General features: G+C 55.2%; 4 protein-coding genes across 8 annotated transcripts in view; all 4 read right to left on the bottom strand.

The window, feature by feature from the left end:
- LINGO4 (leucine rich repeat and Ig domain containing 4) overlaps window positions 1-17,070 on the bottom strand; it is an 18,419-nt gene extending 1,349 nt beyond the window's left edge. Inside the window, exons 1-3 of the mRNA XM_074938278.1 lie at window positions 16,927-17,070; window positions 3,521-3,653; window positions 1-1,336 (exon numbers count right to left, since the gene is read on the bottom strand). The exon at window positions 1-1,336 is cut by the window's left edge and continues 1,349 nt beyond it. Coding sequence (XP_074794379.1) covers window positions 1-1,324 — 1,324 coding nt within the window. The 5' untranslated portion in view covers window positions 1,325-1,336; window positions 3,521-3,653; window positions 16,927-17,070. The remainder of the gene's footprint in view (window positions 1,337-3,520; window positions 3,654-16,926) is intronic.
- A 5,622-nt stretch (window positions 17,071-22,692) lies between these two features.
- On the bottom strand, window positions 22,693-90,296 carry RORC (RAR related orphan receptor C). Of its 2 annotated transcripts, XM_074938721.1 has the most exons (11): window positions 90,184-90,296; window positions 69,565-69,594; window positions 39,360-39,445; window positions 38,740-38,881; window positions 35,529-36,053; window positions 34,851-34,972; window positions 31,908-32,040; window positions 30,970-31,077; window positions 29,552-29,662; window positions 27,849-27,958; window positions 22,693-27,041 (listed from the first exon to the last, which is right to left on the bottom strand). In XM_074938721.1, exons 1-11 carry the CDS (start codon window positions 90,227-90,229, stop codon window positions 26,880-26,882), a joined length of 1,575 nt encoding a protein of 524 aa, XP_074794822.1. In that variant the 5' UTR covers window positions 90,230-90,296; the 3' UTR covers window positions 22,693-26,879. The 2 variants fall into 2 exon arrangements, with proteins under 2 accessions (XP_074794822.1, XP_074794821.1); XM_074938720.1 differs by lacking the exon at window positions 90,184-90,296 and having other exon boundaries at window positions 69,565-69,652.
- Window positions 90,297-102,762: 12,466 nt separating this feature from the next.
- On the bottom strand, window positions 102,763-119,476 carry C2CD4D (C2 calcium dependent domain containing 4D). Of its 2 annotated transcripts, none has more exons than XM_074938510.1 (2): window positions 119,384-119,476; window positions 102,763-104,038 (listed from the first exon to the last, which is right to left on the bottom strand). In XM_074938510.1, exon 2 carries the CDS (start codon window positions 103,918-103,920, stop codon window positions 102,763-102,765), a length of 1,158 nt encoding a protein of 385 aa, XP_074794611.1. In that variant the 5' UTR covers window positions 103,921-104,038; window positions 119,384-119,476. The 2 variants fall into 2 exon arrangements, with proteins under 2 accessions (XP_074794611.1, XP_074794610.1); XM_074938509.1 differs by lacking the exon at window positions 119,384-119,476 and adding an exon at window positions 105,655-105,809.
- On the bottom strand, window positions 116,792-127,113 carry LOC141977169 (acyl-coenzyme A thioesterase THEM4-like). 3 transcript variants are annotated; one of them, XM_074938512.1, is made up of 7 exons: window positions 126,876-127,113; window positions 126,126-126,286; window positions 123,501-123,660; window positions 121,936-122,101; window positions 121,689-121,799; window positions 120,683-120,807; window positions 116,792-119,786 (listed from the first exon to the last, which is right to left on the bottom strand). In XM_074938512.1, the coding sequence occupies exons 2-7, from the start codon at window positions 126,279-126,281 to the stop codon at window positions 119,728-119,730; spliced, it is 777 nt and encodes a 258-aa protein (XP_074794613.1). In that variant the 5' UTR covers window positions 126,282-126,286; window positions 126,876-127,113; the 3' UTR covers window positions 116,792-119,727. The 3 variants fall into 3 exon arrangements, with proteins under 3 accessions (XP_074794613.1, XP_074794612.1, XP_074794614.1); XM_074938511.1 differs by having other exon boundaries at window positions 126,941-127,113; XM_074938513.1 differs by having other exon boundaries at window positions 126,126-126,283; window positions 126,941-127,113.
- Between the last annotated feature and the right edge of the window lie 13,201 nt (window positions 127,114-140,314).

Here is a 140,314-nt window from a genome sequence, read left to right as displayed (position 1 = left end):
CGCCCTTGCAGCTCAAGGTTGCTTTGCCCCCCTCTTCCACACTCACCTGCTGAGGGGTCTTGTCTGGGATCTTAGACTTCCTGCAGGTGAAGTGACTGGGCAGGAGGATGTCGGAGAAGTCCTTGAAGACTTTCCCTTTGACCGTTGTGGGGCTCGCGCAGGCGGGCTGCTGCCCTCCGAAGTTAAGCCTGCGTCGCCTTCGGATAATCCATAGGAGCCGGCAGTCACAGGCCAGGGGGTTCCTGTCTAACCGCAGGATTTCCAGGTTTCCCACCGAGTGGAAGACCCCTTCTTCCAAGGTCCTCAGGGCGTTACCAGAGACGTTGAGCAGCCGGAAGTAGTTGAGTCCTTGGAAGGCACTGGTGGCGATGGTGGCCAGCTTGCCTCCGGAGAGGTGGAATTCCTGAAGGCGCGAAAGGTCGCTCAGCCTCTTCCCATGGATCACCGAGATGGGGTTGTGGGAGAGATCCAGGTACCGGAGATAAACCAAATGCCTGAACGCCTCGTAAGGAACGGCGCTGAGGTTGCACTTGGTGATGGACAAGGAGGTCAAGTTCAGTCCCGAGAGGCTGCGGGGCTCCAGCGTCGCCAGGAAAGGCCAGCGGTTGATCTCCAGCACGTTCAAACGGTGCAGCCTCCGGAAGGAGTAGTTGTGGAGGACACTGATGTTGAGCACCTTGAACCGGAGCTCCACCAGGTGGGGAAGCTGGGAGAGGGCGAGCTGGGGCACGCCCGTCAAGTTGCACTTCTCCAGGGTGAGCTGCTGCAGACGGAGGAGCCCGCTGAAGGCTTCCGGTGAGATGAAGACCAGGTGGTTGTCCCCGGCCTCCAGCTTCCTAAGGTTGAACAGGTCTTTGAAGGAGTGGTCCAGGAAGATGACGATCTTGTTCTCGCTGATGTCAAGGATGGTGAGGTTAGGGAGGCCGGTGAAGATTCCAGGTGGGACGATTTTCAGCTGGTTACTCTTCAGCCGCAGGGTCATCAGCTTCTGCAGGCTGTTAAAGGCTCCAGGCTCGATGTTGGAGATGATGTTCTCGCTCAGGTCCAGCTCCTTCAAGGGCTGCAGGCGGGAGAACATGCCCTGGTGCAAGGTCCTGATCCGGTTCTTGCTCAGGTCCAGGAGCTCAGACTCCGGGGGGATCCCGCCCGGCACGGTGGTCAGGCGCCGGCGGTTGCAGAAGACAGACCTGTCCTGGGAGGAGCAGTGGCACCTGGAAGGGCAGCTCCAGCTGGATCCCGTCAGGAGGGCCTCCAGGGCAAGGAAGAACAGGGGATGCCAACAAGCCCAAGAGAAGGGAGAGTCTAGGAAAGGCCCAGCCACCATCTTACCTGCTTCCTGCAAAACAAGAACATCCCATAGTTAGAGAACCAAAGCAGATCTACACCTAGACAGCAGCTGGCCACGGGTGCCTTGGGAGAGCCATGCAGCAGGCCCATCTATCTAAGAGCCAGATAGCACAGTGTCTTGAACCTAACACTGGTGCAGGGCTGGCTCTTTGTTTTTTCGCCATCACCATGGCGTCTGGCCAGGGCAAGTCACTGTGCTATCTCCCGAGGACCAAATCTGGGCCCCAATTTGCCTCCTGACCTGGTAGCAGGAGAGGGTCGGCGTTTGACTCTCTCTCCCTGCAAGGATGCTCCTAAACTCACAATTCCTCCACAGCACCTGATACTCTTGCAATCCGTTGACCTCAGAAACACTTAAAGGAGGAGAGTCCCCCGTGGGCCCAGGAGGAGAAAGGGACTTGTCGAAGGTCACGCAGCACATCAGTGGCAGAGCCAGGACTAGAACCCAGGTTCCTGAGTCTCTGTCCGGCCTTCCACCCGCTGGATCGCACCACGGCTGATAAAACCTTTGTCTTCTGGAGAATGTCAGCTAACCCACAGCAGAGCTGGCACTATCAATGTGATTTAAATGCCTCTCCGTGCTGACATGCACACCCAAGGCTGTATTTTATCCCCCCCCCCGCCATGTTGGCAGTCCCAGTTAGCATTGCAGGTGAAGGACAATGGATCTCGCTCAGCACTGAAATTCAGTGGCCCTGGGATATGATGTATTATTTTTAAAGCAGAGGACGGTGCCGGGAACTTTTCCAGCCTCGAATGATTTATTAAAATGCAAGTTCCCCTCTAACGAATGCCCAAGGGGTAGAAAACCATGTTCTCCACAGCTGCCGTTCGACAAGTTTGGAAGGCTTCAGAGCATAAATTCCTGCAGCACTGATGGGGGAGGCTATAATTTAGTCCCAGAGGTCGCAGAAGTCAAAGAATCTGTGACTTCCAGAGACCTCCGTGACTTCATCCCGTGGCAGTCAGGAGCTGCAGGGTCCCCGCTGCCAGTGGTTTTTTTAAATGCAGCCAGGTACCCCCGCAGCTCCCAGCTTCTGCGGGCGGGGGGACCCTGCAGCTCCGAGCCAGGGCCCCCGCAGCTGCCCAGCCACCCTGGGGACCCCGCAGCTCCTCATGTTGTCATGCATATTTTTAGAAAAAGTCACAGACAGGTCACGGGCGTCCGTGAAATTTTCTTTATTGACCGTGACCTGTCCGTGACTTTTACTAAAAATATCCGTGACAAAATCTTAGCCTTACTGATGGGTTTTATCCACTGTTGGTGTCGCACCAAGCATCGTGAAAGGACCCGGCGTTGGCAAAGAGGCCGCCATCACCCATCCTCGTCACTTGCCGCAAGATGCCTTTCGATGATGCGGAGCCGTATCAGTCTGATCCCAGGGAGGGAGCTGTCCCCAGGGACCGGTGATCCAGCTTCTTTCATTTTTGGCCAAGGCTACATGGGATCTTGTCGGGCAAGTGAGTGACCTGAGACTGAATCCCAGCTGGGAGGGCCGGGGAACTGGGCTGGAACGTCTGCCCAAGCTGGAAGTTACCCCTGCTGCTGCCGTGGAGACGCCCCCAGGGACTAGAGCTGTTGCTAGCCTGTGCCTGGATCTGGTGGGAATGAAAAACCGGGCACTCGCTTTTCCCAGACGGGCGGGGAAAACCCTGCCCCTCGCTCGGACGTGGCCCTCGACCAGGGGCACTGCTGCTCCTGGGGGAATGCAGAAATAGCCTCCCTCGGACCAGTGCCCCATCTAGTGTCTGCCACAGGGCGGTGCAACAAACCCTGTAGTGCCGGGATAACCTGCCCCCGCCCCTTCCCCAACAAAGGGTTGGCATTAAGCCCCGAACAAGGGGTTTCTATCGGCAGCATTGAGAGGGAGGCTCTGTCCCAGCGCACACACCCCATTCCCATGGCAGGGGGTTTGGCTGCTGGGCGCGGCAAAGGGTCTCCTCCAGCGGGTAGCTGGCTTTCTCCCAGCCCTTCACAGCAAGGTTAGGTGCCACCAGGCAGCTGTGCAAGAGCGCAGACTTGAACCCAGGTCTGTCCCATGCCAGCCCAGCGCGTCAGACACACGCCCCTGCCACGTTGCATGCGATTTCCCAGAGATGGGCAGCTTTTGTCATTTAATTCCAACCCGCCTTTCCAGCCACCATCCGGTGTGCTCCGGGAAGACACACTTACCTTTAATCATGACCCTGGCGGGGTGTCTGTGCGCACGGCCAGCTCAGATCGCAGCAAAGAGATTCCGGTTTGACTCCCCCGTTTCCCCAGGGCTCCCGCTGGCCACGCTGTCCTTCTCGCAGGTCATGGCCCACTGGGGAGAGAGAATCAAAACGGTCGGTGACTCGTCACCCCACCGATGGAGACGCCCGTCAGTAAGAACTATCTGCAAGGGAACTGGCTGGTTCTGTAGGACGGGGGCAAAGATACGCTCAGGCCCCTGTGAGTGTTTGTCACTTGCGCCCCGGGAGGCTAAGCTCCTGGAAACAAAGCGGGCAGGGATCTGATGCTGCAGCCTTAAAAACCCCAGGCTTTAAGGGCTGCTACCATAGCCACAAGCAGGAGGGTGCATTGCAGAAACACAGCTACTACAGAGGCAGCATGGCCCAGTGGTTAGAGCCCAAGCCTAGGCCTGTGGAGATGTGGGTTCATCTACTTGCTCTGCCACCGACTGCCTGTGTGACCTTGCACAAGTCACTTAGCCTCCGTGCCCCCCTCTGTACATGGGGATAACAGTACGACCTAGCTCTTCCCCCCTAGATCGCCAAGTGTGTTACAAAGGAGGTCAGTATCATTATCCCCATTGTACCGATGGGGAAACCGAGGCACAGAGAGGTTAAGGGACTTGCCCGCGGTCCCCCAGTGGCAGAGCTGAGACTCAAACACAGGTCTCCTGAGTCCCAGTCCAGTGCTCTATCCCCTGAAACACCCTGTCTTCCCCTGTGATCAGAGAATCCAACTGAGATCTAGACCCCATTGTGCCAGGCACTGCACTGCCACAGGGAGGGACAGTCCCTGCCCCTGGCACTTGCTGTCCGAACAGACAAGACAGGCCAAGAGTGAAGGAAATGGGGGGACTGTAAGAAAACAAGAAGTTGAGGCCCAGAGAGACTAAATGACTTGTCCAAGGTCACACCTGGGATCAGTAGCGGAGCTGGGAAGGGAACTCAAATCTCTTGGCTGGTCGCTCGGCAGGTTAGACACAAGACCCTGATTTCGCTTAATGCCAGGTCATGGTGCCTAGTGCCCATTCTCTGCCCCATGGTATATTCGCCAGCTGTATCTACCACTGGCCCCCAGGGGATGATTGCCTCCCTAACCCATATCTTCATCTTCCTGGCTATTCAGCTTAAATTTAGCTCTCCCTAACTTCATCCCGTTACTCTTCCTCCCCCTGGGCCATCCCAAGCAACTGCCTCCCCTTCTGCCGATACTTCCCAGCCACTTTGCCCTCTGCTAGCACCTTCCACAAAGCACGTTAGAAGTGTACCTAGACCTGCTGACAAGCAGCCTCTTCTGGGGTGAGGTACGGCAGCCTATAACAGCACGCAGCAACAGCCTGACAGGCAGGAGAAGGAGACCGTCTATAGCAGTGGTCCCCAAACTTTTCAAGGTCACGCCCCGCCCCTTACCTCTATCCAGCCTCCCCTCACCTCCCGAAGCCAGGGCTGGGAGCAGGGCCCCAGCTCCGGGGGGAGGGGAAGGCAGACAGGGGCAAGGGGGCCGAGGCTGGGGCCTCAACTGGGGGTGAGACTGGGAGCGGGAGCAGGGCCGGGGCTGAGAACAGAGCCGCAGCTGGGCCACAGTCGGGGGTGGGTATGGGCATGGGCTGGGAGCCGCGGCTTGTGAGCAGGGCCGGAGCAGAGCTGGGAGCAGAGCAGGGCTGGGTGGTGCTCCCTCCCCACCTCCCATGGGGCTGGGGTTGGCCTGGATCCTGCCATGCCCCTCCCCCCCCCGCGAACATTCCTCCGCTCCGTGCCCCCCTATGGGACCGCGCCCCACATTTGGAAACCTCTGCTCTCTAGGCAGGGCACTATTATTCAGGCTGGAAGCTAGATTTTAGCGCTCCTTGTCTAACAGTGGCCAGGGCAATGCGGAGACGGTTGTTATGTGCCCACGCTTGTACGAGAGCTGAGAGATGGTCGCATCTCCAACCCAGAGGCCTGGCTGGCTTCCTCCTAGCCTGCCGGCTGGCAATTCTCTGTTTGCAAAGGCCGGGACGCTGTGGCTCTCAAGTCAGGCCAAGGAAAGCAATCTCCTTTGAGTGCCCCTGTGGCATCTTGCCAGCACATGCATTAAAACGCAGCCATCAAAGCAAGGGATGATTGAAAAGGGGGACAACATTCATCATAGAGGTGGGGGGAGGTTTGGGAGGGGTGGGAGGACAAGAATTCATTGGAATGGGAGCTGTTGCCTTTCCCTACTCGACTAGGATGTCATTGGTGAAATGAGGTCTGGCACGCATGGCGCTTCCTAATGTTGTCTTTCTTTACCGGCTAGGGACAGAGACAGATCCTGACCTCCGTGACGCTGGTGTAAACTCAGAGTCACTCCAGCAGGGCTACTCCGGGTAGATCCTGGCACACCAAAGGTGCAGGACTGGGTTGTAGGCATAATTGAAAGGTGTTAGTTTTGTCCCCTGTTTTCAGAGAGGAACAAGGACTGCAAATCCCCTGTACAGCTCAGCTGGAGTTTAGCATCTCTCCATAAGATGTTCTCAGAGAGCAGAGGCGGCCTCCCTTTAAAAAACACTATGTTCAGTTCTCTTAGATTCCCAGGGCTCAATAATCTTCTACCAATCCAATTTCCACGTACAGAATCCCCTTTGCAACGGGATCCGAGTTCCACTCAATGCTGGTGAAGTCTTCCAGCCATGGAGCAACGACAATGCCCTCGAACTGCAGCTGCTGGAAGAGAAAGGGCATCTCTCCTGATGTCGTGGCCAAATGCTCGCCCATTCTGTCTGCTGAGAACGCTGGCGGGGGCTTTATTCCGATCTAGTCTCAGTCTCTTTCCGATCCTCACTTGTTGTGGTGTCAAGTTGAGTTTAGATTGTACAGACGGTAGGAACGGGACAGTGTCTCTCCTTGCTTTTAGGATAAAGAAATATATATATACACATATATATACACACATATATATATATATATATATATGACAAATAAAATATGTTGCATTGTTGCGTGCTGCCGTGTTCCACCCCAGAACAGACTGCATTTTGGTGCCAGGCAAAGTGCATTTTTATTCTTGGACAAAACTTCCGGAGACTTGAATGGTAGAATTGCCTAAGTAAGGACTGCAGGATTTGGTCATCGTTTGCAAAGCTCTTTTGGATCCTTCAGGGCGAAAGAAACCCTGGGGAATTATTATCCCTTACGGCAGCTAACTGTAGTGGCGCAGAGGAAACGGGCGATGGAGCAACAGGAGGGGGTGAAGGCTAAGTGAGAGAGATCCTGCATCTTTTCTTAGCAATTAACTCCCAAGGTACGACAAACCCACCCGACCCTGGGGGAATGACGCTTAAGCTACACCTGTCCTACGCAGCGCATGCCCACAAAGCCTCCCAGTGTATAAATGCAGCGTGCACCGACAGAGGGAGTTTTTCTGCCGACGTAGGAACACTACCTCCCTGAACGACATTAACTAGGCCGACCGAAGCCGTTTTCTGTGGGTATAGTTGTGTCTACACCGGCACAGGGTGTCACCATAGCAGGTGACTATTTCACATCCCTGCCCGACACACCTATGCTGCTGGAAGTCTAAGTGTAGACCAAGTGTACAGAACGGACGGGATTTTCCAGTCGAAACCCCCCCAAGAGAAGCCGTCAATTTCTCGCCTCCTCGTTTTGCCACACGGAAGGCCAGTGCTGACGGGCTGAGAACAACCGCTGCAAACACGAACTGGCCCCGGGATCATTTTGTGCTGGCAACACAGGTTTAATTAGTGTTTTTTTAAAAGGCCTTTTTCAGTAAAAACACAGCCCGAGTGTCCAAGCTCAGAGCTGCCAACTCCTAAGTAGCCCCAGGAGGCAGATGGATGGTGATTAGATTCAGAGATCTGAGCAGAGGGAGCTTTAATCAGGCTAATGCAGGTGTGTTGGCCAAAGAGAAAAGGGGGTGAGGGGCGGACGGGGGCAGAGACTGCAGTGCAAAGGAAGAAATGAGAACTTGGTACTGGCTTAGACCCAGCGGGCCGACTCCGCCCGGGGATTCCGCGACGGGCCCGATTCTGCGCGGGGATTCCATGACGGGCCTGATTCTGCCCTCCATTAGGCTTTGCACCCATGTCGCTGAGCTGCCTCTTGGGTTGGGAACAGAGAGAATTTGCCCAGCAGTGGGTTTAAGCCACACCGCCAGTATCGACGCCGGGCTGACGTTCACCTGCCAGGCGGAGCCCATTTGCTGCTGGTGTTTAAAACCATAAATGAAGGATAGAGAGCTGCTCGCTCTCCATTGACTCAGCGGGGTGAGAGCCTGGCTGGTGAGGGGTGTGTGAGGCGTTCATGATACGTCTTCGCTGGAGGCTAAGTCGGGCGTTGCCCTTCCCCCCTCTCCTGTCCACACACAAAACCATCTCCCCCAAGTTTGGTGCTTCCAACCCCAGGCTAGCTGGCCTGGCCGGGGCTATAAATTAGAGCTCGGGTCCCCCTTTCACTTGGGCTGGGACCCTGCTCCCTTGGCAGTGAGGATGCAGGTTAAACCCCTCGAGGGCTAACAGCCCTCCTGTGCCTCCCCACAATTGCCCTCCGTGTGCCTAGAAGCACAGACAAGTTCTCCCCCAACTGACCAGGGAAGAATCACAGGGCAGCTCCACTCAGAGCAGCACAAAGCACCATGGGACGCGCCCCCAGAAGTCCACAGGGGAACGCAGCACCGGTGAGGACACAGTAACTTGGGCAGGGCTTTGCCGTGCGGCTGCTCACGCTTGGGCTGGGCTAATCCAGGTGCTCAGACCCAGGGTAACACTGCAGGGATCTATGGTGAACCTCTGTTTGCCTTACCCAGGCAAGGAGCCTTCTTCAAGGGGAGGGTGGAATTCATCTCTGTGACGAAGGCCCTGCAATGCTGTGGTCCTATTTGTGGGCGTCGGCATGTCCGGAGTGGTGCTCCACCTTGGATTTCATCTTGAGTAACGAGAGCTCTGCAAAGACCTCCTGCGCTCTGAATCAATCCAGGTAACCTTTAGCTTTCACGGACCTTATCCAGCACTCAGGAACGGCTGGCACGCACCCATTCACCCTCCCACCACCGCTCTGAGCCCACAGCCTTGTTCTCCAGAGTCTCCGCTTTCATTTTTTAAGAGGTCAGGCACGACTGGGAAGAAACGCTTTGTTCGCTTTTTTGGAGGTTCACCGATGGTCTGCAGAGAACTTGGGACAATCCCTCGGCGAGGTATGAATTGCCCTGGTCACCTCGGGGAGGAGCAAACTGTGATGCCCAGTGATGAGAATTTAAACATCAGCCCAGTCAGCCCTTCCATTCCTGGCGTGAGAGCAGGGCGAGGGACATAGATCGGGACCATCTAGTGTGCGCGGCGTCTCGTTTTGTGCCCCAAGTGGGTAAGGTGTAGGAGGGGCCACCACTTATTTCCCCCCCCAACATGGGAGGAGCTGAGCCCAAGGAGACACTGTCAAGCCCCACCAAGCATGAGCCAAGCCCAGCCTGGTCAGTGGCAACACAAGCATATTTTGAATATCTGCATAGACTCTGTTATGAGTGGGGTCTCATTTTGGTGACTTGTGTGGGTGGAGCTTATTTAGTGGGTGGAGCCTGGAAAGAGTACCGCCCCCACCCACCTGATTTTACATAGCAGCTCCAGTCATCTAATACAACTCCTGATTGTCGCCTAGTAGAAAGATACCCCTTCCCTATCAAATAACTACTCCCTGTCTGATCTAGGCTGAGCAGATGTCCCGATGTTATCAAAACTGTCCCGATTATTAGGGGCTTTGCCTTATATAGGACCCTATTACCCCCCTCCCACCTTATTGCCTCCCCCCGGTCCTGATCTTTCCGACTTGCTATCTGGTGACCCTAGTCTGATCCCATGTACACTGAGCTTTGCCTGGGGGCAGTCATTCCTTAGAAGTTCTGGGGATTTATGAATATGGCCCCAACCCATAATTCTCTGAATAACCCCGTTAACCCCTTGATGAGCACTATACTACAATACCAGAGAAGCTGATAGATGGACATGTTGGGGCATCACGGAGTCCCCGGGCGATGCTCTGGAACTGCTCCCTACGAAGCCAGTCAGGACTATGGGGAAGTCTCCTTTCTGTGAGCAGACTGTCCTCAGGACACACAGCTCACACAACTTCCACCTTCCTGGGTCTGACCTCGGAGCATTCAGCATCCTCTGCCCCTCCGTGCGCTTCCCACAGCGAGTCCGCCCAGGCGGGCTCCTGGGGAAGCCAGAGGGTCCTGCCCCCCAGCTCCGCAGTCAGACGTGACTCTCAGCCAGCCAGTAAAACAGAAGGTTTATTAGACGACAGGAACATGGTCTAAAACAGAGCTTGTAGGTGCAGAGAACAGGACCCCTCAGCCGGGTCCATTCTGGGGGGCAGTGAGCCAGACAACCACGTCTGCCCTTCACTCCATGTCCCAGCCAGCCCCAAACTGAAACTCCCTCCAGCCCCTCCTCCTCTGGGCTTTGTCCCTTTCCCGGGCCAGGAGGTCACCAGATTCCTTTGTTCTCCAACCCTTTAGCTCTCACCTGGCAAGGGGAAGGGCCCAGGCCATCAGTTGCCATGAAACAGGGTGTTGGGCATTCTCTGTGTCCAGACCCCTGCACACACCTGCCCTCTAGGGCTCTGCAAGGATCATAGACCCTTATCCCACCACCTAAATACTTAAGAACTGCATAGGGGAAACTGAGGCACCCCCACAATATTCAGAGGAAACATTAAGAACAGTCCCGCTTCGTCACATGGGGTCCCACTGAAAACCCCACTATTGCCACCCGCAGTGTTCAGAAAGCATGAATCAGGCCCTTAAACAAAATCAAAAGAAAAGGAGGACTTGTGGCACCTTAGAGACTAACCAATTTATTTGAGCATAAGCTTTCGTGAGCTACAGCTCACTTCATCGGATGCATACTGTGGAAAGAGTGGCTTAAAAAGCACGAGTTGTTTTTGTTTTTTTTTAATAAATGTCGAATGCTTTTGATTCGCGGTCTGCTTCGTGGGCCTTTTGGGGGCAGGTGTTCAAGCTTTTCTCCCTAGTCAGGGGGCTGGAAACTTGCTTTTTAAAAAAGCTTAAATAAAAGCTCCCAAAAATCACAGCTCCAGGAACTGGGGCTATCAAACCTCAGAACATTGTGCAACTCATGGCATGTGCCACGTACACCCCCACCCCTTGTGGCCAGATGAGGTACTGCACATTATTCCTGCCATCTGGGTCATCGATAAGTAAAGGCTCCAGGCAAGGGGAAGCCAAAACAAACTAACAAAATAAGAACAGGAGTACTTGTGGCACCTTAGAGACTAACCAATTTATTTGAGCACAAGCTTTCGTGAGCTACAGCTCACTTCATCGGATGCATTTTCCACTGAATGCATCCGATGAAGTGAGCTGTAGCTCACGAAAGCTTATGCTCAAATAAATTGGTTAGTCTCTAAGGTGCCACAAGTCCTCATAGAATCATAGAATATCAGGGTTGGAAGGGACCTCAGGAGGTCATCTAGTCCAACCCCCTGCTCAAAGCAGGACCAATCCCCAATCAAATCATCCCAGCCAGGGCTTTGTCAAGCCTGACCTTAAAAACTTCTAAGGAAGGAGATTCTACCACCTCCCTAGGTAACGCATTCCAGTGTTTCACCACCCTCCTAGTGAAAAAGTTTTTCCTAATATCCAACCTTTTAATAATATCCTCCTTTTCTTTTTGCGAATACAGACTAACACGGCTGCTACTCTGAAACCTAACAAAGTAAGTACGTCCTCTTTAGGATCTCGGGGCAGGGCCTTAGCTCGGGATTCTGGTGCAGAGCTCCCAAGCTTAAAGTCCACAAAGTCTCTGTGTCTGGTCTGAGCCAGAGCCCAGCCACTGAAGTCAGCGCGGGTTCCAGTCCTCTCTCTTGTTCAGCAGCTTGTTCATATAGCCCAGTCCAGCCTGTTTTGGCTCCAAGCCACAGCCTGTATCTTAAAAGGGCAGATCATAGAATATCAGGGTTGGAAGGGACCTCAGGAGGTCATCTAGTCCAACCCCCTGCTCAAAGCAGGACCAATCCCCAATTTTTGCCCCAGATCCCTAAATGGCCCCCTCAAGGATTGAACTCACAACCCTGGGTTTAGCAGGCCAATGCTCAAACCACTGAGCTATCCCTCCCCTTCACATGGGGGTGTTTTCCAGAGGAGCCAGAAGGTACGGCCTACCCCAGTTAACTAGTTTTTTGTCACTAGGGGTATTTGAATGGGAAAATAAGCAAGAAGCTGGGGAAGGGTCAGTCCTGCTCAGGTATCAATTCTGGGTGATTCCCATCAAGTCAGTGGCGTTCCTACAGCTTTACTCCCTCTCCACCGACAGTCCCACGCAACACATTCACTCAGAAACAGGAGTGACTGTTTAATGATGGAATTAGTCAATTAATTAGACACGCTCAAATTAATTAGAATTAATAACGGAACGAGGCTAGAGTCAGGATCTGAACTCTGTATCCCAGACTCTCCCACTCCTCACCCAATCACCTCGTTAACATCCAAGGGTCTGATCTTACAGCTGGGGATCCTCAGACCCTCACAGATCCCCCTGCACAGGGGGTCTCATTCGCCCCGTTTACAGACAGGGCACATTTCAACCCATTAAGAACGACTCACCATTGTTTGAAGAGTAAAGCTGGGGAAAAGAACCCAGGAATCCTGACCCTACAACCTTGCCTCCCTCATTAAAATACCATAAGATACATTACGTCATTGGAAGACCGCTCAACAGCTCGCCTGTGTCGATATCACTTATAATTAGCACCTCTCAGCCAGTCACTGAGTTGCCAATAGTGACTTCACAAGTTCTGGAAGGTTATTAATGTTCTTTCATTTCCCAGAACTTCGACCATCCCTCAAATACCCGCCTCCGTCTCACACAAGAGGATCTGACGCACTGCGTCCATGCCAGCAGCTCCCCGGGGCTGTACGATCCTCCTGCCATAACACAACTGTTGTCTGAATGGTCGGTCCAGCCGCGGGGTTGGAAAGCCGCCCCCTGCCGGCTGGCCTTTCGAATCTGGCCAATCGGCCATCCAAGGGTGGCTGGTGCGATGTGAATGAGGCTTTGTTATTTAGTATCGGCATCGCAGCCGTACCACCCCCTGAGCCAGCCCTCAGCAGCCACCGCCTCGTCCCAACCGATGGGAATTCTCAAACTGCGCCCGGCCTGGTGCCGCTAGAGCAAACTGCCTCCTCCGACTGACCCGGTCACTACAGTTCCAAGATGTTCGCTCATTAAGCGGGAGCAGTAAGTGTTTGATCCAATAATTCCCGCGGAGGCTAGTCGAAGGCCCGTATCTGGCCCCCCTCACTGTAGTATCCGAGTGCCTCGCTGTCTTTGCTGTATTTATCCTCATGCACCCCTGTGAGGTCGGGCGGTGCTGTTATCCCCATTGTACAGATGGGGAAACTGAGGCACACAGCACAGACGGGCTAGATACACAACGGGATTTAGGCATCACCGACACGCTCCTCACTGTGGCTTAACTCCATACGTGCCGGCAGACGATCTGACTGGTGCGCCCCCTCGTGGCTGGGCTTAGCATAGCAGCGCTGTCCTCTCGAGCACCCCCTGGCAATGGCTGCTCCAGCGCTGCAGAGGTCCCATCTGGTGACTCGGCCCGCCGGCCAGATCACGGTTTGGTGCCACCCCTTTTGGGGGACCAGGAAGCCCAAGAGAAAGATGCAACAACCTGAGGTCTGCTCCTCAGTCCCACGGGCCTCACAGCCCTTCCCTCTGGGTTTTCCGCCGTCCTTATCCCCTGCTCACAGGCCTCATGCCACCTTCCCCAGTGGCTGGTGGGGGAAGCCCAGCCCAGGCTCTATACTGGGTTCCAGACCAGGGACCCTATAACCGGCAGCTGATGTCGGCCCCGTCAGACCCCCTGCAGCTGCCTCCCTGCCGTAGCCTGTCAGCTGGCCTCTCCCACAGCCTCTCTAGGTTCACCCTTCTCTCCGGGCCAGAACCCACAGCGCTCCCCTCGGGAACCCCCGAAGTACAAACTTAAGCCAGCTACTGCCCTCCTGGGGCTTGACCTTCGACCTGACCCTCAATCAAGCCCACTGGAAGCCCAGATCCTGGAGGGCCCGGCCAGCTCCCCGGCCAGCCTCTGCGCCCTCCAAGGCCGAGAAAGGGATTGTGGAATTCCTTCCCTGCAGCACCTCCTGGTCCCTGCTGCTTCTCCCCCGCTCAGCCCCTTCCCCAGCCTCCTGGTGCGGCCAGGGAGCAGAACCGGCCTCTCAGGCCCCCATTAACCCGTTCATTGCTAGAGCGAGGGTCCCCTCTCCTCAAGATTTCTTCAGTCAGGCCTGGGCCAAGCCGAGTCCTGACCTCGCCCCTCAACTAACGAGCTGCTCAGCCCCCGGGGTGATTTTCAAATGAGGCGATTCCCCACCTGTCTGCCCTGCGGGGCGCGATCCAGTCGGCGAGCGCTGGGCACCCCTCGCCCGAACACAAACCACTGAGGGGGGCGATCAGACAATGACACATGTCTCTCCCCCCGAGCTGGTGGAGGAATTCAGCTTCAGATCTCTGCTCCATCTGATTTGGAGCAGGGGCTTGGACCCAGCGTCTCCTACATGCTAAAGGTGTACCCCTAACCACGGGGCTGCTGCATATTCTCACAGCTCCTCCGCCCCCCATACCTCTGCTTTGCACTGCTTCCTAGCTTATGCAGTTCCCCAGTGCCTGGGGATGCCTTTCCTCGGCGCCTAACTCTCCCCATGCAATGCATGGAGACGGAAGTCCCCTGTGTGAATCTGGCCCGAAGTGACTTGCTCAAGGTCACCCCGGAAGCCTGTAGCAGAGCTAGGAATTGTACCTGGTTCTCCGAAGACCTTAGCTAGCGCCCTAACCACTAATGCATCCTTTTCATCTCCGGGGGGGGGGGGGATCCCAGATCCCAGCAGAAGGAGCCAGCTGGGAAATGACCCCCTGGAACTGGCGACCTGCAGTTTATGACAGCGCACGAGAGGGACGCATTTCTCCCAGAAATCCAGGGACAGCACAGAGCCACCAAGGATTATTGACCGAGACAGGATTGCACATTAGCGACTGCTTTAAATAGCCAACCTTGGCACGACGCTGCATTTACATCATGAAGTTTGATCGGTGCTAATTATAGCCCAAGCGAAGCGAGTTTGCTGCTTTTTATGATGCCGCTCTCCATATGACAGTTCCTGGCTTTGCCTTGAAACCAGCTAACACCTTGTTATTTGCACTCGGCCCTCAACAAGCTGCGGCAGCGCCCAGAGAAACTGGCTGAACTCTTTTAAAGGGCCCCGTGGCCAAAGACTTGTAGCGCTCCCACAGATCTCCGCCCCGTTGAAGATTTCCGGACACTAGTTACCCTCCAGCTGCCCAGATTTTGGTCTCTCTGTGTCCCAATGCTGGGACAAGGGGATGCCTAACGAAATGAAAAGAAGGAAAGATCTTTTCACCCAATGTGTGACAAGCCTGTGGAACTCACCGCCACAGGAAGTGGCTGAAGCCAAGAACTTAGCAAGATACACAGAGGGACTGGACATTTATATGGATAACTAGAAGATCCAGGGTTAGTGTAGTTATTGCTAACAATCCCTTTGGCAGAGATATTACCCCTTGTGCTTCAGAGCTTAAGCCAATCTCTAAGGCACGGCTGATAGCAGCTGGTGCTGGCCAGCGTTAGAGACAGGGCACTGGACTCGATGGCCCTACCCATCCTTACTCACACCTTACTCCATGCATAGTCTGGTTCAAATCAATTGGATGAGGCTGTAGGAGATAATTGGGTTTATTTAACACATCAGAACCAAATATCTTAACTCAATGCACCCGCCTTTCCTTCTGCACAGCTGAATTTGTGGCTGATCAACATGTAAATGCCGGTTATTTTTAAAACCCGCCGAGCCAGCCCCTCAGCTGAGGTACACTGGCAGGTCAGACTACTAGGTGAGTGGAGCCGTGCTGGTTTGCAAAGATTGAGGGTCTATCCCAATGTGGTAGGTTTATCATCCTCTGGATTAACACTAAAGACTTATATATTCTTCCAGCCGGCAATGACATTTAGCTCAGAAATGTGCATTAGAAATTAGGATATTCACACACGGTCTTAGCCGTGTGCCCTTACAAAAAAGAAAAAGATTGATTAACAAGAGGCTAAAGAAAAAATCACCCGGCTTCTCATCCGGAACGGCATTTGATTAAAAGCAGTAGCACATGGAAGTGTTCGTGAAGTCTCTGTGCTATACTGTAGCAGGCAAACAACCCATTCTTTGCAGAGTTGCTGCTGAGCATTTTAACTCAGGTCGAACTTGATAACATCCTTGCCCTGGATATTAAAAACGTATTGAAAAAGTGATCAGTCTGCAAAGCGCCAGACGAAAACATCGACCAAGCCTCCCGGGAGAATTTAGCCAGCATGCAGTTTGGCGACAGGCAACTGGAACCAGCGTCTGCTCTCTGTTTTAAGGTAAGCCCTTTTGTGTTGGAAAAGCTGGAGCGGAAAGGGCAGAATTGAAAAATCGGGCTGCACGAGTGAAATGAACCAGCTGCATTGAAGGAACAAGATTGCATCGCTTTTCCTCATGGCAAGCTGCCCCATTTCAGGATCTCAATTTCTACAAAATATTGACCCGGCCGGCATCTCTCTCCTAAGCCAATGGAGTTCCACTCGCTGATCTTTTTCAGAAGGGACGGCTGTGATCCCTGAGTCCGACATGCCGGTGACAGGTGGGTCCCAGGTCATGGAACAAGCTGGGTTCTGTGTTTTCTAACCCTCTCCATAATTTTCAGTGATGCTCTGACTGATACCAGTCTTTTTGGCTCTGCAAGGGATCTCGCAATGCAAGTATCCCCCCTTCCCCCGACCCCTCCGTGCCTCCACCTAGGAGCCGGAGAGACATGCCGGTTGCTTCTGGGAGCCGTGTGGTGCCGGGTAGGGAGCCTGCCATCTCCGCCCCAACCGGACTTTTAACAGTCCGGTCAGCGCTACTGACCGGAGCTGCCAGCGTCCCTTTTCGACTGGGCATTCCGGTCGAAAAACGGACACCTAGCAACCCTACTTAGTAGTCCCTTTAGCAAGTCTTCCCTGAGATCTGCGGTACTCAGCATCTCGCAGGATCGGGCCATCCGCTCCAAGGACCAATCTCCCCAAAGTCTGGGCTTTTCCAGAGAGAAGGACACCCCCGAACCCACCCCCACGCCCTGCCACCGCAGGCTCCGCAGCGACATGCTGCTGCCCCCATTCCCAAGGCAAAACCCGACCAGGAGGCGAAAGAACCGTTTTGCAAATCAGTTGCCTTCCTCCCATTGCTAGCAGGGTCAGCTCAGGGCGGCTCAGAACGCAGCGCCTTCAAGCCTCTGTCCATCACGAACCGGTAGCAGAGGGCATCCGGCAGCCTCTTACCTGGAGCATCTGGTGCCTGCAGGAGCGAGGATGCTTCTGGGTTGCATGATGACAGTCGTCAGCGTGTGTCTTATCCCTGCTTTGCTCTGCTGCTGCCTTTCAACCACGTGGCTCTCACTTTTCCCAGGCAATGTGCCACGCCAGGCGAGCTCGCTTGTCTCATGGCTGCTGCCTGCAGGGAAGATTTCTTCATACAGAAGCTCACTCAGACAGAGATCAGCCCCCGCCCCTTCCCCTATATCAATGGAAAGGGTTCCAAAAAACGGAAGGAGGGACAGGGAGGGAGGCTGCAACGGGCCTGCTGCTCTGGGGCTTGCCTGCAGCATGCACAGGGCAGAGAACCCGCCACTCTCATTGACTTCTGTAGGGAAGGTCATCAAGGGTTCACTGGGTTACGCAGAGTATTATGGGTGGGAGGCATGCTCCACACACACCCGCTTAGTTCCTGTTTGGTTAGTTGCATAAGGATTCCCCCTATTTCCCCCCCCCCCCCCCCCGCAACTCTCTGTTGTGGTGCAGTTAAATAAAGCAGCAAGTTCCCAGCCTGCAGTCCTGGGAGTAGACTTTCCCCCCGCCCCCTTTTTTTTGTCCTTATTGGTTGGGTTGCCAACTTTCTAATCGCACAAAACCGAACACCCTTGCCCAGCCCCCTGTCCTGCCTCTTCCCTGAGCCCCCACCCCTGCTCACTCCATTCCCCCCTCCCTTGGTTGTTCACTCTCCCCCACCCTCATTTACTCACTCATTTTCAGGGGGCTGGGGCAGAGTGCAGGGGGGGAGGTGAGGGCTCTGGCTGCGGGTGCTGGCTATGGAGTGGGGCTGGGGAGGAGGGGTTTGGGCTGCAGGAGGGGGCTCCGGGCTGGGGCCAAGGGGTTCGGAGTGTGGGAGGGGATTCTGAGCTGGGGCAGGGGTGCAGGAAGGAGTGTAGGGTCCGGGAGGGGACTTAGGGCTGGGGCAGGAGGTTGGGTACAGGGTGCGGGCTCTGGGAGGGAGTTTGGGTATGGGAGGGAGCTCATGGCTGGGGCAGGGGGTTGGGATGTGGGAGGGGGTGCAGGATCCAGGTGGCGCAGATCTCAGGCAGCTCCCAGAAGCAGCGATGTGTCCCTTCGACTCACGGAAGCATGACCAGGCAGCTCTGCGCACACTGCCCCCGTCCACAGGCACCACCCCTACAGCTCCCATTGGCCAATCGGAGATGCAGAGCCGGCGCTCAGGGTGGGGGCAGCGTGCGTGGAGCTCCCTGGCCGTGCCTCCACCTAGGAGCCGGAGAGACATGCCGGTTGCTTCTGGGAGCCGTGTGGTGCCAGATAGGGAGCCTACCATCTCCGCGCCAACCGGACTTTTAACATCCGGTCAGCAGTACTGACTGGAGCTGCCAGCGTCCCTTTTCGACTGGGCATTCCGGTCGAAAAATGGACACCTAGCAGCCCTACTTAGTAGTCCCTTTACTAAGTCTTCCCTGAGATCTGTGGTACTCAGCATCTCACAGGATCGGGCCTCAGTGAGCCAGCAATTCTTTTTTAAACCCTAAGGCGGCCGCTTGTCAGCCAGGGGGATTCCCTTGTAGCAAAAGAGAACGTGACTGTCACCTTTTCCTTGTTCCCACTGCAGCTCTGTTGTTGCTGGCCTGGCATGAAATATCAACAGTGCCAGGGCTGAGCCCCGGCACCCCTGGGCTTGGCAGTTCATAGCCCCAGCACCTCTGGGTTTGCTGCATCTGTTCTGAATGTAAAAAAAATTGCGTGGGGCCTGGCACCTCTTTCATAGCAAATTAAGCACTAAAATCGCAGGGCAGCTAAAGCCTATGAACACTGCATTGACTCATGTTGCAGTTGCCAGGGTACGAAGAGAGGGATTGGAAGGGTCAACATCTACCAGATTGGGAGTCGGTGCCCCATAGCAAGGGTGACGTTAAAAATACGTGACTAATACGATCATGATTTTGTAGGGCCTTTCAGCCTAGAGTGCTTTCTGCCCAAGAATCACTTCCACGGGAATGCAGCCACCTCGGGGGTGGAACGCAGCTGCTAACAGCACACAGCAACGCTGTGCCAAAGTTCAGGACAGAGCAAGACAAGTGCCTTGGTGTGTATAGCAGCTTCATGCTAGGGACTGAAGCTCTGAATGAGAAGGGATCCCAACTGTAAACCTTTAAAACATTATAATCAAAAATACCCTCTAGGCTGTTCTCGCTCCAAAGTGGGGTTGTGTGGCAAATATTGATTTCTATTTGATTTCCTGGGTGCAGAGAGGGAAAAGATGGTTAAACCAGGGGAGTAGGGCGCAGAAGACCTGGCTTCAGCCCTTTGCTCTGCCATCGACTCACCGGATGGTGCTGGGGAAGTCGCTGCATCTCGGCGTGCCGCAATTCCCCATCTGTAAAATGGGGATAATGTATGTTTCTTCCACCGCTGATCGCAAGCTTTGGAAACAGTCTCCTATGGTATGTGTATGTACCGCACCTAGCGCAACGGCACCCTGATCTCGGTGGAGGCTAAGTGATGCCATAAGCTACCCCGATACCTTGTGCTAGGCACAGTATAAGAACCCGAGGAGAATAGTAATAAAAATATAGGACTAAAATGGTGCTTTTCTCCCCATAAGACCCTTCGGAACTGTTGTTTTCCTCCTTAATCTTTGATATCTCAGGGATGTATTTTCCTTGTAGAATATATCCCAGCCCTTTAGTCCTTAACGAGCACAAGGGCCTTGGACAGAGCTGAAGATGCTCAGTGCAGAGCTCACAAAACTGGTTTGAACCCCCTGGGCTACAATGTTTCCTACCACGAAGTCGGCAGTGTACTAAAGTGCAGAGCTGAGCGTGTAGCTGGAGGGCTGGACATGGGGTCTAAGGCTGCCACAATGACGCTGCTGTGGCAGGCGCCACCAGGTGGCGCTGGGATGCATGGTCTTCCAAGTTCATTGTTCTTGGCGCGCAAGCAAGGTTTTAGTCTTGGGATTTGAATTTTCCAAATGGCAGGTGTTTAAATTCTCAACCAGGATGGTGCATTAAGTTAGCTTTTGTTACTACTCCATTGCATTCACCTATGTTGCATACATACACACGGGGGGAGTTGGTAGTGCACCCTATATTTACATTGTCTAACGTTTTCCATTATAATGACTTCTTGCTATGTTTTCTTTGAGAGGCTCGTACACCTCCATTGTTTGCAATACACTTTTGCTACTCAGCAGGGTGAATGCCCTCAGGCAGCCTGGCAAAATAACTGAACATTCTCATGCTGTACTGAGAACTCCTCGGAGGTGCAGCATGCCCTTCTCTGGGGGCACCACATGGGGCAGGAAGCAGGCCAGACTCCCCAGTAAATATTTTCCCCACATCTAGCATGTGACCCTCAGCTTTCCCAAGCATGAGGCGAATGCTCTAACCACTGGACTATCCTTCCTCATCAGAAAAGCAAGGCCTCTGGCCACCCCAGCACACCGTGGCTTGATTTAAGGCAGATTTGGGAGGAAAGATGCCCCCTTCCTCAGTAGGATGCCAACAATTTGAACTGGCCAAACCTTGCTTGGCTGGTGGGATCTGGCAATATCACGCCCCTAGGCAGCGCTGTGAGGAACCCACACACTGCAGGGGCAGAGCCCCAAGCCTGGCAGGACAAAGACAGACCCACCATTAGTCGAGAGGCCTTGCTGCTCGCTGACGCTGCATTAGCTCTTAGCTCCTCCACTGGACTCCAGTGAGGGACTCTCCCGCCTATGCCATCTGCCTTCCCACCTGGGGGCTGCCCACAGATCACTGGCTGCCTCTCACCCTGGTGGGGTTCCCTGCCCTGGGCCTGTTTGACCCCCCCTATGGTGGCAAACCAGGAGGATCTGTAGCGAGGAATTAATGGGATTGCAGGTCGGGTCAGGGGGAAGCCTGTGGCCATCCCCATGATGGAACAGCCTGACACATGGGGGGGCCTACTGTAGCAGAGACTCTGGTTTTTGCAACGTGACTAGACAGTTCCCTAGAGTGCAGCCAGGACACTGGGACCAGCCTGACAGATGGGTCTGATGGGCCAGTGCTCCCCAGCCCCAGCCCTTCTGAGGCGTGAGCAGATTGTAACTCGCCTCTCTATTTTTTGTTAGCTCCTCAGTGTTTGGGCGTCATCTGTGCGTGCAGTGCCTGGCGCAGCGGGGCCCCAATCCGGGCCCCCGCGTGCTACAGCACCACAAACATCACACAAAAGCCCGTGCCCTTTTGCCCCGGTCACTGAGTCTCCTCGCCGCGGGACACCCCCTGCAGATGGCTGCTGAGGCTCTGTGCTGGTTTCCCACTCCGGGGCACAGTCCTCAGGCCATTTCTTTGGGAGTCACCAACTAAAAAGTCCCCAGAAATGTCTGAACACAAATGAGACCCCTCTGTCCTCTCTGGGGCTGTTGTCTTCGAGGGTCAGCCTGCAGCCCCCTTTGCTGGGGCTGGTAGGGAAACCCAGCTCCCCCCTCACAGCAGGGCTCTGTGGCCCTGCCCTGAACAGCTAGCTCCACTCCGCCCCTTTACCAGGGCTGCGGTTTTACCTGGGCTATTTCCCACCTTGTGGTTTCTTGTTGCCCCTCTGGGTCTCCCAGTCTCTCCCGTTTAGTCAGGGTCTCTCCTGTCCCAGGCCCCCTTGTCCCTGCTCTCAGCTTCCTTTCCTACCCTAGCTCACCATCCAGCTCTGTCCCCAGCTGCCCTGCGTCAGGGCTTTAGCCTGGCTCTTTATGGGCAATTCCCTGATTTCACTCAGATGCGGCTTGTTCTGTGATGAGGGTGGCTTAGCTCCAGCCATCCCAGCCTAAGGGACAAACCACCGCGTTACCCTCCACCCCACCGCTCTATTTCTGTCCAGCTGTCCCCCCTTGTCATTAACCCTGACTGGGAACTCTCTGGTGCAGGGACTGTCCCCTTTTTATTACTGTATACGGCACCTAGTGCAAACAGGCCCCGAGCCCGCCTGGGGAGCCCCCACTATTGCCAGCCCCAAACGTTTGGAAAATCACGGGTGTGGCTTAATAATCTTGAGAATTTTAAAAGTAATCATTGGAGGGAGGCTGTTCCTGAGCCTTCCAAACCTTCCTCTGCACACACAAGGGCGAGCAGCTTTGTTAAAAAATGAAATCTCCGGTCATCCCATGACTCTAGAAGCTGGGGCTTTAATAAAACACTTTGATGATCAGCTCTTTGGGGCAGGGGGCTGGCCGTGTCTGTACTGCGCCTAGCACAGTGGGGCTCTGATCTGCGGCCGTGACTCTTAGGTCCTACCATAGTACAAGCAGATTTCATAAGAGTTTAAGGCCAGCCAGGACCATTAGCTTGGCTTCTTGTGTACCACAGGCCGATAAATGTTCCTTCAAACAGGCCTATATAAGCCCCAAAATTCTAGTTAGACTAAAGCATTTTGGTCCTTGGGAGACTGAAGCATTGTGCAGCACAGACAGAGACCAGGAAGGGACCGAAGTGTCATCCATGCCCAACGCACTTGCAGTGGCAGGGAACTGGCTTGGTGAGATATGCCCAGCAGGCAAACCGAGCTCCGTGCCCCAGAGGACGGTGAAATTTAGTAAATAACAAAAACAGCCCTAGACTCGGGATAAAACCACAAGAGTTTGCAAACCTATGAATAACCGCAGAGCCACAAATAAGCAGCCGGGCTCCATTTCTTGGCAACCTAGTTTATTGAAAATAGCAGAGAAAACTGGACACTTTTCAATAAATTTTTCATTACAATGTGCATTCTGAATAATATATTTTTTAAACCCTTGCAAGTAAACATATAACCCTGGGCGACAAACGAACGAACAAACAAACAAAAATGCACCATAAGTTTAATTAATTTAAACGAAAACTAAAACCCTTTTTTTTTTTGTTTAAAGAATGATTGCTCTATTAAAAAAAATTACAACTTTCACATATTTACAAACCTGTCATGACAAAATATTTAAATATTTTAAACAATTTTACAAAATGACACTATTGCAGGTTAGATGTATTGAATTATTATTATTATTTTACACTAAAAGAATGCAACCAAAAAGCAACAGTAAACTAGACATGAATGGAAAGAGGTTAACGGATCGGTGAAGCAGATCCCCTGGGTTGCAGGGTTAAGAGTCGGCTCTGGATCAAGCTAGCAGATGTTCAGAAAGGACCTAAGGCCAGAGAGGGTCTGATTGTCTTTTATTGTGCTGAAAACAGGACTGTCCGAGTGACGCTCTTAAAGAGGCAGATAGTTTTGAGGGTCAATGAATTTAATTCCTCTGGAATCCAGATAGTGCAAGCTTCAAACGTGCTTAGGAAGTTGGGTGTTTGTTACAAATCTGGGGTGAACTGCCCTTAAAGACCCAGGTTCTGATCTTGCTTACACCCGTTTTGCATAGGGGTTTCTCCATGGCCTTCAACAGAATTGACTCCTGATTCACACCAGTGGGACAGAAGGATGTTTACCCAGTTCCCCAATGGTATTTAGGTGCCGAGCTCTCTTTGAGGTGCTGGGCCTAAGTGCCCAAGTCCCTTTTGAAAATGGGACTTAGGCTCCTACGTCCCTGAGGCCCTGGTTTTTAAAGGTATTTAGGCACCTAACTCCTGTTGGTTTCAAAGGGAGTTAGGTGCCTACACACCTTTAAAAATCAAGCCCTTGGGCACTTGTGAAAGACAAAATATTCCCTGAGTGTCCCCATGTGTGTATACCGGTGTCCCAACAGATTTTCAAGGATGGTGGAGCCCTTTCTGCTCCCACTGACTTCCCGTGACTTCCGGAAATCAGGGCTTCTACAGCATGGCTACGCCTCGGGTCCAATCCAGCACCAAAGAACCTGCCCGCCCCAACAGGGAACCAGCCAACCCACCCCTGCTTTGCTGCCGAGAGGCCGCCCAGCCATAGCAGACGGGCAGGCTCCACCCCAGCAGGTGTGCAATGACTGTGAGTGTGGTAGAGGCAGGATTCGAACCCAGGGCTCCTCAGTTCTGTGTTCTAGCCACTGCAGAAGACTTCCCCTGGCAGCGGACGGGGCTGTGTCTTCTAGGTTGTATTCGCTGCGTCAGCAGAGTGCGGCGAATGCTGAAATTATCAAATGAATCCAGGAGTCGACTCAAAACCAAACCCTCTTGGCAAAAAGGCCGTGTTAGACGGTAGCACTGCAGCTGGCTGAGTCTGCACCCGGAGCTGGCTTCGCTTAGAACCAGGCCAATGGTTTTAATTAAAAAAATGGCTTTTGACCAAGATTTTGGTCAAAAAATTCTAGTGTTTTTGTCTAAAAAATCAAAATTTCCCCTTTCCCTGTTGTTGATCATTTTGAACCAGAACATCTGTGTGGGTTTGTTTTTAAGTTGGGGCGGGGGCTGGTTTTTCTACAAAAAACTGGAAACATTTTGATCAGAAACTTCAGGAGAGGGGGGTGGGAAATGATTCCCCGCCACAGCCACAGATTTCCTACGATAAATAACTTGCACTTCGCAGGCGGCTCTAATTTGGCTATTACCGCATCGCTAGCTGGGCCGTCTCCTCCATGAATTCTGTACTTCTGACCCGTCCAAGCCCAGCACCCACCCGGCAAGACAAAAAGCCTGGAGTCCATGCACGTTTCCCATCATTAATTAGGCCTCTGTTAAACTCGCACCCTGTCTGGTGACAACCTACGTGCAACCTTCCTTTCTGTAAAGCTCTTGCTGAATAATCTTAAAAGTGTAAGTTGAGAGGAGACGGCTCATCAAGCCGATTGTTTTGGGACTGGCGACCAGCAAAGAATTCTGCTCCCCTGCCAGCTATCGCTGTGTCCTCATCCCTGGATTTTCATACAAGCAAAGTGCTTCCAGCAGGACGAAGGATTCACATGGGCAGGACAGATGCTGAGGAGGCAAACAGGACACTAAGGTAGGCAAGTTAGAGGCAGGTATGCAGGGACTAACTGAGGGTAGTACCTTGGGTCTGTGCTGATGCCTCTCCCCACGGCTGCCCTTTACCCCCCTAGCCACAGCTGGGCATCTGGAACTCAGACACTTTGGGTGTGTCTGCCCTGCAATCCCAGGGTGTGGAGGCGGGAGAGATAGCTCAGTGGTTTGAGCACTGGCCTGCTAAACCCAGGCTTGTGAGTTCAATCCTTGAGGGGGCCATTTAGGGGATCTGGGGCAAAAATTGGGGATCGGTCCTGCTTTGAGCAGGGCGTTGGACTAGATGACCTCCTGAGGTCCCTTCCAACCCTGAGATTGTATGATTGTAGGTATGATATGTGATGGCAGCGTGTGCAGACACACCTTTGATCGAGCTCACTGGGGTACCGGAGCAGCAGAGACAAAACGAGCCCGCCCAGAACTGTGGGTCACTGCTTTGCCTTGGCTGCTATGGGTGCCCGAGCTAGCTCAGGTATGTCCACACAAGCTGCAATCACCCCCCATCCTTGCAGCGTAGACCGGCCCTGACGTCACCGTAGCCCTCTCAGTGAAATACCTCGGCTGCTGGGCTCTCCCTTGCAGCCCCCGGAGGTTGTGTCCCATCGTCAGACGCGTGTGCGAGCGTGGTGAGCATTAGCGGGCAGGACTTGGATGGGAGGGGCCAAACACCAAGGTCCTTCCTTGCGCTTTGCTCCACGGCGCTCGTGCGCAAGGGAAGAGCCTAGACAAGGAACGTGGGGTTTGATTCTGCAAACCCTCCGCAGTGCTTCATTTTACCAAGCAGTCCCCTCACAGCGATGTCACGCAGCGTCTATGGGGCAGTGGCCCGTGAAATCAGCAGGACCGACTGTGGCCTTGAAGTTAAGATTGTGCCTTCATGATCTACTGGCTTGATCCAAAGCCGGCTGAGGTCCACGGACGGACTCCTGTAGCGGTGGCTGTCCTTCCGAATCCCAGCTGTACAAACCCCCAGCTATTTTCAATCCGAATCGTTTTACACACACTGGGTTACAAAAGCTCTTTTAGAAAAAGGCAATTTCGAAAATCATTCCCCTTGTAAACAACCATCAGCTCCCGCTCCGTGACAGCCCCATACTTAAGAAAATTAGAATTTGTTGCTTTTCAAAAATAGCCTTAATATTAAAAAACAGCCTTTTATTATATTAACTTTATACAGTATCTCTATATATTTTACGGTGAGTAAAAGCAAATTATTGGGTTTGAAACCCTGAGAATTTCATGGGGACAGGGATTCTGCCCAGCAGGGGGCAGCAGAGTGGCAGACACAGGCACCAAACTTTCTACCCGCTGCAATGTCTGGTCAATTGCGAGACATTAATAAGAAATACAAGAGCTTGGGCGGGTGGGGGCTGGTCCCCTGGTGCTGCAGAGTGGATGTAAAGGCAAACGGTTAAAAATAGATCTCTGTGTTATGTACAATTATTATTTTCAAACAGCTTGGTTAAAAATTCTCCTGCCACAAAACTGTAAGGAGACGAAAAAAAAAAAAAAATTGTTTTCAATGAGGTATTTGAACTATCCGGGCCGGTCTCTAGATGCTAGTCACTGGAGTAATGGGGTGGGCAGTGCGTTTTCCTTGGCCCTGAATATGTTACAGCAAAAGCTGGTGATCTCCTTGATCTCTGTCCCACTGGGGTCTCGGCTCGGGGCGTCTCCCCAATAATACTTTGCGCCTTGGTAGCACCTGCCAGCTGAGACCTCAAAGAGCGTCACACAGTTATTTAAGCATCACCCCCCGCCCCCATGGAGTGTGTGGGAGGGTGTCTCCCTCCCCGCTGCATTGTAGAGAGAGGAACGAGGCCCACAGAAAGGGGCAGTGACTTGCTCAGGTTGGTGGCAGAGGCAGGCATGGAACCCAGGAGTCCTGGCTCCCAGGTGTCTGCTCTGATCACTTGGCCGCACCCCCTCCTGCACCGCACCCCTGTTTGGGAGGGGATGGGAGGGAGCGGGTTCTAATGTGGTCCAACCCTCCCCCCACCAACCTCCCATCCCGGGGCAGCGGGGGGCCACAGACCGGTGCGAGATGGGAGTCGGTCTCTGGGCACCGGCCTCCCACGGGGATCATTCTGCTGCTGCTCCCTGGAGCTCGCACTCGGAGCTGAAGAGCTCTTTGTAGAGCGGGGGGAAGACAGCGTGGACGATGATGGGGTACATCTGCCGGAAGGACCGCAGCTTCTCCATGTGCTGGTAACACAGACTGCGCAGCTTCCCTTTGGGCGGCAGCTAAAGGGGAGAGAGGCACGTGGTATAAAGGCGGATCTCCAGGCATGGACCGGCTCCCACCGCCCAAGCCCCTCTGCTGAGCCCTCGCAGACCAACCCGGCCATCCATCGCCACTCCACAGCCAGCCAGGGGCCTCGGTGGGTGAAACTAGGTCAGAAGGTCTCAGCTTGATCAGGGCAGTAACTGGTCTGGCAGCGCCTGGGGCTTCTGTGAGCTCTTGCGATGCTGCTGAACACGTCTGGGGTGAGGGGGGGGTGTGCGCGAGGGTGTGCATGTGAAAGTGTGTGTACACGGGCATGCGTGCATGGTGCACATGTGCGTGTGAGAGTGTGTCCGTGTGTGTGCACGTGCTCTGCTGCTGGTCTGTGAGCGTGATCCCATTTTAAGAACCCTCCACCTCTACTGAACATTTGCATAATTACCCAGAATCCTCTACTGAGAGTCCCTAATGTCCAATCTGAGTGTATTGTCTGCTCAGTGCAGATATCTCCCCTCAGTGACCCAGCCCCCGATCCACATTGGCCCCGTGTATCCAGCTACAGGTCCAGCAGCCCAAGCCTCCCTCCCCCAACATTAACGAGAGCTGTGTGGTGAAAGCACAGTGCTCTGGCTCTGAGCCTCTCCTTCCAGCATGGGAGCGCTGGGGGCCCAATAGCCCCAGAGACGGGGCACAGTAAAGGGACCCAAAAGCAGGCCCTCAAGTCCTGGGCTTCACAACACCAGCAGCATTCGAGAGGTGCCCTATGCCGGTCGGACATGTGGCTTGTGACAGAGGAGGCAGGTAAGGCTGTGGGACCATGCACCTACCTTGGCCAGGATGCCTTCCCGGTGGGTTTTCCGTAACATGTGTTTAAAGGCCAGTTCCAGGTTATTCTGGAGCCTCTCCACCTTGCCCTTCTCCTGCAGCCACGGCCGATCTGCACCGAGACAGGAGAAGACACTGATGAGCATTTCCCAAGCTTGACTGGGGGGGTGGGGGTGGGGGTGTCTCGGCCCCCGCCCACCTCTCTTAATGGGCCAACGCTACCTGAACGAAGGAGGGAGAGCACTGGCTCCCTAGAGCCCGTGGTTCTGCTGCGTGACAGTTTAAGGTTCAGGATAAATGGATCTCAGCTGGCTGAGTGCTTGGGGTTGTCCACGCGAACTTACACTGAGGCTGAGGATTGCAGCAGTGTCTGGCCAGCCACGAACACCCCACAGTGGCAACACAGAGATTCCTGCAGAACTTTTCTGCAGTTTCAGCCCTGGGGTCCTGGCCGAATGCTAGTCTGTGGCCTCCCAATGGGATTGGAGTGACATCTCGCCCTCCATAATAATCCTGGCTAGCTCCCTTTCAGGATCTGAGCCCTGGTCCCTGAGGACGGTGGCTTGGGGTGGCATGGCCTGCAGGATGCAGCAGGCTGAGAAGGGGTGACTCTAAAGCCCCGTCAGTCTCTCTCTGGTTCCATTCGCAATGACCAGAGGGGGAAGGACAGGGGTGGCACTCTCAGCGCTGACTTGGAAACGGGCACCTCAGGGTGAAACCCAGCCACTTGCCCCCCTGTGCTGGCAGGAGAGCAGAGGACACTGCATTCAGGAAGGAAAGGGTTTGGGGGCAGGGGCTGGTTGAAAATATTCCATCGGTTTTTGATGGAAAACGGGGGGTTTGATTGCAGGAATTTTGTCACTAAAATAGTGATATTTCATCAATCAAACTGACTGCTCGAAAACCAAACATTTTTTGGCCAAAAACGGAAATAATTCAATTTACAAGGGTGCCACAATTCCTCATTGGAGCAGTGGTGTCGGTGCCTCCGCTGCCTCATTTCCTCTAGGGACTGTGTTCTCCAGCTGGACTACATTTCCCACAATGCCTCCCTTCACCAAGTGATGAGAGTGTGGTGCATCATGGGAGTTGTAGTCCAGCCAGAGACCGTTGCCTATAGAGGAGAATGGGAGCATGAGGCACTTGAACTACAAATTCCAGGAGGCACCTCAGTGCTAGGGATGTAAAAGGTTAATGGGTAAGCATTAGGCTTACCGGTTAACCAACCTTAAGCATTAACTCCAGCAGCCCCGCGCCAGCATGAGAGACCCCAGCCCCGGCCGTGCTAGACCGGCGGGACACCAGCCCTGGCCACGCTGGTGGAACCCCAGCCCTGGCCACACCACGCCGTCTGGGCCGGTAGGACTCCAGGGCTGTGAGCCCCAGCACCGGCCCCCATAGTGCCAGGCCCACCAAGGCTACCTCAGTTAACGGTTAACTGGTTAAACAATATAATTTTAATCGTTTAACCGGTTAACTTTTTAAACTGATCTTTACATCCCTATTCGGTGCCATTATGAAGTGAAATATTTCCGGGGAGGGGGGTCATCCTAAAAAGTCAACATTTCCCAGGGAACCCGCCCCTATTTTCTGGCCAGCTCTACTTATGTGGCTGTTTGGCAATTAACATCTGGTATCCCCCCGCCCCCCACGATGGGGGCTGCAGCCCTAGGATGGAGGGGCAGCAGCAGCGGCAGACGCTCACTTGAGTTGATGAGCACCAGGGCGGTGAAGAGGGCAATCTCGTTCTCCGAGAAACGCAGCAAGCACAGGCTGTGAGCGAAGTCGAAGATGGAGTTGATCAGCTCGTTGCACCCTGGGAAACGGAGCAGAGCCGTCAGTCACCTGCGGCTTCCTCCTGGGCGGCCCCGCCCCCTCTCCAGCGCCACCAAGAGGCGGGATTAGCCTTCCTTTCTAACCAGCCTCCAGCAGGGTCTACAGGCATCGCTGACTACGCATTGTCCCCCCTGGGATCCAAACCTTTTGGGGAACCTCACAGGACAAACCTCCTCCACCCGCTGGGGCTAGGAGGGAAGTCCAATCTCCAGGGCTCATACAACCCTCTGCGTCTCTTCTGAGATTGGCAACAACGGGGGTTTGCTGCGATGTGAACGCCTGGCCACCAGGAACTGGTCAGAGGCCACCGAAGATATTATTTAATATTCCCAGAGGCTTCAGCCCAGTCAGACCCCATGGCGCTAGGCGCTGCCCAGACACACAGTAACTGATGCCCGCTGGCCCAAGGAGCCTAAGCGGCCACTGGCTGGGCCTTAGCGCCGTGAGCTAGACTTGAACCAGGGGCCTAGAAAGGCAACGGCACCACAACTTGTTGCCAATCAGCCCCTCGGATATCGGCCAGGCAAAAATCAAAGCCACCGCTCCGGACTGAACAGAGCAGAGCATCACGCTGGACGCGAGCCAATGCAGGCGTCTTCTTCAGGGCCTCAGCAGGCAGCACTGGCTGCTCTGGCTGGGAAGGACCCATCACCCTCCCCTCCTGAGATGATCTCTGCAGAGACGTTAGTATTGGCTGCTGTGTTTGCCAAGCAGGCACATGGACTTGTGGGGCGCTGGGCACGGCCTGCCACATTCGAATTGCAGTTACTCCTTAGGGCAGCCTCTTTTCCTTGACAGAAATTTCTCACCCAGGGTTCAAAGAGAAGCAGAACAGTGAAAATCCCTTTACAATGGGGAGGAGGTTTCTCAACAGCTGGGGTAATAAAGCCGGGGGGGGGAGGCCGGCCGGCCCATGAGCAAGAGATCGAGGGCGGCCTTGTGGCTCAGGCACTGGATGGGGACCCAGGGAATGCGGGTTCGAGTCCTGGCTCAGCTGCTGACACCCTGGGCAAGGTGTTTACAAATATGCTCAGCAACCCGGCTTGGGAATAAAGGGAGGAGCCGGGCACTGCTGAAATCCTGGCTGCTTCATTCCACTACCTAAATGGGAGCTAAGTGCTGAAAATCTTGGTCTGTCTCTCTGGGCCTCAGTGACCCCATCTGTAAAAGGAGGACGACCATGTGTCTCGTTAGCCTGGGAGCTCTCTGGGTCAGAGACCGTCTCTTGCCCTGTGCCTGCGCAAAGTGGGGCCTCTGGGCTTTACCGTAATACCGCCGATATCATACCGAGCGATTTGAAGAGCTCTGGGCCTGCATATTTGCCCTCGAAGAAGACTGTCCTGTTCTCCGAATTAAAGGCACGGCACATTCGCACCAGAACCACTTCCATGGCGCCTGCAAAAACGGAGTGGGGGGAGTGAAGAAGTTGCAAATATAAGCAGTAAACAGACTCACTGGAGGTCCCAACATCGCTGCCTTCATGCACGAGAGCAGGGAGGTCCAGGGAAGTAAACTAGTCCCCGGCACGGTATCTCCTGCCCATTTGGGGGGTAGGGGACAAGTGTCACAGCCTTTGAGGTTACGTCTACACTGCCATCAAATGGGTGCCCGCTGCCTGGGTGGGCATGGCTGAGCTAGCTTTACCCATGCTAGCATGGTTAAAAATAGCAGTGACCCGATATGGTGGCATGGGTGTGGGCTGGCAATGCAAACACATACCCAGGGACCCCCCCACGCTGCCGCGGCTTCGCTGCTATTTAGCCCTGCTAGCTAGATTAAAGCTGGAGCAGGGATGCAGTCACCCCACCGTGCCCCTCCGACTGCAGTGCAGACGTGGCCTGAGTCACGCTGTCCTGTCCAGAGCGGCTGGGAAATTCACAAGGTACGGTCCACCCCGGAGGTGCAATCAGAGACGGCGGGCGTGCTGGACGTGGGCCGAGCCCACGGCTCCCACCCAAGGATGCTCGTGGTTTGGAGACAGGCATGGCAGCCCCAGTTGCACGACGGGGTCTTGCAGCAGGAGACGGGCTGAATGTCAAAGCATAGATCCAGGTGCAAACAGCCCCTGCAGGCTGGGGGCTGTGCCTCTGAATACAGAGCCTATGGGGTCTGCTTCCCAGGGAGGCTGTTCTCACTGAGAGCTCAAGGGATGGCCTCATTATTGACCCAGCTGTGGGAGGGGGCATCCCTGCTGGGGCCTGGCTGCAGCAGTTCCAGCCGCGTACCTGCTTTCAGAAGCACGATCTGGTCGTTTTGGCACAGCTCCATGAAGCCGCCCATCCGCTTGGCAAACTCCACCACGTACTGGATGGCTTCCGTGATGCGGCAGGCGCAGCGTTCCCACATCTCCTCCATGGACTGCAAGAGAGAAGCCCGCGGTTGCACCACACTGTACGGCTGGCTGCCCCTCGGCCCATGGGCCGTGTCCCATGACGCTTGGTTCCTCCACGCCCCATAGAGCACAGCTGCTCCTTACCCCACCCACCATGCCTGGTGTGGCTGCCCCAAAACCCCATGTGCCCCATGCCACATGGCGTGGCTGCCCCATAACTGTGTGCCATGCCTGGTGCAGCCACCCCCTGTGCCCTACCTCATGTGGAGCAACCGCCCCATAAGCCCACTAGTTGGCGAATAATCAAAAAAGTGAAATATTTCCATTTGGAAATACTACCGCTGTGCCTCATAGGCGTAGTAGTTTGGGTGCTGTGAGAGGGTCAGGCCAGATGGCTACAGGAGAGTGACAGAAGGCAGATATATTAGCCCCAGGTTAAGTAGGTCCCTGAAGGTAAGGTAACAGGGAAGGTTCTAGAACAATCAGGAACTTTCTGGAAACAATTAAGGCAGACAGGCTGATTAGAACACCTGCAGCCAATCAAGAAGCTGCCAGAATCAATTAAGACAGGCAGGCTAATCAGGGCTCCTGGGTTTAAAAAAGAAGCTCACTTCAGTTTGTGGTGTGTGTGCGAGGAGCTGAGAGCAAGAGGCGCAAGAAGCTGAGAGTGAGAAGGCGTACTGCTGGAAGACTGAGAAGTACACGCATTATCAGACACCAGGAGGAAGGTCCTGTGGTGAGAATAAAGAAGGTGTTGGGAGGAGGCCATGGGGAAGTAGCCCAGGGAGTTGTAGCTGTCACGCAGCTGTTACAGGAGCCACTGTAGACAGCTGCAATCCACAGGGCCCTGGGCTGGAGCCCGGACTAGAGGGCGGGCCCGGATTCCCCCATCCCTCCATCCCCCCAACTTCTTACTTGATACCGGAGGAGTTGACCTGGACTGTGGGTTCCACCAGAGGGGAAGGTCTCTCGCCTGTTCCCCGATCCACTAGGTGGATCAGCAGAGACTGCGGGGATTGTTCTTCTTCCTTTTCCCCATGCTGGCCAGTGATGAGGCTAACTGAGTGAACGGCAGATTTGAGCACTGAGGGCTGCCCTGAACCTCTGAGGTGAGCAAATCGGCCAATAAGCACAGGACCCACCAAGGCAGAGGAGGAACTTTGCCACAGTGCCTCACACTCCCGTTCTGCTGAAGAGGCCGGGCTCCCTGGTTAGACTACATCTCCCATGATGCACCATGGTCTCCCCTCTTGGCGAGGGGATGCAGTGCATCATGGGTGTCCCTGGCCCTGGTGGAATGTGGGGGATGAAGTCCAGCCAGAGATCCCAGACCAGAGAGGAGAACAGAGGCATGAGTCACCACAGGGGCATTTCTCAACCGAAATTTTCCATTTTGGGGGCATTCGATTTTTTGATGAAAAACTGAAATTTCCCGTTAGAAGGGGGCATTTTCTGGGCAAAATTTCACTGAGCTGAAACCCCAAGTTTCTGCTCCAAACCATTTAAAACAGAATATTTCGAGCAGCCCTCCCCAGTTCTTTCTGAGTTTTCATTGCCCCTTTTACTGCACTGTGCACCTGTACCCCAGGAGTCCTGCCGCGGCAGTTAACCCTTAGTCTCCTCCCCAGAGGACAGAAGCTCAGCGGTTGCTCATACATTAGCCATTTTCCTTTGCTCTCTCCACCGGGCCCAAAGCTGGAGTCTGTATTGATCCGAATGTTCCTATGCCAGGGCCATTATGAATTGCTCCGAAACAACTTGGCCTCATCTGGAAAGCTGATGAAGCATTTAGCAAACCAGACAGAGGTTCCCATTTAGTTAATGGATCTTAATTAGCTGCTGAATCAAACAAACTCATTTTCTTCCCTCTGTCCCATCCCTTGATTTTATTGCGAAGTCCTCATCTGAACCCAACTGAGCGAGCAGTGACTCACACAAAACCCTGTGCGCTGAATGAAGTCATGATAAACAATAAAGGGGCAGCATCTGTTCTATGCAGCCAATGTTAAACCCCAAAGTGCCACAAAAGGTCAGAGACACCGCGTGCTGGGTCACTCAGTCGAGTCCCCTCTTGCAGCCAGTGCTGAGCGGACCCTGACCACAAGCTTGCTAGGGCTTCGTGCCAGCTAAGAACTCTTTGCTATATTCTCTTCCACCGTGGTGTAAGAGGAAACACCAGAATTGGAACTGGTGTCATTTAGGAAGACAATTTACAGGCAGCCACTATGGAAAAGTCCTCCAAAATTTAATAAGGTCCCATAGACCTGAACAGAGATCATCCTCTGGAGAGAATTTTTAAGCCAACCTTATAGAATTTATATCCTTGCTAGAAAATCCTGGAGGCTGGTCTAGAATGTCTGCAGAAAAACCATCCCTCTCTTCTCCGTTTAAATCCCCGCGGGCTATTTCCAGGTGGACAGTCTGATTCTGCTCCTGGGAAAACTGATTCAGTCTGGAACAAGTTGGGCCCTAAGGGACTTGCCCAAAGGCCAGAGAGTAAATCAGAACCAGGAGCAGAACATTGGTCGTTTCTCTCAGCGAAACCACTAGAGATGCGACCTCCTGCCCAGTTGCCGGTCCAGTCTTAACTGGGCCAGGTAACAGAACTTGGGCTTTGGAAGCCTTCCCGCTGCTCTGCCCACATTCCCCACTGATCCCTTAGCTAGCCGGAAGGGAGGTGTTTATCCTAGCCTCATACCCCAGTGGGCTGGCTTCCCACGTTATCTGGCTACCAGATTATCCCATGCCGGGCATCAGTCGAGTATAGAAGTCACTGCACCACCCTTGGCAGAAGGCTCCACCAGCTCCCAGCCATGTCCCCCGTCCCGCTTCTTACCTTCTTCTGGTAGCTCCTGACTTCCTCCCACGAGAACGTCTCCAGCCTCAGGAGCTGCAGGTCTTCCAGGCGCAGCTGGCAGGTCTCCCGGTAGGACTTGAGGACATTCTGGGTCAGGAGCTCTGTGGACGGCAGGCGGCGAGGCTCAGAGGGGGAGCGTGGGGAACGGTTGGGCCTGTCCCTGGGCTGCAGCCCTGATTCTCCCTTCATTTTTTTCTGTGGTTTCCTGAGTCTATCGCTCTGCACTGCCAGCTTTGGCACGCAGGCCCCTGTGTGTGTAACGATCTGCCTGCTCCCCCCCAGCCTGTCGCTTAGCAGGGTTTGACCCTGCAGTGTTAAAAGCATAGGCCTCTCTTGAATCAGTGGGGGAGTAACTCCACTAGCTGGTAGCTGCAGTAGGCTGTTATCCTCTGATATGGAGCAGGATGTTCCCATGGAATGATGGGAGCTGAGTGTAAGAACCATCATCTGAGCTGTCACCGGGGATCGAATCCAAGACCAACAGAACAAAGAGCAGCTCAAGCTAAGAGACTAAGCTCGCAGCTGACAGCTGGATGAGACCTGTAATCCCTCTGTGGATGGTGAACCCTGCCTGCAGCCCCCAGTAATACAGCCTGAGTCGGGGGTCCTAGAAGGGCGAGGCTGCCCAGCCGGGCATTCCTGCCCCAAGAGACTCACCGATCTCAGTCACCGAGGAATTGGGCGACTCCAGGATGCTGGTGAAGTTGGGACTCGTGTAGAAGTCGACAGTCTCCCCGATGTCGCTCCCAGCCTGGCCCCGCTTGCCCCCGCCGATGTCCAGCCGGGAGAGGTCTGGTGACGCCTGCATCTCCAGGGCGTAGAAGACGCTGGCCCTGCTCTCCATCTTGATCCGCTCGGGGCTGTAGTCCCTGGCGAAGGGGCCGCGCAGGTTGTCGCTCAGCCGGCTGTGGCCCTTGGCCAGTCCGTTGGGGTAGGCCAGAGCCACCGTCTCGTCCGGAGACTGGCTCAGCCGCGCCTGTCCGTTCAGGGGGGCCGTGGAGCAGGCCGAGGACTCCAGCAGGTCTGCGGGGGAGGCCAGCTTGAGTTGCCCGTTAGCCAGGCCCAGGGAGTAGGCCGGGGCCACCACCTCGCCGCCTTGCTGCTGCTGCTGCTGCAGCTGCTTCTGCACCTCGGCGTGGAGGCTGTCGCGCTGCTTCTTGGACATGCGGCCAAACTTGACGGCTGGAGAACAAAGGGGCAGAGACGCGTCGAGCTGGGGCTGAGGCTGGCCCTGGGTTCGCGGCCGGAGCCGTTGTGAGGGGCCCTGGGCTCCCTCTGCTGGCCCCAGCCACTTCCCTGGAGATCCGGAGCAGCGGCCTCCATCCCCTGGGAAATCCAGGTGACATAATGGGGCAGCAGGTCCCATAAGGAGCCTGCCGCGAGCTGCCAGGGATGGAAAGGGCAGAAGGAGCTGCCGAGTGACTGATGGAGCTGCCCTCCTCGACAGCGGTGGATCTGGCTCCTTGTGCCTATCAAGACCCATCGGGTTTGTCTTGGTGGTTAAGCGTGGGGCCTGGGCAGCACTTGGATGGGACGGGGAGACACCAACCGTGGTGCAGCAGGGAGGTGACTACCTAACAGAGGTGCTTTCCCCCCAACAAGTCAATAACAAACCCCCATCACTCCCCTCCAGCAGCAAAGCATGCCAAGCGGACGGGACGCAACCTGGATCACTAGCGAGCCCTGGGCATTTTCCCTGGAGCAGGGCTGCTGGCCGTATCCCAATTCGGGTCATTTACACTCTGCCCCGCAGTTCCAATCCCTTTCACTTCTCGCCCTAGGACAACACTGCTCTGCGGCTGCTTGAACAGCTCCCACAGCCCACCCCAGAGGTGGCTGCATTTCAGAGGTAGCCGATCACGGGGGGGTATAAAATGCTTTGGGATCCTTGGGGATGAAAGGCCCCAGAGCGGCGATTCGCAGACTTTCTCCCCCCAGAAGCTCCCATCTTGCCAGCTGCTCCCTCCCCTCCAGCAATCTGGGAAAGGCAGGGGGCGTGACCCCCAGCCTGAGATCCCTTGCGCTAGGGAAGCGCCCAGGATCTGAATGTGGCCCTAGGGGTGGGGACGGCTATCTCAGGATCTCGGCGCACTCACTTGGGAGCGGGGACAACGGTGCGTGCTCTGCGTGTGGTCGTGTGGGTCTGTATGTGGTCGCGTGTCTGAGCAGGAGCCTCATCTACCCAGCTGCAGAGAGGAACCGCGGTCGCAACGGGAGGCTGATCGCATGTGCCACGTGGTCGGGCTCTTTGGCTCTCTCGAGCGACCTACATACTCACCACTGAGAGACACCCAGCTAAAGGCTTGAGCTACTTTTTCCATCCTCTTTGGATTGGGTTGGCAGGGTGTGTGTGTGTGTGTTTGTTTGTGTAGTATTTTGTGACTTTCACTCTCCTCCTGGTTGGTTTAACCCCCCTGCCCCCCCCCCGGCCTGGCTCAGGGCTCTGCGCTGACGGTGCTATCTAACCAGCCCTAAACCTCACTATTTGCACTTCCCTTTCACTTCCTCTGGCCTCCACTTGTAGCTTTTTTAGCGCCTTTAATAATCCCCAGCCCGAGGACTCCTCCTTAGCCGAGGAGTCTGGTGTCGTCTCGAGAACCGAACCTTTTTATGCCCAGGGGGGCGGAAGAGAATGAAGGTTCAACCCCTCTCTGGGCTGGAAAGGAGGGTGGTTCCCCTGCTCACGCCCCAGCTCCTGTACGCCGCTCTGCTGGCGTTCAGAGGCCTTTGCAGCCCGCAGCAAGGGGCTGAGGGGGAATTCTGCAGGCTCCGGCGCTGCGCTGGGCTGCCATTGGCTGCCTTCCGCAGACCCCGCCCCCACTTCAAGCCTTGGCGTAGGGGGCGTGCTGGGGGCGGGGCCAGAGCACATGCCGCTCTGGCTAAGTTGCCCTGTGCCACAAGCCACAGGTAGCTCTGCAGAGGCTGCTCTAACTTAGAGATAGTTTGGCCCACTGGTTCAATTCCCTGCTTTGCTACAGACTGTGAGCAAGCTGTGCCTCAGTTTCCCCATCTGCACAATAGGGATACTAGTCCAGACAGAGCACGCTAGACTGCTCCAAGTTACACTGGAGGTGCTTTCAACCCTTAGAGCAGCATAGAAGGAAGAGGGTGCGCACCTGGGCTGCTGGTTCTCATCGGCACCTGCAGGGGGTGCAGCTTAGACTCTCTCCCACTGAGCCTCTTAAACTGGAGGACTTGGGAACCAGTGGGATGGCGACAGGGGCCGGCTGCTGTTTGTCCATCATCACTGATTTTTGGTGATAAATGGCTTGTGGTCAAATAGAAACGTTTCTATAGAAAAAAAATCTTTCCCGATGACATTTTTCAGGTTTTTTTAAACCAAAACCTGAACTTTTTTTGGTCAAAAGCTGAACATTTTCGGTTAAAATGTTTTACTTTTAACAAAAACAATTTTTTTTAACTGAAAAGCACATTTAAACCCCCCCTCCCACAAAAATTGTTTTTAGTTTTTTTGTTGAATACCCCAAAAAGCAGCTGGTACCAGCCACTGTCAGAGATGAGAGACCGGGTTAGATGGAGTAAAGGGCAGAAGCAAAAGAAATGTCCATATTTTTACAGCCAGAGCCAGGTATTTTTAACTTCAGGGCATAAGAAATGGGTCAAATGCAGGGACCTCTGGAGTGGGAGGCAGCAGCTGTTTTAACAGAGATCATTCACCCAGCACTGAAATTCAGCCACTTCTGGGGTGGGGCCTAGCAGCTGTTTAAACAGGGATCCTTCACCCAGTACTATTATACAGTTACCTTTGGGATGGGGTATGGCAGCTGTTTAAACGGGGATCTCTCACCCAGCACTGAAATGCAGCCACCTCTGGGTTGGAGCGTGGCAGCTGTTTCAAACATCTTACCATCTCTGGACATCCCCAGGCTGAGGCATTTCTGCAGCCTGCAGTGCTGGCAGCGGTTGCGGCTGGTCCGGTCAATCTGGCAGTTCTGCTGGCGGGTGCAGGAGTATGTCACGTTGCCCTGCTGGCTTCTGCGGAAAAACCCCTGAAACAACGGGTTGGGGAGAGAGAGGCACACAAACTGACCACGGCAGCTCAGCGGCTTGTGTGTGAAGCGAACTGGGGGTGCCAACGCCTGGGGGAGGAGCATCTGCGGCATAAAATCAACACAGTGGCTGGTGCTGATTGGTACCAGAGCTGAACAAGCCATGACGGGCTGATCTCCACTTTGGTGTGGTGGTAAGGGGCCAAGGGGCTAGGGCATGCTGATTAGCTGCTGGGCGGGTGCTAAGCAGGGCCGGAATGCCAATGGTCCCACAGCCCCGCTGGCAGACCCTGGGCAGCATCTGCTCCAGCACTGGCCCACGGCCCCCTCTGAGGGGCGCAGTCCCAGGGTTCTGTGTATTTGGGAGCGGCAAGGGAATTGGAAAGGAATCCCACATCCGGGGCGCTCCCGGTGGCAGAGATCAGGCAAGCAGGGGCAGGGGAGTGGAGTGGGAGTGGGGATTTGGGGTGTTGCTCACCTTGCAGCCTTCACAGGTGATGACCCCGTAGTGAATCCCTGACGATTTGTCCCCACAGATCTTACACGGGATCACTTCTATTTGTGCTAGGATTGAGAGCGAGAGAGAGAGAGATCATGAACACGGGCCGGAGTGCGCTGGGCATGCCCTGCATGTGTTCGCTTGGCTCTTTGGCGCTGTCGTCTAATGCTTCTTAGAGCAAGCAGGTGCTGAGAGTCAGGACTCCTGGGTTCCATTCCCAGCTTTGGGAGGGGAGTGGGGCCTAGTGGGTTAGAACGCGGGAGGGAGGCTGGGAGCCAGGACTCCTGGGTTCTATTACACAGACCATCTCAATGAACCCTGTGGGGTGACCCCATTTAAGAGAGAACAGAGTTGGGGTCCTTAAGTGGCTAAATCAGCCACCAGGATTGCGGGTGGAGCCTTTATGTGAGTAAACTAGCTTGGCGCCAACAGCGAGGAAGGATTTATTTTGCCAACTCCCCAGGAAAGTGCTGAGTGTTACGCAGAGTTTGCCCACACAGGGGCACCCTCGTCTCACATTTCCTCCCATGCCCAGATGCCAGAGGCTGGCCAGGGCACAGGGCGCTCGCCCCGCTGGATAGCAGTGTGCAGGGATCGCAGGCTACGGTAACCCGGCCAGCAACTGGCTGCTGGGGCTGTCGCTCAGACAGCGCACCTCTGCTAGTCCCGCCTCTGCCTTCCAGTCAGCTGCCAGGCTCAGCAGGGAGAGCGGGGCAGGACCCAGCCACGCTCCCAGTGGCCTCGGGAGGCAGAAGGAATGGGGTCGATGTCACAGATGGGGTCACCCTGTGGCCATGCTCCCCTGTGCCAGGCTGCCCCCTGGGCCTAAGCCACACCCCTGTGCCCCACTGCACAGCTCAGCAGCTCTTCTTTCCGGGGGTTATTTATCCAGCCAGAGTAAAGCTCTTCCGCACTGATAAGCACCCTACCCACCCCCCAGAGATTATTGTCACATGATGGCCGGTTACATAACCTGGAGATCATCTCATCATCGGCCGGCCAGGCCTGCAGGGGCCCCCTTAACCCCTTCGCAGGCAGCTCCTGCCTGGGCACTCTGCTCGCCAGGGGGGTTTCGTTAGGGAACTGGATTGGCAGCCCTGGGCTTGCATCTGCATGGGCACTCCCCTCTGAGTCCTGGGAACAGAACCCAGGAGTCCTGGCGCCCAACCGCCCTGCTCTAACCACTCGGCCACACTCCCCTCCCAGTGCTGGGAACAGAACCCAGGAATCCTGGCTCCCAGCCTCCCCGGCACACCCTGCTGTAACCACTGCTGAGAAATACCTGGGACAGAGACAAGTCGTCTCAGAAGGCATTGAGACACCTAGGATCGTGCAGTAATAAGCAGGGGTGTCCTGTGGGGATCAAGTCTGGATTAAGGCACAGGTACTATAGTCTGTCCTAATGCCCCAGCTGCTGGAGCTAGGGGATAAGCGCAGAAATTCAGCTTTCATTTAAAAAAGAAAAGTTACTCCTCAAGGATGCACAGAAAAGCTTGAAAACAGGCCCCGAGCGTAACCAATGCCTGCCTGAATCTGCAGACAGCCTACACCAACAGCTCTGAGAGGTGTGAACAGCCTCGTTCCTGGGGACTCCAACTTACTGCTGGCCCAAGGAGGGGCGGGGCTGCGGTTTGGGACGGGGGTATTGCCGTGCATGTGTCAGGACCCAGACTGCAGTTCATGGAATCTGGTGCAGAGCAAACTTTTCCAAGAAGGGCAACAAAATCTACCACTGAAATAACTCCTGCAAAAACCCCAAGCCTATCACTGCTAGGGGCTGGCATACAATTTTAAAGGAGGGTCGGGATTGTGAATAAACAGCAAACCAGGGAATTGTGCCCTGCTCATGCGTAAACACCTGGAATCCAACCAGTGTCACTGGGGCTTAGAGTTTGGCACCAAGTCCACATGTCTCCGAAGGTCGAGGCCCATGGGCCAAGCAGGGGGTTGGGGGCTCTGCTGACAGCAAGGAGTTTATGGGGACTGACACACTGAGTTCTCTGCTGCTTTGTAGTGGGAATGTGATGCCAAAATTAAGCTGGAAAGTGGGAGAGAGAGGGTATATGAGGCAGAAGACTGGGAATCTGGTTCCTGGATTCCATCCTCAGCTCTGGGCAGGGAGTGGGATCTAGTGGTTAGAGCAGGAGGGCTGGGAACCAGGACTCCTGGATCTCCAACTCTGGGAGGGGAAGTGGGGCCTAGTGGTTAGAACGGGGCGACGGGGCATCAGGACTCCTGGGATCCATGCTGAGCTCTGGGAGGGGCAGATCCAACAGGGATGAGAAGCAGGACAGCAGCTTCTGCGTCTTCCTGAACCCCCTGGGCCTCTGGCCACGGGGAGCCATGAGCATCAAAGAGCTCCGAGTCCCTCAGTTGAAAGCCCCTCACGAAGGGCCGCGCGTAACCACATCCTGCACCTTCCAGGCCCAACAGCTGCTTTCCCAAGCATCTCCTCCCCACAGGCAGCCCCCTGGCATCGGCCCAGCTCCTGCGCTGGTTTGCTCTGTGATACACCAGGCGCCCGTTTGGTTTGCTCTTCCTCTCTAGAGCTTCCCTTATCGATGTCCCCTTCCTCCTCCCCCACCCCGCTGCGTAATGAACCCAGGCGATCAGCGCCCTAAATAAGGACCGAGAACTCGTCCCCCCATCGTCTTCGAAACCTCAGCAGGCAGCAGATCGCCTGACGCTAACCCACAACTGGGACGCACCTCCCACCGCGCAGGAAGGCAGAAACTTCTCCAGGGCAGAGAAATCTCACAGCCTCCCCTCCACTGCTCACCACACACCAACAGGTGAAAACCCCTACCTGCTGCTTGCAGGCAGGTACCAGTAAACAACTCCCCATCACCCGGAGTGGCAGGAGTGAGCTAATGGGGCCACGGGGCGGGGGAAGCACCAAAACTTTCCATTGGCATAAACACGCTGATACAGGGCTTTAAAGGCCCTGTGAGGCTAGCAAATCGCAGGCTCCAGGGCTATTGCACGGGCAGGGGTCAGGAAGGGAGGAGGCCCAACCTGTGGAATTCAAGAGTTGCTTCTCTCCTAGCCTCCTGCCAAAAGCAGGATATGGGACTAGATGGAATCGGCGGGGCTGCAAGCGGATCCCGGCTTAGATGGGTCACAATGTTTGATCTGCCCTGTCTAGTCCGCTCCCCTTGGCCTTTCGAGGTGTGATTCAGTCAGGGGGAGGGGGTCAGGGCAAGGTGGGCCCATGGTCTGATCTGGTGCGGTGGGGAGCTGGGAGAGCAGGCGGGACGGAGCGCTGAGATGCCCTGGTGTGGCTGCAGCGAGATGGGCTGAACCTCGCTTGACCCAGGCCTTTCCCCTTGGCCTGGCACAAGGAGCAACACCGATAAAGAGCCAGAGCTCCTAGCCTGCTGCGACCACAGCTGTACAGACCTTTATGACCAGGCTCAGCCACTTGTGACTTGGAGGCACCTTTTGCACCCTGCAGCCCCCTTGTAGCCGCTCCATAAACCATACCCCCTGCTGGGCCGCAGCTCGTTAGAGAGACGACGGTATTCATAGGTTACCCCTTTCGGGATGGATTTATTAACTAAGTTAGCAAGGAGCGACCCAGACTGTGGCTGCAAGGAGACCGATGCAAAAAGGAGCACAATTGAGAACATTTGCAGTTGGCCCTGACCCGAGACACTAAGGCCCTGATCCTTGAAGGGATTTAGGTGCCTAACTCCCATGGGTGGAGTCATAATGGAGACTGACTTCCCCTCTCCAGGTGGGCAGGGGGTACCGTGTGTCTGTCCCTCACCCTGCTGCTGCCTGTGGGATCTGTGGGCAAGCTGCGGGTGTCATTCATCAGGACCAAGTACACTCAGACGATCCACGGCACCCCAGAGAATACAACAGGGCTCTGCAGATCATTAAAAAGGAGCAGAGAACTAGCCCAAACCCAGGGACTTCTGCACAGTTACACCAGGGGTTCCTTTGGTCCCAGGACTGCTGCTTTGTGCTTACACCTGCACACTCTCAACCCCCCTCGACCCACTTCTCCCCCCAGCACAGAATTAGCTTGCGGAACTCGCCAAGACAAGATCTCCCCGAAGCCAAGAGCTCCGCAGCATAGCAGAAGGGGCTGGACTCCTATGGGGCTCACGAAAATAGCCAGAGTTACAATAGTAAGCGCTGGAAGGGATGTCGACTCTCCTGCGTCAGGGCATCATATAAGCCTGGGGTCAGGAAGGGAATTCTTTCAGGTTGCCCTAACACAGCCAGGGCTGGCTTTTGCGTGCTGATACATTCCTGTATTTCCTTAAACAACACGGGGGCTAGTAAGTTTGTCTGATAACAATCATCCTCTATCCTACGCATTCCATTTCCTCTCTGCAACCACCCACTGCTCAGACCCAACGAGAAGAAAAAACCACAAGCTTCAATTGATTCGCCCCTAACCTCACAACAGAATGATTGTAATTTTTTTTTTTTGTTTTTGGTCTTTTCTATCTATAGCAAATCAAATCGGTGGGAATGGGCTCAGGGTTTGACTCAGAAACAGGAACCCAGTGCCTGAATTAGTCAAAAAATTCAAAAGCCAGAGAGCAAGCTGCCAGTAACTCTCATTTTCAGGTGATGGCTGATGCCAGTAAATTCGACCTGAGAAAGGTCAGCGAGGTCTCAGGCGAATTCCCCCACAGCAGCCCCATGATTGACGTGTGATGCCCGCGGCTGGCTGAGTAAGAGGATGAAGCCAAGACTTCGGAGGGGAGGAAGCAACAACCCCCCCCAAAAAAATCCTTTGATACCAAAAAAGTGCACCGTAACCTGGCTGGGAACCGGCCCCGACCAACGTTCCTGACTTTAACCACTGACGGGCGTCGCCAGGCGGGTCCGTGTCACGCTTCCCGTGGCGTCACGGAAGTTCCACGCGCCCGCGCTGGGGGTGGGGTAGGGCACGTGGAACTTATGGGGGTCACATGGGAACGGGGCAGGGAAAACACACTAAGTCATAAGATGCGGGTAACGGAGCCGGAAGCGGATGCAGCGTGGGACACGAAAGCAGGGCTCCGGGAGGCCAATTCTCCCCTCCGCAGCCTTGTCCATACACACGGGCGACAGCGGTTTAACGCGGAGTGTGACGTTCAACCCGCTCCGCTAAACTAGTGCAACAGGCTGGGGGGAGGCTGCTCTCGGTCCCGTTTAAACCAGCCTAAGTTGCATCGATTAGGAGCAGGCTCAATGCACCCATCGGCCGAAGTCAGAGCATTAATTAACCCAGCACGTGTGCGGGTGACAGGTGGCGGCTGCCCCCCCGTCAGCTCCAGGGGCCTCCAAAACCAAAGGCAAGAGTCACTGCAGCTCCAGCTAAAGAGCCAGGGCCACTATGAGACACATCCCAAGGTGGCCATGTAACATGCACGGACCAGCGGCTCCCATGTAGACAAGGCTCAGTCCCAACTGGGGCTCCCAGCTTTAGCTTGGCTGGCTAGCTGAGTCTCCAAGGCCCACGTCCTCAAAGGGACACAGGCTCCTGCCAGTGGAAATGAGGAGCCCACAGACTGTTGAGAATCTGGGCCCACATCCCCGCATCTGCCATGATGCCATTTAACCCGCTCCTGCCCCCCCAGGCTCGGCTGGCCCATCGAGGACGGCACAGCCTACTTGAAGCCAGGCTGAGCCACCCCGTGCTTGCTGCTCCTTATGCTTGCTTCGTCTGAGGGGCCTGCGCGAGGGGCCTGCGCTGAGCCAGGGCTGGGAGAAGGATGGCCCAGTGGTTAGGGAACTAGGCCAGGCGTGGGCCTAGCTTGACCACACGCTCCCTGGGTGACCTCTGCGGGTCAGCTCCCTGTCGGTGCGAGCCAATAGCCTGCTGCCCAGTGGTGCTGTGCAACATGCCGTGTTTACACTCGGGAGGGGAGGGAGCCCAAGCCCAGATGCTATGGGGATGGGTCCAGGTGGAGGGATTTCTCTGTATTCTTTGTCCCCGCTTATAAGCTAATTGGTTGGTCACAGCCCTCTCAGTCGCCTCTGCTCCATGGCCTGGAGAGCGACGCGACACATGAGGACATGGCCGGCCCCCAAGGGGCCCCAATCTCACACTGGAGCCCCTGGGTGCTATCACAATACGTAGACTAAACTCTGAGGATCCCTTGCAAAACTCTCAGAGCCTACTCAGGTGTTCACACTAATTGGGGAGCGGGGGAAACTAGTGGTTAGAGCAGGGGACTCCAGGGTTCTTGTCCCAGCTCTGGGGGGCAGTGGGGTCTAGTGGTTAGATCAGCAGACTGGTAATCAGGACTCTGGGATTCTTTTCTCAGCTCTGGGAGGCAGCAGGGTTGAGTAGCTAGAGCAGGGTGGGAGTCAGGACACCTGGGTTGCATTGGCCGATAAATTACTGAGCAAGCCGCTCCCCACTTCCCTGTGCTGCAGCTTCCCCACCTGTAAAATGGGGCTCGTGAGACTCACGTAAGGGTTACAAAGTGCTTTGAGATCCCCAGCTGAAGGTCACTCCTGGCCTGTATAATGCTGAGCAGTCACTGGCTTCCTTGCCCCCAGTCAGCAGCTGAGGCTTTTAGATCAACCGCACAAGAACCTGGCGGATCCATACTTTAACTGGTGGTTTAACCCCCCCACCCCCAGCATGTGCTCCCCTGCCCCACTTTTCAAAATCAGGTGGCCGTGGGGGGTCGCGTTTCGAGCTGTGGGGCGCACAGGGCTGTTTAGGGGTGATCCCCGTGCTGAGTTCCAAGAAAGATCAGCCTATTTACATATTAATAGAAAACAGAAAACCGTCCATGCAGCAGCCACCAGGAGGAGGGGCTGGTTAGATCACAGGTTGATTTGGAGCTAGATGTGCTTCCCTTCCCCACTCCTCCGGGCCGCGCTTCAGGTCTTGGGCAGAACCTACGGGGCTTTCGGGACCTACCAGCAAAGCCATGGCCAGCAACATAATCCTAGCCCTGCACATGCCCTTTTCGGCCCTTGGATCTCACTGCACTTTGCCTGAGGAGGGAATGCTTCAGGTGGGGAAACTGAGGCACAGAGCATGCACGAGACTTGCCCAAGGTCACACATAATGACAAAACTGGATATAGAATCCATGAGTCCTGTCGCCCTGCCTCCCTCCTGCTCTAACCACTAGGCACCGCTCCCTTCGCAGAGCTGGGAAGAGAACCCAGGAGTCCTGTCTTCCAGCCGGCTGCTCTATTAGACCCCTCTGTGTATTTAATGTCAGATAACCTGATGGTGTCAATAGCTTTAATTGCTGAAAACTAAGATTTACCTTCACACCCAAAGGCCAGAATTAAACTCCTTGATCTCAGATTTTGGTGCCCAACGTGACCTGCTTTGCTGAAGGTGATGAACAGCCGCAAACCACAACAGCTCAGCACCTTTGCAAACCGGGCCCCTTGCACAGCGGTGGCTCTGGATGAAATGCGGATGCCCAACGTGAGGGGTGGAAACGTCACCCTCGACATCTGAGCAGAATCTGTCGGAAGGGGCAGGGCCAGGACTCCTGGGTTCCTTCCACAGGTCTGGGAGCGGAATCTAGTGATTAGAGCAGGGGACTGGGAGTCAGGATTCCTGGGTTCTACTGCCAGGGCTGGGAGAGAAATCTCATGGGTCCAGGAGGCAGGACTCCAGGATCCCCTCCCTAGCGCTGCTGCTGACTTTGCCGTGTAACTTCACACGAGTCACTGCGGCGGCGTGTGCCTCGGTTTCCCCATCTGAAACGGGTGATGGTAACCTTCAGCGGCACAGCCTTAGCCATGTTTGCAGGGAGGATGCCTGGCTGCCAGGGGATCGTGGGCGTGGGGTGGTGGTATTACACAAGGCTCAGTTAATACCAGGTGACTGATCTGTCCTAACAAAACGTTACAGAACCGGGGCCAAGGCAGACTTGTAAAACAAAACTGAGCAACTCCTCCGCCCTGGAGGAAAACCAGGGGCAGGGCAGGGCGGGGTGGAGGAGGGTTATCCCCTGTGCAAGCAGATGCCCCTCCCCTCACTTGGCACCAACAGGGGCTGGCTTCCCTGCCTGGTGGAGGAAACCAAGCTGAGCTGCAGGCTCTTCACAGGCAGGGCGATTGCTGCTGGTTTGTTGATAGAAAGCAGCCCTTGGCGGAGTCACGAATAGAACCCAGGAGTCCTGACCCTCTGCTCTCACCACCAGACTGGACCAAACTTCCTTCCAGAGTCTGAAACAGAACCCAGGACTCTTACCTCTCCCCCTCCCCTTCCCCCATCCCTTGCTCTACTCACTACACTCTCCTCTTTCCCAGCAACAGGCCTGTCCAGTCTCTGTCCCCCGCTCCCCAGCCAGCGCTAAACAGCTGCCAATCTGAGGGCTGAGTGACTCCGACGGGGTTGGCTGCCTACTCGAATGCAGGGCCCGACCCAGTTCAGAGAAGGCAGGTGCCCATCTGCTGTGCCGGCCAGCTCCCTGCTTGCTGCCCGCGTGGCATGGAGCCAGGGCAGTCCGGTAGTCCCGTCTCCCCGCTGCCTCGCAAGAAGACAGGACAAAGCCAGCGGCTGCCGTAGGGCTGAGCCCTGCCCACATGCACCTTCCGCCACCCCATCTGTTCGCCATGGCAGGGCCCAAGTTGGAGCCCGGCAAAGAGAGGCCGCGGCCGGAGCTTAGCCGTAGTGCTGGTGCCGGCTGCGAGGCAGGAGGAGACGGCATGCCTGGAGCCGGGCGACACCGGGCGGGTCAGGCCTGGGACTCCCTCCTGCCACGGGGAACTTGCAGCCTGACACGCGCAGCCTTCCTGGCCTCCCGACAGACCCCTCGCGGGAATTTAACTCTCAGAGGCCAGGGGCAGAGAATGCTAACGAAGCTAAAGTGGGGTAGCTTGAGTCCATTATGTAGGGTGGGCGCAGAAGCTGTAGCAGGAAGGCAGCATGGCCTAAGGGACAGAGTCCTGGAGCGAGGATCCACCTACATCGCACACACAGCTGTGACCGCAGCATGCGGAGAAAACCCCTGGGTTAGCTTTGATCTCGCCAGCATGAAGCCCTGGACGCCGCTCGAGGATGTCCCCAGGATCCCCAGCGTCCTTGTACAACCCCCGCCCCCCCCCGCGGCAGCGTCCCTGCCGTTGGCACTGGAGCCGGCTAGATCAAAGCCAGCAGGGGTATGCCCACATGTGATGCAGTCACGCCTCTGACTGCAGCGTAGGCAGATGCTCAGACTCAAGAGATCTGGGGTCTATTCACAGCTCTACTGCTGGGTGACCTCAGGCAAGCTATTTCCCTGCCCCGTGCCTCAGTTTCCCCATATGTAAAATGGGGTTAATGATCCTGACCTCCTTTGGAAAGGGCTCTGAGATGTACTGGTGAAAAGCTCTCCTCAGGAGCTCTCTTATCTAGTTAAGAGCATGGGGAGGGATCATTACTGTTTTCTCCTTGAAATCAGCAAAAATGTCAGGGCGTGACCTAACAAGGGACCGTTTGCAACTCTGCCACCTGGACTGGCTTTAGAAAGCAGCCTGCAATACCCTCCGGCACATCTCTCCAGTGCCGTAGCCGCCCCGCCATGACACCCATGGGCTCTCAGTGTCACCAGGCTGGAGAGAAAGGCAAAGTTGCTCTTCCTCGCACACCTCGATGGGGATGCCCGTGAGGAAGCATCAAGAGGTGTGTTTTTTTACTTCTCTTGCTCGGCAAACTAACTCAGTGCGTGGCCCAGGCTGGGCTGTTTGAGTAAAAGTGACTTATTGGAATGGGTTTGAGTGTCCACAAGGGCGGGGTGACTTGTTAACACTTTCCCCACATTAATCAAACTGAAAACACCCGAATATGAACTCGCGGCGATGTCAAGGCACATTCCACGCCCCCAACTAGTTACTCAGCTTTCTGGGTGTCTGCAGAACAAAGCAGATCCTGAGATCTGGGGGCCCTGTGAGTCCCACAGCTTCAAAAACAGGCCCACAGGGTCTAGACGTGGAGGCGGTGTCTCGGGCTGGGTTTCCCCCCCTACCCCCCCCCAGCTTAAAAAGATTGGGGTTTTTTTTAGTTTAGGTTTGGAGATTGAGACAGCGCCTCAGACAGGTGTTGTTCTGGGGGTGCCAAACTGGTCAGGGCAGACAAGATGGGCTGCAGAAAAAAGGCAAATAGCGTCCCCCCCTCCCCCCACTTTTGAGGGTAAGGAACCTCCCACGGGTCGGCTGTGCAAAAAAATCACAAGTTTAGGGCCAGTGTTTATTGATAGCCCTGGCTGTAGGCAGCCTCTTTTGCTGTCATATCCAGGGGCCAGGTCCTCCAAAAAGCACAGCTCTGAAGTCCCCAGCTCCCACTGACCCGCTTACAGCCAGGTTTTGCAAGCAGCTGGTTTTCCAAACCCAATATACTGAGCACTCCTGAAAATCCAGCCTGTTATTTTGGTCTCTAAGTGGGCACTGAGGTGGTTTTAAATATCTGGCCCCCAGGTGGGTCACTCATCCCCACTATTATTTCTTGAAAGTCTTTATTACTGACAGGTTTGAAATAAAATTGCAGCAAAGCTAAAAGTTGAAATAAAAAAAAAAAAAAACAGCCCCCCAAAACCCAGCCACAAGCAGGATGTTGACGACGAAAAATGGAGAAAGTCCACTGCGACCCAGCTATCTGCTATTGACGTTATGTGAAAGGCACCCGGCTATCATGGCAATGGGGGGTACGAAGATAAAACAGGTTAGACCAGCAGACAGGCAGATCGACAGATAGATGAAGTAGATAAGCTAGATTAGACAGACAGAGTTTAAAATAAAAATTAAAGGTATGTTGAATCCAGATAAATTATGAATAATGGGGAGATTGGGCAGCACATTACAGTTGAAAAATGACTCCCCAGTGAATATTAATGGTGTGTCAATTGCCTACCTCTACAAACTGGGCTAGTGCTGAAAAAAATCCGGTCATCTGTTAGCAAAAATAATCCTCATTCATCGACTAAATACTGTCTACAGGTCTTTTGTTGTCTGTCTCAGTTTTGTCCCTGCTTAGGCAATGCAAGATTTCTCTATATATTATCTATAAAATTAACAAACCAATCGAAAGCTTTTTTAAATTCACAACAGAAAACAGCTGAAAGATTCTTCCAAGAGAATTTTGCACATAAAAAATGACGACACTTTACAGGTTTGTCAGCACTAAAAAGTTGTACCAATTTGGGGAAGAAGCTATCCCAGTGTTAAGGTACCTTTATACTGTACCAGCATAACTGCACCCACACTACGGGTTATATTGATATAACTATATCTGCAAGCAAGCAAATCAGTCAATCACACTCCAAACCAACATAAATTATACTGGGACAATTTTGAAGTGTAGACCTGGGCTAAGAAGGAAGCAGCATGCTAATTAGATAGCAGAAGCTTAAGAAACGTGCAATTAACATAGGCAGCAAGATGCTGCACTCAGCAGTGTCTACTTTCCATTGTGTATTTTCCAAAAGTTTTGACACAGAGGGGTTTTTATTTATTTATTTATTTAGGACGTGAGTCTGATCAATCCAGCATCTTGCTCTAAAGTTTAACCATTCCTTTCTGTTTCTTTTACATGCAAAGGGAACAGCACAGTTATTACCCTTTGACAAAAGTCTCAGTTGTGCCTTTGCATCTGAAGATGTTTTACTGATTTAAAATAAAAACATTGTAGAATGATGCTGTTTCTCTTACTAAAATTCAAGTTTCAATGCTGCAGGATCATGCATTTAGTTTGGGGCAGATTCTCAAGTGGTCTGCACCCGCAATAGGGGAGAGATTTCCCCAAAAGACCTCAGCTTTTATTTAGGCACCAAAATAAAGACCCGATTTTCCAGAATTCAGCACCTACAGGAGCTCAACTGTATTGAAAACCTGGCTCTAAATTCCACACAAATTAGAAATTAAGAGCCAGATCCCAGAGCCAATAAAGCGAGGCGGACATCACATCAGCTGAGGATTTGGCCCGAAGAATTTTTAAACACCCACTATACACAAGAAAGATGTACATAGCTCATAATAATTGATAGATCGTGTTGTTTTTCCATAGCCGTTGCTCAGAGGGTCTAAGAGTCGTTTTGGTTTGACTATGAAACTTCATTATCAAACAGTTCATAATCTTGTATCATCAAAAAGCAACTGATGTTAAGCAAACCGATGTTTGAACACAATGGAGGAGTGAAGAGCTGACAAAGATGTGTATCTTGCTAAACCACCATAATGTGGTGTTTAATTAACACACAATAATTATTCTATAAAGTCAAACTCATTTATGCGAAAACGAAAGCAATTGCATAACTGTGCGCAAGATATGGATCTGCTTAATTCTTAAATAAAGTTTTAATAATCAGCATATTCTAATGAATACAACACTGCTTCACTACTGTTAAATTGACTGCATATTTAGGAGTCTCATTTTCCCTCTGAGTATTTATTTTTATTTTGCATCTCAAACATTTTTTAAAAATTTACATTAAGCACTACACTAATTAGAAAAATGTTTAGCATTGATACCAGCTGGATATGAGTAGGACTTAATTAGTCTTTATAATTGAATTAAAAGGACCACTAGGATCTCTTTCCCCACTAAAGATCCTCAAATATTCTGTGAAAATGAAATTTATTCACAACATAGCAAGTGGCTTTTATTAACAAAGTCAACTTTTTGCATTCTGCTGTGTTATTAAACAGCAACAGGCTGAGATATACATTCAGGATATTTTTGTACTGTCCAAAACCTAATTGTGTTGTCCCAACTTTTCCGATCGATGCAGATTTAAAATACTTCTTGGAAAGAAGTGAAAAGATTTTAAGTCTTATTTGTTCCATCTTATTAATTTGGGGATTTTGAACACATATAAACACCGTCAGTCAGTTAAGGCAAGAGATGAATTGACCGAGATCAGAGGTTTATTTCAGTAACAGATTGAATCAGACACTAAAAAAAGAAACCCAAAAAGTTATGACACACAAAACCAGATTTTCATGGGCTCAGCACCCGACGCTGTGACCTTGTCTGAAGATCTAGCCACTTAGTTTGCTGTCTAAATATTTTTGGTGCCCAAAGTTTGTTTTATTTTGCTTCTGGGTAGTAATCATTTGTGGCTGTGACTCTAATTAATTTTAGAGCCATTTTGCACGGGCATTTTTTAAAATTGTGGTTTAAACTGAAATAAATAATAATAATTAAATTGGTGCTGGGGTCTTTTGGAAAATTCTGACCTTAGTCAATTTCAAAATAGACCCAGCAAAACACACACACACTAGGTCCTCTACAGAGAGAATTCAGATTGAGAATGCAGCAATATCTAGGACCCATCTCTAAGAAAGTTAATTTGTATCTTTTATTACTGACTGATTTGCTTCGCTCTTTCTCTCTAGTGACTTGGAGTGATCAATCACTAGAGTATCTGAGCCCCTATCATTCTGAGATCAGGAAGCTCAGCCCTTCACAGGATCAGGTCCCTTATTTGCTGAAAAGAATTCAGAACCATGCCGAAGCATCAACAATCAATCTATGCTCAAACCCCATACTGCAAACGCATTTCCCCTCTGCCCCCCACAGCCTCCACACTCACAGAAAACTATAATTGTTCCACAGATCCTGGCCAGGCTGACTCCCCCAGTCACAAGATTGGGCTGTGGTAGACAAAGAGTTCATGTCAGAAAGTTCATGTCAGAAAGGACCATTATGATCCTCTATTCTAGTCTGACCTTTTGCATCACTTCTGATTGAGCAGGACCTTATCTTTTAGAATCAATGAGGAGTCCGGTGGCACTTTAAAGACTCAACCTTATCTTTTAGAAAGGCATCCAGTCTTGATTTGAGAATTTCCACAAGATGGAGACGCCACCACAGCCCTGGGCAAACTGATCCAATGGTTAGTTACCCTCCCTGCTAAAAATGTGCACTTATTTCTAGTCTGAATTTGTCTATCTTCAGATTGCAGACACTGGATTTAATTCTGCTTTTTTTCTGCTAGATTAACCAACTACCTACAATCAAAAATCTCTTCCCCAGGTTGGTCGTAATCAAGATACCTCTTAACCTTCTTGTGGATAAATGAATAGACTGAGCTTCTTCAGTTTCTCTCTCTCTCTCAGGCAAGTTTTCCAGAGCTCAACCCATTCCTGTAGTTCTACTCCTTACTCTTACACTATAACCCTGCGTATACTCTTACACTATAACTATCCCCCTTCTCAATCACCAGATCTAATCAATCCTCTAAATCATTTGGTCACCAGACCTTAAATCATTTCACTAGATCCCAGGGGACTCTGATTCTAGAAGTCACATCATCACATCCTCTGTGTGTAATATGAAGAAATAATAATAACCCCTAGATCTTACCTAGCACTTTTCATCCATAGACCTCAAAGCATTTTATATCGGAGGGGAGAATATAATTATTTCCTCTTTGCAGAGATAAAATCGTGCATCAAAAATAAATTTGTCTGCAAGCACATTTGGATTCTGGTGGGGCTGGAGGTCTAGTCCGGTCTAGCCAGGAGGCAGAATCTGGCCCCAAATCGCTACCATTTCTAAGAAAGAACGAACAACCTGCTAGTGGAAGTATTCCTTGTAAATCTTTTGCAAATCTTTTATAGCCCATATTCATCCAATTCATACCGCATCTGATTTGAACATGGCTTCTACTGTGAGAGCTGTAGCCCTGGATCTTACTGGAAATATACACGTAGTTGGAGATGAAATTTGACAAAATATGCGCTCAGATTAAGAGACAACAGTGGCATTTCACTTACTGCTACGAACCCCACTCCTCTCTGTCCCACCCTGACAACTGACGGGCTTTGGAAAAAAACACTGAGTATTTCTCGGACTATGGCATCACTAATTGAAATGTGGGAAAGGAAGAGAGATGTATTTTAAAAGCAGTTTCGGGTTTAAGAACCCAATGCATCAATATAGTCTCTGAAACCTCAGCTCTTGCTACCACCCTTTATTCTTCTCTCTGTATGTATCTGTTTATCACCTCCCTTCAAAGCAAAACTCTCCCAATGAATACACTTTCATTATATTCTCAGTGCCTCAGATAAGAGGCTTGAATATCACTGACAAGGAAACTATATTTTGTCCAAGAGTTAAATATATTTGCGTTAACTGATCACAGGAGATGAAATCACTTTCGCAAATCAGTTCAAACTACGTTATTACAATTGCTTTCACTATAGAACAACATTTCAAATACCCTGATTCGGGGCACGGCTAGCTAGTTTAGTCACTTCTATATATTGCCTTTAGGAAACTGCAATGGTTATTGGGATTCACAACGCTGAGAGAAAACCACACAACAAAGAAGATGCAGTCTGGGAACCGGTTATCCTAAGAGCTTTGAATTCTTAGATCAGTGAAAATTCTACCAGAGCTAAGACAGAATTCAGCTGTATCTACTTCTTGGGTTACACACGCGCTAAACCACACCACAAACGCTACAATCCCCAGGCAGAAAACGCGTAGCAAAACTCATATAATCTTTGTGTTCTGCCTTGGTACCACACCTAGTACCACGGTGACTGGGGCTCCTGGGTGCAGCCACAATACACATAATTATAAAGACTGCAAAACGTCTTCAATGGAAGTTAAAGGCACTCAGCGCTATGCAGAATCAGGCCCTAACATCAGATTTCCCGTTCTACATGCCTCCCAGGCTGGATAAAAATCAATGACTTAAAAAAAAACTTTAAAAAATTGTATTTTTAAATTTAAATGAAAGACAGGTACATTTTTTCTTAAAGTGAACTATTTAAAAATAAATTTGCACATATGTTAAGACCTACACTCATTATAATCTATTAAAATCATTTCAATGAAATGCAGAAAATAATATTAAGCAGTACGCAGCTGCCAAATTTTAAAGAAAGTCAAACCACTGAACTCATGTAAGTCACCGGCTAAGCGCCTGCAACCAGAGTTTGAAGTCGTTCTAAATCAGCTTTTGACAGCAGCAACCTCTTGAGCACAGGCAGAAAGAACACTTTCATCATTTCTGTTTATTCAATGGCTAGTTCATTCAAAGTTAAGAAACCAACTGGGAGCTGACAAAGCAGGAAAGCTTGTTTTCCCTTTTCCAATCTACGAATAAAACCTAAGGTGTGAGAGGACAAACTCTATTAGTTCTAAAATCTTCCAGGAAAATCAGTTAGTTTGAAATACAAAACATGTTTTGATTCACGTATTTTTGTTTCTTATGAATACAGCAAATTTAAAGGTATTTTTATTCAACTAACTTTAAAAAAATGGAAAACCCTGCTTTTCTGCATTTTTGTTTGAATTGCAATTTCCATCCATATACAACTTGACACAAATCATGAATAAAAAATTAATCACATACAGTAAATGAGAAATGCATCACTCACCATTTTCTAACATCATAAAAAATTGAAAATCTGAATAAAAGTAAGTTAAGTGCTATAAATGAATTGCTTAAATAAATGCGTGTAGATATAGTGTAGCCTCCTGGCTCAAACAGCACCAAATTTTGTGTGAAAGCTATATTTAGTTGCAAAGCAAAATGTTTTAATGGTTACTAACCAATGAGAATCAATTTTTCTTTAGGAAGATAACTGAAAGGGACAAACACAAAGCACAATTAAACTTGATTATTTAAATTAAGGTTTCCTATTTGCTGATTTAAACCATGATTGAAAGTGGTGATTTTAATCACTTCTATTTAAATCAATCCACCTGATGTCTCCCCATTTTCTACACACGCAACAAGCAAAACCTCAAAGCAATTCGACTGAAACTACACAAATACCCGGGACACACTTAGAAACAGTATTATGAGTTGCAATCTTTTTTTTTTTTTCTGGTAACACAAAATATTAATTGAAAAAAACCCTCAACACATCTTGAAGCAAAAGATTTGGGTCAGATCCTCAGAGTGTATAAAGCAGGTTGTTACCTTGATTTCAATGGAATGACACTGATCTACACCTGCTAAGGATTTGGCCCGTTGTTTCTCAAAAGGCTCTTGGAAAGAAAAAAGGATCTGAAATTTCCTATCGCAAATTTACAGAGATCCTGTAAGGCACCGCATCTAGGGAAAGCCGAGGTCAGGTCTGTATCTCGGGGAGTGGGGTTTGAGGTTTATCATTTTTAAATTCACCAATTCTGAAAACACACAAATTACTGGAACAGCCAATTATTAATTGGAACATTTTTTAAGAGAAGAATGAAGTGGGCTGGGAGCCCAGCAGAGGTATCGGATAAGTAATAGGGGATAGTAAATGTAAAGAAGCAGAAACTGATAAGCTAATTTTTCCCATATACTATCTGTACTCAGGAGCCCCAGTTATAGAGCAGGACCCAGTTGTGCTGGGCGCTGCACATTATTATTTATTAGGTGTACTATGGTAGCACTAGAAGCCCCAGCCACAGACTGCAACCCTGCCGTGCAGGGCGCGGTATAGACACAGAATAAACATTTGAATCCCTTTGCTTGGTGGGTTGATTTTATGTCTGGGGTTCCAACAGTAGCGTATTCGCTCTGCCCAGGTGTATACAACACACACCAGAAGATTAGAGGGAAGAAAACAACAACAAACCACTAAAACAGATTTTCTGAGGCACCCCCTCTCCGCAGCGCAGCGCGGCTTCTGTTATTCTCCAGGGATACTGCTGGGGGCTGAGTGCTTGGAAGTCGCTGGGAAGGTCTAACAGCCTGGGAGCCTGATGGAAGGACTGGCCAAAGTCCTGGAGAGAGTGGACTGCAGGAGGCTCGATGGGGTCTCCCTGCCTTTGGCCTCTAGGAATCTCTAGCTTCGGGCCGCTCATTGCCCTTGGAGCACACCCGACAGGTGGCTGCTCAGGGGAGAGGTGTGTGAGGGCCCAGGAATAGAACCCAGGTGTCCTGGTCCCAGGACAGCAGGGGGAGCAGGGTCTGAAAAGCAGCCCACAGTTGTTATTAGGGCCCTCTCTGCTTGGGGTTGCTGCTCTCACGCCCTCAGATGGCTTCAGGAAACCATTTCCTGCCACCCACAGACACACGCGGTGGAATGGGGCAAGTTATGTCATCAAAGGAACAGCAACGGGCGAGGGTGGGCCTGGAACCGGTTTTGACCGCAAGTGGCAGAGGGACGCAGGAGAGTCCCACAACAGCCGGGCAGGCAGACAGGCGGGGAGGAAGACTGCGTTGGTGAATAGGGCTCCGATCCTGCACTAGCTAAACCAGCCCAGGCCAGATCCTCAGCCAGCGTAAACTGGGGCAGTTAAAACGAAATTAACCCAGCTATGGAGATTGGGGATCTGGCTGTAGTTTTGCGACTGTTTTCAGGGGGAGGAGGTTCAAATCCACCAGGCTCCACTGCCTTAGAAGAAACTGCACCTCCCTGCAAAGGGGAATCTGGCTACTGACTGCCGAGCATCACTAGCCACAAACCAAGGAAGGAAGGAGCCCATTGGGCTGATAATCAGAGATTTCTGCAGCTCTTGCTTTGCCTTTTCTGGCCAGAGTAGTTAAAGGCACTGACACATCTGACTGCCCCAGCCTGGGAGCAGCGCATGAACTGAGCGAAAGGGAGGTGAACAGAGAGCCAGACCACAGAGTCCCTCAGCAGATCAAAAAAACCTTAATCAGCAACTTTCCCTCCACCTCTTCAGCACTAACCTGTACGCGTGGCATCGAATGCAGAAAACCCACAACCCTCCCTTCCCGCCCCGAGGTTCCGTTTCGCCTGCTGCCAGGGCCCTCCGCAGGCAGTGGCTGCAAGGGGGTGAGGGGCAAAGGGTCTCCAGCTCAGGTGGGTTGAGCCGAGTCAGAGCTGTGGTGGCTGGTTGAACCTGGAGCCGAGAGAAAGCCCAGCCCCACCTAGACTTCTACAAGGGGCCGGGAGGCTGTTTGTGGCTGGCTGGGGTGGGCTCTTTTGAAAGGAACTGTTCAGAAAGTTGTTTAAACAAAATTCCCCTTGAGCTGGTCTGAGCTGAAGGCACGAGCTAACACAAGCTCTAAACCCAGCTGAATTTCCGTGCCGGGAGCGAGCGCTGACCCAAGGAGGCAGCCGGCGGGGGGCATGAGGTTTCATGATCTGGGCACAACACTGGGAGCCAGGATTCCTGGGGTCCATTCCTGCCTCTGAGCAACAGTGTGGCCTAGGAGTTAGAAGGGGACAAAGGGAGCCAGGACTTGTGGGGTTTATTCCAGGCTCTGAGAGGCAGCCTGGCCTTTGTTCTTAGAGCAAGACTGGAAGCCAGGACTCCTGGGTTCTATTCCCTGCTTTGCCCTCGACTTGCTATGCAACCTTGGGGAGTCACTTCCCTGATCAGTGCCTCAGTTTCCCCTTCCACACTTTGCCTGTTTTGTCTGTTTAAAGACTGTGAGCTCTTGGGGCAGGGTCTGTCTCTCTCTCAGTGTTCATGGAGCATCTACCACAATGGGGCGGAGATCTCGGCTGGGGCCGTGAGATGCTATTGAAATATAAATAAATAATCATCATAGGTGGGGAAGTGGGACAAGGTTACAGGTTTCCCACGATCAATGAGCGCTCTACAGAGTATTTGCAGCCTGAAGAGAGGTCAGCGCTGTGTACGTGGGGCAAAAAGGAACAAAGATATCCACCCTCCCCAAAGGAGCTCAATTGTTCCAAACCCCTAAATTCATCCGCTGTTTGTTTTTGTTGTTTTTTTTAAAAAAACGTTAGAAACACAAACCATCAGATTTCCCTCCGTCATGGGCAAGAAACAGTTTTCAGGGCCAGGGAATGGATGTGACAAATTGCCAGGCTAGCGAGATCACAAACATTGGCCAGACCCACATGGGTGCAGGGGTCCCCCAGCACAGATCGTACTGGATTGGGACTTTAAGTACCTGTGGGCTGGACTCCTGCTCAGGGTCACTGCCAGGGGGGTTGCAGTGTCGGGGTGTTTTTGAGCTCAGACTATGGCTGAAGGAATATGATTGCATTCTCAGTGGTGTCTACACTATATCTACAGGGGCCATTCCTTTATCTATTTTAGCTTCATTAATTTCTTTTTTGTATATTTTTATTTTGCCTTGTCGATTTTAGGGTCTGCTAAAAGCCTGTGAGAGGGGTGTGACATCGGACATTCAACACAATTTCACTGGGGTTTTAAATTAGACCATTTGTTCCACTCGCACAGGGGAGCAAATGGAACAACGTGCTGGGCCAGAACCCCAACTGGCGTAAATGGACGTAGTTCCTTTGATGTCAATGGGCCACATCCCCAGCTGGTTCCACTGACGTCGATGGAACAGATCCTCAGCGTGAGTAAAATAGCACAGCTCCATTGACGTCAATGGGCCAGCCCCCTAACTGGTGTCAATCCGCATCGCCCCATTGACACCAACGGGGCAGATCCCAGCCAATTGTGGATCAAGGTCGCGCTGCTGACTTAGACGGAACGACACCGATTCACATCAGCTGAGCGCCTGGCCTAACGAGTCTAAAACGTCCCTGAAGAGTTGGTGACGTAAGACCAGGCTGGGAGCCTGGGTGGGAATTCAAAGGTTCTACAGGTGAGGAGATATTTGTTCCCCTGGGGCCAAATGCCTAATCCTTCAGGGCGGGATCTCCAGTCCTGGGCCTAGACTCAGCATCAAGGCATGAAGCAGGGAGTGCCCATCTGAACTATGGGGGGGGGGGGGGGGGTCCCAGTTCAAACAGGGTGGCGTGCCGAACCACAGAACAAAGGGAAGAGAAGCAGGATCCCCTGTAGCTGGGTGCCAGCATGCACAGCAGGGAAATGGATTCAGTGCCCTGACAGGCGCTCGCCATGTCTCTGTTATCTATGGGTTACTTCCTTCCGGGGTGAAGTCACTGGAGTTACGCCGGGTTTGCACCAGGATGAGTGGGAATTATCTGGCTCGAGGATCCTAAGCTAGGGATTTGCAAAAGGAGCTGCCAAAATCAGCTGCCTAAATCCTCGGAGAATTCAACGGAGAGGCAGGACAGCCCAGTGGTTAGGGTGCGGCTCTGGGACTTGGGGGAGCTGGGCTCAATTCCTGGCTCTGCCAGAGTCTCCCTGGGGGACCATGTGGACAAGGTTTACAAAGGCAGCTCCTGGTTTTCTGGGCCCCGGTTGGGACACCGTAAAGGGGGCTGATTTTCAGAAAGTGATGAGCCCCCACCCCCCCTGGAAATCAGCGCCCTTTGAGGCCTGCAAAGTCAGGCACCCGCATGCTGAAAACGTTGGCCTCAGTCTCGCCCCCGCCTCCCAGGCTTTCCACCTCCCCCACACCATGTCCTTGCGTCTGTGCGCGCCCTCCCCCAGCACCCCGAGCCAGGTCCTCACGTCTGCATCCCCTCCGCTTCCCACACGTCCCCACCACACCATGTCCTTGCGTCTGTGCCCCCCCCCGCTTTCCCCCCCTCACACACACCCCCACACCAGGTCCTCGCATCTGCGCCCCCTGCAGCTTTCCACATGGCCCCCTGCACACCAGGTCCTTACGTCTGCGCCCACCCCAGCTTCCCACATGTCCCCACCACACCATGTCCTTGCGTCTGTGTGCCCCCCCCCGTGCCAGGTCCTCCCATCTGCGCCACCCCCCCCCAGCTTCCCACACTTCCCCACACCAGGTCCTTGTATCTGCATCCCACCCCGCTTCCCACACATCCTCCCCCCAGCCAGGTCCTGACGTCTGTACACCCCCTCCAGCTTCCCACACGTCCCCCCCACACCATGTCCTCGCATCTGTGCCTCCCCCCCGGCCAGGTCCTCACATCTGCACCCCCCACAGCTTCCAACACATCCCCACCACACCAAGTCCTTGTATCTGCGCCCTCCTCAAATTCCCACACATCCTCCCACACCAGGTCCTCGCGTCTGTGTCCCCCTCAGCTTCCCACACATCCCCCCACACCAGGTCCTCGCATCTGCACACACCCCCAGCTTCCCATACAGCCTCCCCCACGCCGGGTCCTCGTGTCTACGCATCCCCCCCCAAGCTTCCTACACTGCCTCCTCCATGCCAGGTCCTCGCATTTGTGCCCCCCCCCCAGCTTCCTACATGTTCCCCCCCACACACCAGGTCCCCGTGTCTGTGCCCCCCCCCAACTTCTCACATGCCTTACTGAGACACTGGTTCCTCGCACCTGCCCCCCCCACAGGCTTTCCACCTCCCCAATGCCAGGTGCTCCCCCTCCGACGCTGGCTCCTCACACCCCTCCCTCAAGTTTCCCACCTCCCCAGGTGCCTGTGGCCACCCCCTCCAGCTTCCCACAGCCTTCCTCCAGACCTGGCTCCTCACCTCCCCAGTCTCTGATCCCCCTGACACTGGGTCCTCACACCTTTGTGCCCCCGCCCCAGGCTACCCACCCCCCTTGCCAGGTCCTCATGCCCTCATGCCTGTAAGCCCTCTGCTTCCCACAAGCCCCCCCATCTCCTCACTCCCCCTTCAGATCCTCCCTCTGACACCAGGTCCCTGTGCCTGCACCACCCCGCGGCTTCCCACATGCCCCCCACCCGTTGGACACTGGGTCCTCATCCCTGCTCCCCCACAGCTCCCTGCATGGCTCACCCCAGCCACACCAGCTCCTTGTGCCCCTTCACCCACCCCAGTCTCTCTAAAATCTAGCCCTGCTCCCAGCCGTGGGTTGCCGGCTCAGCTCTGCTGAGCCCCGGGCATCGGCCAGGGACACAAGTGCAGCGGCCCCAGTGTATGATGCCGCGCTCCCGCCAGGGTGGCAATCACGCTATTTCTGTCCTTGTCCACTTTCTCCGGGCCTTTCGGCCTGTTCGTTCGCTAACAAGGAGCTCTGCCAGAGCGCACGGGGCTGTGGGTGTCCCGGGATTCGTCTGTCACCGCTCGGAGCCGGGCAAAAGCTGCAAGGCCTGCAGAAGCCGACTTAGCACCGAGCTCCCCACCTCACCCTCGATACTTCTTCAGGCTAATCTACACCCTGGCATGTCCCTGCTCCACAGCTGGGGGTGACATGCATGTAATTGACACGTATCCCTTCCGGGGGGGGGGGGGGGGGAAACGGGGCTGGAAGCCAGTCCGTGTTGAAAAGAAAAAGGGAAAGGAGGGGTGTATCGACGCAATAGGAACTCCGCAGTATGGGGCAGCTTTAGATGGCTTCAGCTGCTGCCATGTGCCCTCACACACACACACACACACACACACACAAATACACACACGATTAATACACACACACACACAAAGACATTATCTATTGAAACCTAGACACACACATATACACAATAGCAAAGATGTCTAAATAAACACACTCACAAAGACACACACTTTCTGTATCCGGACACACACACACACAGACAAGGTCCCCGCACATATTTAAAAAAGACACAGACAGGCAGACAGACCCACACAGGCATGTTATATATCAAAACACAGACACGTACACAGAAAAGCAAAGACACACACACACACAAGATTAATCCAGAGACACGCACACAAAATACACACATTGTTAATTTAGACACACACACACAAAGACACACACATCAAAACACAAACACACACTCATATAAAAAAGACAAAGAAAGACACACACAAGACACATTATCTCACACACACACACACACACCCCCAAAAAGCAGGCTCCCCTTGCCAACGTGCAGCTCCAACCTCGCAGACCAGCTGTTCCAACCCCGCTGCAAACCCCAGGAAGGCTCCATAGATCCCTGCCATGGGATTTCCTCCGGAACCCGCGCGGGCTGTGATGCTGGCGTGGCTTTTTCGGAACTGAGAGGCGAGGACGTCCCAGTTTGGGAACCCGTTTGCATTCCGCCTTCCAAACCTCAGCTTCAGAACCTGACGGGCCGGATCCTGTTCTCTGCAACCATGCGGAGTAACCCCACTGATGGCCAGAACATTTACACCGTGGGGGTGACCGTGAGGTTTGCAGGGGGCAGCGGGGAAATCAGGCCGTGAGGGACGTGGTTGCAATGACAGGGGGCTTGTCAAACAGCCAGCGGGGCAGTGCGGAAAGGCATAGAATCGGTAGCCTCCAAGACTGGCGTCTGTGCACGTAACAAGCAGGAGCTGAGAAAATCTCCTCCAACGTGCCTCAGCCCTAGAGAGAGCGGGGAGCCCGATCTCCGTGGTCCATTTGGACCTTGACCCCCTCTGGGATGCTAGTGACCTAGAGGCCCCTCGACATCTGGCCAGAGCCCTGCCACCCAGTCAGCAGCACCATTCCCTAGCATGCACATCAGCACACAGACCCGTCACCCGCACGCACCCAACACCGTGAGCTGCTCTGAAAAGCTGCATTCGGATGGGTCGTGGCTGGTAGAAGCTGGACTTCAGCCCCCACTTCACCCCCGAGCCAGGCCTTCCCCACCTGAAGGAAGATTTTGGATGTACTTAGCGCCTTCTGTCCGAGAGGCAGGAAACGGTCTGCCAATGTAAATCGACTTAGCCTCGCAACAACCCCCCAGCGAGCTGGTCAGACGTTTATCACTGTTTTACAGATGGGGAAACTGAGGCACGGATGGGGGGGTGCTTTGTTCAAGGTCCCACAGTGAGCGAGCAGCAGAACCAGGGACAGAACCCAGGTGTTCTGACTCCCAGCCTCCATTGTCTAACTCACTTACTGCTACACCCTACTTCCCTCCCAGAGCAAGGAACAAGGGGCCAAGATTTCCCAAAGCAATTACTGATTCAGGGAGCCCCTTAAAGGAGCCTGATCTACATGGGGCAGCTGTCCTGAACAGTCTGAGTCTGGCCCCGTCACAGTGTCTCCAGTCAGGCTCCCAAAATCACTAGCCCCCTTTGACAATCTTGGCCCCGGAGACTTGACTGCCACCTGTCTGCTACATACCAGACCCCACACCTTCCTAGAGAGGGGCAAGAGAAACCCGGAGTCATGACTGCCACATCCCAGATCTAAGTACTAGACCCTGCTCCCTGACTGCCGATCTCCCCTGCTCTAACCACTAAACCCGACTCCCTGCTAGAGCAGGGCATGAGAAGCCAGGCGTCCTGATCTCCGATCTCCCCTGCTCTAACCACTAGACCCTGCTCCCCGCTAGACCAGAGCGCGAGAACCCAGACGTCCCGCCTGCCAGCCCTGAGCCGTAACCCCCCTCGCCGCCACAGGCAGGCAGACAGGGCTGCGTCTGTGCCACGCACCAGGGCCATTCAGCTCGGAGCCCTCCAGCTCGCTGCTCCAGGTGGCCCTTTATCTCCCATCTCCCCCCAAAACCACCCACCTCTCATGGTGCCGGCGGCGTGAGCGGCTTTGTGGGGCGGCTTCGGCTGGGGAGGGCACCGGCAGCACCTGCCTCTGGCTGCCAGCTGGGGAGCTCAGCGCGGGGCCCGGGGTGCCATGCTTTGCCCAGGGCTGCTTGCATTTGAAAGCAGCCTCGCCAGCACAGGTGGCTTTGCAAGACCGGTTGACAGGCGTCCCCCCCGGCCAATCAGGGCTCCCGCCATGCACTGGGGCTAACCAATGGCAGCTGACTGGAAAGTTCCAAAGCCACAAGCCACAAGAGGCCGAGTTTCCACTGCTGAGTGAGATGGGCTGGGGGAGAGGGGGGCGGCACGGCCAGGGGTTCAAGCCCTGGGCCCGGCCAGCCTGTGCTTCTCCGGCGACAGCCCGTGACTCTCTCCTGCACTAAAACCTGCGCCCCCCTCTCCGGCACAGGGCTCTTTGCCGACACACTCCCAGCCCCCCGGGCAGTGGGTCAGCACCAGCAGTGCTTGATTTGTAACGAAAGAGGAGCCGGGGCTCCCACCTGCCCGGCCCAGAGGAGCCGGGGCTCAGCCCTGGCAAACCCTGGCACAAATTAAGCACTGGGCACCAGGCTCCCAATTTCACAACCAGGGAACCTGAGGCGCTGCACAAAGTGTGTGTGGGGGGGGGTGGCACGGGGTGGCACGGGGGGGGTGACTTGCCCTGCACCACGTGGGACCAGGTGTTCCTGTCTTCTTCCAGTCTTCCCCACTCAAGCCTCTCTAGACTCCATCCCTTGGACAGAGCGGGGGAGAGGGTGCTGGAGTCCTGACTCCACGCCCCTGGCACTACCCACTGGCTCCCGACTCTCCTCCCAGAGCTGGCAAGACAAATCCAGGAGTTCTGGTTCCCAGCCACCCTATTTGAACCACTTCCCTTCCAGGGCTGAGGAGAGAACCCAAGAGTTCTGGCTCCTGGCAGCGTGTTCTAACCACTAGGCCGAACTACCCTCCCAGAGTCAGAAGCAGAACCCAGGTGCCTCAATCCCTCACTGAATTTAACCAAGTCTTTTTTATATCATCGAATCATAGAATATTAGGGTTGGAAGAGAGCTCAGGAGGTCATCTAGTCCAACCCCCTGCTCAAAGCAGGACCAACACCAACTAAATCATGTGTGTATATAGATACATGCATCTCCCCCCCCCAACACCCAACTTCTGGTGTCATTTAGTGACCTGCTTTCCCTCCAGCCACAGCCCAGAGGGCAGAATCATCAACTTTGCTCCCAGGGCCCCGGCTTGGCCATGTGGTGAGTTGTTAGCTGCGTCAGGCTTGAAGCGGCTACACTGATGGGCAGTGCGGCCGGGTAGGAGGACGTGGAGGCCGGCAGGGCCACGGTGAGCAGCCGTGCGGTTTGTGTGGCGTCTTTCCTCCACCAGTAGAGGAAAAGGTAACCCACGTGCAGATCAAGCCCCAGGCGCGAGACACACCAGCACCTCAGCTCTGCATCCCGGAGCTGTGCAAGCCTCAGTGACACAGGGAAAGCCACCCACCCCGACATGAATGGCAGCACTGCATCCGCCCTGTCCACAGCACCCTGCAGCCCAGCACACTTCAGGAACGTGGGGCGTGTGACGGCGCTGGAATGCAGCCACCTCTGGTGTGGAACGTGGGAGCTGTTCAACACAACAGGGTGGGACACAGGAAACGAGAAGAATTTTGTATGCAAGGGAATATTAGCGGGGCCGAATGGAACGAACCAGGGTTTTATAGACAAGGAGGTTAATGTGGATTTTACTGGGTGCCAGGCAAATCTACACCGCTATTGGTCCAAATGGGGCAACTGAAAAAATACTAAATACAATCCCAGTCCTTTAAAATCCCTCCAGTTCTCTCCTAGTGAATTACACTGAGCTCCTGGGCCACAGGCTCTTTATATACCAATCCTCTTTGTGCTTCTTAAGCTTCCCCAGCATCGCCGCCTGGCATACACAGCGCACGGGTCCTGGCTGGGCCGTGGCACAGTGCAGGTATCAACTCAGCACGTCTAACCCTGGAGCGCCGGCGACACGGGAAACGCCAAGCACTCCCATCAACAGAACCGGGCACAGTGCTTTCCACTCGCCCTGAGCTTGCTGGCGGACTCCGCAAGGCACCAGAGCCACCATCAGCAAGTCCCAGACAGGGCTGGGAATAGAACCCAGGAGTCCTGACTCATAGTACCCTCTGCTATAACCACTAGACTGCACTCCTTTCCTACAACCAGGACTAGAACCCAGGAGTCCTGCCGCCCAGCCCTCTTCAGCTGACCGCTAGGCAACGCTGCCTCCCTGATGGTGTGCATTCGAAAGCGTGGCGAAGCTCAGTGCACCCTCTCTCTGCGCTGGCTGCAGAGGAAGGGCTGGGCAGAGGGAGGGCGCTGGCACACCTGCCGTGGAAACCCTTGTGGTTTGCCCTGCACCTGCACAGAAAGATTTCCGGACGGTTCACAACCCCGGCGCCAGGGGCCCGATGCATCGGCAGGGTGTGCAGCTCCGGGGGGCACAGACGCCTGCTGTCTCTGAAGAGCAGCAAAGCAGGCCCCGGCCGAGGGGCACCCCACGGCAATACAGGCCTCCTGAAATGCCTAGGCCCTGCAAGAGGTGAGATGGGTGCCCATGGCTCACCGAGTCCTTTGGTCTCTCAGCTCAGTGTCCTCGTCCTGGAGGAGGTGCAGGGAGGGGTCCCCTAGGAGCCAGATGGGAATTGGCCCCCCCCTCAGTTCATGAAAGCGGGCTCGAACCAGAGAGGCGGCAGGATCTCCAGCCCCACGACAACCCCCTGCGCCAGCCAGGGCCCTGCTAACGCCCGCCCACACCCACCCCCTCCCAGGCACGACGCAGACACCCACGGAGCCGCGCGGCCCGCTGGGAAGGGCTCAGCTGATACAACCCCCACTGCCTTGGCATGGTCCCCATGCCCCCAGCCAGATCCCCCACCCCTCCCTGGGACCCTCCTGAGGAAGTGGCCTGTGGGGCCCCCCGGCACCAGCTCAGCCCCGGGGCAGCTGTGCTTTGGTTCTCTCCCTGTGGTGAGGTGGGGGGAGGGGGACCAGCCTCTGCAGCAGGTGGGCTGGGGAGAGAACACCCCCCTCCAGGCTTCCTTCTCCCCCCTCCCCCCCCAGGAGCGTTCACACCTCGGGACAAGTTAACCACAGCACTGTGAAAACCAAACCTGCCGCTCACCGCAGCGCCTGCCTCTACCTCGCCCCCCCCCCACCGTGCACGGCAGGGGCTCTGGCTGAGAAGGAGCCCCCAGGCAGAGCCAGGGAGAAACAGGCCCCCCTCCCCTCCCGCTGGCAGGCGCAGCTAGGCCCAGCCAGCCCCAGCAGCAGGGGGTTAAACAGGGCAGCCCGCCGAGAAAAGGAAAGGCAGGGGCTGTGCATCTCCAGGATGCCCTGCTGCAGACAGGCGGGCACCCAGACCTGGGGCTTGCCAAGGCAGGGCAGGCTACCCACCGAACCCACAGCCCCCTCGTTCCGAATGCACAAGCCTCAGCTGCAGCTCGTCTGTTAGCCCAAAACCATCAGCCGACTCGACCTCTTTGCATAATCCAGCCACAAGAGGGAGACAGAGCACACCAGACGATTCTTTAACGATGGCAACTCCCATGCTTCAGGCCTTCAGGGTCAGGAAGGAATCACAGGGCGGCATCACAGGGCTGGACCCGGGGCCTTTCTGTGCGGCACCAAGCGCTGGCTGCTGCTGCGGGGGTTGGCAGGCACAGATGCCAGAGAAATCTGGCATGCAAGAGGCTTGCAAAGCCGATATTGCAAGGATGTTGTTTACCCAGCCCTGTTTGGAAATATCCCCAGCGTCCCCGTTTCCGTCGGCCCAGCTGAAGAGACAGGGAGCCGCACTGGAACAGCAAATACAGGAGGAGCTGGGTGTAATATATGCAAGATCTGTCTGCTCCTCTCCTGAGAGCAAGCTGGGGGTGGGGGGGGGGGGTGGGGTGGTGTCAGGGTTCTTGGCCTCCATCCTGCTTCTCCCAGCAGCGCCTGCCCGTGCCCCAACGCACCGGCTGGTCAAAGCTGGGACAAGGCTGTTCCACCACCTGCTGAAGATCTCACCCCTCCCGGGGTAGGACGGGACAGTCCCTAAAGACGCACGCTCAGTGCTGGCACCCCCTGCGTGGGGAGGAACCCGGGGTGCTCTGGACCAATGTCCCACGCCGGCTTTGAGTAGCTTGCGTCGGCCGAGCTCATTGCACCTCTCCATTCTCACCACCCGTTCCCAGGGCGCCACCCTCCCCTCCCCCCCATGTCAACCCTCACCCTCCCCTTCTGCTGCACCCCATCTTCCCCTCCTCCCTCATGCCAGGAGCTCTGGGTGCCCTCTTCCCCCCATGCCAAGGGCTCTTTATCCCCCATCACCCCCTTCCCCTTAAAACCCCTAACATTTGGCTGTCACGTGACTTTTCAGGGGGGCTGTATCTCGGGAACCCCTGGATCAAATAACGCCCACTTTGGACCAGCAGTCCTGTCCCCCTACCCTGGCGAGGCCCGACAGCAATCCAAGCCAGCCGGTGGGTTTTAGAGCCCTGAGACAAAGCCAGCTGCTAAGTGGTAAGCGAGTTTCAATGGTAACTCTACCCTGCTGTAACAAAGGGTGAACAGACGCCATGAACCTGTTCCAGATGTGAGCTGGCTGCATCTACATTGTGAGAAGGGGCCACAGACTAATATCAACCTGCTATTGAGCTCCTGGGTATTACAAGACTCTATAATTAATTAACCAACCTCTCCCTTGCTTATTAGCCCTTTATAAACAGAACCATAGTCAGGCACAAAGAACTGCCCAACTCCTGAGAGTCGGCCAGGTATCCCAGTTCGCACTGTACAGGAGGGAAACTGAGGCACGGTGTAGGTGCCTGGCTTGATTTCAGCAGTATCAGGCGTCCTAGTCCGCTTGCTCAGCCCACTAGACCATGCTGCCTCTGCTACAGCACATCCCCATGTGAGCCAAGAGGGTCTAAGCTGTGCTGGGCTTTGCAGATCTCCCTTGTGCCCCGTGGACAATTAGGGGCAGGGCCCGCGATCCGCACTGGGGCAGGATGTCTGGCGCAGTGCAAAGGGTGAGAGGCCCGTTGGCAGGAACTGTACTTACAGGTGTGCGTCTTCTTCATGGCGATCGGGCCTGCAACCAAAAGAGAGATGGGGTGAGACGGCAGCTGCAGCAGGACCCCTGCAGGCATCCCCCCCAAGAGCCTGCCACCCCTCCCAAATGCCCACTGGAGCTTCGTGGGGAAACTGAGGCACCAAGCGGGGCTCCCAGCCCCTCAGAATAGAACCCAGGGGACTGATTACCAGTCCTCCCAGCCCCCAATTCCCCTCAACTAGCCCACTAGCCCCCACTCCCCTCCCATAGCTGGGAACAGAACCCAGGAGTCCTGGCTCTCAGCCCCCCTGCTCTAATCACTAGACCCTCCAGGAGAAACGCTCTACAACCCATTCCCCACCCCAATTTATCCAGCACCTCCCCCTTTCAGTGCAAGTGACCCCTGGGCAAATGCCCCTGGGCCATGCCCCATTGCAGACCTTACAGCAGAGACCAATCAGAGCATCTGGGAATGACGCACACGCAGTGCTTGGTATGTCAAAACAATATTATTATCGCTGTTTGCACTGGGGTAGCACCGAGGCACCTCATGTGTGAGCCAGGTCCCCACGGTGCTAGGCGCTGTACATTATTGATTAGGTATATTACAGTAGCACGACCTAGGCGCCCCAGTCACAAACCAGGTCCCCCTGGCGCCAGGCGCTGTACAAACCCAGAACAAAGACGGCCCCTGCCCCAACGTGCTGACAATCTAAACGCAAGACCAGCCGGACCCAGGCAGCTGGGGGAGCCGGGCTCGCAGCATGGTGGCAGACCAGCCCCGGCGGAGGAGTTCTGAAGGTGTAAGGAGGGCCGTGCGGGAGGAGATGAGCTCATTGGGCGGACGTTCGCAGTGAGCTCCTCCCGAGAACAGGAGAGAGCGCCAAGGGGCTGGTGAGAGAACGGACCAGGTGGGCGCTGGAGGCTGGGATCGTGGGCTGAGTGGAGGGGGGAGCGAATGTGGGACGGCAGGGAGGGAGGGGACAGGATGCCAAGGGGGGGTGAGATGGCAAAGCCCCAGGCTCGGAGTACTGGCTTGCAGCGGCCTGCATGCGCCAAGGCCAGAGCGGAGGGGCGGCGGGGGGTGCTGCAAGACGCCGAGGCGAGCCGAGAGGAAAGACCGGAGCTTTTCATTATTCAGTGGGAGCCATCGCTTATTGATTGATCTCTCCCCATAAGCACATGCCCAATATCCTGATTAATAACTCAGTGACTGGGTAGGGTTATCAGACGGATTAATAAGTGACTCAGTAATAAACGATGCCGCACTGTTCCAGCGGATCTCAGGAACCCCCTGCATTCACACAGTCGTGAGGGGGCAAGCTTGGGAATCGGGAGACCCGGGTTCAAGTCCCTGCTCTTCCACAGACTTCCTGAGTGACCTTGGGCAACTCACTTAGCTTCTCTGTGCCTCAGTTTCCCCAGTACAGTGAGACTAACCACACTGTACTTGCCTCTCGGGGGGCTGTGAGGATGAAGCCATTATAGATTGGGAAGCACTTGGTTGCTAAAATAAGGGGGGGGCAGGTAAGTACCTTAGACAGATGGGGGTGCATAGGAGTGGATGGAGAGACAGATGGTGGTGTATGAAGATGGATGGACAGATAGATGAGGTTATAGGTGTAGATGGGTAGACAGATGGGGTGTGTGGGGATGGATGGACAGAGAGGTGAGGCTGTATGCGATTGGGCAGATAGACGCTCTCTGTGCCCCATAGCAGAGACCGCTGCCCCATGGTGGGAATGGGCAGTAACACAGCCATTCTCTGAGCTGATGGACAATCATCACCAGGTCCCATTGAGAGGTTTCTGCAAAATTCCCTTTAAGGCCCTTTTTTATTGAAAGGGTCAGCGTTGGCTCAGCCCTTTGGGCTCGTTTTCTCTCAGGGCAGGGCAGAGGAGGATGTAACGAGCGGGGCAGAAATCCTGCTGCCTGCCTGCCCATGTGGGACTGGATGGATTCTGGGGGCGCCTATGAGATGTGGCACCCCCAGGTCTCGCACATCTCGCTGGAGGGGCTCCGGGCACGCTACAGAACATGGGGCAGGATCAGCCCCCCGACATGCCCAAGGTCACAACGAGTCTGTGGCAAAGTTGGGAATGGAACCCAGGAGTCCTGACTCCCAGGCCCATTGCTCTAACCACTGGACCCCACTCCCTCCCTTTGCGGGACTTGCAGTGGGCACTCCCCGGGGCTCCTGGCAGGGGCTATGCTCTAGGACCTTGCGGGGTCAGTTCTACTTGGAATCACGTGGGGCAGAGCACAACCCAGCCCAGCCTGCCTGGACCCCACAGCACCTGGACCCGGGCAGCACGAAACCTCGTGCCCCCTGGGACTGAGCCAGGGAGACACAGCATCGTCCCCCTCAGCCTATCCCAGCACACACCCCCCGCCCCCCCTCTGCGCTTTGTAAGTTCCTTAGAGAGTTTCCACTTCCCCTCCCACTCCAGGAACCAAGGTACATCCCAGAGCTGGGTGTGTGGCGGTGGGGAAGGTGGTGACTGCGATAGAGGGTGGGGGCTGGGATTGAGGGGGCATCGGCAGATCTAGGGAGCCCACAGCTGGGATATTGGGAGAAACATCTCAATCCCAACCCGCAGCCCCTGCTAGCCCAGCCCTGCCCCCCTGCTCTGCCGCTGCCCCTCAATCCCAACCCACAGCCCCCTGCTATCCTAGCCCTGCCCCCCCGCTCTGCCGCTGCCCCTCAATCCCGACCCACAGCCCCCTGCTATCCTAGCCCTGCCCCCCCTGCTCTGCCGCTGCCCCTCAATCCCAACCCACAGCCCCCTGCTATCCTAACCCTGCCCCCCCGCTCTGCCGCTGCCCCTCAATCCCGACCCACAGCCCCTGCTAGCCCAGCCCTGCCCCCCCCACTCTGCCGCTGCCCCTCAATCCCGACCCACAGCCCCTGCTAGCCCAGCCCTGCCCCCCCGCTCTGCCACTGCCCCTCAATCCCAACCCGCAGCCCCCTGCTAGCCCAGCCCTGCCCCCCAGCCCTGCCACTGCCCCTCAATCCCGACCCACAGCCCCTGCTAGCCCAGCCCTGCCCCCCAGCCCTGCCGCTGCCCCTCAATCCCGACCCACAGCCCCTGCTAGCCCAGCCTTGCCCCCTGCTCTGCCGCTCCCCTCAATCCCAACCCGCAGCCCCCTGCTATCCCAGCCCTGCCGCTGCCCCTCAATCCCGACCCACAGTCCCCTGCTAGCCCAGCCCTGCCCCCCGCTCTGCTGCTCCCCTCAATCCCAACCCGCAGCCCCCTGCTATCCCAGCCCTGCCCCCCCAGCTCTGCCACTGCCCCTCAATCCCGACCCACAGCCCCTGCTAGCCCAGCCCTACGCCCCCAGCTCTGCCACTGCCCCTCAATCCCAACCCACAGCCCCTGCTAGCCCAGCCCTGCCTCCCCCTCTCCCCAGGTCTGCCCATGCCCCTCAATCCCGATCCGCAGCCCCTGCTATCCTAGCCCTGCCCCTTCCAGCTCAGTCAGTGCCCCTCAATCCCGACCCGCAGGCTACAAAAAAGGGTTAATTGCCCCTCCACCCCCACCCCCCGAAAGGGAAAATCAATCTGATTAGCTTGCTGAGCGTCCCTGAGTACTGAGCCTGGAGAAAGCCGCACGTTCGCCATGCCACCCTCCTAAGCAGCTTTGCTATTTTCGCTCCTTGCCTTAACCCCCGTGGCTCCGGGGCCATCTCTGCGCAGGGCTGGAGCTGGTACCCCAGGATGGGGCTGGCCGAGTGGAGAGAGCTCCCCCAGGAGGGACTCACCCAGGGCGGGCAGTTGGGGCTGCAAGGTGCACTCAGGGTCCCGTGTGTCCCCTGCTGCAGCCAGGAGAGTCCAGCCCTGTCTGCAGGGGAAGTGGGTCTGGCCTTGGGCCTGGCCCTTTCTCCCCCAAACAGCTGGTGGTTTTGGGGGCTGGAGAGAGCCCTGCCCTACTAGAAGCTGAGACCGTCCCGGCTCGCTGAAGCTTGAAGTGGGGACCTCCCTCCCGCCCCCCGATTCACGGCCCTCTCCCCACCTGGGCCATGCTCCCCACTCAAGGGCAGAGACACTTTGCAGCAGCCAGTGCTGTGGCCCATGGGCCTGGGGGAGCAGAGGGCTCTGAGACGGGGCCCAGCACAAACCCTTGTTCTTGGGAACTATCGAGGGGTCTGATCCCCCTTGGGGGAGTAACAGGGGGACCGATCCCCCTCAGGGCGGGTCAGCCATGGCACCGGGCACCTGATGGGCAGAGAATCCCAGAGTCTACTCCTGCAGCTTTTAGTTTATTTCCCTTTTCCAAGCCTCCCACCCCCACAGGCCCAAGCAGAGCTGGCCCAGTTTAAGCCAGCACCCATGGGCCTTTCACAGTGTGGCTGTGGCGGGCAGGGAAGGGGGGCAGGTTTTGAATTTGTGGCAGGAACCATGGTGCTCTCGTCCCATCTGGCAGCCCAGCCAGCCTCCAATCAGAAGGGCTCAAGCACTGGCCGCGTGCAGGGCCAAGAGTTAGTGGCACAAGATAGCAAAGAATTGGAGAAAAATCTCAGGCCGAAAGAGACGAGATTCTCCCCGGCCTTGTACCCCCTGGGCTATGGGCTCTGTGGGACAGCGACTGTCTCACTCTGGAGTGTGGGGGGCCTGATCTCAGTCCTGGGGCCTGTAAGGCCCAGTCCTGGGTCCCATCCCCGTGGGGCCCCTGATCTCAGAACTGGAGCCTGTACAATCCCTGGGTTCCTGTGGAGAGCCTGATCTTGGTCTGGGTTTGGGCAGCGCCTGGCACAAAGGGGGACCCCGATCTCGGGGTGAGCAGGTGTGGTGGGTGGGATCTATGCAGCACCTGACACAACTGGGACCCCACTCTAGGTCAGGGCGCAGAACTCAGCACACCGATCCTGGTCGGGGCCCCTAGGCACCCCTGTACTGTCAGCCCCACCCAGGGTCTGGCCCTCTACGCCACCCTGTGCCCACTCAGCTGCCTGCTGCCCCCTGCTGGGTGGGGTTTGAATAAGGGGAAGCAGGGCAGGGTGGGGGAGCGTGGCCCAACCCCCACGCTGGCCTTGCCTGAACTCCCTGCTTACATAACCCAGCTCCTGGGCCTTGGCCGCTTGCCAGCCACACGTGTCTGAGTCACAGCACAGGGAGGCACCTGAGCAGACATGGGGCCTGGGACCCCTAGCAGCCATCGCCTGCACACCCAGCAGCCACGCTGCCTCCCGATAGCTTTTTATCCCAGTCTGGAGCACGCGCTGAGATGCGGCCACCTCTGGGGTGGGGCGCTGGGGCTGTTCATACAGGGATCCCCTGCCCAGCACTGAGATGCAGCCACCTCTGGGGTGAGGAAAAGGGGCTTTACAACAGTCTCACAGCAACGCTACACGAAGCTCGGGGGGAAGGGGCAGCACTGGGCCCCCCCTCCGGCTGAGTGACGGGGATGCCAACCCAACCTGCACTGCAGGAGCCCAGAGGGCGACGCTCTAAGGAGGCTGCCAGGCCCAGACATCCCCCGCGGTGCCCCTTGGCTCGCCAGTTCTCAGCCTGCCCCCGCCGGGTAGTCACAGCCATTGATTGGGGCTGATGCGTGGCTGGTGCCCCGTTTGCTTGCCGAGTGGCCCTGCCATGCAGTCACCCTCTGGGAGCTGACTGGCGGCGCCAGCTCTTCCAGGGGAGCGCCAGAGGGTTTGCTCCTGACACAAGCGGCCTCACGTCGGCCAGCAGTGCTGCCGGGAGCTCGTGGGCCTGGGCCGGAGCTGCCTGTGGTCGCTGGAACCACGCCTGGGCTGCTGAGGGGAACTGGCCTGGGCGCAATTCCTGCTCCACAGCCCTCTGCAGCCCCCTACCTGGCCTGGCTTTTTACATGCTGGACTGACAGTTCTGCAGACAACAGGCAAACTTCGAACCGCTCCCCTGCCAACCTGGAGGGACCCCTCCCCCCCCACCTGGGGTGCTCACTCCCGACGGCCGCTCCAGTCCTTGAGTCACCTCGTGCCTACAAGGTGGGCCGGGGGTGAACTCGCAATCTAGGGATTAAAGGATCTGGCATCTCCCCTCTCCCTCAGTCCCAAGAACCAACACAGGACAGATGCCCCTACTCAGACTGTCAGCTCTTTGGGGCAGGGACCATCTCTGGTCTGGGTTTGTACAGCGCCTAGCACCCTGGGTTCTGGTCCATGCCTGGGGCTCAGCGCAGACAGTAATAATAATGCCTCGCTAGGGGAGTGTAGGGTTCTGTCCCCCCTCTAGTAGCTGGTCTGTCTAAGAGGATAAGAGTCTACTATAGCTACCAGCTAATGGTGTTGCTCCTTTAGCTCCAGGGGTAGAAGATGGTGTTTGTAGCACAGAAGGTTCCAGGTTCATACCCAGCCAGGCTCAGCTGGGATCCTGCCAGTAGCTCACTGCTGGGAGCCCAAAGCCCTGCCCACATGGTGGAGGGGAAAAAAACAGCAGAAATCCATGATCCGAGGCCCCTGCAAAAGCCCACAGAGAACCACATCCCAGGTCACTATAATTTATATTACAGCAGCGCTTAGAAGAGTTGTATCAGGCTCTGCAAAAACACACAGCAAGAGACAGTCCCTGTTCCACCTGAGATCAGGGCCCTGCCACTCCAGGCGCTGCACAGACACACGGCGAGAGACAGTCCCTGTTCCACCTGAGATCAGGGCCCCGCCGCGCCAGGCGCTGCACAAACACACAGCAAGAGACAGTCCCTGTTCCACCTGAGATCAGGGCCCTGCTGCGCCAGGCGCTGCACAGACACACGGCGAGAGACAGTCCCTGTTCCACCTGAGATCAGGGCCCTGCTGCGCCAGGCACTGCACAGACACACAGCAAGAGACAGTCCCTGTTCCACCTGAGATCAGGGCCCCGCTGCGCCAGGCGCTGCACAGACACATGGCAAGAGACAGTCCCTGTTCCACCCGAGATCAGGGCCCCATTGTGCCAGGCGCTGCAGACACCCAGTGAGAGACAGTCCCGGCCCCACAGAGCTCACAATCTACTACGCAAAGGCAGGCTGATTTCTCCCCATTTTACAGATGGAGGAACTATGCCTGTGAGAGGAAGGGACCTGCCAGGGCTCGTACAAGAAGTCAGCAGCAGAGCCAGGATTCACATCCATCTCTCTAGAAACCCAGGCCAGGGGCCGGCTACCCTCTCCCCGCCCAGGAGAGCTGCTCCCATGGCATAATGGTCGGCACTCAGGACTCTGGCTCCTGTGATCTGCACAGGGAGTATCCAGAACCCACAGCTCTTGTATAATCTCACACCTAGGCAAACAACACGCCCTCAGTAGGCAGCTATTACATAACGACCGACACGCACACCCTGCTGGCTCTCGGTGCTTCGCTGGCACAGGGATCAGAGCTCTCCCCGGGTAGGAGCGGGGAAGTCGGGGATGGGCCAACTGTTGCTCTGCAAGGTGCTGCAGCAGCAGATGGCCGGAAGGGGGGGTGGGACGCAGACCCCAGAGCTGCTTTGCTGGTCCCTCAGCCAAGAGCAGCTCGTTGGACAGCAACCAAGACACTCCTCAGTTCAGATCCAGATGGGCTGTTTCAGCATCTGGATTATTCCTGGTACTGCCTGGCTGTTCGATGGAGGCACAGAAACGCCCCTGCCAAGATCAGGGCCAGGGCCGGGGCCGGGCCGGAAAACGAGAATTCAATTTCGTCAAAACCTCAAAATGAGTCGCATTCAGTTTGATTCCACGTGGGGGGGAGCCCACAGAGAGCTCTGGGAATCTTCTACAGAACCCCAGGGGGAGACCTCAGAATATCCCATGCCCTAGTGGTTATGGGGTGCAGAAGGCCCAGGTTCAAGTCCCTGCTCTGAATCAGGCAGAGAAGGGATTTGAATCTGTGTCTTGTACGCCCCAGGGGAGGGCTCTAACCACTAGGCCATTGGCTCTGCTGGGGTCTCCCCCTCCAGAAATTCCACCCCGAACTTGAGAAACCTGCCTAGCAAAGGTTTCATCAAACCCGGTACGTTTCAGCCAACTTCACTTTCAAAAAAATTAGCGTTTTTCGGCCAAAAAACATTTTGTCAAAAAAATTCCCAAACAGCTCCCATCAGCGCACCGTGGTGCCGGGCACTGCAGAGACACACAGCAAGAGACAGTCCGTGCCCCAGATGAGATCAGGGCCCCGCCGCGCCGGGTGCTGCACAGACACACAGCGAGAGACAGTCCCTGCCCCAGCCGAGATCAGGGCCCTGTTGTGCCGGGCGCTGCACAGACGCACAATGAGAGACAGTCTCTGCCTCACAGCCTAAACAGACAAGACAGACAACGGAAAGATCGCAGATTTTAACCTTGGAGACCTAAACCCAGATGTAGCATTAGCTCAATGCAGGAGGGTAAACTGGGATGGATGGCAAATTGGGATGGATGGCGGGGATTTCACACTGCCAAGAAGTGCATGTCCACATCATAGACACCATCCAGCGAACAGTCGTCATTTGCGCCAGGGCAACCGCCAGTGAGCTGAGAAACCAGCCTGGAAGAATAACGGGGAGCTTTTCAAATGTGAACTGCACTCCACATCACAGCTGGGCAGAGAGAGGGCGTGACTTGCCCAGTATCTTATATTTGTACGGAGTCAGTGGCGGAATGGGAACCCAGGAGTCCTGCCTCCAACCCCTCTCTGCTCTACCCACTAGCGGCTGCTTCCCTCCAAGTATAACACAGCAGGAGCTGAATTGAGATTAGGGCAGGAACAGCAGAGGAGAATGTGGGTCAGATTGGGGTGCATGGGCAGGTCTGGAAAACAGGGGGCTGTGGGTCATGACTGGGGGGCACTGGCAGAGCAGGGGGGTGGGGAGCAGGATTGAGGGACACCGGCAGAGCTGTGGGGGGAACCTTGGGCTGGGATAGCGGGCCGAGGGTCTTCAGGCTGAAGCCTGCCGTTCACCATGTGCAGTGGGGTGTAAACCTGACCCCCGACTGAGCCCACTGCACGGCACCGCCAGGCCAGATGCAGCCTCCTCCAGCCCAACCCTTCCCCGGCCTCTGCTGCGAATTCCTGCCAACATCAAGGAGGACAAAAAACGAACTAAAAACCCTGTAGAGAAATTACTGGGGAGCTGCTAACACCACGTGCCAGTCAGCATGACAACACTCTGCCCCCCACACATACCCTCTCCACCCCACTGCCACAGGCTGGATTCTGGCTTCCTAGGGCTGGCTGCTGCGTCTGGGCCACCCAGGGAGGGGTGGGGCGGTCCCACGGCCCAGATGTTTGCAATGACACAGCCCAGCTGTGCAGCAGTTGCCTTGCTGAGGGCTCCTGGGAAGGCCAAGCGACCCTGCTGGTCAATACAAGGTCCCGGTCACCAGCTCTGCGCCCCGGAGCTCAGGGCTATTAGGAGCAGGACTCGGCTGCAGATGGTGAAATTAAAAGCCAGGGACAAATGACCCGCTCCCGGCCCCACTGGTTTGAGGAGGGGATGCTGGGACGGAGGCCCAGGCATATTGCCGGCAGAAAGGGACGCGGGGTGTTGGGGTTACAGCTCTGGGGTGATTCGGCTTCGATTCCTGGCTCTGCTGCGTACTCCCTTTGGCCAATCGCTTCATCCCCCCCCGCCCCAAAGCCTCAGTTTCCCTGCCTGTAACACGGGGATCGTGACCCTTCTGCTTGGATGGTGAGCTCTGCGAGGCAGGACCGTCCATCTAGGCACGACCGCATCCCCTCCACCCCGAGGAGCAGCGTGGGCCCCTCCACAAGGGGCAGTGTCTCAAGCGACGGCGCTCTCCCGGGGAGATGACCCCACCGGACGCTCTCGGCATTAGCCTAAAGTCTCATCCTTCGGCAGCCAGTTCTGCCGCCTCCGAGGAAGTGAGCATGGCTCCGACGCTCTTCGATCGGGGCTCCGGAGAGTGACAGGCAACCTGGGAAAGGATACTGCTTAGCCATCACTAACCTTCTGCCTCCCTTACGTCAATGCAATAATCTCCCACCTGCAGGAGCAGATGTGGGAGGGAGTGGAGAACACTTATCTGCCCAGTAAACTCCTTTCCTTTCTCTGAGCTAATTCCCTGCTGCCAAGCAAGAGGGCCGAAAGTAGAAAGGTTTTCGCCAGGCGTCACAAGCAGCTCGCAGCAAAAATCCCTTTACAAATAGCTCCCCTTTCTCCCCAAGCCGGGAGGCTCAGGGCCGCGCAAGCCGGCGAGAGGGAAGGGGCTAAAGGCAACAGATCCTGGAGGCCTAGCTGCAAAAGGGGCAGGGAGAGAGGTCTGGTTTGATTTAAAATGCAAAGGAAGCGCAGGTTCCCAGCACACCCAGCCAGGGCAGGAGACACTCCCCACTGAGGGCAAAGGGCTGGTCTACGCAGGGAAACTGACAGGAATAAAAATGCAGAGAGCAGCTTTGCAGAGGGGACCCTCTGTTCCGATCCCCCACGCAGGTGAGCTTCCACTGTTAAATGCTCAAGCAACACGTGACGCCTTGAACCCCTGCACGGGATTGTACTCAGCACTGATCCCTTCCTGGGATGAAATCTTGCACCCACAATGTCCCCTCTTGGAACCCATCCCACCGACTCACCCGCGATGGGACACGTCTGACTACAGCATTCTGCCCTTCTACCCCACCATTGGATGGAGGATGAACCAGAATTTGGCAGACAGGAACTCTGCGAATCTCACAATCCCCCCCCAGGAATTTGGTCACAGATGGGGAAACTGAGGCACAGAACAATAGAGCGACTTGAGTAGCAGAGGCAGAACTAGAGCACATGCGCCTTGACTCCTGGCCCTTGTGCCCGTGACCTAGGCATGCTCCATCCCTGGACTGCAGACTTCTCTTCTCAGATCCGGGTGCAGAGTGAGGCCTAGTGGTTACAGCAGGGGACTGGGAGCCAGGACTCCTTGGTTCTATTCTCAGCCCCACCCCTCAGTTTCCTTTTCTGTGAAATGGGCATTAAAGAATGGACCTCCCTTCTCGGGGACCGTGAGGCCGCAATCTCTAACATTATCCAGCTGTAAATTCCTAAGGGGGCAGATGCCCGGGGAGGGTGGAGTGAGACAGACACGGGGGGCTGCCCTTTCCCCAAACCGCCCCTGCTTTGCTTGCCACCCGTACAGCACCTGCCAGTAGCTCCTGGAGGCGCTATTCCAGAGGTGCTGCCGTGGCCCGCCGGGGCTTTTACAGCCAACATTTCCATGGCAGCCTTCCCCGCATTCCATGGCGCTGACTCAGCTGCTCCTGGCTTGGAACATCACAGCCTCCCTGTTCCCCAAACGGCCGGCACCCCGCCGGGACACCGCGCTGGGCGACTCTCCAAAGCCAGCACACCCTCATTCCCCAAGCTGCCCCTGCTGGTCTGACTGGATCTTTGCTTCCCGGGCCTGTCGCTGTGGGCTGGTAAAGAGCGACCGGGTCCCACCCCAGAGCTGGCTGTTATTTCAGCTGGACGAAGCGACAGCCCCCTGGCACAAAGAGCCTCTCAGTGCAAAGCAAACAGAGCTGGAATGGCCCCGCACGGAGGGTTACGAGTTGGCAAGCAGAGGCCCCTCTCCCCGCATGCTCACACACACATTGATCTGCTCCCCAGGGGGAAATGCCCAATAGCTACGCAGCCAAGGGTTTAACAAGTCCTTTACAAAGAGAAATTAACCCGCTCAGATCAAAACTGGCTGCTTTTCTAAAAGCTCTGTTCTAGTTCAAAGAGGAATTAATTCAGGGCAGTTCTCGGGCTGGTTATCATTCGGGAGGTCAGACGAGATGGTCACTGCTCCAGGTCCCTGCTGGCCTTGGAATTTATGAATCTAAGCTAAGTGCTGCTCTGTTCTACAGAAGGGGAAACTGAGGCACGGAGAGACATGACTTCCCTTGTATTACACTGCAAATCAGTGGCAGAGCTGGGAATAGGACCCAGGAGTCCCGGCTCCCATTCCCTCTGCTCCAAGCCCTAGACCAGGGGTGGCCAGCCTGAGCCTGAGAAGGAGCCAGAATTTACCAATGTTCATTGCCAAAGAGCCACAGTAATACGTCAGCAGCCCCCCATCAGATCCCCTGGCTCCAAGCACCTCCTGCCCACCTGCAGCCTATCAGTGTCTCTCCCTCCCTCCTGATCAGCTGTTTCCTGGCATGCAGGAGGCTCTGGGGGGGAGGAGTGAGGGCACGGCTGGCTCAGGGGAGGGGGCAGGAAGGGGTGGAGTGGGGGCAGGGCCCGTGGCAGAGCCAGGGGTTGAGCAGTGAGCATCCCCCAGCACACTGGAAAGTTGGAGCCTGTAGCTCCAGCCCCGGAGTCGGTGCCAAGACAAGGAGCCAAATGTTAACTTCTGAAGAGCCGAATGGGGCTCCGGAACCACAGGTTGGCCACGCCACCCCTGCCCCAGACCATATATTCTCCGAGAGGTCAGAAAGGGACCCAGGAGTTCTAACCCTCCAGCCCTCCCTCCTTTAACTCATTAGTCCCCTCCGAGTGCTGAGAACAGGACCCATGAGTCCTGACTCCCAGGACCCCCACCCCGTTCCAACCACTAGACCCCACTCCCCTGCTTGGACTCCATGCCAAACCCGACTCTGAGGCAAGGCAACTGAAATCCCCAGGGAGGCGTTTGGCCCAGCACAGCTGGATCTGAGGGGGGGACCCATGGAAGGTGGCTCACGGGTGGCAAAGGGCATTGTGGGAGCAGGCGGACAATGCCACTATTCAAAGGCATTGTCCGCCCACACCTGCAATGCTGCGGGCAGTTATGGTCACGCATTGGCCATGGTCAGAAGACAGGACATGGGCTAGATGGACCATTGCTCTGACCCAGTGTGGCCGTTCTTATGTTCCCCAGCCCGCACCCCGTACAGCAACTGTCCGCCAGGCCCCCACACAGCACTCGCCTGCCAGCCTGCACCCCACGCAGCAGCAAGCCACACAGCACCCACCCACAATGCCCGCACCCACCTGCCAACCCACGCCCCACGCAGCAACAACGCACCCTGCCCCCACGCAGCACCCATGCCAGGCACAGCACCCACCGGCAGCCCCACCTGCCAGTTCACATTCCTGCCAGCGCCTGTGCCCGCATGGCACCTGCCCATGCCCAGCGCCGCTCCGCACCTACCTGCTGGCCTGTGCCCCACATGGCATTCACCATGCCCTTATGCGGAGCCCACGCCATGCCCAGCATGTACCCAGAAGCCCTCAAAAAGGACAGCACCCGCCAACCAGTTCACACTCCTGTGCCAAGCACAGCACCCAACCACCCGCTGCCCCACCCCAGCATTGTGGGATCCAAGCACCCTGCCAGTCTCTCCTCCACACCTCCCACCCCGACACCGGCCACTTTTTGCCAGCCCGTCGCTGTGGGGCGTAAGAGCCTTCTCCTCCGCATCCAACTCCCCTCTCCAAAACCCCACATCGCTCTGAGAATCGGGTGAAGGCACCCCTGCCCTCATTGGCCTGTGACTTGTGAATTCTCCCCCTTGGCTGCTATTCACTAGCCCTACGGGCAAGGGGCCGGGGGGCAGGTGTGGGGAGGAGACTGTACCAGCAGGACAGGGACTAGCCAGCACTGGAGGGGGCACAAATCCATCTAAGCCAGCCGCAGCAAAAGCAACTCCCATGGGAACAGATGGGAGGGCTCCCACTGGCTCGCATGGGGGCTTAGATCTGATGGCGGGACCTTTCATTCCTTGGGGCAAGGACCAGCCTTTTGTCCTGGGCTTGTACAGCCCCTAGCACGAGCCGAGTCCCAGATAACTGAGCGAGACAAGGCTAAAGGGAGCGAGAAGCAAAGCATCGGCATCCCATACTAGGAGCAGCCAAAGCAGCATCTGCATAGAGGGTCAGATTGCGGCCTGTCGTACCGGCACGGTGAGATCTCTAGGCATGACGCCAACAGGTGCTTGACCTCCTTCCACACTGGGGTCCCCATTGCCATACTGGGACCCCAGGCCAGGTGGTCCCTTGCCACCTTTAGCAACCCCCTCCCCATGTGAAGAACCTCTTTGATTACACCAGATTCTTTATTTTAACTCACTCCGATAGTTTATGAGCCACTATCCCACTACTGCCACCATTCCTAAACACCCCCTGGAGTTCTCCACTGTGAACTGCACCCACTCATGCCAGCAGATGCCATCTCTCCATCTCAGCCCCCAGGGGTGCCAGGGTACTTGCGGATCCCCTCTCTGTGGGACGAAGGCACAAGGGGGTTCTTGGGCCTGAAAGACGGAGGGAGCTGGTCTCTGCCCTTTCCAGATGTCCTGAGTCTGATGCTGGGGCCCAGCCTGTGTGCTGGGCTAATGCAGAAGCCCCTTGCCCCTGCAGCTGGGGGGCTGGAAAGGCCGGGGGAGGATGTCCCCCTCGTACGAAGGAAAACGAAGAGCTCCGTCTGCCAGAGGCGCCCACACGCTGACTGCAACAGGCCGCCCGGTGGGCGTGGGCTGCTCCGGCCCAGATTCACACCAATTAAAGGCGGCGCGAAGCCTAGAACGGTGGAAGAGGCGCACCGAAGGCGGTATGGGCCGCACTGCAGTAGCAGCCGGGGGGCGCAGCTCCCCCCACGTTCGCTAGCCCGGGGTACCTCGGACAAGGCACCTGGCTGAGCTGGGCCAGCGTAGCCCCGGTGGGGCTGGTCATCGCTAGCGGCGCTGGCCAAATCTGGATTGACGAGCAGGGACGGAGAGAGGGGTGCAGACACTCAGCAGCTGCAGGCTGAAGTAGGGCTGGCAAGGCTGGAGCAGAGCAGGGGCCCATCTCGCCCAGTGGGCGGCTCTCCCCTGGCAAAGAGGGAGCGTGCAGATGGGCCCAATCCTGCCAAATGCCCTCCATGGATTGGGGGAGCGCCGCACGTGGCAGGATCGGGTCCCTGGGGCTGCCTGCATCTTCTCCCACCTCAGCCAGGCCCTAGCTGCGGAAACGGGGGTGACCCCCGGGTGGGGATTACCAAGGGATTATGCAGCAGGCAGCGTCGAGCGCCATGAGCCGGCTTTGCCTCGCGCCATAGCCGGCGCATTAACATAATTAGCTTACATCCCTCCGGTTAAAAATAAAAGCGGGTGGGGGGCGCATGAGTACGTGCAGTTTGCAAGGGACGGTGCCACTCTCACCGGCCCAGTCTGTGAAGCAAGCCATCAAAATCAGCCTCAAGGGGCCTGGGGGTACCCCTCCATTTCCACCAGGGCATTATTAGGTGCATTACAGTAGCACCAGTGCGGCCCACCGTGCCAGGCGCTGTACAGACACAGAGCAAGAGACAATCCCAGGCATTATTAGGTGCATTACAGTAGCACCAGCGCGGCCCACCGTGCCAGGCGCTGTACAGACACAGAGCAAGAGACAGTCCCGGGCATTATTAGGTGCATTACAGTAGCACCAGCGTGGCCCACCGTGCCAGGCGCTGTACAGACACAGAGCAAGAGACAGTCCCGAAGAGCTGACAGTCTAAACGGACAGAGGGTGGGAGGGGAAACTGAGGCACAGAGGGAAGTAATTTGCCTGTGCAGGGAACAGAACCCAGGTCCCACACGTCAGTGTCTGAGCCACTCAGTCGTGCTGGCATCAACCACGTTGGCTCTTTCCTGGCTGCAAATTTTGCGGCATGGCCCAAAGCCGGGTCCTCTGTCCCTCCCTGGGCGACACTGGGAGCCGAGCTACAGAGATGAGGGATGGGGGCATGGATCAGTCACCGAGGTTTATGCCGGGGATCCCTGCTGAAACAAAGCCATGGGAAAATGGTGATCCCATGGGAGGGCGATGCCCAGGCTTCTGTGCTGGGCTGACCCCACCCTGAGTATTGCATGGGATGAGAAACAGAGGCACCTCCCTAGCAAATTCCCTAGTGGTATGTGCCACTGTGTATCCCAGAGGTGGCTACAGACGCCCTCGCTAGTAATTGCACCTGACACATGCTCTCGGCCAGCTGACCGGTCCTCGCTGCTACTCACAACATCAATTAGCTCTTATATAACACGGCGTTATTAATACGATGCTGCAGCACCTTTCATCCAGGCTGCATTATGCTGCTTGTAAAGTTTGCTTGGCCAGTATTGTTATGCCCTTCCTACAGATGGGGAAACTGAGACACAGTCCCAGCGTCTCTTGGCAAGCCAACAGTAGAGCTGAGATTAGAACCCAGGACTCTGGACTCCCAAACCCCGCCCTGCTCTAACCACTAGACCACACTCCGTTCCCCGAGCGGAGAATATGACCTGACTCCCAATCCTCCCTGCTCTAACCACTTTACCTCCTTCTGTGTAAATGCAACCAGCCTAGGATCCAAGAGCAGCTAACCTTAGTCCACAGGTGTCTGCTGGGCTCCCCAAGGGCTCAGGGCGTTCATACGCCAAAGCATCTGCCCTGAGGAGATCTGTGCGCCCTGGATGCTCTGTTCTCCCAATGGGAAAGGGGCTTCATCCCTCTGATGCTTTTATAACAATCCCCCCGACACCCCACCCCACCCCACCCTGGCTTGAACCCAGAGTCTCCAACACAGCCACCCAGGCCCCTCTGTCACTAGGACTGCAGGAGGAACTCCATCCCCCGGCAGCAGTAGGCTATTATGCATTAGCAGACCAGCCACCAGAGGGGGATGAGAGGCAGGCTTTTCCACTTCCCCCAGGAGAGGTCCGGGCCCTGCGGAGGGAGAGGACAAGGGAGGTGTTAGGCTCAGGGTTTCATGGTTACTTGAATCTCACATCGGCCAGGAGCTATCTGTGGTCACGTGCCTGGCCCCCATGACATAGTATTTGAGCACCACACACTGTCAACATATTTATCCTCAGTGCCCCCATGTGAGTCCAGAGTATCAACCTCATTGGGGAAACTGAGGCACAGAGCGACTAAGTGACAAGTCCCAGGTCACACAGGGAGTCTGTGGAATCAAACCAAGTCCTAGGCTAGTGTGCTAACCACTGGACCATCCTGCCCCTCCAGTAACATGTTCACATCCCAGTTGGGGCTTGGTCCCCTGGCTGGGTACCGAACAGCTATGGCAATATCCCTCCACCGCAGCCCCCACCAGCGTGCGGGCACCTAATCTGCCAGCGCTGGCCCTTTCCAAGGAGACACACACACCCAAAGGGAAACCAAGAGCCTCGTCTGCATGACAGCAACTCACCCGGCGTTAGGCAACAGCAGCCTCTGCCAGCAACCCCGGCACCTCCCAGTGCATCCACCACTGTCCACCTGCTGCTCCTGCATGGCGGCATTAGCCGGGGCCCTGGGGGCTAGCACACGTACCAGAACACTTGGACGTCTGCTAACGCTGCCTTCTGAGATCCCCGGGCACTTCACCAGCCTTCACTTAGCCTCACGACACACGCCTCTACCCTCCCGGACAGCGACAAAGGGAAGTAGTAAACTGAGGCACAGAGAAATCACTTGCTCCAGCCCCCCAGAGAGTGGAAGAGTTGGGGAAAAGAACCCAGGAGTCCTGACCCCCCAGCTCCCCCTTTGCTCTATCATAAGGTCACCCTTTCTCCCAGGGCCAGGGATAGAACCCAGGAGTCCTGCCTTCCAGTCTCTGCCCCATTCTGTCCACTGGAGCTTCCTCCCTCACTCCTTCCCATAACCAGCACAGAACCTAGAAGCCCTAACACACAATCACCAGAACACACTCCCCATGCCAGTGGTCAGAACAGAACCAAGGATTCCTAAAACCCAGTCCACTGCTCCAACCGCTAGACCCCGCTCCCTTCCCAGCGCCCAGAGGTCCCAACGCTCAGCCCTTTGACCACACTCCCCCTTCTCAGCTCCCGGAAGGGGTCCCACACCTATGGTGCCGTGTCCCTAGATCTAGCCACTAGACAACACTGCTTCCTGCACTTAAAGCAGGTCTATAACGGGATGCAGGAGGGTGAAGAAGCACTGACTTTAGCCCTGGTAGACTGACTCAGTGGGGAAACGGAGGCACAGAGGCTAAGTGACTTGCCCGGTTGCACAGCAGGGAAGTGAACCCAGGCCTCCCAAATGGCCAGGGCCGTAACCACTAAGCCATCCTGCCTCTCCAGGATTTCACTCAGAGCCCAGCCAGGGTTTGGTCCCCCCCACCCCAGGCCTAGCAATATCCCTCCACCCCAGTTTTCTGGGATCGGGGTGGCGCTGCCTGTAAACCTGCCTGGGACCTATGGTCCCTCCTCACAGCTCGGAGTCAAGCAATAGGCCACCAAGGAAAACGCCCCGCAGGGCCCTTGCCTATCCCAGCCCCTCGCTCTGTCCTCTGCACAGGGGAAGCATCTGTTGTCACAGGTGCCTGCAGCAGGGACTTTGCAAGCATCAGGCAAAATTCTGCAAGCCGTTCCCCCCGCCCGGCGTCCCTGGCCCCCCAGCGTGCTGGGCTCTGCGCCCCCCGAGGACAGCAGGTGGTGGGGCTAGTCATGCAGAAGGTGATTAAGAAGCCTCCCTCCAAAAGGCAGAGGAGCCAGGAACAGTAACTCGGAAACTGGACAGGCCGCCACAAGATCTATATTCACGGCGCAGAAACGAGCTTATGGTCAGATGCTCCCTGGTCTAGCACCACGCTGCAGCTACCGTGCAAATCACTTGCTGAAGGCTCTGGACAGAAGCAGCTGATGTTGTTTACAACTCGGGGAGAAAAGAAGAGGGAGGGAACAGCACAACCTGGAGAGACCTGAACTGTTAAAAAAAATATCCGCAGTGACTTTACACCTCTCGGAACCTCACGGCAAAAGGAAACCTTATTAGATGGATTACAGCAGCACCTAGGAGGGTCCCAGCTGGGATCAGGTCCCCTTTGAGAAACCATCCCTGTCCCACAGAGATCACACGTAAACAGGCCAGACAAAAGAAGAGTCATTGTCCCCACTGTGCAGATGGGGAAACTGAGGCCCAGAGAGGGGAACGATTGGAACTAATCTCTCCTGCTGTAGGAGAGTGTCTTATCCACCAGGCCATCCTCCCTCCCTAAGCAAGAGAGTAGGACACAGAGCCCCACTACCACCCAACTAGAGGACACGCTCCCTTCTGGCTGAGCAGTATAGGGCACATGACACACAATTGCACAGTTCTGATCCCTGTTGGCAGAGGGCAATGTTGCATTAGAACACGTACACTGCAGCACCCAGGGAAGGGTCCTGGCTAGCACAGCTCCACTGCTGATGCACCAGGCGGGCAGAGAGGCATGGGAATAAAGCAAAACCAAGTCACGGCACACAGAATAAACAACACTAGGCCAGAGACCAGGTTGCCAAGTCAGCAAAATGGGACAGGACAAAGTGGAGCAAGAGGGAAAAAACTTCCCCCACCCATCTAGGTACCCCTGGCAGAGGGATCAGCCTATCCCTGGGTCCTTGGCCAGGCTGGGAAGCGCATGCAGGGTGATCCCTTCAAGCCATCCATCGCAGCCAGATGTGGTCCCACTTTCCTTCCAGCGCCCCCCCACTCCCATGCATCTACCAGCGTGATGCCTGCAGCGCTGCTCGGCCCACCTCCCCTGGCAGCTGCCACCGATGCCCACAGTGCCCTGCTGACACCCGCTGGGTGCCATGACGCCCATGGGCCTCTGCCCTGCCCCTTCCAGGGACGCCCCTGCTGCCACTGCTCTCCAGCTTCCCCTGCTGCTCTGCCAGCCACCATGACGTCGACTGGGCCCCGCTGCTCCCCCTTGCTAACTGCCCCTCACCACTCACTGCCCTCACCAGTCATACCCCCTTACCACCCTCCTGTCCTCCCTGACAGCTGCCCCCGATACACACCGCTCCCTCCTGACAGCTGCCCCCGATACCCCCCCACTCCACCCTTGCCAGCTGCCCCAATACCCCCCGCTCCCTCCTGACAGCTGCCCCCGATACCTCCCGCTCCCTCCTGGCAGCTGCCCCCGATACCCTCCCGCTCCACCCTCGCCAGCTGCCCCAATAACCCCCGCTCCCTCCTGACAGCTGCCCCCAATACCTCCCGCTCCCTCCTGACAGCTGCCCCCGATATCCTCCCGCTCCACCCTCGCCAGCTGCCCCAATACCCCCTGCTCCCTCCTGACAGCTGTCCCCGATACCCCCTGCTCCCTCCTGACACCCCCCGCTCCTCCTTCCTAACTGCCCCTCACCAGTCATACCCCCTTACCAACCCCACATTCCCTGCTGGCTGCTGCCCCCAATACCCCCCGCTCCCTCCCGACAGCTGCCCCAATACCCCCCCCGCTCTCTCCTAACAGGTGGCCCCGATATCCCCCCATTCCACTTCACCAACTGCCCCGACACCTCCCGCTCCCCTTCCTAACTGCCCCTCACTCCCCACTGCCCCCACCAGCCATTCCCCCTTCCCTGTCCCCCCATGACAGCTGCCCCGATACCCCCCTGCTCCATCCTCACCAGCTGCCCCGATACTCCCCCCCCCCGGGCTTCCTCCTGACAACTGCCCCGATACCCCCCCCCGGGGGTTCCTTCCTGACAGCTGCCCCGATACCCCCCGTTCCCCTTCACCAACTGCCCCAATACCCCCGTTCCCCCACGACAGCTGCCCCGATACCCCCCCCCCCGGCTCCTGCTGACAACTGCCCCAATACCCCCGGGGGATCCCTCCTGACAGCTGCCCCGATACCCCCCCGGCTCCTGCTGACAACTGCCCCAATACCCCCGGGGGATCCCTCCTGACAGCTGCCCCGATACCCCCCCCCCGCCCCCGGCTCCGCTCTCGCCAGCTGCCCCGATGCCCCCTTCCCCGGGCGCTGCCGGCCCGCCGTGCCGCGCTCCCCCGAGCCCCACCTCTGCCGGCTCCGTCCCGCTGCCGCTTGCCGCCGCCGGGCTCCATGGGCTCCGCTGCGCGCTGGGGCCGGACCCTCGGCGCCTCTGCCCGGGCAGGCGGGTGCAGCAGCCGCTGGGGCGGGAGGGACGCGCCGGGCAGGGGAGAGGAGTCGCTCCCCGAGGAGCGGCGGCTGCAATCGCCCCGCCCCGCCCCGCCCCCGGCACCCCGGCTCCCCAGCCCCGCCCCCCTGCACCCCCAGCATCGCCCCACTGCATCCCTGCGCTGCCCCGGCCCCTCCTACCCCAGCCTCTCCAGCTGCATCCTGCACCCCCCCCCATCCGCGTCCCCAGCCCTGCCCTGTCTCCCCAGCCCCGCCCCCCTGCACCCCCAACATCTCCCCGCTGGATCCTTGCCCCCGCCCCGCCCCGTACTCCCCAGCTCCCCCAGCCCAGCGTCTGCCCCAGCCCCGCGCCCCAGCCCAGTTCCGCACCCCCAAGCCCAGCATCTCCTTAGCCCAGCCCCGCAGCTCAGCCTTGCCCTACACCACTCCCACCCCAGCATCTCCCCCACTGCATCCTGCACCCCCAGCATTCCCCTGCATCCTCCCATCCCTGTCCCTCCCCGACCCCCCCTCCCAGCATTCCCCCCAGCTCCGCATCCTCCACCCCAGCATCTCTTCGCTGCATCCCTTCCCCCCCATCGCAGCATCCCCAGCCCTGTACCCACCACCCCAGCATCCCCCTGCACCCCCAACCCAGCGTCTCCCCACTGCATCCCCAGCCTCCTCCCAGCCCAGCATCTCCCCAGCCCTGCATGACCCTCGCAACCTGCATGACCCTCCTCTTGCCCCCTGCACCCCACAGCCTCCTTCCTTCTCGCCCAGCCCTGCACCCTCCCATCGCATCCCCTGCAGAACCTGGGGCTGAGCAGGAGTGTGGCCCAAGAACCCCTCAGAGAAAGGCTCCTGCCTGCCTCCCCAGCTCAGATTTTTTGTAGGGGAAGTCCACACCCCGCCCCCCCCCCCAGGCAATTCTCTGTTCCCTGGATATAAAGCTGCAGGCGCTGCCCATGCTGGGAACGTCGTTTGCGTGAGCTTCCTAGGGAAGCTGGGGTTTCGTGGTCACCGAAGGGGGTGGGGGGGTCAGGACTTCTGGGTTTTAGTCCAATCTCTGGAAAGAGAAAAAAGTCTAATGGTTAAAGCGGGGGGGGCGGGGGCTGGCAGTCAGGACTCCTGGGTTCTATTTCTTGCTCTCCATGTGACCTTGGGGGAAAGCCTGGCTCTGTGCCTCAGTTTCCCCTCCCCCCATGGAGACATCTCTGCTTACAGCCTCTTGCGGAGGGGCTGGGGAATGGCAAAGCACTGACAGACTTTGCTGTCTTCCCTAGTGCCAGTCACCCCCAGCTTCCAGGCCTGGGCACTCATGCTGCGCAGAGCCCTGACTCATGGCCCTGAGAGGTGGGACAAAACTCATGAAGAGCCCCCACCCCGCAGCCCAACCTGCCCCTCCCTGCAGAAGGGACAGGAGCGAAACTGCCGGAGTCTTGTGATTGCCTGGCAGCAATGGGGGCTACGACTCATTGGTTCCCACATTGCTGCCCCTGCCCTCTGCAATCACCTCTCCAGGGCATTGAAGGACCCACGTGTAAATGCCCCGAGTGGCAGGGCTTCACCCCGACTCCATTTCCCCCTTGCCCCCCCCGCCGCTTTCCCTCCATAGCTCTCCCCTAGGGACATCCTCCCACCCTCTCCCCACGGTGCTGGAGGGGGGGGTTCAGAGGTCACCCCCATCCTGTGCACAGCAGCAGGCAGCTCTGAACGTGGCGGGGAGGGAGTCCAGGCCCGCTCCAGAAGGGGATGCTCCTGGGACAAAACAGCAAAAGCCCCCCTAACTAGGGGAAAGGGGTGGCAGTTCATCAGGGCCTTGACTGACACCATCGCACAGAGATGCGGGGAGGGGGCACAGAAACTCCCCCCAGTGGCAGTGCAGGGCACTGCAACCTAGTAGGGGGCAGAGTTAAGGGAAGAGGCATAGGGGCCTACATCCTCAAGGGAATCCCCCTCCCCGCCCCATGACCCCACTGGGCTCCCACTCATGGCCTGTCCACTGCAAACTTCCCACGCCGCTGGGAGAGAGGGGCGCTGGAAGGGCTGCATGGAAGGACATTTGGGTTCCCTTCCCAGCCTCATGGCCTGGGGCAAGTCACTTTGCCTTGACCGTGCCTCAGTTTCCCAGATGTGAAGGTGGGGGGACAGTAACACCCTGCATGGGGGAGGGGACGCTCGTGGGTGTTTTAAAAGTGCTTTGAGATCCTTGGCTAGAGGAGGGCCTGGGGGGCGTTAATGTCTCTGGTCGCCCCGTCTCCTTTCCAGCCCCCATGACCCGAGGCGCCGGCAGCACCCTTGATTTCCAGAGGGGCTGAGCACCCACAGCCTCCCCTGCCCCCGCACCCGGGATCCTCCCCAGGGACCAGGCCCCTTGACTGTTTTCCACGCGTGGCTCCCGGGAGCAGGGCTCGATTAGCCGGGCCTGGGCGCCCCTGTTACACAACCAGCGCCGGTGCAGGAGGCTGGACCGGCCCGCGAGCCGCCCGCTCCTCCCCCCGCGCGCCACGCCGCCGCCGCGTGTCGGGCCCTGCCCAGCCGGGACCCGCCCCCGGGCGGCACGTGCGGGCAGCGTGGGCAAGGGCTACTCCGGATTTACACCGCCTCCGCCATTGCCTGCATGGGCTACTCCGGATTTACACCACATCCTCCATTGCCTGCCATGGACAACTCCAGATTTACACCAAGTCCCCCATTGCCTGCCATGGACAACTCCGGATTTACACCACATCCCCCATTGCCTGCCATGGACAACTCCGGATTTACACCACATCCTCCATTGCCTGCCATGGACAACTCCGGATTTACACCACATCCCCCATTGCCTGCCAGGGACAACTCCGGATTTACACTACATCCCCCATTGCCTGCCATGGGCTACTCCGGATTTACACCACGTCCCCCATTGCCTGGCATGGGCAACTCCGGATTTACACCGCCTCCCCCATTGTCTGCCATGGGCAACTCCGGATTTACACCATGTCCCCCATTGCCTGCCATGGGCTACTCTGGATTTACACCACATCCCTCCATTGACTTCCATGAAGCTACCCATTCATTTTCAGGGAGCTACTCCTGATTTACACCATGTCCCTCCCTTCACTTCCAGCAAGTTACACCCTGTTTACACTAGGATAACTGAGAACAGGATTTGGACCCTAGGAAGTGACACAAAAGGCCACAGAAGTTACCCCACGTTAGCGCTACTGTTTTGGTTTCAGTTGTCTTTTCCTTGGGGTAAAATTTGCATTGAAATGGCCGGGGAAAGGCCCTTGGATCCACCCTCCCAGACAGACATGTAACTTTAGACATTTGCCCCAGGTTGTGCAGGGCTGGGAATAGTCCTGCACTGCCCCACCCCTTCACAGAGAGCGTGGCACCCAGTCCCAGGGAATTAGGTGTCCCAGTAAAGCTGACATGGTCCTTTGCCCTGTCTCAGCCCCAAAGAGCAACCAGTGTAACATGGGGCAGCAGGTGTGGACTGGGGTAGGGTGGGGGGCAGCCCCACTCCACCAGGCTGCTTGGAATAATGAGGATCACCTGTCTGTTCAGGAGACTCAATCCGCCACCCCCTATCCTGTTATCCTAGCCACCTGCAGCCTCCTGCTATCCCAGCCCTGGTCTCTCCCCCACCCAGCCCCAGCCCACAGCTCTGCCAGTGTCCCCCAGTCCCAACCTGCAGCACTCGCTCCCCCACTATTCCTGTGCTTGGCTTCTCTACCACTCTGTGATGCTCCTCAATCCCGATTTGCCTCCTTCATGTCCCTCGTGTTATTGAACAGCCAGGGCTGGGCTGGATCCGAAGGGGGATTCTGGACTGAGGCTGCTGGACACAGACAGACCCTGTGGTTCTCTCTGGCTCCCTGCTGCGGACGGTCTCTGAGTCCGGGCTCGCACAAAGCACTGCTGTTTCCTTCGGGAGTGGGAAAGGGGGGTCTCCCAGGAACGTCCCTAAGGACGGTGCCCTTTGTCCAGTCCCACGCCCCTGCATGCCCCCACGGTTTGGCTAAGCAGAATCTGACTTGGACCTCTCCATGCATCCCTCCCCCGGGCCAAGTCAGCCAGGGACAGGCCGGGCCAGCCAGGTGGCGTCGGGGCAAGTCTCCCGGTTCTCGTCAGGTGAGTCGCTTGCAGGAGCTACGCCCACCGAGAGACGCAGCTGGCACCCAGCCGGGCGGTGCTGCGGGCTCCTGGCCCTGAACCACCCAGCCAGGGAGAGAGGGCAGGGCTGCGCAGAGCAGGAGGGAAAGGGCCTGGGCTGTGTGTGTGGGTCTCTCAGTGGGACCTAGGGGGTGTCTGTGGGGTGGCCGCAAGCGCCAGGTTGCAAGACGTGGGTTGGCGGTGTTTGGGGGACTAGGGGGTATGGAGGTGTGTCGGAGGGGCTGTGTCTGGGCCTCAGGTGTGTTTGTGTGTCCCCTTGTGGTGAGCTGTGTTGCACTGGGGTGTGTGGTTTGGGGGTGTCACCTACACCCACTGGGGAGTGTGCGTGACGGGTCCCTTTCTGGGCCTTGGCTCTTCGTCTCAAGCTGTACCAGCCCCAGCTACAAGCTATTCCCCAGGCATCACCATGTGGATGTGTGTGGCTGGGTGGGTTTGTGCAGGATGTGATTGGTGGGTATTGCTGTGGGGCAGGGTGTGGCATGGGGTGCGGGTGTGATTGGCAGGTGTGGCCGAGGGTGGGTTTCTGAGGGATGTGATTGGTGGGTGTGGCTGCAGTGGGTTTGTGGAGGGGTGATTGATGGGTGTGTAGGGATGGGTTTGTGGGGTGGGATAGGCAGGTGTGGTTGGGGTGAGTTTTTGAGGGATGTGATTGGTAGGTGTGGTCGGGGTGTGTGTTTGTGGAGGGGTGTGATTGGTGGGTGTGGCCGGGGTGGGTTTGTGGGGGTGTGATTAGCAAGTGTGGCCAGCAGTGGTTTATGGGGGTGTGATTGGTAGGCGTGGCTGGGGGTGGGTTTGTGAGGGCTGTGACTGGTGGGTGTGATTGGTGAATGTGACCAGGTGTGGGTTTGTGAGGGCTGTGATTGGTGGGTGTGGCTGGGGGTGGGTTTGTGGGGGTGTGATTAGCAAGTGTGGCCAGGATTGGTTTGTGGGGCTGTGATTGGTGGGTGTGGGCAGGGGTGGGTTTGTGAGGGCTGTGATTGGTGGGTGTGGGCGGGGGTGGGTTTGTGGGTGCTGTGATTGGTGGGTGTGGCTGGGGGGGTGGGTTTGTGAGGGCTGTGATTGGTGGGTGTGGCTGGGTGTGGGTTTGTGAGGGCTGTGATTGGTGGGTGTGGCTGGGGGGTGGGTGGGTTTGTGAGGGCTGTGATTGGTGGGTGTGGCTGGGGGTGGGTTTGTGGGGGTGTGATTAGCAAGTGTGGCCAGGATTGGTTTGTGGGGCTGTGATTGGTGGGTGTGGGCAGGGGTGGGTTTGTGGGTGCTGTGATTGGTGGGTGTGGCTGGGGGGGTGGGTTTGTGAGGGCTGTGATTGGTGGGTGTGGCTGGGTGTGGGTTTGTGAGGGCTGTGATTGGTGGGTGTGGGTGGGGGTGGGTTTGTGGGTGCTGTGATTGGTGGGTGTGGCTGGGTGTGGGTTTGTGAGGGCTGTGATTGGTGGGTGTGGCTGGGGGTGGGTTTGTGAGGGCTGTGATTGGTGGGTGTGGGCGGGGGTGGGTTTGTGATTGGTGGGTGTGGCCAGGGGGGGGGAGTTGTGAGGGCTGTGACTGGTGGGTGTGGGCGGGGGTGGGTTTGTGGTATATCCCTGTGGGGTGCCACGTGGAGTTTCACGTCTCTGGTAATGTGCCATCAGAGCTCTGGGCGAACTGCTTTGGCTCCTGGCACGGAACAGGCCCAGGAGGTTGGGCACTAGGCATGCCACAGAGGGGGTTGCAGACAGGGCTGGCTCTGCGAGGGCAGTGGGGTATATCAGAGAAAAGACATCACACTCTGCGGGGCCTTGGGGCCTCTGCTCAGCTCCAGCGCCCCATCCTCCGTTACCCAGAATCCCCCGGGATCCCACAACCAGCACCCCGCTCCTTGTTACTGGGGTGCTCTTGCAGGGCCCCTGTCTCCACCCCTTGCCGGTGGCCCTGCCCTCAGCAGAGAACTTGAGGGCTCAGCTCCTGCCCTGCCCCTGCCTCCTTCCAGCTCTGGCCGCTGTATCACAGGGGAGTTACCTGGCTGAGTGCAGCGATGGGCCTGTGGCCGGGGATCCTAGCAGCTCGCAAGCCCCTGGCCCTGGACAGCTGGCATCTGGGCCCAGCCCCTGCCGCTCTCTTACTCTCCCGTGCTGCAATGCAGTGTGGGTTTGAACCAGCTGCCAGGCTCCCCCCGAGAAGTGGCTGCAATTCAGCACTGGGGCAGCTGTCCCTGTGCAGCGTTATGGGGCTGCTAACACTGGCAGTGATTGTCCCTGACTGGTGCTGCCCACAGAGAGCCTAAGGGCAGCATGACCCCCAGAGCCTGGCCTAGAAGGGGCAGGGAATGAGATGTGTCGGTAGGGTTGTCGGTCCTTGATTTACTATTTACTCCCGTGCCAGCCCCAGGGGCATTGCAGCTGCCAGGCTGGCTCGGGCATGGGGCGGGGTTTGGGGGCAGGCTGAGGGCAGCTTGCAAACAAGGCGGCCTGGGGCTGATCGATGGGGTGGGGGGCGGGGGCTGTGGAGGAAGTTGCGTGTTGACGGTTACGCTCCCGAGAGGGGCTGAGAACCTGTGGTCGGACGTGAATCAGAGATTCCAGCCTGTGGGGGCAGGGATGTGCTAACCCCCTCCTCCTCCCTGGCTACGCTTCAGTAACACGCAAACCAGCTCTGCTCTGGAGGACATATACAGAGGGGTGTGTCCCTCAATCCTGACCCACAGCCCCCTGCTATCCCAGCCCCTCCCCTCTCCCCACACTCTCACAGATCTCCTGACACCCCTGGATCCTGATCCACAGCTCCCCACCTTCAGGGCTGGAATAGCAGGGGGGGTGGGGATTGAGGGGCATCTCCACACCCCAGGGTCCAGAGTGGAGCCATGCAGCAATCTCATGTGCATGCTTTGCACCAGACTCCGGCACGTCACGGGAGGGCTGCGATAAGGGTTGACGGTAAGTGCTGCCCACATGGTGTTAGGCACGCACAGGGTTACAGGAACAGCCCTGGACCTTTATCTGCCCCTGGCATCTTGGGCCGGCCACTCGGCAAAGCTCCTGTCTGGCTCATGTGCCCTGCTTGTGGGAAACCACAGCCACCACTTGAAGTCAGACACTGCCAAACGCCCCTTTCCCAACTCCCTGCGGGGCTGGGTCCCCTGCTCCCTCTCCCTAGCTAAATGCAGTGGCTCTGGGGGGAGTGGGAGCTGAACTCCCCCCTCCCCCCGGGAGGAAGGGTGGGTTTCTGAGTCAGGCCCTGGTCTGGGCTCTAGGAGCTCTGGCTTCTGTTCCCAGTGTGGCCATAGGCTCCTGGTGTGACCCTGGGAGCGTCACCGAATGTCCCAGCTCCTGCCTGGCCCGGGGCAGCTCCTGCAGCCAGTCTCAAGGCCTCTCTCCTTCTCTGTGGCAACAGGATTCCCTGCTCACCCACCCAGGTGAGCCCTGGCCAGGCTACAGGCTCCACCCCCTGTGCCAGATGTGGCACAGACATCCCAGCTGTGCCCAGAGGCCAGCAGTGTGTAGCCATGTGCGTACCAGCTGGGGCCAGCATTCTAGAAGTGGAGAGGCATGTGTGAGCCAGATGTGCACAGCTGTACTTGCTCAGCAGATCTCTTCTGTTACCTCTGGGAGGGTCGGTGCTGGGTAGCAGTGAGCTGGGCAGACCCTCCTTTAGAAACCAGCTCCCATTTGTGTTTAAAGGCAATTAAATCCAGCAACCTGGCTTCCAGCCCTGCCAGAATTCCCACTCCCCTCTGTGCCCTGCACTGGCCCTCCTCACTGACAGAAGATCTTAGGGGCCAGTGGCTAACCAGGTGCTTGCATGGGTTCTGGGATCCCTCCCCCTGCCCGGGCAGCTTACCTGGCCCCAGAGCCCCTACAGCTGCCAGCCTAGTACCAGATGTTAAAAGGCCAGTTGTAGTTGGACAACAACCATCCATGGGGCAACTAAACAAGAGAAGGTGAAATGGGTGGGCCAGATTTACAAGCCAGATGCAACTGCATGAGTGGCCCTGGGGTCAGGGCAGCACTGGGCACCATGGGGAGCCCTGATCTCAGCCAGGTACTGCCCGCTACACATAATAGCAATCTCTCTGGTCTTCTCCTGGGTTCAGCAGGCTGCAGCCTTCCTGTCCCAGAGCGCAGGCTCGGTGTTAATGCACTGGAGGTCGGCGTCTCTTGGAATCCGTCTCCTGACTTGGTGCAACCTTTGGTGCTTGTGTCCTCCAGGCTCTGCCATAGCGATGGGGAGATAGCAGGGCTCCCTGGGGCCATCCGGCAGGGAGGAGCCTTCCCAATCCCTGCCTTGATTTGGCCTGTCAGGGCAGCCCTGTTTCCTTCCCATCACCCCCTTGGGTGTCTTCCCGATCCGTGTCTCGTGGGAACTCCCAAGAGCCTGGAGCCTCACCCAGAATAGGTGGCAGAGCCGGGCGCTGCTCATGCTGTGGGGCTGGGTGGATCCATATCCCCTTCCCACCCCTCTGAGCCAGTGGTAGGGGCAGAGTGTATGTCTCCTGGGCACCGCTGAAAGCAAGCAAGTGCTTTCCAACCAACTCTCCACTGTTATTCCTTTGTACTACAGTAGCGCTGAGATGCCCCAACTGAGATCAGGGACCCCCTTCTGACGGGCACTGCACAGTCACAGAGTAACCGAGATCGGGGCCCCATCGCACCGGGTGCTGCCCAGACACACAGTAACCAAGATCGGGGCCCCGTTGTGCCAGGCATTGCCCAGTCACACAGTAACAGAGATCGGGGCCCCATTGTGCTGGGCACTGCCCAGACACACAGTAACCAAGATCAGGGCCCCATCGCACCGGGTGCTGCCCAGACACACAGTAACTGAGATCGGGGCCCCGTTGTGTCAGGCGCTGCCCAGACACAGAGTAACCGAGAGTGGGTCCCCATTGTGCCAGGCACTGCCCAGACACAGAGTAAGCAAGATCAGGACCCCATCGCACCAGGCGCTGCCCAGATGCAGAGTAACCAAGATCGGGGCCCTGTCATGCCGGGTGCTGCCCAGACAGACTGAGAGGGAGTCCCTGCCCCAAAGAAGCCACAGACAAGCTAAGACAAGATGCAACAAGTGGGTATTAAAAATTATTTCCCTTGATTTCTTCTTCTCTAATTGCACAATAGATTTAGCTCCATTGTTAAAGAACATTCCCCCAGCTTTACCTGTGTTTATTCCAAGAATTCCTGGGGCCCAGTTCCTTCCAGTTCAACAGGTTTCAAAAGAGAATCAAACAATCAAGTGTTCTTTGACTTTGCTAGTATCTTCCACTGGAGGGTTTCATTCGTTAATTCAGCCTCATCACCCCAATACGAGGATGCCTTTCTACAGATGGGGAAACCGAGGCACAGAGAAGGGAAGCAATTTGTCCAAGGTCACAGTGAGTCAGTGGGAATGGGAGTCCTGATTCCATGTCACCTCCACTAACCACTAGACCCCTCTCCCCACCCAGAACAAGGAATAGAAACCTTTCCTGGCTCCTAAACGCCTACGAGGGGAAACTGAGGCACAGAGAGTCTTTCCCCCGCCCTCCCCAGTACTACACAGAAAACCGGTGGCAGAGCTGGGAATGGAACCCAGGAGTCCTGACTCCCAGTGCCCCACTCTGCCCCCCGCAGATTAAAGAAGAGCCCCCACACCTGATTCCCCTTGGCTGAGCCGAGGCAGACTGTGGCGAACGGAGCTGCAGCCAGGCCGATCCTTTGCCCAGCAGTGCCCTCTGCTGGGCATCCCACTGAAGGCTGTTTTTGCTGTTGTTCCACCGGGGCTTGGCACACCAGACCCCCCCTAGGCCAGCAGCTATCCTGCAGCCAGGCCACACCAGGCCCGGCCCATGGGCCAGCTGCTTGTAGTCTGGGGTTTTGAGCCACTCCATCCTTCTCAGCCAGTTGGCATCTTGCCCATTCAACGCCCTGCCCCTCCAGGGGTGGATTTAGGGGCCTCGCTTGCCCCTATAGATCCACCCGTATGTCGCAGTCGCACCCTGCTTGGGGGCAGCACAAGGATCTCGCGCCGGAAAGGATGGGACAAAACCGGCCACGCCTCCCCACGCCCTGGTTCTGATCCCCTCCAGCCCAGCGCCAATCTGAGCCCCACACGCCCTCCCCCACAGACCCACTGATGGGAATAAAGGAGGGGGTGGCTCTCAGTGGCGGGGGAGGGGGGGAGGGCAGCGGTGCCATCCTGCTGTTTGCAGAGCAGGGCCTTGGCAAACAAACCTTCCCCTGCCCCCGCTGCAAAGATCAACAGAGCTGAATGGCCGGGAGGGGAATCCATTGGGGCTGGGGAGCACAAGGGACTGGGGGCGGGGGGGCTGGGCCAGAGTGGGGAAGAGCCATGGGGCACTGCAGCAAGACCGGTGGGGGTGAGACACAGAGGGGTCTGCTAGCTGGGCTCCCTCCCTCCATGAGGTCTGAGTGCCTGCCATGAACTAAATCCTCCCCGCCCCCCACAGCCTGGATGTGCCAGGGCCTGCCCCTGCTCTCTGCTGGCACGGCAGCCCCCCAGATCTGTGCCAATCCCCCCTTCCGCACCCCAGTGCACTGCAGGGTAGGGGTGGGGGCTGTCAGGATCAAGGTGCTATGAGATGCTCAGGTCCAATGGCAGTGGGGGCTCTGTGCCAGCTCCCCCAAGGTCTTGTTCCAACCACTGGGGGAGACTTCTCCAGAAATTTTCGCTCTTCCCCCTGTCCCAAGGAGCAGAGGCGCAGGCTGGCCTCTGGTTGCTGCAGGGCCGGGTGCTGCACACTCTCCTGAGAACAACACCCCAAAGCCCCTTGCGGTGCCCACCCTGGGGTGGCAGAGGCGTGGAATGTCCCGTTACCATCCGCCCTGCCTCTGGGGGGCATTATGGCTGCCCTGTTGCAAGCCCTTCTGTCTCCCTCTGCGGGTCTGCCCCCCGACTTCAGGGCCCAGAGCCCACCCCATGCTGCCATCCCCCCTCCCCTGTGAGGAATTGGCCACGAGGCAGGGACTGTTGTGGGGCGCCCCCAGAATGGCCACCCGTGGGTTTCCCGTCCATGCCCCCAAGGGCTGGCAAAAGGCTGCTCAGTGCAGGGGACGTGGGGCAACTCATGATGCTGCGTGGTGCCCATGCCAGCTCCCCAGGGAGCCCTGAGCCAGTGAGAGGCGGGGGGGTCCCTGGCCTGCCCCAGGCCCCTTGGTGCCTGAGCCAAAGCCTGCTGGAGCCCTTCCATTTATCTCGCTCAGGCCCCATGGGAGGGCGAGGGGGGCTGGCCCTTTCATGCCAGCCAGGCCCATTGGGGTGCACATGTGCCCCCCAGGCACAGCATTCCCTTTGGGCCCAGCAAGCGGGAGTGGGGCACACTGACATCCCGTGGGGGGGGGGGTCATAGACATCACATCGTCCTGCGCCCGCCTCTCCCCCCGCAGCCTGAGGGCCCTTTTCTTCCCTTGTCCCGCTCAGCCACCCCAGGGGGGCGGAGGGGGGGGGGAGGCTGTTGCTTTCTACCCTTGTGGCACCTGCAGTGTGAGTCAGGTCGCCCTCTAGTGGCCGATCCACAGAAGAGGGTAAGAACCTACTATGGGGAGCTGTTGCTAGAGTTTCACCTGCAGCGCGGGCAGTCGGGCCTCCTGCGTGTAGTACTGGAGGCTCCAGGTTCAGACCCCGGCCAGGAGGGGCTGTGCTCTCCCCCAGCTCAGAGCCCCGGGGCAGGAGGGGGCTGCCGGCTGTCAGCTTTCTCTTCTATTTGCAAACTCGCTGTCATGTCTCTTCTCCCCATCCCCCGCCACCCCTCCCTGCAGCAGGAACCGGATCCAGAGGTGGGGCATGTTGCGGGCAGAGCGAGACACCTCCCCCCATTGCCAGGTGGAGAGAAACTGCTGGAGTCAGAGCAGGGGAGGGGAGGGGACGGGGCGGGGGTGGGCAACGGGAGAGGAATGGGAAGGAGGCAGGCAATTGAAAGGGAGAGGATGGGAGGGGAGGGGCTGGGCAAGGGGTGGCTTGCAACACACTCTTTCCATGAAGCCCTGGCCCTCGCTCTGCTGCAGCCTGCCCCCGCTCCCCGCCCCACATGCAGCCACGGCTGGGATCCCATGCAGTGCAGGCTCCTTTTCATTATCAAAAAATAAACAATCAGTTCGCTGTGCGCCCTGCACAGGGAGCCTGGGGTCCGGCGTGCAGCCCCGCCGAGCGCCCGCACGCCTGGTGGGCCAGGGGCACAGGGGCACCGAGCCCTTGTCCATCTGCGGCTGGGGCTGGGGCAGAGGGGAGGGACGGGTGGGCTGCTGGGCCGTAGCCATAGCTCCTCCAGCCCCCCGAACCTTGGCTCTCTCATTCTCCCTCCTCCCAGGCCCCTGCTGGGAGCCAGGGCCAGCGTGCCAGGCCTTGGGCTGTGGCCGTGTGGCCCCGCCGGGCCCTAGGGGGGCAGCAGGGCAGGCAGCGGCACCTCGGCCTCGCCCAGGACGGCGTCCCGCCTCACGCCGCAGCCCGCGTTGAGCACCTTGAGCCTGAGGTGGCGGCCGGGCAGCTCGTGGGGTGCCAGGCCCTCGAAGAAGAAGTCCTCGTTGAAGATTGGGCTCCGGCTCCTCTTGACCACGGCACTGCGCTGCTTCTGCGCCTTGCCCGGTCGCAGCTGCAGGGCCACGCAGCAGCCGACGTGCCGGGGGTCGCAGGGCCGCGGGTAGAGGCCTTCGGCGCTGACCAGCCGGACGCGCAGGCGCCTGCTGGCCGGGACGTACTCGGAGGAGAGATGCAGGCGCCCACCTCGGCTCAGCGCCACCGTGTTCTCCTGGGCCACTGGCGTGGGGCGGCAGATGAAGTACAAGGGGAAGAAGGGTGGCGGGGCCAACCTGGCCGCTGCCCCCCAGCTGGGCCCGGCCTGTCGGCGTGGGAAGCTGGGGCTGTCATCCGTAGAGCTGGCTTCCTCGGCAGACAGCGAGCTGGCCCGGCCCATCACCTGGGCATCCGGGGTGCGGCTGCAGAGGGGCTGGCCCCAGTGGGCCTGGCAGGCGAGCGAGTGCCCCAGCACCGGGGAGCCGAAGGGCGAGGAACCTGCAGAGGGGGTCGTGTCACTGTCCAAGGCGCCAGGCTGGGAGACGGGCCACCAGGGCCGCAGCTCCGGGGGCAAGAGCCTGGCGCCGGGCTCTGGGGAGAGGTCGAGGGAGATGCGGTGGGGGGGACACATGGTGTGAAATATGGACTCCCTTCGGCGTGTGTGCGGGCTCTCGGGCAGGAGGGGGAAGTCCCCCGGGCTGAGGAGGTGGGGCATGGAGCAGGCAGGGGGGAGCTGCTGGCCAGCCTCACCCTCTGCCCTGGCCGCAGAGTCCTGGTGCCGGCCCTGTGTGTGGATGACATGCTGATCGGCGGCTCTGATCAGAGCGATGTGTGTCTCTGGGCTCCCGGGCCCTTGGGGGCTCTGCTGGGAACCGGGGCTCCCGCCCGGGGCTCTGCCATACAAGGTGGAGAGTTTGGGGGGGATGAAAAACTTGGGGATCCGGTCAGGGGTGAGGACGTTGGGACAGGTGGGCAGCAGACCCGGCTTCTTGCTCGTGGCCCTCTGTCTGGAGAGAAACATCTCGGTGGAGTCAGGGGCTGAGGGAGCGGGGGCAGAGAGTCAGCCACCGGGGAGCAGGTCACTGGGCAGCTCCCCCCCCAGGAGGAAACCTGATCCTGGGCCTGGAGTCAAAAGCTTCCTAGGGAGAACCAGAAGTAGCATGTTAAAGCCTTGGAGGGTGGCAAGGGGCTGGATCGCCAGCCCTGGAGGCCCCTGTCCCCTCCTCACCCTAGAGAGCTGCTTCTGAAGTGGGGCTGGGGGTGGGGAAGGGATTCAGAGCTGTTGCGGGCAGTGGCTGGGCTCTATTGCGCCTTACAGCCCTGGAGCCTTTGCCGAGGCAAACGCTAGCACCAGTGCTCATGCCGTGCAGACCCCTACGGCACTCATCTCACAGCAGCTACCCCCCAGCCAGCAGCCCCCTCAAGGCAAATGACTCCTGGGACCCGCTACTGACGGAGCACGGCTCACGCCCAAGGGCAGCTGGGCGCTCCTGCCCTGCGTGCAAGGAGCTGGGGGGAAGGGGGCAGATGATGCCCTGGCCCAAAGGGTGGCGCTCAGGCAGCACAGCTGGAGAAAGGAGCCAGGCGCCGTCTCATGGCAGAGCAGTGACGTCCTTGGGCCCAGCAAACATCTCCGTGGCCCCTCGCAAACGGGTGTTTTCCTCTGCTAGAAACCCATCCAGCTGCTTAGATTCCAGAGTCCCTGGGCTGGCAGTAATCTCTCGGGGCAGGGCGGAGCCGTGCTAGGGGCCTGGGCCATGGACCAAAGGGCTAGGGCCCTGATACGGTGGCCTCGTGTTTTAATAGCCAGAGAGGCTCATAGTGGTTCAGGTGGGATGGAAGAATCTGCCCCGTCGCTCAAGTGGCAAAGAAGGACCAGCCGACTCGTGGCACCTGTCTAGCCCTTGGCTGGAGGGTCTCAAACGTGGATTAATCCTCACATATCATTGTGCCCATTTCACAGATGGGGTAACTGTGGCAGAGAGGAGCAGGGATTCCCGGAACATTACCCAGTGGGACTAGAACCTAGGTTTGCAGGACTGTAGGTACTAGACAGCACTGCCTCCGTATCTCAGGAGCCTTGGCTCCCTGCTCCACCTCACTGTACTCTACTCTTGTCTGAAAGCTGGGGATAGAACCCAGGAGTCCTGACTCCCAGCATCACCAGCTCCAATCTGCTAGCCCCATTCTCCTCCCAGAGCTACAACTAGAAGTCAGGAGTCCTAACTCCCGGCCCCCATCTGCTTTAATCAGCAGTGCTGATATTTTAAAATACTGGAGTTGTTTTTGTCAATAGCAATGAGAGATTTTTAAAAGCTCTTAAACCACACATCCTGCCCCCCCCCAACACACATCTGCAAAGCCAGCAGGCCCCAATTTCCGTTTCCCAACCCAAACCCACAGGGAGAGCCCTCCGTCCTCTGCACTGCTGAGCCCTGGGGTGGCACTGCTCTGAAAGGCCGTGTGTCTCCCCCAGACGCCTTGGCCGGGGGAGCGGCCAGCGCTGCCTCGCCAAAGGGTAATCAGTCATGTCACTAAGATAAAAAAAAAAAATGCTTAGAAACTGCACCCGCCATTCCCATCTCTCCTGCCACCCCAGGCCTGAATTACCTGCCATCAAAGCCCCTCACTGCATCCTGGCCGGTTTTCTCTCCCACCCCTGTACAAGCCAAGCTGGAAAAGTTCTCTGGTGTAAACAGCTCCCTCTTCAAAGTGGGATCAAAGCTTGGCCCAGAACTACATCCCCCGTCCTTACCTGCTCTCCTCAGCAGGGAGCTCAGCTTCACGCTCGCCAGAGCAGCTGGGAACCACCAGCCTTTGCCACTGGGTTTATAGCGCTTGGCTCCCAGAGTCACTCTCTTAGTTAGCCAGCTGCTGGGAAGGAAGACAAGGAGCCCAGTGCTTGCAGATTCACTCCCCAGCAGGGGGCTCCTTTATAAAGAGTAAGTGCTGGATATTTATGATGACGCATGGATTGAGGAAGGAAGGAAGCAGCCCCTTGGCCGCAGCCTGGCTCAGCACAGACACCACTTGCGGCAGGCAAGATGCCTTTGTTTCCAGTTCGTGGCTGGGCACTTTATCAAGTTTGTTTCTCCTGTGTTACCAGGGAAGGGTGCCTCAGGCAACATGGCTGGGAGGAGCGGTACAAAGGGTATTTTCTTCCCCCTGCTGGAGTCGCTTGCTGCGCTTGCCAGGGTGCTGGGTTCAAATCTCCCGACTCCAATCCCGATGCCCTGAAATGCCGCTTCTCCTGCAAGGTGGAGGGCACCAGAGAAGGCGGCGTTCCTGACCCTCCCCGCAGGGCTCCACGGCCCTGATGAATGGAGCGCATGGCTCAGTTACGTCACACTCACATAGAGAATAAGAGCCTACTATCGCCGCATGCTGACATTAGCCGCATGCTAACATCACTTGTCCCAGCTTTTGAAGTTAGTGGTGAATATCTCCCCCTTCCCCCCAAACATAATGGCCTAAATCCCTGTAATCTCTACATAGCTTATTTTGGCTGAGGAGGCCCAGGGTTGAATCCCGGCTGGCAGTGGTTAGTTGCACTAATAGGATAATCCTCTGGGGAAGGAGCAAAGAGCAGGTTCCCCGTTTACCTGAGGCTGATCCCCTGGCCCTGCTCCTTCCGGCTTCACACCAAAGGGAGCTGCATCCTGCCTCGCTGAGGGCGGTGCTGGCCAAACAGTAGCGCGCTGCAGGGCAGTGCGGTTCCTTGGCAGAATTCGTTGGATTCGTAATGAGACACCGCGCCGAGCCGTTGGCGGCTGGATTTGAATCCGGCGCCGGCTGGCAGCGACGGGAAGGCTCTGCTGGCCGGTGGCTGCTCAGGGAAAGAAGTTGCCGGGTCTCAGCCCCCACGCCATGGGCAGGCGGCCACGTTGGAAAACCTCTGTTGCGATTTTGTCCATTGGCAGCCGAATGGGCCATGACGACTGACCTCTCCTAAGAGCTGTCCCCGCTGATCAGCGTGGGGACAGTTTGCCCTTCCAGTGCCCGTGCTAGCCCTTTCCTGGTCCAGGCCCAGGCCCATCTCACTAGCCCCTGCAGCGCTTGTTTGCATCTTTCCTCCCTCCCCTTATCGAACGCTTGACAGACTTTGACTAATTTGATGCCACTTCTTCTTAGGGCTTTGTTCCCCTCACGCTGCCCAAGGTTGCACTGGGTCACATCCAATAACACAGGACAAAGAGGCTTTTTTGGCTGGATTTCACTGCTGCATTTGGGACATGCACAGAACCTTTGTGCCTCTTGGTAGATCATAGCAGCACCTTCCCTGAGATTCTTGGCTGAGCTAGCTGGGTATGGGAAGGCTAACAGGGCTTAGGGTGCTCATCTGCCTTGTGGGAAACCTGGGCTCAATTCCCCGCTCTGCCACAGACTCCCAGCATGACCCAAGGCAAATCCCAGAGTTGCACTGTGCCTCAGTTTCCCCGTGTGTCCCATGAGGCTAAGAGCACTGCCCTGCTTTACAGCGGAGGCTATGAAAATAACTACATTAAAGACTGGGAGGTGCTTCAAGATGAGGGTGATGGGGGCTGTATAAAAACCATAGACAGACCTGCTTAAGGTGCGCCTGAAGTTGGCCCAGTGTTGCAAAAGGGTGACAAAGAAAGGAGATTTTCAGACAGTCCAGCACTGACAGAGGGAGGGGCACTAACTGATAGACAGGGAGGATTCACCATCTTTGGGAGCCGGTAGAGCAAGACGGGATGGCTTCTGGAAGATCGGCTTCTGGCTCAACCAGAAGTCCCAGATTTGGAGCAGGAATCTTGGGCCTAGGCCAGGCAGGAGGTGAGAGCAGCTGATCATGATGGTCCGGGCTGGCCTTAGATGAACACGTTAAGCATCTCATATGGATTGTCACTTTCAGAATCTTCCCCTGGGGTCTGACTGGCAAGGACTGGGTGCAGGGGGAGAAAGTTCGCCTTCCCTGCCAGCATGTGGCACGGGTCACAGGGCATATCTCACCTCATCACCCCTTGCCATGGCAGGGACCTCAGGCTCTGCCTCCCGTGGCCCACATGAGCTTAGTCTCTGAAGGGCTGTGAGACTTGCGTCTAATCCAGGTGGCTGGGCTCCATACGAGGGTGACGTGGGTGGGGTTTGGTGGCCTGTGATGCCCAGGTCAGACGCAGTGTTGTGGGGGGTCCCTGCTGATTTTAGACTCTGACTCTAACTTGCTTTGCAGACGCTCGCTGAGAATCTGGACCCAGAAATGGAGGCCTCCCCGAAAGCTTCCTTGCCAAAATTTTGGCCTGGGGTGGGAGTGATTATGGGAGGGGGATGAGGCTGGATCATGCAAGTGACACTTTCTGCCATTTCTGCTCCGCTAGGAGACACCATCCCACCCTGATGGATGATGACCTGGCCTCACTTAGTCCTGCTTTGGTCACCCCTCAGCTCTGCTGCAGCATCGGGCAGACCTGGGCACGAAGACTTCAGCACCCCAGAGCACTGAGCATCTCCTCAGCAACACAGGCTGTCGCAAGCTCATCGCACCCATCCTCCGCTCGCGGCGCCGGCTCCCCACTGACTAGCAAATCCCAGTCAAGGTCTCGCTCCTCCTCTTCAAGGCGCTCCATGACCTGGGCCCGGGGAGGCTGACAGAGCCTGACTCCGCAGGATGAAGACTGTGGGCGATAACTTCGCTCCCCTGACACACAGGGTGCTGTACAGATGGTGTACGCGTCTGAGCAGGAGCAGAACTTTCTCCGGGGGCCAATCCCAGATTGTGGAACGACTCCCTCAGGAACTAAGGCCCATCCAAGAGCAAGGGACATTTCTCTGACCTGCCTTCTCTACCACAGAGCCACGTGTGTGCTACCAAAACCAGACACTCCACTGCACACACATCTCCCCTGGGGGACAGGATGAGCAACCAAGCCACACGAGACAGATATTAGTCATGCTGCTCGCTCAGATACTGCGGTGATGAGTGCGGTATAAGAACGTCCACAGAAATAGAAACAAAATAGTTCATCTCTCATCTCCCTCCCCTCCAAGCCCCCAGTGTTCTGCAGAATCATAGAATGGAATATCAGGGTTGGAAGGGACCTCAGGAGGTCATCTAGTCCAACCCCCTGCTCAAAGCAGGACCAATCCCCAACTAAATCATCCAACTAAATCAGACATCACTGAGACGGTGAACGTTGGGCATCATTCAGAAAGGGAGAGATAAGAAGACAGAAAATATCATATTGCCTCTCTATAAATCCATGGTACGCCCATATCTTGAATACAGCGTGCAGATGTGGTCATCCCATCACAAAAAAGATCTAGAAAGGTTCAGAAAAGGCCAACAAAAATTATTAGGGGTGTGGAACAGCTTTCATATGAGGAGAGATTAATAAGACTGGGACTTTTCAGCTTGGAAAAGATGGGGGATATGATAGAGGTCTATAAAATCATGACTGGTGTGGAGAAAGTAAATAAGGAAGTGTTATTGACTCCTTCTCAGAACACAAGAACAAGGGGGTCACCAAATGAAATTAATAGGCAGCAGGTTTAAAACGAACAAAAGGAAGTATTTCTTCACAGAACACACAGTCAACCTGTGGAACTCCTTGCCAGAGGATGTTGTGAAGGCCAAGAGTATAACAGGGTTCAAAAAAGAACTAGATAAATTCATGGAGGACAGGTCCACCAATGGATATTAGCCAGGATGGGTAGGAATGGTGTCCCTTGCCTCTGTTTGCCAGAAGCTGGGAATGGGTGACAGGGGATGGATCACTTGATGATTTCCTGTTCTGTTCATTCCCTCTGGGGCACCTGGCATTGGCCACTGTCGGAAGACAGGGTACTGGGCTAGATGGACCATTGGTCTGACCCAGTGGGGCCATTCTTAGGCTACGTCCTACCAGTGCAGACCAGAGGAAAAAGTCTTCTTCCAGCAGGCCCTGGAGTTTTCCTGGTAGCAGCCAAGGTCCTTGGCAGAGCTGGGATGGAAGAGGCACGTTCTGTGCTTTAAGGTGCTCTGTAGGCTGATGTCTGTGTCATTTCCATAGACACACACAGGCGCTGGGGCTTGGTGGGCATCGAAGTGAAGCCGAGGAGCTGCTCAGCGCAGATATTGCGTGGGCACTTCTGTCCACTGTGAGAGATGGCAGCAGCTTCAAGCAGCATCGTACCGGCTCCGTACAATGGAGGTCTGTTCGGGACGATATTCGGACACAATGCCAACTGGGACACGCTAATGTGTTCCTGCCGATGAATGCAGCAGGTGAAACCCAACACACCAAGCGCTCGGGGGACACAACCAGACCAGGTCCGCCGCTGGTGTGATGCCATTGCGGGAAGGAAAGATTGGGCTTGGCTTCTCTGCTCTCTTTGCCAAGCGATTGGCATCTGCTTTCTGGCTGCCAACCAGCTCACGGGCTCACCTGGAGGTGACATCCTCTGAGCCTTTAATGGCAGCAGGGAACGTCATAGGCGTCTCTTTGCAGCCGCTGAACTTCATAGGAACGATGTGCTTTGACCTGGCTTCACTGTCCTAACAGTGGCCCTTTCAACACCCACCCAGGCAGGTAGTCTGGATCTCGGCCTATGGCAGGGAGAGGAGATTGCCTGAAGAGCCTGATATATTAGGAGACCCCTAAGCTCCCTGGCCAAGGGAGGACCGGCTCTAGAGATCAGCCGGGTACCACAGGCACAGTAGCTGGAGATACCAGCGTAGGCTCCCATCTGGCCTAGCCTGAGCCAGATTGGCACACACTTACTCCTTTGACCGCATGAGTTTCTGAGCAAAGTTACTGCTAGGCTCTACCCTCCCGCGCCGCTGTGCAGGGACTCAGTTTCATGCCTCCCATTCAGGAGGCAGGACCCCGGCCCCGGCTGGGGGGGAAGATGCTTTTGAAACAGGAGGGAGGTTAAGACGAGGCCAGACAAGCGGCCTTTCGTCCGAGACTTCAACCTTGTCAATGAACGAGGCTAAATGAGCCATCCCTCTGTCCCCTTTCAGTCCTGAAGCAAGGATTGCAGCACCACGTGGCGGGCAGGGGCTCAGAAAATCATGACCTTTAGGAGGAGGAACGCCTAGATCACGGTGTCAAAGTCCCAGCCCGCAGGCCATCTGCGGCCCGAGAACCTCCCCACTGCAGCCCGTGGAGGAGAGACGCAGGCAGACACGCTTCTGGCTCTGTCTGCTGCAGGCACCGCCCCCCCCGCAGGCACAGCTCCCATTGGCTGGGGGAGAGGGACAGCGATACCATCACTAGTCGCCAGGCAGAGTCAGCCATGGCGGCAGCATCAAAATCCCGAACACAACTATCTGATGCCCACCTTGCTGCAATCCTGCAGGTTTCAACTGCTACGTCTCTGAGCCCAAACATCAACAAACTGACAGAACGGAAGCGTTGCCGGGTGTCTGGCAAACACTAAAAACCTCTCTGGCAGGGGAAGAATTGTATCAAGTTGTATGACAGTTTTATTAGTTCTAAGAAATTCGAAATAAAAAAATACAAATATAACCGTTTTCTTGTCTGAACACCATCTTCAGTGACCTTACTGGCCCGCTGGGAGGATTTGAGGACTGGCCCTGGCCCTAAGGGAAATTGAGTTTGAGACCCCTGGCCTAGACTGTGGCTTCGGGCCATTTTTAAGTCACCACCTCACTGATATAGGTCAAATTCTTCCCAACGTCGCTGACGCTGTGTGTGTTGGGAACAGGCTGGCAGCAGGGAACGGAGGAGGTCTGGTTAAATAAACCCTGGAAATGCTGCCCCACTGAACTCCCCTTCTCCTATTGCGCAGACAGTGCACCGGGCAAACAAGGGCCCAGATCAGCGGGAATTGGAGTGCTAATATCCCTTGGAAACTCCCAGCCCCAGAAGTTCTTCTCTAAGCTGCACTGTTCTGAGCAGCAGCAGCTGGTTTTGTTGTTAACGCAGCCCTTAATCCCTTCTCCGAGGGACGTGTTTGCTCTACGTGTAACAGGAAAGGCGTACAAGCCAAACAGCACACGCAACAAGGAAGACGGGGGGAGGGGAGGGCGCTGAGCTCAGTTTGAGAACTGAGACCCAAACGAATGTCTTCAAGGAATCTCCGCAGCACCTGCTGGGCCGAACGCTCCAGCGATCATTCAGCACAGGCCTCTCAGCAAGGGGGGCTTGCCTCGTTAAGACTGTGCACTAGCCAGGTAACTCCATGGCAAATGCACCAGGGATGTAGACGGCACAGCGCCGCTGATCTCAATGGAGCAACACCGATTTCCCATAGCGAAGTGCTGGAGTGAGAGCATTCGAGCTCGCCCTGTACATCTCCAAGCGGGAGCAGGGCAAGCTGACCCCGTGCTCCCCAAATCGAGCCCCCGCTGCGGCACACTGAGTGGGCAGGGGGGTTAACTCATTCAGTCCAAGGCATCTCTGCTGCAGCAACCAACGAAGGGATCGGTCACTGGGGGAAGTTTTGGGAGGGTGACGCCCATCTGATGAGCTCCAGCTTAAGAGAACAGGCTCATTTCACCTCTGAACAGCTGCCCGCAGTCGGGGTCGACAACGAGTCAACAATGTGATGCAGGTGTAAAAAAGACTAATATCATCCTGGGGTGTATCAACAGGAGTGTCACACGTAAGACATGGGAGGTCATTTCCCCAGTCTACTCAGCACTGGTGAGGTCTCAACCGGAGACCTGTGTCCAGGTCTGGGTGCCACCCTTTTGGAAGTATGTGGGAAAACTGGAGAGAGTCCAGAAGAGAGAAACAAAAATGATCAAAGGTTTAGAAACCCTGACTTGTGAGGGAAGGTTATAAAAAAAACAAACAGGCAGGTTTAGTGTTGAGAAAAGAAGACACATTGGGGGGACCTGATAACAGTCTTCAAATATGTGAAGAGGACAACCATCTGTTGTTCTCCAGGTCCACTGGAGGTAGGACAAGAAGCAACGGGCTTACTTTGCAGCCAGGGAGATTTAGGTTAGACTGAGATTATGAAAACGTTTCTAACTCTCAGGGTAGTTCAGCTCTGGAACAGGCGTCCAAGGGAAGTTGTGGATCCCCGTCACTGGAGGTTTTTAAGAACAGGTTGGACAAACGCCCGTCAGGGATGCTCTAGGTTTACTTGGCCCTGGCTCAGTGCAGGGGGTTTGACTAGCTGGCCTCCCGAGGTCCCTTCCAGCCGGATATTGCTATGCTTCTAATCTTCAATTGCTATTATTTGTATCACAGCTGCGCCCCAAGGCCAGGTTACAAAGGTATTTATGTGCCTAAAGATGCAGAGAGGCACCTAATGGGATTTCCCAAAGCACCGAACCTCTGTCCTCATCCAAAACACTCCCAGGATAAGCGCGAACCTCCTCAGCTTTGGCTTCACATGCCCTGTCCATTGGCCCAAGCATTTAGGCTGCTGCCAGGTACACAGGAAAGGTGCCCTGGTGAAACAGGTCATCTGTGTACAAAGCCTTTGGGCTGTTTTCCATGGGAGTTAGGCACCCTTTGAAAACCCACCAGGCACTGCTCTCTAAACATGCGGTTCCCCTCAATGGTAGACCAGAGTGCTTCGTCGCTAGGTGCCGTACAAGCCCAGAACAGAGCCAGCCCCTGCTCCAAAAGGCTTACACTCGATGTGTAGGACAGCAGGTGAATAAAGTCCGGCAGATGGGGAAGCCTGCCCCACTCCTCTTGGAAATTAGACAATGAGACAATATTAGCCTGCATAGAAAGCCACACTCACAGCACGGCAGCTGCCTAGCCACTGGTGAGGGTTTTTTTAAATAGGCAGCATGGTAGAAGGGAGTTTAATGAGAGTCCATATGCACCCGAGCCGGCTTTGAACCCGCCACCTACAGCCACTAGCCTCTAACTCCCAAACTCCGGCTTCCGACGCGATCATCGTCACGCCCATCCAGCTTCCCATCTGCTGGCCTGCTCCAGAAAGGGATCCGCTGTTCCCAGCAGCCCCTTGCCTCAAGCCCCAGAGGTTTAAAGGCAAACCCAATCCCTGCTTTCCAACTTCCTTTCCCCAGTTTGGTCAAAACAAGTCCACTGCTCCCCTGGGAGACCATGGAGCAGTACCAGAAAGCACCTGACAAGGAGAGAACATCTTTTCCATGCTGAGCGCCATCCAACCCCTGTTTACCAGCCACCACCCTCTCCCGCTTCAGCTCTGGCCTAAAAAACACGCTGTTGCGGCTTAATATATTAAAATAAAATCCTCCCAGCGTCCTGCTTTCCTCCCTCCTGCTTCCCCATTGCACCCTCCGTTCTCTGGCTCTGGTGCAGGAAGTGTCTTTAGTTGGGTGTATTGCACAGCACCAAGAACGCTGCTGACATCAACAACAGTACGTCTTCACTGTGGGGTTATCGCTGGCGATTGGTACCTGGCTTGGCCTAGCCTGGGCGGGAACAGCCACACGGCAAAGCCCTGCCTAGGTTACTGCGTTCTCAATGGCACCACGCTCCCCTGGGTGTGTCGCTGGGACTTCTGGAGGTGCAGCCACATCAGCTGGAGTCACCTCTTCATGGCTCTAATCCTGGCTATTGTGTTCCAGTGTCCATAGGGATGGTCCCTTCTCGGGGCCATTGTTTAATCTTTCCTGCTTGGCTCCCCTAACAGCTGCTTTTGATCTAAGGCCACAGCAAGTAACCCATCCTACCCCACCCTACCGCACACAGAGCTGTACACCGTGTTCATAGCAAATAATACAGATATTTCCTCATTCTCCCCAAAATCCTAGCAACGCCCTGGTAGCTGGCATTCTGCCACGCATTAGCCGGTCGAGAATAAACCCTACGCTCCCCGGTTGTTTACCAGGATCTGCTAACACAGGTGAAAACTACAAGCTGCCTTGTCTTCGCTAGGGTTTAGCGTGTTAACACGTGGGAAAGGGAGCATCCTTTTTCCTAGTGTGGACGCAGGCTTATACAAAAGGCTTAAGCCTGTTCTACGTTACATTGGGATGGGCTCTGCTATTGTACCACCGTAGCTATACTGATAAAAGCCTCAGTGTGGACACACTAATACCATTATAGGGCACTTGAGAGCAGCCTGGCTTACCTCCCGTCCCCAAATCGGATCACACTCCAGCAGCATAGGCACTTTTAGACAGATGTCCTAGTGTCTACACAAGGCAGGGCTGCTGCTTTAATTCTACCAGCACAGCTGATGCGGCAAAACTTTTAAGCGTAGACAAGGCCTTTATTGCATGTAATAACGATGTAGTAATAATAATTCCCAGCACTTTTTGTCACACTTGGGTGCTCTATCCCCTAGGCAGCACTACCTTCCTCGTGGTGCTGTGTGCGGGGAAACAATTGGGCATGGACTTATCTTCACTATACTTCCTTCGTACCTTGAGTTAAGAGAGACCCAATTAACACAAAGTAATTCAACACTGGTGGAAAGGCTGGCACAGACCCGACCCTCCCCCATGTTTGATCAAGGCTACAAATGTTTGTTCTTTCCCCTCAGGATCAGCCTCTGAGAAAGAAGAACAAAGGTGGGGATGCGCTCACTCCAGCTTTTACAACTGTGTTAAGTGCCTCCAGTTACTGGCAGTGAGGGAGCGCCCGGTACAGCACAGACAGCCCTGTGTGTCAGTCAGGCCAGGTCTAGTCTGCATAGCACAGGCCAGAGATGATCACACTTTGAATCGCGTAGATTCTAAGAGGGACTGGACACCGACATGGCTAACAGGACTGGCCAGAGCTAGTATAGTTCATAGGATCAACCACTTTAGGAGGGAGGTTAAGCCTTATGCTTCAGGGTTCATGAATCTATTTGTTAGGGATCAGGATGAGAGCCGATGGGGGAGGCAGATTATCCCACATCTGCTACTGGGGGGTTCGGATGCTGTCTTCAGATGTCATGCTGGCCACTGTCAGAAATAGGATACTGGGCTAGATGGACATTGGGTCTACTCCAGCCTGGCAATCCAGGGGTGGGCAAGCTTTTTGGCCCGAGGGCCACATTGGGGTTGCAAAACTGTATGGAGGGCCAGGTGGGGAAGGCTGTGCCTCCCCAAACAGCCTGACCCCGCCCCCATCCGACCCCCTCCCACTTCTCTCCCCCTACTGCTCCCCCTCAGACTCCCCGACCCATCCAACCCTCCCCAACCCTTGTCCCCTGACTGCCCCTCCTGAGACCCCCTGACCCTAACCACCCCCCCAGGACCCCACCCCCTATCCAACCCCCCCGCCCTGCTCCCCGACCCCTATCCAAACCCCCCACCATCTGACAGGCCCCCTGGGACTCCCACGCCTTTTGAACACCCCTCCCCCCCCCATCCGCCCGCAGCCCCCTTACCATGCTGCTCAGAGCAGCAGGACTGGCAGCCACACCGCCCGGCCGGAGCCAGCCCCACCGCCACGCTGCCCTGCAGGAGCTTGCAGCCCTGCCACCCAGAGCACGCGCGGTGGCATAGCTGCAGGGGAGGGGGGACAGCAGGGGAGGGGCCGGGGGCGAGCCTTCCCAGCCAGGAGCTCAGGGGCCGGGTAGGACGGCCCCGCGGGCCGGATATGGCCCGCAGGCCGTAGTTTGCCCACCTCTACCCTAGGGTGAGTCCTAGGGTTGTGATGTATTACCTAGAGAAGACATCCCGGAGCGTTTGGCAGGAGGGAGGGCACTGCTGGCAGTACACATAAGAAAGCCAGGTAGCTACTGCTCTCTCGTCTTATATTTTACGCCCATTCATTAGGGCGGGGACCATCTTCATGTTGTGTGTCTGCACAGCACCTGATTGGTGCCTCTAGGTGCTTCTGCAATAACAACAGAGAGCAGCAGAGACCAGGAAACCCCTAATTATTATTAAAAACAAACCCACCCCTCTCCAGGCAGCTTACTGCAGAACAGCACAACCCGAAAGCAATGCTGTTCAGAAGGTTCACCCGGCCACAGTTCCATGCAAGAGGGGAAAGAAAAATAAACTAAAAAGGACCAGCACATATCTGTTCTAAAATAAACATCTTTATTCCTGATTGGTCATGCCCCTTTTAGATTGCAGAAACCATCCCTTCAAATGGAGATGCTCCAAACAGTGACAAACAAGATAACAATCCAACTCAAAACCAAGATGAACTCCCCACCCAGGCACCGGGATATTTGAGAGAGCAAATTTCAAGTTTTTAAACCCTGCGCACTGGGTGAAGAACAATAAGTCAATTCATGTCACAGCCCAATTGAGTCCTTCTGTTTGAGCCTCAATCAGTTGTTGAGAGATTTCCTTACCAGCATTCTTGGCACTGGCTGAGAGCCTAACAATTATTCCAGTTTCACGACCTGATCCGATTTGCCGTGTTGCTGCCCTGTGTTTTCTTTTGTTCTTCAAGCAGTTCTGAAGGTGGACCTAGCCTGGTCACTTTCATGCTCTGCTTCTCCTATGGAGCACTCTGCACTAGGCTGTGTCTAAGGTGACAATTTTTAGAAGCATTCTCCCACCATTAGTATAGTAATTGCAGGAGTGTGGACACAGCTCAGGTTCAGGCAGTTTTAAACCATGGTGGTCTCTAAACCGAGCAGGGATAAACAGCACCATGGCAGAGATGCCAGAGCCCAATCTACCCTAATACTTCCATGGTGCCAGCTGTGGGCAGTTCTCCCATTGTTGGTTCACATTGTGACTCCATAGAGTATGTGAGTTACTGGCAGTGAATGCTCATTTACAGAACTTAAAATAAATACATATGCCCCCCATCCAAACATATGGGAGTTCTTTGATCTGCCTGGACTGAGGAACAGAAAGTGCTCCTTCACTCGGTTCCGGGATAAGCTCCTACAGCTGATTAGCTCCGTCTAGTTGCAGAAGTGGAGCAGCTGCAGGATTGGAGAAGCAACACTACCAGGACAACACTGTTGAGGTGAGATTTCCCACAAGGTGAGATGTTTAAAAGACAAACAAACCCTTTCCCCTCAGGATTTAAAGTTGTCCTGAAAGCCTTCCCCTTCATAGCAAGGAGCGTAAATCCCTGGGTCTCACAAACGCAAACTTTCAGTGGCAGGCACAGGCAAAAATCACTGCTACTCTTTAGTGAGCAAATTCAAATCCCATTCAAGATTAGCTTTAAGGGTAGCTACAAGCAAACTCCTCAGGAGGCTTCTGCAAAACACCTTCTATTCTCTCACTAATGTAGCAAGACTGCAGTCAGTTAACTTCAAAAATAAATAAGATTGTATATATTACTTCTTTTGCCTCCATTAATGATTTCTTTGCCTGATATCCCAGACGCAACTAAAGATCTACTATAAATAATTAGCATTTCTAGTGCTTGACAGAGATGAATTAACCTTCACTGTTCTCCCAGGACAGAAGAGTTTAATCAACCCTTATTTTACAGGTAGGGAAACCAAGGCACAGAGGGTAAGTGACTTGCCCATGATCACTTGAGGCAGTGGCAGAGTTCAGAAGGGAATCCAGGAGTTTGCCTCCCCCCATCCTGTTCTCCTCTCCCTCCCACCCCTCCATGACAGCTCACTCCCAAAGGAAAGAAGGCCGTGCGCTGGCTACTGATTGTTAAGGTCACACATCAGCAGCAAACTTGGTGCTCCAAGATCTGCTCATTGTAGGATTGGGGCCCTGGAGAAGGAAGCTGCTAAAGAGGAAAGAGATTTGGCCTGACTAAGATCTGTTGCTAACAAAATAGAGCGATTGTGAAATGCTGCTGTGATGCCTCACGCTTCTAGTCTCCTTGTGAGGCAAGCCCCACTTCAGGGCAGCTGCATGGCTGCGCTGCATTATGGAAGACGTAATCTGGCTGGGGATCCTGGCCCATACAGAACGGCATTTCGGAATCAAAATCATTTCCATTCCAGCCTTCCATTTTCTGATGGAAAACACTTAAGGCTGCTGTGGAAAGCAGAGGCATTCTGCAAACGTTTTGTTTGATCAAAGGCCCGATTTTCCATGAAAAAGAAAAAGGTTTTGACTGAAAACTTTCAATCAGCCCTAAAAATGTCTCTGCGGTGACTCTTCCATGATAGTGCCTTCCAATGCCATAGATCTATCCCATAATTGGACTCAGATCTACTTTTTAATTCCTGAGTTGGCTCTGCAGAGCTTACGAGAGCAGGAGCTGGTTTCTCTTCTGGCTCGCGCGTCACTAAACAGATCTGTCCACTAAGTTCCAATGACAGGGACAAATTATGTTCTACGTTACCTCCTTTTAGGCATGGAAGACAAATCCCCCCCCCCCCCCCACTTCTCCATGCTAAAGGAGAATGGGTCACAGCCAAGAGGATAAGATACAACTTGGGTCTGGATCACCCTGTCTAGTAGAACTAGACCTGAACTGGCGCATAAGGTTTCAAAACCCATTACCCATCCCGAGGCATGTAGATCACGTATGCTGTGAAGGATAGACAGCATGCTGAACCACAAGATAGCACGCAAGTTTCCTCAGCAGACAAGACAAAATGGAAGACAACAGTAAGAAATACGTGTAGGAGCTGAGAGAATCTACATGCTTGCAGTGCAGGAAATGGCTGACCAAGGGTTTATCACATTTGTCCTTTGATAAAACACCTGATAACACACAATAACATGCAGAGCTCACTGTCTCTGAAGTCCACAGACGGCACCAACTCCCATCAGCAGTTCCCGGTACAGCAGGCAAAGAATGGGACCTTCATGTTCGGAGGTTAATCAGAAATTGACCGGCCAGCTGAGGGTGGGACGACACAACAGCTGTAGTGGAGCCCAATGGGCAGAGGTGGCCTTAAGAGAGGCCCCCCCAAAGTCGATGAATGCAGAAGAATCTGCACCATATCACTGTTACTCAGGAGAAGTCCAGGGCAGAGCTCTCTTTTCAGAACAGAAGAGATAAGAGCAGAGAATTAGCGACCGGAGAGGCTGTAGTGGGCTCGGCTGCAGCCTGGTCGTCCGACAGGCCAAGACGACTCACTGGGAGCTCATCTGCTGCTGCAGGGACTTTGTGGAATTCAGCTGGATAAACAGGGCTAAAACAGGATGGAAGAAAGGATGGAAGCGTCAGCTCAGAACAGCCATGGCAACCGGAGAGCCATGTGTGTGCAGGGCCCGGGACTTCAAAAGGAGAGGAAGTGTCTGCCTGTGCTCTGCAATCTATGGCACAGGGCTGTTCTCAGACAGGAAGAGCACAACTGCTCTTCTGGAGACACCCAACTCGCTCCGCTTTGCCAAGTGGTTTGTCCTTTGACAGCTCTCCAGGGCAGTACACATAGGGGGACCCTGCAGCTTCCACCCAGGTTGTGAAAGGGACAGAGGCTTGGAGCTGCAGTCGGTCTCTGCAAAGCAAGCAGCAAGGGCCAGTGCTGGGTATTTCCCTACTGCTTCAGCCAGCCTGTACCTTACACAGTGATGAGACCAGGTCAAGGCCTCAATCCTACAGCATGATCTGCTAGCGAGGAGCCCTGCACCAGAGAAGTTGCTCTGACTTCAATGGGACAGGGCTGGCTAGCAGGTTGCACTGAGCACTGCACTTTGATAGGTCTTTGCTGCCCTCTAGTGGCTGGTTCACAGACTTTTGAGCCTGCTGCTGCTGAGGCTGGTGCTTTTAGAGTACAAGGCCCTGGCTCACCCCTCACTGATGACCCATCCAGAGCATCTAGACTGGGTCACCTAGAGACAGATGGTTCTTGGAGATGGGGGAGGAGGGGAAGCAAACAGGACTCCACGTCACAAGGAGTTTATTCATTGTGGTCATGTCCAGGTACCAGTGTGGGAAGGCACACGCTATACCAGATACCGTTTCTGTTCCCCACACAAAGCTATCTCCACTGGGACAGAAAGTCTGAGGCCCCCCTACCTGACTGCCCAGGGGCCAAGTGTCCACAGGTTCTGCTTCATCTATTAAAGCCAGCCACATGATCCTTACCGGTTGCCTCTGCATGAAGCGTTTGGCCATCGATGCTCCTGACTTGACAGGACAGAAACACTTTCCTTCCCTCGACTTGGTCCACTTTGCTGTCCACCAAGACCACCGAGCCCAGCGGAATGGGGCTGCGAGAAGAAAACAGCTGATTGTTAGTGAGATTCCACTTCCTGTCCTATGCCATAGAGTAGCACATCTGCGAGCTGTTAAACAGCCACCGCGTTCCACCCCAGAGGTGGCAGCACTTTAGTGGTGGGGGAAGCAATCCAAAACTTCCTAGAAGAGAATTTCATTAAGCTCGGGTTAAAGTTGAGAACACAGTCTTAACACGTAAGCTCTATCACCCAGCAAGCACAGACAGTCTAAGCAGTGGTTCTTAACATCAGCTTTTACTCTGACATCACATCCTCACCCACACGGTCACTTCAGTGCCTGCAGAGCCATCCTAGATAGCACACCGCTCTACTGAGTACAGAAGCTAACCAGCTCTTGTTCTGAGGAGTACCTAGGAGGATGTGACTATCCTCACAACACCCCAGTGAGGTAGAAAGGTGATGTCCCCATTTTACAGATGGGGAGCAGAGGCACAGAGAGATCTAGTGGCTTCCCAGGGTCTTAAAGGGAGTCTGAACCCAGATCCCGATCCAGTGCCTTAACTGCAAGCCCACTGTTCCTCAGAAAGGCTTGTCTGGACGTGGTAGAGGGGCGACTGATTCCCTAGTGCCTGATCAATAGTACATTGACTGAGCTGGAAGCATACTTAGATCTTTCTGAATGAACAGGGCTATAAACCTAAGAGTACCAAGTTGTCAAACCATTCCAGAGCAGGACGCAATTGACGTTATCATTATCTGACCCCTAGTCGTGGACCCACGGCGCTAGGTGCTCCCCAAACACTGACCCAGGAGATGGGCCCTGCCCCGAAGCACTTACAGTCTCTTTGCACTGTCGTAGGCCCCTGATTTTATGGGTAAGTCCTGAGGCTACACAGAAGCATTAATTCACTTACTTCCTGTAGTTTATACTGAGGTTAGCAGTCATCACCCTGCCAGCAACAAATATAGCGCAGCCCCCAACAGTGCTGTCAATGATCGTTGCCGTGGAGCCCCCATGGGCAAACCTGAAAGGCAGATTGGGAAGGTGACATAAGAAAGGGTTGAACATAATCTCCTGAGTGCTGCTGCTCTCCCACCCCAGTCAATTGCGGTTAAGCGGATCACCACTCTCGGGTAGGACAATTAACGGGACCTCCTCACCCCGGATGCCCTGCCAGATAGGGGCCCGGCTGGAACAGACACACCATCCTTTTCTCAGATGGGTTAAGGAACATGGCATATTCGAAGCCCAGTCCTTCTGTATCCATGTTTCTGGGGAAGAGGCGGGTTTCCTTCTGCTCCTTTTCAGGCGCTAGCTTCAGCGATTCTAGTTGGGTGGAAAAAAAGTGACAACAAATGAGCGGCAAGGTGCAGAGCTGTTAGGCATTAAAGGCACAGCACCAGGCTAAAAACGAAGGCCCAGATGCATGAAAATTTCAGCGGATGACGTTAGGAGCCTGAATACCTTTGTGGATCTGGGCCTAAAGCCCTTACGTGTGTGGCTAATGACCCCATGGATTATTACGAGTCAGAATGTTACAAGCCTAACATTTCCACTACGGATGGTTTTCAGATTTAATTGGGTTGAACTGTAAAGCCCGGCTAGTCAGTTTCACTTTCTAGTTCTCCTGCACTAGAACAGAGGTGAAATGTTTACATTTGCCGTTTGATAAGCTGGGACAATGCGCTTACTGCTGAGCCAGCCACAAAACACAGACAGGCCCAGAGTTCACGGGATGCAATGGGAAGCTCAGAGGAAGGGAGACAAGGAAGAAAGAGTTTTTGTTTTTAATGTACCATTATTGACTCATTTCCTATGCACGCCTCCAAGGACATGAGTCTGCAGGAGGGGACAGTGGTTTGGCAGACTGGAAGCATATTCCATGCCTAAAGGGCGGCGTGGAAAGAAACACAGAGACAGTTGCAGGAGAAACAGCTAACCACAACATTTGCAGTTTGGACTGCACAGAGGGAAGGGGAACGTTTAGATACAAACCAAAATACACAAGGAAATTTAAGGGGAAGGGAATTTTATGATGTTACATTTGGTAACTGACTTCTGGAAATGCTGGACACAAGATATTATAGGGGCAGGATTCAAAAAGATTAGTCATGGACAGAAATAAAGAAACTATTCTCCAGAGTAACACTAGCTGGATAGAGGCGTAATAACAGATATCAACCCTCAGGGTTCAGGATCTAAACTGAGCCGTCAGCTGCTTGGGGTTGGGATGAAACTACCATCTTTGCATAGTTATTCGCTCTAGGGGAAAGAGGGTGTATTACTAGTCACTGTCAGAGACAGGATGGCTCATTGGTCTGATCCAGAACAGGCACTTACAAATAGGAGAGTGAACAGACATTGTTTGCCAGAGCTGGGGTTGATATTTACACTCTACCCAGGAGGTGGCAACAGGAATGTGAGATGGTTAGTGGTAACAAAACAAAAAAAGGATCTCAGGGTAAAGATAGGGGGTCTGATTTTCCCCTCAGTTACAACGGTACCCGCTAGCACTATTCTGAATTTACACTAGCGTTGGTGGAGGAAAACTCAAGCCTGTGAACCAGTGCGTTTCTTCATGGCTTTAATAGCAACCCCAACACATACCAGACAAGGTAAAGGAAGTAGGGTGAATACTTGATCCAGAATTGCAGAGGAAGACACACGCACACACACACGCGCACACACACACACACACACACACACACACACAAGAAAGCCTTGCCTGGTATATGATCAACACTATTGCCGTAGGAAGGAATCCTTTTCCATGTCCCATCTTTACACATCTCCAGGAACCTGTTATACAAATCCATCATGTCCTGGCTCCAGCTGGAGTTGGGGAGGGCATAATCCTTCGACTTTCTGGCCTGAGAGAGCCAGGTCTGAAAAGAAATTGTTGAGATACTGTGAAGCTGGTGACCATCTCCTAATAATCCTGATAAACATGCATCTAGCACTTTGAGCCTTCAAAGCACCATGAAAACTTTAATCCATGCCATTTGACAAGGCAGAGATCCAGACAGTTGTAAATGCAATCTGCCTGCTTTGTGCTGGGTTTCCTTTTTGCATAGGGTCTAACAGGACCATTTTGAAAGGTGCACTGACTGCATCCCCTTTTCGAAAACATCATTCTCCATTTACTTCCTGTGAGAAGGTTTCCATGCAATGATGCAATGGGATACTGTTATTTATCTAGTGAACACTGAACAGGTTTTCAGAAGCAGCCAGAAGACAGAATAAACTGACACACAAATCCAGAGTCACATAAGTCATCATAGATATCTAAGGTTCGAAGGGACCTTGACAGGTCTTCTAGTCCAGCTCCCTCACACTGAGGCAGCACTAAGTACACCTAAACCATCCCTGACAGGTGTTTCATAGAATCATAGGACTGGAAGGGACCTCGAAAGGTCATCTAGTCCAGTCCCTGCACTCATGGCAGAATTAAGTATTAGTTTGTCTAACAGGTTCTTAAAAACCTCCAATGATAGGGATTCCAAAACCTCCCCAGGCAACTTATTCCAATGCTTAGAAAAACCTGCTGACTATAAGGATTGCTAACATCTAACTTCAGTCTCCTTTGCTACAGATTAAGCCAATTACATCTTATCCTACTTTCAGGGGACATGGAGAACAACTGGTCATTGTACTCTAACAGTCTTTCACATATTTGAAGACTGGTGTGGTCCACACTCAGTCTTCAGACCCCCACCTTGTCCAGCGGTTAGCTAGCGAAATTAGTTCTAGTTAGACACAATGAGCCAAATATTCTGAACACTCTTTCCAGGGTAGAAAAGCAGTAGTTCCTCCTGCACTGGATGCAATTAGCAAATGGCATCGAGTCAGCAGTATATAATTTTTGTCCCCAAGTAAGCAGAGGATACTTTAATGGGGAGGCAAGATATAGCAGTATAAACACAGACTCACAGTTAAATGCCTTTTTTTTTTTTTTTTAAACTTAACTTACAAGTTTCCAAATCCAATTTACAGTCATTATGGATGCTTTGCTGACTGAATGCATCTCAGATCAATAAAGTCAGTTTTGCTTTTGATTACAATCACTTTAAATTTTAGCACTTCTGCTACCAGGTTACAAACCCTAGCAGATCAAAGTTTGGTTTTAAAAATTAACTCTTCATTTGAAGAAAAACAATCAAAGCCTGTGGAAACTTTTCTATTGCTCTTTAGTCTTCAAACCTCAAGTTTTGGCCCAAATACTATAGTGTGTTATTATTCAGGAGACTGCTGCCTGTAACAAAGGTAGTACTAATGTGTTAATCACATTATCTGATAGAAATATTTCCAAGCTAGGTATTGGATTAAAAATGCCTTCATGTGATTTTATTGGCATAAAGTCTTCTGTGACTGTTCTAAGGAACAGAAGTGAAGGTGGTACATAATTCATCACATAGAGCAACCTATGAGATACTCAAGAAAAGGTTTAATGTAGCAAATGAAATTCTGATTATACTGATTTGTTATATTTAAGAAAGGCAAAAGCAGCTTTGTTATAACATGGTATTCATAACGCTTCATATTCCAGACAAGAATTCTTCCTCTGATTGTTTTCAGATAATTGCAATTGTTAGCCATCTGCCTGCAGATTCCTATAATTTCCTCACAGTAGCCTGGCAAACAGGGTCACTCATTCATCTTCTTAGTACAGAACACATTTTAAACAAACATACAGCTTTCACCAAGATAATAAGGGAATGACTAAAAGCCATTTCTCTCCGTTTTGTCTTCTCTGTTGCATCAGAGGTGTTTTCAGCCAACTGAACCATTAGATGGGTAGGCAAGAGAAGATTCACTTTAAAAGCATATATCTGCACTGCAGTTCCGTGCTGTATAAAATGATTAGACAGGAGGAAGCTGAACCGTCTAACTCAGTGGTTTTCAAAATTTACGACCACTAATACTACCTGGTGATTATATAATGCCTTTTGCCATAGGGTAGGAAAGCTTTTTTCCCAAGACATTTCTCTCCCTCTTCAAATGATAGGGAACTGGGAGGCAGACAGGTTGAGAAATTAAGACTAGCCACTGATTTTAGGCTCCTCAACATCTGTGAGTACAAGCTGACACACTGTGGCCTAATTTTCATAATCCTGAGCACCTACAACTGCAGAGTCACTGGGAGATGTTCAGCACCCCTGAAAAGCAGACCCCAAGTTGGGCACCCAGAAATTGAATCATCGTGGATGAGTGGCCCCTTTTGACCGGCTTAAGTGATATGTCCAAGGCCACCAACAGAGTCAGGGTCAGAGTTGAGATTAAAAACCTCTTGGCTTCTGGCTCCGTCCCCTGCTCAGTTCATGCATCTCTCAAACTGGGAAGCGATACTCACCACAGAGTTCCAGAGCAGACTGCATGGGGCTGTTGGACTGCATGAGACAGTTGGACTTAACCCTCGAACGACACCGCAGCGTGACACCTTTGGATCCAGACGGAGGACTGCACTGCGACCAAGCCCCCTTGCCAACCTAACACAATTCCTCCACATGGCTTCTAGGGCAGAGATAGCAAACACTGAGCCTTGCTCTGCCAACGCAGCCCTCGAATGTCATCTCTGTCGTAACACAGGCTGGTGATGCAGCCGGGTCCAATGAGCAGGACTCGCTCGCCTCAGGCTTTTAGCAGCATCAGAAGGGGCCGACCCACCAGAAGCTGTTTTCACAACTGCTCGCTAGCAGCATCTTGGGTAATTCCACGGTGCTCGGTGGAGGCAGGATGGGGATTCGGGGGCAATCCCGTCCCTTCCGCCAGGAGCTGCGCAGCAAGGGCTGGACTAGTCCCAGCCAGGCTCTAACCCGCCAGCACGGGCTTTCTGGCTCGGAGCTGCACCACTGGTCTGAAAGGGGGGCTGGAGGGGGCCTGCCTTGCGGCTCAGGCCCCCAGGCCAGGCCAGGCTGCAGCAGCAACTGGTGAGGAAGGGGAAACCCACAACTGGTGGGTGTCCTAAGGGACTGGGGGGGCAGGGCGGAGGGACACCCTCCTGACCTTCACGGTGACCTTTGCCCCAGGGCACCTGAGTGACCTCTGACCCTGGAGTGACCTCCTGGCCCAGCAGCGATGGAGGGCGGGCTCCCCCACTGACCTTTGACCCAGGGTGGCTCTAGGATGACCTCTGACCCCAGCGGAGGGGGGGGGCTTTCCACTGACCTCTGACCCAGTGCAGGAGGCGGCGGCAGCTTCTTCTACTGACCCCTGACCCGGCCCTCTGAGGCGAGCTGCGGGTTCGGGTCGGCTCCGCTCGCCCCTCAGCTCCCCTCCTCCTCCCGCCCGCGAGCTGCACCAGCGACCCAACGTCACCTCACGAGCGGGTGCCGGCTCGGACGTTCAAACGGCGTGACGCCACGCGCCCCGGCAGGACGCAGCTCCGCCCCTTCCAGCGCCTTCTTCCCTCTTGCCATGGGAACGGGGGGGGGGAGGAGCGCAGAGCAGCAACCGCGTTCCTTCCCCAGATCCCACATAGCGCCCACAGAGCCCTCCCTCCCCGGGTCCATATAGTGCCCTAGCGCCCACAGAGCCCTCCCTCCCCGGGTCCATATAGTGCCCTAGCGCCCACAGAGCCCTCCCTCCCTCCCTGGGTCCATATAGTACCCTAGTGCCCACAGAGCCCTCCCCGGGTCCATATAGTGCATTAGCGCCCACAGACCCCTCCCTCCCCGGGTCCATAGAATGCCCACAGAGCCCTCCCTCCCCGGGTCCATATAGTGCCCTAGCGCCCACAGAGCCCTCCCTCCCCGGGTCCATATAGTGCCCACAGAGCCCTCCCTCCCTCCCTGGGTCCATATAGTACCCTAGCGCCCACAGAGCCCTCCCTCCCCGGGTCCATATAGTGCCCTAGCGCCCACAGAGCCCTCCCTCCCTCCCTGGGTCCATATAGTACCCTAGTGCCCACAGAGCCCTCCCTCCCCGGGTCCATAGAGCGCCCACAGAGCCCTCCCTCCCCGGGTCCATATAGTGCCCTAGCGCCCACAGAGCCCTCCCTCCCCGGGTCCATATAGTGCCCTAGCGCCCACAGAGCCCTCCCTCCCCGGGTCCATATAGTGCCCTAGCGCCCACAGAGCCCTCCCTCCCTCCCTGGGTCCATATAGTACCCTAGTGCCCACAGAGCCCTCCCCGGGTCCATATAGTGCATTAGCGCCCACAGACCCCTCCCTCCCCGGGTCCATAGAATGCCCACAGAGCCCTCCCTCCCCGGGTCCATATAGTGCCCTAGCGCCCACAGAGCCCTCCCTCCCCGGGTCCATATAGTGCCCACAGAGCCCTCCCTCCCTCCCTGGGTCCATATAGTACCCTAGCGCCCACAGAGCCCTCCCTCCCCGGGTCCATATAGTGCCCTAGCGCCCACAGAGCCCTCCCTCCCTCCCTGGGTCCATATAGTACCCTAGTGCCCACAGAGCCCTCCCTCCCCGGGTCCATAGAGCGCCCACAGAGCCCTCCCTCCCCGGGTCCATATAGTGCCCTAGCGCCCACAGAGCCCTCCCTCCCTCCCTGGGTCCATATAGTGCCCTAGCGCCCACAGAGCCCTCCCTCCCTCCCTGGGTCCATATAGTACCCTAGTGCCCACAGAGCCCTCCCTCCCCGGGTCCATATAGTGCCCTAGCGCCCACAGAGCCCTCCCTCCCCGGGTCCATATAGTGCATTAGCGCCCACAGAGCCTTCCCTCCCCGGGTCCATAGAGCGCCCACAGAGCCCTCCCTGGGTCCATATAGTACCCTAGCGCCCACAGAGCCCTCCCTCCCTCCCTCCCTGGGTCCATATAGTACCCTAGTGCCCACAGAGCCCTCCCTCCCTCCCCGGGTCCATAGAGTGCCATAGAGCCCTCCCTCCCCAGGTCCATATAGTGCCCACAGAGCCCTCACTCCCGCCCAGGGTCCATATAGCTCCTAGGGTCCACAGAGCCCTCCCTCCCCGGGTCCATATAGCACCCTAGCACCCACAGAGCCCTTCCTTCCCGGGTCCATAGAGTGCCCACGGAGCCCTCCCCGGGTCCATAGAGTGCCCTAGCGCCCACAGAGCCCTCCCTCCCTGGGTCCATAGAGCGCCCACGGAGCCCTCCCCGGGTCCATATAGTGCCCTAGCGCCCACAGAGCCCTCCCTCCCCGGGTCCATATAGTGCCCTAGCGCCCACAGAGCCCTCCCTCCCCGGGTCCATAGGGTGCCCACAGAGCCCTCCCTCCCCGGGTCCATAGAGCGCCCATAGAGCCCTCCCTCACTCCCTGGGTCCATATAGTACCCTAGCGCCCACAGAGCCCTCCCTCCCCGGGTCCATAGAGTGCCCACAGAGCCCTCCCTCCCTCCCTGGGTCCATATAGTACCCTAGTGCCCACAGAGCCCTCCCTCCCCAGGTCCATAGAGTGCCATAGAGCCCTCCCTCCCCAGGTCCATATAGTGCCCACAGAGCCCTCACTCCCGCCCAGGGTCCATGTAGCTCCTAGGGTCCACAGAGCCCTCCCTCCCCGGGTCCATATAGCACCCTAGCACCCACAGAGCCCTTCCTTCCCGGGTCCATAGAGTGCCCATAGAGCCCTCCCTCCCCAGGTCCATATAGCGCCCACAGAGCCCTCCCTCCCTGGGTCCATATAGTGCCCATAGAGCCCTCCCTCCCCGGGTTCATATAGCTCCTATCGACCACAGAGCCCTCCCTGTCCGGGTCCATATAGCACCCACAGAGCCCTCCCTCCCTCCCAGGGTCCATGTAGCTCCTAGCGCCCACAGAGCCTTCCCTCCCTGGGTCTCATATAGTGCCCATAGAGCCCTCCCTCCCCAGGTCCATATAGTGCCCATAGAGCCCTCCCTCCCCAGGTCCATATAGTGCCCATAGAGCCCTCCCTCCCCAGGTCCATATAGCGCTCACAGAGCCCTTCCTCCCCGGGTCCCGTACAGCGCCCACAGAGCCCTCTCTCCCCAGGTCCATATAGCGCCCTAGTGCCCACAGAGCCCTTCCTCCCCAAGTCCCATATAGCGCCCATAGAGCCCTCCATCCACAGGTCCCATATAGCTCCCTAGCGCCCACAGAGCCCTCCCTCCCCAGGTCCAATTTTTAATCCAGCTCCCTAGCACCCATAGAACCCTCCCCACTCCCATGGGGTCTTCAAGTCCCATCTATATCTCTGCTCAAGGAGCATGGAGCCCCCCCAAATCCCTTATAGCCTATCCTGGAGTCTATACAGCCCCATATAATTATCCTCAACTCCCATATAGTCCACCCAGGCCCATCAAGCCTATATAGTTCTCCATGTCCCATATAGGCCCTATAGAACCTTACACAACCCTTCTCGGGTCCATATAGTCCTTATATAGTCCCTTGGCCTGTCTATTGTCCCCTATAGCCCCCAGCAGCCACATAGCCCCATACACCTCTATGCCATATAGCTCTCATTGATAAGGTGACCATACATCCCATTTTGGCCTGGACAGTTCTTTTTTTAAGCCCTGTTCCTTGATCAGCTGGCAAGAGCAAAAGGGACAAATGCCCCCTTTTGTTTAAAAAAAAAAAAAAAAAAAAAGGTGTGGTGTGGAGGGGGTGAGTGGAGGCGCCAGCTCCCCGTAGGGGGAGGCAGGGTTGGTGGGAGGAGCAGAGTTCCAGTGACCGGGCAACAACCTCGCGGTGAGGTGGGGTTCCAGCAAGCAACAGCATGGGGGTCCTCAGGTGAACAGCTGTGGGTGTCCCATTTTCTCTTTGGGAAATATGTCAATGAGTAGGGGGACCATATAGCCTATGAAGTCCTATATACTGTATACAGGAAACCTCTGTCCACCTAATAGCACGTAAAAGTGGCCATAGGGTGGGCAGTGAAGAATATGAGACCCTAGTAAGTGCTCACTGCCAAAGCTTTCTTTATCTGTAGGATATGCATTTTTATTGAATTCCTTTGAGGGGAGAGGATTTATTTGAAAGCCACGTTTTGGTCATGCAGCCAATATTTCCCAGCAGAAGATTTCAGCTTTATAAATGTCTGGGGGAAAGTGGGCTCTGGTAGTTACTCTGACCAATTTAAATCGACACGATAAAAAGCAAATAGAAGGATGGAGGTTTTAAAATTGTACAGGACTGCCCTCACTTTTTACCCAGTGCCACATCACAGAAAACTGCTTGGCAGGACGATTTTACCATCCCGTAACTGCTGTGAAATGGCCTCCCCATGGCTTTGCAGGATGGATTCTGAAAGGTAAGAAACCCCCTCGAAATGTACGCTATAAATATCCTCTTTCACAAGAGCCAAGGATTTTTAAAACTGCCTTAAAATCAGTGCAAAAAAAGGGAAGAAACTTGGGCTAAATATAACATATGGGTCTCTGAATTTGACTGACATCGAGTCCCATTTAAGATTTCCACATCAGGCAAATTGACGGCTCTGAAGTGCAGCCACCTCTAGGGTGGAACTTGGCAGCTGTTTAACAGCTCAAAGTGATGCACCACAACGTACAGCTCTTTTTTTGGTATATTAATGTGATATAGCTTTGTGCTGTTGGACAGCTGGCATATTCTACTCTCGAAGCAACTCAGTAATAGGCAAAATGCTCCCTGTGTCTTATTTTACAGCAGTTTAACTTTATAAAGTGCTTCCAGAGGAGAATTGCTATAGAAATACAGAGGAGCTGGTAGTATCTCTGGTTATTAAGCCTTTTTAACACAAGAGGGAGTCCCAGGGCAAAATGACAGGTTTCAGAGTAGCATCCCTGTCTCGGTTTCTGAAAAGACTGCAGCATTCCAGTAAACGGAGACAGGTTGACTGGATATTCTGCATCCCCAGATTCTGGCAGGAGGCCTGTTAACATTACCTCTGCTGATGGCAAGAATATACTCTGTCCATTGCTTAAAAATATGACTGAACACTGCAGACATACACAGTATTGCAGCAATGATGAATAATTAAAAACCCTGCTATTGGCATTTACTTGCAGTTCTGTGTTTACATATCTGTGAACAAGAAAAAAGTAATCAATTCCAGCGACCCTTTCAGTGAATTTATTTCAGTGCCTTCCTAGCTGGCCATTACTCTGTATATTATCAGTTTCCTCTGCAGCCTGTAAATGTTGTGGCCTCCCGACTGTGTACTCATTGTCTCTAAACCGCCTTTCCCTGATATGCTGCTCTCCCTGAAAGACATTTAAGTGAAGCCAAAGCAAGGAGAATGATAGTTTTACTGATTGCCACATAAAAAGATAATTACCCTATCACAAGGAGCTGCAGAGCCAGAAATAGATGCCAGATCTTCTGACTGTCCTGTGCCTTAATCACTAGGGCTAGGCCATGCCCCTCCCTCAGGACAGGGAAGTGAAATTGGAAGCAATGCACTTAGTGAACATGGATGCTCATTGCATTTGTAGCTTTAATACTGCCTTGGATACATGGACTACTAATAAAATTTGTTATGGTAACTGCATTTGCAGCTAATGCTACCCAGGACAAGGGCCTGATAAATCTCCCTTGGAAGGCAGTTGCAAAACTCCCATTGGCTTCCACAGCAGCAGGGTCAGGCCCTAAATTATTAAATATAATCATATGCTGCAGAGAACTACAAACTGATCTCTGTCTGCAGGAGGTAGGAAAGAAATTTCCCGTCAGACATAAAACAGTACAATTAATCACAAAGACCTTGAGGGGTATGTGGGAGGAGGGTAGCCTTCTTTAGGCGCATCAGGGATTGGCCATTTGCAGAGGTGGGATACCAAAATAGAGGGTATGATTCCCTAGCAAATCCTCTGGCATGTTGGTAGAGGGTGTTGCCTGTTGCATCTAGGAATGTGCTTGGAATTTTCAGTGTACACCTTGTTTAATCTGCCAGTGCGGCACTAGGCTAAAATAAACTGGGTGAGGGAGAGTGGGGGTATGGACAGACTGGATTCTCTTGGGGAGGTAGTGGAAAGGGAGTTTGCTCCAAAGGTTGAACATGAAGCTACTTGAGTGGAACATGCCTGCTGGATCATTTGTTTTCAGTGTACACTCCCTACCCAGGGCTGGAATTCAACTCCCAGAGCTAGGGAGGCCCATCTTGGCCTTGGTCCATGAGAGGTATCTTCTCAGGATCTACCTTTGGACTTCCCTGCTTGGCCCCAGCCTGACTCTGCCCTTTAAGAGGAAGAGAAGGCAGAGGCTGTAGAATTATTTCAACCACACCCAAAGGCTGTTCTCTGGGCCAGATTAATCACTGACGCAACTCCACTGCACTGGTTTACCCTAGGGATGGATTTGGCCCACCACTTGAGAGTCCATCTGGCCACATTTCCTGCAGGCTAGCAACACTGATGGGGGTCAGAGAGAGAACCCTGTTCTGCCGGGCTGAGAAAACCCCACCCACTCTTCTGGAGCAAACCCAGTTCCTCTCCTGCTTCAGAGCTTGGCTGTCTGCATGGAGCCATGATTTCATCTCTGCAGCCCTTTGCGGTTTATTGTTTGGCAGGAATGAATCAGGGGCTTATTCATGAGAAGGTTTTTTTTATCCCCTTTGCTTTTCAGCCAAATGCAATCAGTAACTAGGTTACCGTTGTTCAGCAAACTACAGAGAGTGGTTTATTAGACAGTAACAGCTGCCTCTGGTGACTATGCTAGCAACACATGCACACACCCAGAACTCAACCAGTAGCCACACCCATCAGCCAGTAGCCCACCCAACATACACATGCAAACCTCAGTTTGTATTACACACACACACACTCTCTTAATCTTGTAGCGCCTATTATATACAGACACACAAACTTCATTTTGTAGCCCAGATGACACAGGTACGGTACATACCTCAGCGAGTAGACTGTATTTTATATTTTACGCACAAACACACACACGTCTCAGCTAGTAGCCCATATTACAGATGCACACACAGTACACCCATCTCAGCCAGAGTAGCTCACCTGCGGGGCTGGCAAATTTTCCCCCAAGCTCCTGGCCTCTCTCACAACTTTCCTGTATTGACAAATGTTGTAAAATAAGACCAGTAATTCAAATCCAGTGTAAAATAAATTATTTCAAAGACCTGTATTTTATTCAAATAAGTTTCAGATATGTCCTGCTGGCTCCGTGGGATTCCTTAGCACATGCTCAGACAAAATAAATCCAGTTAATTTGCAGGGCTGAATTCTCAGCTGCCTTGCATCTTGGTGGTAGAGCTGGGAATTGAACCTGGATCTCCTGATTTCTCATCCTGTAGTTCAGCCACAAGACCATCCTGAGTGGTGCATGCAGCTGGTTGGTTGGAGAAAGCTGATCTTGCCAGGAAGGTACACAGTGTTTTATTTTGCAGCACCCTAGACCACACAAGTAAAAACCCTTGACCCCTGGTTAGTGAATATGTTGCTTCAAGCTTGACTTTCAAACGCCTTCACAATTGGGACCAGATTTTCCAGTGAGCTCTGCTCTCATTTAGGCACCGCACTGAAGTGGCAAGATTTGCAAAAGTGCTCGGAATCCTGGTAGTCAGCTGGTCTGCTGTCACTGCTGCTTATCATTTAGCTCAATCAGCTCATCCTTACCTTGTGCTCTCCTCATAATTGTTTGTTGCATCCACATGTTGGGTCTCATCTTATCTTAGATTGCAATCTTTTTTGGGCAAGGACCACCTTTCGCTTATGTGTTTGTACGGCGTCTTGCACAATGGAGCCAGGGTGCCAAACACTACCATGACTCAGATAATAAATAATAATATGCAGAGGCTAGAAACACACCCAAAAGGTTGTGGTTAAAATAGGGGAACAGCGAACCAGGACTCCTGGGTTCTATTTCTAGCTTTGTCACCGACTTCCTGTGTAATCTCAAGTATATTTTAAATTGAGATAAGGGCACAGTGAACATCTGTCTTTCTGAAAGAGACCTTTGTCCTGTGCATCATCAGAGAGAGCTGCAATATCCTTGTTAATATCTGCAAAAATGTGTTTGCCTCTGAACCCAGTAAGAAATGTTACCTTGGTTAAAAGAGAGAGAACTACTTTCTGCATTATCTTCCAAGCAGCTTCCACTCTTTACGAGATGCTGGCAGGAAGCAAGTGCGCTTTATTTGCCATCACCCTGGTGCCTGGCTCGGTAAATGCCACATACGGGGGAGTCACTTCCTCTGTGTGAAGTGATTCACGGTTTGAAATGAGATCCAACCAGTGAAACAACGCCAGAAAGCTTCCACCACACCAAGCCCCGGCCTCAGGATTTTCAGCCCTGTTGCCGCAGCAACGTCAAGTATTTTGGCAAAACACTTGGCATGGAGATGGTGGGTGAATCATAACAGCAAGGGGAGTTTGTGGAATGTGTGTGTAGCATGGTTTGTTAGCCACTGTTTTCAATTACACAGAAAAGAGCTTATTCTATACTAACTCAACCAGCCACTAGGGAATAATTGAGATATGAAATGGATTCAAGCAGGCGCAAATCAATGAGTCAGGAGAAATAAACACATGATGCATAAATTCTTGTTGTGTAGTGTAGGGCTCCCATGACAACCCGCACCAGGCTTCGGGGCCCAGAAGGACAGGGGTATACCTAATCACCCACTTACCCCCATCAAGAGCAGGGATGGGTAAAGGTTTGGCTCATAAAAGAACCAGTCCAGCTTTTTTCCCCCAAATCTTCAACCAGACCCCCCCCCCATTTTTTTTTCAAGATTCAATACAAAAAATTGGGAAATCTTTTTAGTATCTTGTTTTAATTTTCTCACGGGGATCCTGGTTTCATTTGGGACTGGATGCAGAAACAAGGGAAGAAAGATAATCCCCGTGGTATTTACGAACTAGCTGGAAGTCGCCACACCATTCTGGGGGTGCGCTGAGCTCCTTTGACCTGAAGTGCCGTATAAATGCAAAGTGTTACTATTAAAAGACACAGAGGCAATGCTTCAGAGTGGTAGGCGTGTTAGTCTGTATCAGCAGAAAGAACAAGGAGGACTTGTGGCACCTTAGAGGCTAACACATTTATGTGAGCATAAGCTTTTGTGGGCTAAAGCCCACTTCATTAGATGTGTACAGTGGAAAATACAGTAGGAAGATATATATATACACAGAGACCATGAAAAAATGGAGGTTGCCATACCAACTCTAACGAGACCAATCGATTAAGGTGGACTATTAGCAGCAGGAGAAAAAAAACTTCTGTAGTGGCAATGCTGTTAGAGCAGTGGTTCTCAACCTATTTACCATTGAAGGCTGCACATGCAGCTCTCTGTGTTATGTGGGCCACATCCACGCAATATATATATATATATATATACACTACCTGTATGGCTCTGAGGATGTCACATGGGCCGCAGCTGTGTGCTGAAACCCACTGTGTTAGAACAAGAAGAGTTGCGACTGCAGGGTTCTGTCCACAGCTCTGGGAGGGGAATGTGGTCTAGAGGTTGGAGCAGGGGACTGGGCGTTAGAACTCCTGGGTTCTGTGCCTTGCTCTGGAAACGTGTTTGGGGTGCTGTGGTTAGAGCAGACGACTGGGTGTCAGGACTCCTGGGTTCTGTTCTCAGAAGGGATGGGTCACATTTCATCTTTAGTAAGCAAACTTTCTATCCAGAAGAATCACAGTGGCACCCAGTGTGCACGTGTTGAGTGTGCATGTATGTAAAATCCAGGGGACGTGATCCCTGCAGGTGTATGAGATGCAGTATTGGTTGGACATAAGAATGGCCAGACTGGGTCAGACCAAAGGTCCATCTAGTCCAGTATCCTGTCTTCCGACAGTGGCCAATGCCAGGTGCCCAAGAGGGAATGAACAGAGCAGGTAATCAGCAATGATCCATCCCCTCTCGCCCATTCCCAGCTACTGGACTGTTTATGGCAGGTCGGGAGCTGAATTTCCCAGCCTCGAGACTACAGGACATGGAGCCATTGAAAAGCACTAGGAGAGTCTGGGCAGCCTAGCATTGCTGAGGCACCAGCAGACAACCCCAGGGATCCTCTTGTGACGCTCTGTACCTCAGGGGACACCCTACACCCCCATGTACACCTCCCAGAGTCAAGGATTGGAGTGGCCTAGCAGATCACTGGTCCAGACAACACCAGAGGGGAACGTCACACCTCTATTCACCCAGTGGGTGCAGGGCAGAGAATGGTCAAGGATCAGCCGTGAGACGGCAGGTCCATACTGCACACCACTGGCGGCAGCTTGTGGGGTATATGCAGCTACACGCCGCAGTGAAAAGCAGGCTGTGACTGCACCATGCTGTAGCTCTGCACAGCCGTGAAAAGCTCTGGCAGCGGGGAAAGGCTGCAGCTGCAGGGAGCTTCCCTGGTGTCTTTCCCGCTGCCTTCCTCTGCCAGAGCCTTTCCCCACGTCCAGAGCCCTTCCCTGCAGCGGGGACAAGCTCCGGCAACGGGGACGCTGATGGGGAGGGACTGCTTGGGTCAGGAGCGGCGCGAGCGGGGGCAGCCTTTTCCTTTTCCTTGGCGCCTTTTCAGTTTTTACTCACCCGGGTCTCTGGCGGCGGGTCAGGGGGGAGCGGAGATAAAAAAAAAGGCACCACCCCCCTGGTCCTCACCCGGCGGCGCTCTGGGTCTTCAGCAGCACTTTGGCGTTGGCAGCACGTCACTCGCTCCGGTCTTCGGCGGCATTGCGGGGGGGGAAGGGGGGGTCCTTCAGTGCTGAAGACCAGAGCGAGTGAAGGACCCGACGCCGAAGTGCTGCTGAAGACCCAGAGCGCCGCCGGGTGAGCATCAGGGGGGTGGCGCCTTTTTAAATCTCCGCTCCCCCCTGTTTTTACCACTACGCCACTGGCTTGGGTGTACAGAGAGCTGTGTAGGGTACATACCCTATGGGTTCAGGCGTGTCTTTATGCACTTAAGCAGTGCCTCCCTGTCTGCATTGCGATTTGTACCGGCCTAGGGGGCATGCAGTGTATGTAGTCTACACGCCACCTTAAGCAGTGTGCCGTGTCGACGTATCCTGATTTGCTCTAGGGTCGGTGATGGTCCTTGCTATGTGGACCACGGCGGTTTGCAGGAGCTGCTGCCTCTGCCATTGTGTCCCCCCCACCCTCCTGCATCTGGCCGGCTCCTTTATGGATGGCTGGGAAGTGGGGGGTGTTAGTGTGAAGCCCTCAGGCCTGGTGCCCCAGCGAGAGGGATCAATGCGGCTCTGGAAAGGGCTGAGTGGGTTTGTCAGGCAATGTGCCGCACGAGGAAGTGATGCGTTTCCTGTGTCCCTGCATGCACCAGCTGCCTCTCACCACAAAGATCTGTGCAGAGACACACCTACAGACACACACTCCGTTCTCTCTGCCACGCATCTAGCATATCCGTTCTGTAGGATGCACCACAGCCATTGCCTCTCTCGTATCCTGTCTCACACGAAAACACACTCATTCTCCCCATCCCTTACACCAGTGGTCACCAGGCTTTTCAGGGTCGTGCCCCTCCTTACCACTGTCTGCGCATCCCAGGAGCCAGGGCTGGGAGTGGGGCCACAGCTCCGGGGAAGTGGAGGGGACAGGGACAAGGGGGCTGAGGCTGGGACCACAGCTGGGGGTGGGTCGGGAGCAGAGCTTCGGCTGGGCTGCGGGGGGGGGCCGGCAGCTGCGGCCAGGGACCCAAGGCTGGTGGCGGGGCCAGAGCAGAGCTAGGATTGGAGCGGAGCTGGCTGGCACTCCCTCTCCACTCTCCCTGTGGGGCTGGCCCGGGCCCTGATGTGCCCCCCCCAAACATTCCTCTGTGCCCCCCTAGGAGGGCACACCCCACACCGGGACCACAGCCATTCTCATATGCATTCATGGCAGGGGTTCTCAACTTTTTTCTTTCTGTGGTCTCTGCAATATGCTAATTAAGCTCCAGAGCCCAGTTGGGCAGTGGGCGTGGATGCTCGGGGCTCTGGACTTCTGCCCCCAGGGGGTGGGGTGAGCTTTGGGCTTTAGACCTGCAGGGCTGGGGGCTTGGGGCGGAGGGAGCTGGGGGGCGGGAGGGGACTCAGGGCTTCTGCCCCACATGGGTGCCTGGGACCCCAGGCTTCAGCCCCACGTGTGGCGCCGGGGATTGGGGCTTTAGCGCTGGAGCTCATGGTGTTAAATCCAGCCCAGTAATTCAGTTGTTGTTTTTTTCTGGAAAAACATCTTCTTTACCTATTCCCCTAGTCTCGATGAATAGCTCAAAGGCACCAGCCTCTCCCCACAGCGGGCACGTGCATGCGGCTGCCAGTCTGCCAAGGCACAGCATTCCTTACACCCTCGTGCTTGCTGCGAAGGCAGCTTACTCTTATCGTTTTAAAGGCTTGGAGCCAGCGGATCGAGCTCACTGGAGACCTGGTAACCTCCCATTCGCCTGCTCTTTCCCCTCCAGCTAAGGTCTGGCTGCGGGGTTGTCATCTCTTTGCACTCTGCGGCTGTGTGAGCTGGGAAGGTGGAGAACAGCTGTCGTCTTGTATGACACACGGGCCAGGTGACAGGGCTGCTGTCAAGCAGTGGCTGTGGGGAGGACAATCCTTTCCTTGGCTGAGCCCTCAAGGGAACCTGCGGGGCTATAAAATTGCAGCGTAGGTGTTCAGACTCCTGCAGACGAACCCTAAGGGCCCAAGCCCTGCTCTCAGTGACATGGCTTCTGTCACAGGGGCCTTGTCTTCACTGCCCAGTTAACTCGGGTGTTTACTCTTAGCCCTGTCCCAGATCTCATCCACACACAAGAACCTCTCATTCGAGGTGGTGGTTTACACCCAAGCTGGCTAGTCCATCAGGGGGTCTAGGCGAAACCCTGATTGCAGCTTCCAGATGGTGATCACAATCTGCTTCTGGACTGGTTTGGCCCCTGTCATCTGCGTCTCCTGCTTTGAAAGGTTGGGTCAGGGTCCTCACTCGGCTCCAGGAAGGCATCCTTCCTTGTGCAGATGTTCTGGGCCCACGGCTGGCCAGGCCAGGTCTGCCTGATGTTGGAATCCCATCACTCTGTGCTCATGGTCCTGCTCAGCGCAGGGGTAAACCTGCATGAGCTATCGCCACTGCTCCATGTCTGCATGCAGCCTGCGCAATCTTCTTAGCAAAGCGCGCCGCTGTTTTCTCAGGGCAAGCTGCTGCCATAATGTCCTCCATCATGCCCCGTGCCCTCCATCTGCCTCCCCCTCTCAAAACGAGAGTGACATTAATGCCAGCGTTTGGCTCAGCGTAGGATCCATGCTGCTGCCAGTTGGAACGAAGGCCACGGACAGAAATCTGGAGCAATGCCAAGCCGGAAGTGGTTTACGTTGCTGGGTGAAGACCACTTCTGGACATGTGGTCAGAAAGGAGGGAGACCTTCTCCCACAAAGAACTGCCAAAGAACTCGTAGAGCGCTGCTGCTTAACGCAGTGTGAAGAGCCACGGATATACCCCCAGAAGGCCTAGCACCTCTGAGCACTGGATGCAGTCATGCGAGGATGGTTTTGCAGATGGCGGCTCTCACCCAAGCTAGGCCAACTCGAGCGGTCATAGCTGAGTGCTGATCACTCGGGGAGCTGTGCAGGGAAGACACCCCGCACAGACTCATAGGGTCTGGGTAACAGGTTCTTCGTTCCTGCCTTTGGACCATCCTTAGGTTCCCCATATTCTGGGGCCCCATCCTCAGTGTCAGTTAAAGCAGCCTCAGGGCTGCTCT

This window comes from Natator depressus, chromosome 24 (assembly GCF_965152275.1).
Source record: "Natator depressus isolate rNatDep1 chromosome 24, rNatDep2.hap1, whole genome shotgun sequence".
Lineage (NCBI taxonomy): Eukaryota > Metazoa > Chordata > Testudines > Cheloniidae > Natator > Natator depressus.
Note: the sequence above shows the minus strand (reverse complement) of the source record. Positions and strands in the feature narration are given on the sequence as shown.

Bases quoted from the DNA above. Each gene is read 5' to 3' on its own strand.
- RORC (XM_074938720.1), bottom strand. From the start codon at position 69,652: ATGCCTGCAGGGGTCCTGCTGCAGCTGCCGTCTCACCCCATCTCTCTT. The intron at 39,446-69,564 runs GTAAGTACAGTT...TCTCAATCCTAG, and splicing joins CATGAAGAAGACGCACACCT to CACAAATAGAAGTGATCCCG. The intron at 34,973-35,528 runs GTGAGTCTCTTG...TGCCGTCCACAG, and splicing joins TTCCTCGGTGACTGAGATCG to AGCTCCTGACCCAGAATGTC.
- C2CD4D (XM_074938510.1), bottom strand. From the start codon at position 103,920: ATGTTTCTCTCCAGACAGAGGGCCACGAGCAAGAAGCCGGGTCTGCTG.
- LOC141977169 (XM_074938512.1), bottom strand. From the start codon at position 126,281: ATGTGGAGGAATTGTGTTAGGTTGGCAAGGGGGCTTGGTCGCAGTGCA. The intron at 122,102-123,500 runs GCAAGGCTTTCT...CCACCCAACTAG, and splicing joins TAGTGTTGATCATATACCAG to AATCGCTGAAGCTAGCGCCT. The intron at 121,800-121,935 runs GTGAGGAGGTCC...TCTGCCTTTCAG, and splicing joins TATCTGGCAGGGCATCCGGG to GTTTGCCCATGGGGGCTCCA.